The following is a 105,508-nucleotide window of genomic DNA, read 5'->3' on the forward strand; positions in this document are numbered from 1 at the left end:
TTCTGCCTGATTCCTAAATTTCCATGTGTTATTGTCCACACCATCTACATGGATCCGGGAAACCCAAACCCTAATCGCCTAAAATTTTATCGTCCTATCATAAACGGCCTAAGGAACAATAGTCAATGCATCGCCATGACCGTTCCTCATTTTTGGCGTTTTAAGTCCATAAAACTAGAATTCAACCTAATTCTGAGATATTCATGTGCTTTAGTCGACGTAATTTGCATGAGTTCAGGCGATTGGACCCGGATCGCCTAAAATTTTGTCGAGCCATCAAAAATGACCTATGAAACATTAGTCATTGCCTTTTCAACACCGTTCCTCGTGTTTTTGGCATTTTAGGGTCATAAAACTGGAATTCTACCTGATTCCCACATTTTCGTATGCTATATAGCCCATGCCATCTATATGCGTCCAGGTGCCCACACCTGTATCGCTTAAAATTTTGTCGGCCCATCAAAAATGAAATAAGAAATATTAGTCATCGCCTCTCCATGATCGTTCCACATTTTTGATGTTTTAGGACCATAAAATTGGAATTCCTCCCGATTCTCATGTTTTCATGTACTATATAGCCCATGTCATATGCATGGGTCCGGGTGCCCGGACCCGGATCGCCTAATATTTTGCCAGCCCATAACAAATGACTTAAGGAACATTAGTCATCACCTCACCATAACCGTTCCTCGTTGTTTTGCGTTTTAGGGCCAGAAAATCCGAATTCCGTCTGATTCCTATATTTTCGTGTGCTATAACCCACACCATATGCATGGTTCCGGGTGACCAAACTCGAATCCCTTAAAATTTTGCTGACCCATCAAAATACACCTAAGGAACAATAGTCATCGCCCTTCCATGACCATTCCTCATTGTTTGGCATTTTAGGGCCATTAAATTGGAATTCTTCCCGATTCATTTTCATGTGCATGGGTCTGGGCGACCGGACCCGAATAGCCTAAACTTTTGCCAGCCTATTATAAACAACCTAAGGAACAATAATCATCGCCTCATTTTTGGAATTCCGCTATATTCCTAGATTTTCTTATACAATAGCCCACGCCACTTGCATGGGTCCAGACGACCGAACCCGAATCACCTAAAATTTTGTCGGCCCATTAAAAATGACCTAAATTAATAGTCATCTCCTCTCCATGATTATTCCTCATTCTTTTGGCATTTTAGAGCCATAAAACTAGAATTCCGCCTGATACCTAGATTTTCGTGTGTATGGGTCTGGGCGAACGGACCCAAATCACCTAAAATTATACCGGCATATAAAAATGACATAAGGAAAAATAGTCATCACCTTTTCAGGACCGTTCCTCATTTGTTGGCATTTTAGGACCATAAAACTGGAATTTCGCACGATTCCAAGATTTTCGTGCGTAATAGCCCACACCATCTACATGGGTCCGTGCAACCCGAACCCAAATCATCTAATATTTTACTGGCCCATCACAAATGGCCTAAGGAACAACACTCAGCGCATCGCCATGACCATTCCTCATTTTTTGCATTTTAAGTCCATAAAACTGGAATTCAGCCCTATTCCCATATTTTCATGTGCTAAGTCCACGTCATGTGCATGGGTTCGAGCAATTGGACCTGAATCACCTAAAATTTTGCCTGTCGATCAAAAATGACCTAAGGAACATTAGTAATCGCCTCGTCATGACCGTTCCTCGTGTTTTTGGCGTTGTAGGGCCATAAAAATGGAATTATGCCCAATTCCCAGATTTGCATGCATTATAGCTCACACCATCTACATGGTTCCAAGCGCTCGCACTTGGATCGCCTAAAATTTTGCATTCTCATAAAAAATGAAATAAGGAATATTAGCACCGCCTCGCCATGACTGTTCCTCATTTTTTGCATATTAGGGCCATAAAATTGGAATTCCTTTCGATTTTATATTTTCATGTGTTATATCCCATGCCATCCGCATGGGTCCGGCCGCCCGGACCTGGATTACCTAATATTTTTCTGGCCCACAAAAATGACCTAAGCAACATTAGTCATTGGCTCGCCATGACCGTTCTTCATTTTTAGCATTTTAGGGCCATAAAATTGGAATTCCGCCCAGTTTTTAGATTTTCGTATGCCATGCCATCCGCATGGGTCCGAGCGCCTAGACCTGGATGGTCTAACAAAAATTCGGCCCATTAAAAAAAACTAATGAACATTAGTCATCGTCATGCTATGACCATTCAACGTTTTTGGTGTTTTATGACCATAAAACTAGAATTCCACCCTATTCCCAGATTTTCTGTGTGTTATACCCCACGCCATCCGCATGGGCTCGGGACCGCATCACCTAAAATTTGTCGGCCCATCAAAAACGACATAAGGAGCATTACTCATCGCCTCGCCAAGACGGTTACTCATTGTTTGGCATTTTAGGACCATAAATCAAAATTCCATCTGATTCCCTGATTTTCGTGTGATATAGCCCACACCATATGCATGGGTCCAGGCGTTGGGCTTGGATAACCAAAATGTTTTGCAGCCCATCATAAATGACCTTAGGAACATTAGTCATGGCCTCGCACTGACCGTTCTTCAGTTTTCGGTGTTTTACAGTCATAAAACTGGAATTTCGCCCGATTCCCAAATAGTCCACGCCATCCACAAGGGTCCGGGCGCCCGGACGCAAATCACCTAAAATTTTGTTGGTCCATCAAAAATGACCTAAGGAACCATATTCATCACCTCACCATGATCGCTCCTCATATTTGGCGTTTTAGAGCCATAAAACATAAATTCCACCTGATTCCCAGATATGTGCGTGCTATAGCCCACGCCATCCGCATGGATCCTCTAAAATTTTCCGACCCCATCAAATACAGCCTAAGGAACATTAATCATCGCCTCTCCATGACCGTTCCTCGTGTTTTAGCGTTATAGGGCCATAAAATTAGAATTTTCCCCAATTTTCAGATTTTTGTGTGCTATAGCCATGTCATCTGCATGGATCAGCGGATTGCTCGTACCCGGATTGCCTAAATTTTTATCGGTCCATCAAAAATGATCTAAGGAACATTAGTCATTTCTTGTCCATGATCGTTCCTCAATTTTTGGCATTTTAGGGCCATAAAACTGGAATTCTGTCCAATTCCAGTTTTTCGTGTGCTATAGCCTACGTCATCCGTATAGGTCAGGGTACCCGGACGTGTATTTGCTTAAAACTCTGTCGGTCTATCAAAATTTACTTAAGGAACATTATTTATCACCTCTCCATGATCATTCCTCATTTTTAGCATATTAGGGCCATAAACCTAGAATTCCGCCTCATTCCTAAATTTCAAATGTTATAACCCACATCATCCGCAAGGGTTCAGGCGTCCGTACCCGGATCGCCTAAATTTTATCGTCCCCGTCAAAAACAACCTAAGGAACATTATTCATTGCCTCACCATGACTGTTGCTCATGTTTTGGCATTTTAGGATCATAAAATTAGAATTTCGCCAAATTCCCAGATTTGCTATAGCCTACGCCATCCGCATTGGTTTGGGCGCCTGTACACGGATCGCCTTAAATTTTGTTGGTCCAACGAAAATGACCTAAAGAACACTAGTCATCATCTCGATATGATCGTTCCTCATGTTTTGGTATTTTAGGGACATAAAACTAGATTCCACCTAATTTTCATAGTTTCGTGTGATATAGCCCACGCAATCCGCATGGGTCCGGGCATATGGGTCTGGGTGCCCGGACCCGGATTGCCTTATATTTTTATGTCCCATAAAAACTTTCCTATGGACTATTAGTCAGTGCCTCGCTATGAATATTCCTCATTTTTGGCATTTTAGGGCTATAAAATTGGAATTTCGCCTGATTCCCGATTTACGTGTGCTATAGCCCACCCCATCTGCAAAGGTTCGAACACTCATACTGGGATGGCTTATAACTTGTTTGTACAATCAAAAATAACCTAAGGAACATTTATCATTGTCTCTCCATGACCGTTCCTCATTTGTTTGATATTTTAGGATAATAAAACTGGAATTCCGCTGGTTTCCCATTAGTCATCCGCATGGGTTCGGGCGCCCGGACCTAGATCACCTAAATAATTTTTGGCCCATCAAACACGAGACCCAGATCACCTAAAAATATTCCAGCCCATAGAACACGACCTAAGGAAAATTCGTCATCGCCACGCCATAAGTGATCCTTATTTTTTAGCATTTTAGGTCCATAAAACTGGAATTTTGACCTAATCCCAGAATTTTATGTGCTATAGCTCATGCCATCCACATGGGTCCGGGTTCCTGGAACTGGATCACCTAAATTTTGTTGGCCCATAAACAATAACCTAAGGAACATTATTCATCGCCTCTCCTTGACTATTCCTTATTTTGGCATTATAGGGCCATAAAACTAGAATTTTGCCTGATTCTCGGATTTATGTATGCCCACACAATCTACAAGGGTACGGACGCCAATACCCGATCGCCTAAAATATTGCTAGCCCATCAAAAACGACCTAAGGAACATAAGTCATCGACTCGCCATGACCGTCTCTCGTTTTTTGCGTTTTAGGGCCATAAAACTGGAACTTCGCCCGATTTTCAGATTTGCATGTGTTGTAGCCAACCGCATACACATGGATCACCTAAAAATTTCTATCCCATCAAAAACGACCTAAGGAACATTTTTCATCGCCTCATCTTGACCGTTCCTCTTCTTTTTGCATTTTAGGGCCATAAAACTGGAATTCCGCCCGATTCCTAGATTTTCATGTGCTATAGCCCATGCCATCTGTATGGGTTCGGTCGCCCGGACCCGGATCGTCTGAAATTTTGATGGCCCATCAAAAACGACTTAAGGAACATTAGTCATCGCCTCACCATGTATGTTTTTTTAATTATTATTATTTTATGGCCATAAAATTGGAATTCCGTGTTATTCCCATATTTCTGTATGCTATATCCCGTGCCATCTGCATGGGTCTAGGCGCCCAGACCCGGATTTCCTAAAATTTTGATGGCCCATCAAAAATGACCTATGGAACATTAGTGATTGCCTCGCCATGACAATTCCTTATTTTTCGGCGTTTTAAGGCCATAAAACTGGAATTCCGCATGATTCCCAAATTTTTGTGTGTATAGCCCACGCCATTCGCATATGCCCGAGCGCCCGGACCCGGATCACTTAAAAAAATTGGACCATCAAAAATGATCTAAGGATCATTAGTCATCACCTCGCCATGACTATTTCTCGTATTTTTGGCGTATTAGGGCCATTTAACTTGAATTCCGTCTGATTTCCAGATTTTCAAGTGTTATAGCCCACACTATATGTATGAGTCTGGACACTCGAACTGATAATATGCTATTGGGTTATCGATATCAGGTTATCGGGTAAATAGTTCGATGATGGTTTAATATTATTTGACTATTGAATTATAGGTTCGGGTCTCGGTTTGCCCAATTTTATTAATGGTTTAATCGATAGCCCAATAAACTTTAACAAATTTATAATCTTACGCACTAAGTATATAAATCCACCTTATGGCTTCATTCTCTCATTCTCTCAATTCTCCCGGCAGTTAATCTTCATCTTCAGACCTTAATTATTAGAGTAAGTTTTAAAATTTTATGAATTTCTCATCTCAATTCTTCAATTAAGATATTTAGTTTTAAACTTCAAAGAATCAATTGTTCAGATTTATAGTTTTTCTATTTTCTTTTGTTGCACTAATTCTTTAGTATTTACAAGTGTAGGGTTTTATTATTTTTTTGTGAATTATGATCGTCCGCAGTGAGATAGTTAGTAAGATTAGATTGTTGAATGTCTTATTCCTTACTCCTACTAACTTATGACTTTGGAAATCGAGATCATTCATTAGGATTTTTAAATGCAAAGAAAGTTTTATTTTCTCAATTTAAAATTTAATCCCTCTTTTCTTAAGAGCAAAAATTTGGTTCCTATCTCTTAACTGATCACGATTTCTATAATAAAAATATGAAACTTTTGAATATATTTTATTCTTATCGGGTAAACCAATAACAAAACCGATAAGGATCTATAACCGATTAACTAATACCCGATAACCGATATCTTATCGATTCGGTTATTGGTTTAGCATATTTAAAAATCGATAACTCATATGCCAAACCGATAAAATTCCAACTGAACCGAACTGGCTGATGCGCACCCTTACCCAGACCCGGATTGCCTAAACTTTTTCAAATTCATCAAAAACAACCTAAGGAACATTAATCATCGCCTCGCCTCAACCGTTACTCACTTTTTGGCATTTTAGGGCCAAACAATTGGAATTCCGACCGATTCTCAAATTTTAGTGTGCGCCATCCGCATGGGTTTGGGCTCCCGGACCTGGATCGCCTAAAATTTTGTTGGCCCACCAAAAATGACCTAAGGAACATTAGTCATCGTCTCACCATGACCATTCCTAGTTTTTGGCATTTTAGGGCCATAAAACTGGAATTCCGCCCGATTCCTAGATTTGCGGGTTTTATATCCCATGCCATCTGCATTGATCACCTAAAATTTTGCCTGATCATCAAATATTTTCAAGTACTTTCTGGCTTAAATACTATTCTGGATGATTAACACTTTGATTGAAATAATTACAACTAAAATTAACTATTAAACTAAAGCAATTAACAATTGATCACAAAAAAATAGAACTGAGCAACACAGAAATATCAGTATGAGAAATAAGGGTCGTGACAGGATAGGTGCAAGATAGCTATTTGAGATCTCACTCTAGTTCAATTCACTCTAATGTTCTAATGTTCTAATGATTCTCACAAATTTACTCGATGATTAGTTCAATAATGTAGCCAAGATCATGTCTCAATTAAATCTTAACTATACGAGGTGGACTAATATAAAGCACTGAGAAGATATGCACAAATGCGTTATTGGACTAGTCTTTAGAAAAATGTCTCTCGAATATTCTCCTAACTTGTTTAAATCAACAATTCAACAGCTCTTTCGATTACTTAAAGAATCACTTAATTAAACCAAATAAAATAATGCAAAGATAATCACCAAAATATTCATCTTTCGATTAAATAAACTGGTGAATAAAGTGACAATCAATTCAAAACTTTATAAACGAATTCATGCAATGAACTAGAGTTAAAATCCAAAAATCAACCAAACAACATATCCGTCAAAACCTAATGTAAACTACTTCATCATCATGGAAAAAGCCATCACAAATAAAGTTGAAAAATAAGAAAACATGAATTCAATCCAAACTCTGGTGTTGAGTTGAGGAAAGAATGGTGAATCCTTGTGCTTTGAGTATCCAACGCTCTTCCAATCTTCCGTTGGTCAAAATTCCTCTAAAAATCATGTTTTTGGTGTATTTATACTATATTGGAACGGGCTTGGATGAAACTATCCTTTCCAAGTCGAAGTGGAAAAAGTTGGGCACAATTTTGTACTAGTGTGCCGCCCCATGCGGCACCCCGTTCGCTGCGCCAGTGGGAAAGTTTAGAGAGTAGGTTTTTTCCGCTCTGCGGGTATTTTTCACTAGCACCTTATGCGCCGCGGCACGCCCCACATCGTGGTAGTGCAATTTTCTCAGAGTAAAAATTTTCTCACTTTTGGATATCCAGACTTAGTCCTCGACCCCCGAGCGTGATCCTGGCTTAATTTCTTGGGCTTCTACTTAGACTTCAAAGCTCCAAATAATCTATTTTAGCTCCAAACTTGCTTCTCAACTCGAAATCACATCCTACACAGTATAACACACATAATAAATATAAAGTACTAATAATTAAGCTCAAATACAATGAAATTGTAGTAATTAGAGTTCAGAATATAGTTAAAATGTGAGTTTCTAGCCTACCATCAACACCCCACACTTAAACCATTGCTCGTCCTCGAGCAATCAAACTATACTTCACATAGAGACGTCATTCTCATCAAATAACTTCCTTAACGCATCATGCAAATAATATTTAAAGTAGACTAAGCACCCTATCATAACATCCTAACCTCAAAACTTGACTCAAAAGAACCATGCATTTTTCAAAACTTGTTCACTTACTCTAACACAGAGGTCAAAGTCATTACCTTGTGTTTGCAAGTCATGTGACTGACACCAAAAATAGAGCAGTTCTACACAAAATAAAATTCAAGAACAAATAGGAACTCGGGATAGACAGAATTCACTCTCTCAGAATCAAAATTCATATGCCACAAAAGACGTACCACCGTAGGCTTGCCCGTAGTGTAATCTCTACTAATTGAGATCATTCAGTCAAAAACAAAGTAGGACCTTAGTTTGATTATAACGTAGGCTACAGGACGGGTAGGATACAATTTGGATAATAGTGACTACACCTCCCCGAGTACTTTAATACATACAAATTCACATTCTAAACCCCACACTTATGTTGAACCAGACGCCAACCTTCACATCATAATAACGCCAGCTCCCAATTTCTTAAAGAACAAATATATCAAGAGCTACCACTAGTATGGAATATTGTTTTCACAAAATACATACAAACACTGTTTTTTTTCTTTTCTTATCCTCTGATTGTTTTTATTTTTATTTCGAGCATTTTTTTTTCTTTTTCAATTCCCTACAAGTAGATCTCATATTTTTCCAAGCAATGCACCTTTCTCCTATTGTTCTCAGTTCCACTCAAAAACCCGACCATACCTCAACTTAGCTTTTAAAAAGCTCATAATAATTTTCAATGCTCAAGATAGGTACAAGGTTCAAACAGATAATCAATTCAAACAAAACAAACAGGTCGGGCTTGTAGTATGGTTTCCAAAGAAAATAAGATTGCATGCTCAAAGGAGCTAACTAGGGCAGACATATAATTGGTTCAACAAAGAAATGCCTATATCACTTTATAGACCAAACAAAGCTGCTATTTCGCTTTACAAACACAGAGGGCAAGTTCTAGAAATAAACTGACATGGATAGAATATCAACAAACCTTACTCCTACAATGGCGTATGACTCACTCATGACCGAATCTATCCCGACTCTCTAGTCAAAGCAATTAATCAATGTCAAACTCAAATAATTTAAGGCACTACACAAGAAGTGAGCCTAGGCGTCACATCTACGACACTCACTGCTCTCAAGGCACAATGATGTCAAGAAACGCTATCTCTAATTAGCACAGCGACACACGATTCTCTTTATTCCTACCAAAAAAAAATAATAACTACACTCGGTTCAAGTAAAAACTCTTGGAAAAGAACCGCGGTACAAAAACAAATCAAGAGAAAATTGTTACATTGCCTAAGAAAATAAAACAAAAATGAAAGGCCTTTTTTCTTCTTCGACTTTAATCCCTTAAAAAGACAGTCGAGGAAATCCATTATCGGGGAAAGTCAAATTGTTTTTAAAACAAAACAATGACAAAATCACACACAAATGAAAACCTTTACACAGATATTTACATCCCTCACCTCGCACTTTAAATTGGCATGTCCCCATGACATGCAGGTAAAAATCTAGAGGCAAAATAAACTCCCTTGAATTGTTTTCTTTTCCGAGAACTAATGAACTCCATCCCTAATTCTGAATTCATTCCTAGTTTTCGCTCTTTGGGATCATTTATGTAGTTCATTAAGCCAAAATCTTCTAAGGATATCTGTAAGACGCGCTCTTTTCTTTCTTTCTTGGCCTCTTTTTGAGTGGTGAATTGTTCGCTCATGATGATCCCCAACTTGTTCATGTATTCTTTCACAGGATCAATCCATGCATCTTCCTGTGAATCACAAAAAATAAAATCCACATGTCTAAGACCATTTGTTTCTCATTCTCTCCTACTAAAGGTCGTAAATGTGAAAAAAATGGATGGGAGTTGGAACTCTTCTTTTATTGCTTCACAATTAACCAAATCCTCATCTTCAATTATCTCAATTAAATCAGAGTCCTCTTGTAGAGTGGCAAGTTCTCTATGTGGATGTTCATCGAGGGTAGACTCATTCTCACTGGTTATCTCCTGCATATATTCACTATCACAATGCAATGAGCTTTCAGAAAGTATATTTACTATTTGACTCACTTGCGTTGTTAGGTTCTTAATGGCTTCGGCATTTTGTATAAGTCCTTCTTGATTTTGTATAAATCTTTCTTCAACACTATTCATGAACTTATACATAAGCTCTTCTAAACTACCATTCTCCTCTTGAGGTGGTTGTTTCAATTTGCTTTCATTCCAATCATAATAAGGGTATTCATCCCAACCAGAGTCAATATTATGACCATATAAAACCTCATATCTATCTGGATTATAAATAGAGTGAGACTGTTCAAAAGATGAACCATAGGAAGAATACTTACCTACTTAACAGTAAAACCATAGATGATTTCCACTATATTTAAAACAAATAGCAGACTTGTTTATGATATTGTTCAGCTACTAACTCTTTAACCATTTTCTTATGTTGGTTGTGCTCCATCTTCACAATATTTAGAGTTAAATATCAAAATAAATCTTGAAGAGAATTTAAGTAATAAAAAAATTAAAAATTAATAACAAATAATAAGAATAAAAACTAAGTCTCGAATTAGAACCAAAAATTATGTTGAACACTACTGATTGCCAATACCTGGCAAACAGTGCCAAAATTTGACAAGCATAAAACATAACACGAAACTGATGCTCACTAGCCAAAGATAATATAGTTTAATTATCGTCTCCACAAGGATTGAATTTAAATAATGTTTAGATACTTTCTAATTTAAATGCTATTCAGGATATTTAACACTTTGTTGGAATTATTATAACTAAAATTAACTATTAAAATAAAGCAATTAACAATTGATCACAAAAATCTAGAATTGAGCAACACAAAATATCAGTGTGAGAAATAAGGCTTGTGACAAGATAGGTGCAAAATAGCTATTTGGGATATCACTCTAGTTCAATTCACTCTAACGTTCTAATGATTCTCACAAATTCACTCGATGATTAGTTCAATTGTGTAGCCAAGACACCTCTCTCGATTAAATCTTAACTCTACGAGGTGAACTAATATAAATCGTTGAGAAGATATGCACAAATGCATTATTGGACTATTCTTTAGAAAAACGTTTCTCGAATATTCTCCTAATTTGATTTAATCAACAATTCAACAGGTCTTTCGATTACTTAAAGAATTACTTAATTAAACCAAACAAAATAATACAAATATAATCACCAAAATATTCCTCTTTCGATAAAACAAACAGATGAATAAACTTGCATTCAATTCAAAATTCCATAAACGAATTCATGCAATGAACTATAGTTAAAATCCATAAATATCAATCAAACACAATATTCGTCAAACCATAATGTAAACTACTCCATAATCACGGAGAAAGTCATCACAACTAAAGTTGAAGAATACGAAAACATGAATTCAATCCAAACTCAGGTGTTGACTTGAGGAAAGAATGATGAATCATTGTGCTTTGAGTCTCTAACGCTCTTCCAATCTTCTGTCGGTCAAAAGTCCTTTAAAAGTCTCATTTTTGGTGTATTTATACTATATAGGAACGGGCTCGGATGAAACTATCATTTTCAAGCCGAAGTGGGGAAACGTTGGGCACTATTTTGTACTAGCGCGCTACCTCATGCGGCGCCCCATGAGTCGCGCCAGTTGAAAAGTTCAGAGAGCATGTTCTTTCCACTTTGTAGGAATTTTGCACTAGCACTTTGTGCCCCGCGGTGCGCCTCGCGTCGTGATAGTGTAATTTTCTCAGAGTAAATTGTTTTCTCACTTTTTGATTTTCAGACTTGGTCCTGGACCCCAGAGCGTGATCCCAGCTTAATTTCTTGGGCTTCTACTTACACTTCAAATCTCCAAATAATCCATTTAATCTCCAAACTTTCTTCTCAACTCAAAATCACATCCTACAAAGCATAACACATGTAATAAGTACAAAGTACTAACAATTAGGCTCAAATACAATCAAAGTGTAGCAATTAAAGTGTGAAATATAGTTAAAACGTGAGTTTCAAGCCAGGCGTCTGGACCCGGATCACCTAAACTTTTTATGGACCATAAATAATGACCTAAGGGACATTAGTCATCACCTCTCCATGACCGTTTTATTTTTTGCCATTTTAGGGCCATATATTTGTAATTCCGCTCCATTCTCAGATTTTTGTGTGTTATAGCCCACGCCATCCGTATGGTACGGACACCCAGACTCGGATAACCATAAATTTTGTCGGCCCATCAATCACAGCCTAAGGAACATTATTCATCGCCTCGACATGATTGTTCCTTGTTTTTGGTGTTTTAGGACCATAAAACTGGATATCCGCATGATTCCCAGATTTTCATGCACTATAGCCCACGCCATCTGCATGGGTCCGGGCGCCCGGACCCGGATCACCTAAAAATTTGCCGAAACATAAAAAATGACCTAAGGAACATTAGTCTTTATCTCGCCATGATTGTTCCTTGTTTTGCGTTTTAGAGCCATAAAATTAGAATTTTACCCGATTCCTAGATTTACTTGTGTTATAGCCCACGCCATCCGCAAGGATCTGGACGCCCGGACACCGATCGCCTAATATTTAGCTTCCCCATCAAAAACAACTTACGGACCATTAGTCATCTCCTCACCATGATCGTTCCTCATTTTTTGGCGTTTTAGGGCCATAAAACTAGAACTTTACCTGATTCCCAGATTTGCATGTGCTATATCCCACGCCATACGCATAGATCGCCTAAATTTTTGCCGGCCCCATAAAAAATGACCTAAGGAACATTAGTCATAGCCTCTCCAAGACTAGAATTTCGCTTGATTCTCAGATTTTTGTGTGCTATAGCCCACGTCATTCGTATGTGTCTGGGCGCCCAGACCCGTATTGCTGATGTTACAACCCATGTTTTCGTACGTACGAGTACGTCGTAAGTCAATTGATGTAAGCTCAAAAATGAAATCATATTTGAAGAGTTTACAAAGTAAGTTAATCATATTATCTCGGAGGTTACAAATATTGAAGATCATGAACAACAAGTACAAAGATGGTTGGAAGGTTCACAAGCAAAAGGAATTGATAAGGAGGTTATGTTATGATTTATGTTACTCGTATGATAGTCGTGTATTATGTTTTGAAGTCAAGCGAGTGGTGGAACAAAAGTCGATGAAAGTCAAAACGTTCATAAGTTTTACTGAAACTTTGGGTCAAATGTAACTGCCATTGTCTCCCAATATACGTAGATTTATGGGGTGTTCTACCCATATAATTAAATATCTATGTGTTTTCTTTCCAAGGCATTAAACCGTTTGTCAATACAATATCGGAGTAGAGAGATATGGGCATTTTTTCGAGACTACGCAGACTGTCACCTACTTGCTTAAACGAGAATCCAAAATTGGGCCTGTTCGGGTCATCCAAAATGGGTCAATTCGATTCGTTCAAATAGGCCTTTTTAAAGGCCTATCCCCTTCATATATTAGTCTGATAATAGGGCAAAATAACAAGACTTAATCTCTGCAAAAATCCTCCCAAACAATTTCCCACAAACCCCAATTGATTTTCTCTCCCTTTCAAGTTCTAATTGGAGGTAAAGCCTAGAGTTTGAAAAACCAAGATAGGAGCCGAGTTATCCAACAAATAAAGTAAGTTTACTTCTCTCTTTCATCCATTTGTTTCTGATGTATATGCATAGTAATTCGTTCTTTATTTGTAAGAACTCACGGGACGGTGATCGGAAGCCGTGAGTTCGAGTTATTCACTTGTAGCGGACTGTTTTGTGGACTATTTTGTAGTGCTGTTTGGTTGCGTGTTTTACTAATGTTTTTTGAAGTTTTGGAGGAGGAAGGGTGTGGATAAGCACCACATAAATGCAGGATGTTGGTCTGGTTGTTCGTCGTAACATTTTTGGGTTGTTGACACTATTACGGTGGTCATTTTGTGTATGAAGAGATTGGGTTGTGTTGGGCTGTTTTGTAGTAGTGTGTGGTGTACATAAGGTTGGAAAATAATGTATATATGTTGTTATTGTTGTTTTTGGTGTTGTTGATGTTATCTTGAATTTGGAGGAAGTAAGGATTATAGGGGAGATGCTGTCCGTTTTAATACAAAATAAGCTTGACGTTCGTTGTGCGTTAGTTGTACCTTACGTAACATAATGATAGTATTATTATCGTTGTTGTAGATTAAGGTGATAAGAGGCAAGTTCAAGTTGGTGATTGAAAATATTGTGATAAGGTATGTTAAGGCTAAGCCCTTCCTTCATTTTGGCATGATCCCGTAACTACATATGTTTGATAACGAGACATAAAGAGAAGTTCGTATTCATGAATCTATTGACATTATCCTAGTCTCAGAAGTTATAGTATTCTCCCTTATCGGGATTTTATATTCAGTTAAGTATTATTTTCTTCCATTCAAGTGAGCAGAGGGTCTATATATCTATATAGTATTACAGTATTTTCACCACCATCGAGCTATAATCGATGGACAGGCCCCTATTGGGCAACCTCTGATCAGATGGTAAGTTATATACCGAGCCTACTGTGGCTGAGCGCCTATGAGCGAGCCCAGAATGGTCGATATACATAACCTAGTATGGCCGAGCGCCTATGAGCGAGCCTACTATGGCAGGGCAGTTACACATACTGAGCCTTATAGGGCCAAACAACTATTTTACATACTATGTGGAGAGAGTTGAGTCAGTATTAGCAGGTAATCATATCTTCCGATTATTTTTGACTCCCGGTTACATTCAGTTATTATATCATCAGTTTAGTTTCAGCTTTCAGTTATTCTGTTGCCTTACATACTCAGTACATTATTTGTACTGACGTCCCTTTGCTGGGGACGCCGCATTTCATGCATGCAGGTCCTGATAGACAGCTAGATAGACCTTCCTAGTAGATAGAGTCAAATATCAGCTTGGTTGGTAAGCTCCAGTTCCCCGGAGTTACCAGGTCTAGACCTTGGAGTCCGTTTTATATATACAGGTTTGTTGGATAGGTCGAGGCCCTAACCCGACCATGATACAGTTCAACTATCTCTAGAGGCTTGTAGACAAGTCCTGTATAGTTTGTATATCAGTAGATATTCATGGCGGCCTCGTCAGCCTGCACATTTATATATAGATATATATATTTAAATATATATGAGTTTTTAGGTATGTTTACCCCTCATATGAGAGATACGATATTTTCAGATGATTCAGAATATGGCCTCATCGGCCTAGGTTGAGGGTTACCCCTCTAGAGTTCACAGTTACAAAGTGGTACGCTCGGGTTGAGTATGGTACCGAGTGCCAGCCACGCCTCTTCAAGTTTGGGGCGTGACAGCTTAAAACCTTTTCGGCCCATAAAACATAACCTAAAGAAAATTAGTCAGCGCCTTTGCATGATCTTTCCTCATTTTTAGCATTTTAGGGCCATAAAACAGGAATTTTGCTCGATTCCTAAATTTTTATGTGCAATAGCCCATGCCATCCGTATAGGTCCGGGCGCTCGGATCCGGATCGCTTTCAATTTTTTCGGTCCATCAAAAACAACCTAAGGAACATTAGTCATTGCCTCTCGATGAACGTTCCTTATTTTTGGAGTTTTAGAGCAATAAAACTAAAATTTCACCTGATTCCAAGATTTTCGTGTGATATAGCCCAAGCCATTTGCATGGATCCAGGCGCTCAGACCCGGATTACCTAATATATCTCCCGGAAAATCAAAAATGACCTAAGGAATATTAGTCATCACATTTCCATGATTGTTCCTCATCTTTTGGTGTTTTAGGGCCATAAAACTAGAACTCCACCCGATTCCAGAATATACATGTGCTATAGCCCACGCCATCCATAATGGTTCGGGCGCTCGTACTCGGATCACCTAAAATTTTGTTTCCCCACCAAAAACATCCTAAGAAACATTAATTATCTCCTCGCCATGACCATTCCTCATATTTTGGTGTTTTAAGACCATAAAACTTGAATTCCGCTCGATTCTCACATTTTCGTATGTTATAGCCCACGCCATCCGCATAGGTTCGGGCGCCCGGACTCTAATCGTCTAATATTTTGTCGTCCCATCAAAATTGACCTAAGGAACATTAGTTATCGCCTCGCCATGATCGTTCCTCAATATTTGGCAATATAGGGCCATAAAACTAGAATTTTGCTCGATTCTCATATTTTTGTGTGCTATAGCCCACGTCATCCACATGGGTCCAGGCTCCCGGACTTGGATTGCCTAATATTTTTCTAGCCCATCAAAAATGACCTAAGGAACATTAGTCATCGCCTAGCCATGATCGTTCCTCATTTTTGGTGTTTTAGGACAATAAAACCGGAATTGTGCCCGATTCTCAAGCTTTTCGTGTGCTATAGCCCACGCCATCCATTTGTGTTTGGGCGCCTCGACCCTAATCGCCTAAAATTTTGGCATCCAATCGAAAACTACCTAAGTAACATTAGTCATTGCCTTTCCATGACTCTTCCTCGTATTTTGGCGTTATAGGCCCCGTAAAACTAGAATTTAGCCCGATTCCCAGATTTTTGTATGTTATCGTCCATGTCATCCGCAAGAGTCCGGACGGCGGACCCGAATCACCTAAAATTTTGTTGTCCTATAAAAAATGACCTAAGTAACATAAGTGATTCCTCGCCATGACCGTTCCTCGTTTATTAGAGTATTAGGACCATAAAACTGGAATTTATCTGATTCTTAGATTTGAGTGTGTTATAGCCCACGCCATCCGTATAGATCGCCGAAAATTTTGTCGGTCCATAAAATTGACCTAGGGAACATTAGTAATTGCCTCACCATGAATGTTCCTCGCCTTTTGGCATTTTAGGTCCATAAAATTGGAATTTCAACTTATTTCTAGATTTTTGTGTGTTATAGCCCACGCCATCTGCATGGGTTCAGTCGCCCAGTTCCAAAGCGCCTTAAATTTTGTCGGCCCATCAAAAATGACCTCAGGAATATTTGTCATCGCCTCACCATGTCCATCCCTCACATTTTGTGTTTTAGGGCCATAAAAATTGAATTCTGTGTGATTCTCAGATTTTCGCAGGCTATAGCTCGCGCCATCTGCATGGGTCCGGGATTGATCCTTATTTTTCGGTGTTTCAGGGCCATAAAACTTTAATTTCGTCTGGTTCTCATATTTTCATGTGTTATAGCGACGCCATCCGCATGGGTCCGGGCGCCCGGATCAAGAGCGCCTAAAATTTTTAGGGCTCATCAAAAATGACCTAAGTAACATTCATCGCCTCGCTATGATCATTTCTCACTTTTTGGCATTTTAGGGCCATAAAATTTAAATTCTGCCTGATTTCGGGATTTTCTTGTGCTATAGCTCATACCATCCAAATGGGTCAAGGCATCCGAACCCGGATCGCCAAAAATTTTGCTGGGCCATCAAAAACTACCGAAGGAACATAAGTCATATCCTCGCCATGACCGTTCCTCGTTTTTGGAATTTTTGGGCCATAAAACTGGAATTCTGCCCGAGTCCCAGATTTTTATGTGCTATAACCCACGCCATCCGCAAGGGGCCGGGTGCCCATACCCAAATTGCTAAAAATATTCTGGCCCATCAAAAATGACCTAAGGAACATTAGTCATTGCCTCTCCATGACCATTCATCATTTTTTGTTATTTTAGGACCACAAAACTAGAATTTCGCGTGATTCCCAAATGTTTGTGTGCTATAGCCCATCCCATCCGCATAGGTCTGGGCGCCCGGACCTGATCGCCTAAAATTTTTCCAGGCCATAAAAAATGACCAAATGAACATTGGTTATCGCATCGCCATGACCATTCCTCGTTTTGCGTTTTAGGGCCATAAACCCATACGGATTGTGTGGGCTAAACCCATGCATTTTCGGCCCATCGAAAATGACCTAAGGAACATTAGTCATTGTCTCTCCATGACTATTCCTCGTTTTTGACGTAATAAAACTGGAATTTCGTCTAATTCCCAGGTTTTTGTGTACTATAGCCCACGCCATCCGCAAGGATCCAGGCACCTAGACCCGGATCGCCTAAAAATATTTAAGCTTATAAAAATGACCTAAGGAACATTAGTTATGCCTCGCCATGACCGTTCCTCATTTATTGGTATATTTGGGCCACAAAACTGGAATTCCGTTTGATTTCTAGATTTGCGTGTGTTGTTGCCCACAACAACTGCATAGATCGTCTAAATTTTGCCTACCCATTGAAAACGATCTAAGGAGAATTAGTCTTCTCCTCGTCATGACAGTTCCTCATTTTTTGGCGTTTTAGCGCCATAAAATTGGAATTCTGTTGATTCCTAAATTCTCGTGTGCTATGTGACATTCCCATGAGTCCAGGCGCTCGAACCCGCATCGCCGAAAATTTTACCGGCCCATCAAAAACTACCTAAGGAACGTTAATCATTGCCTCGCCATGATAGTTCCTTAGTTTTTGAATTTTAGGGCTATAAAATTGGAATTCCGTCAGAATCTTAAATTTTCATGTGCAATAGCGCACTTCATCTGCATGGATCCAGGCTACCGGACCCGAATCGCCTAATATTTTGCATGCCCATCAAAAACATCCTAAGGAACATTAGTCATTGTCTCGCCACGAACGTTCCTTGTTATTTGGAATTTTAGGGTCGTAAAATTAGAATTCAGCCCAATTCCCAAATTTTCATGTGGGAATTGCCCATGCCATCCATATGGGTCAGGGCTACCAAACCCGGATCGCCTAATATTTTGCATGCCCATCGAAAACGACCTAAGGAACATTAGTCACCGTCTTTCCATGATCGTTCCTCATTTTTTGGCGTTTTAGAGGCTATAAAACTAAAATTTCGCCTAATTCCCAGATTTTCATGTGCTATATAGCCCACGTCATTCGCATGGGTCCAGGCGCTCGGACCCGGATAGCTTAAAAATTTTCCAGCCCAAAACCTATCTAAGGAAAATTAGTCATTGCCTCGCCATGATTGTCCTCCTTTTTTTATGTTTTAGGGCTATAAAACTTGAATTTTGCCCATTTTCAGATTTTCGTGTGCTATAGCCCACACCATCCGCATGGGTCAGGGTGCCCCGACCCGTATCGCCTAAAAAGCTTTGGTCTATTAATCACCTAAGAAACATTTGTCATTGCCTTGCCACGACCATTCCTAGAATTCCTCTTGAATCCCAGATTTTTCTGCACAATAACCCACGCCATCCCTATGGGTCCATACGTACGAACTCGGATCGCCAAAAATTTGCGTGTCCATAAAAATTACCTAAGGAATATTAGTTATCACCTCGCCATGATCGCTCCTCATTTTTGGCATTCTAGGGCCATAAAACTGAAATTCGGCTAGATTCTTAGATTTTTTTGTGCTATAGCCCACGCCATCCACATGGGTCCGGGCTACCGGACCCGTATCGCATAATATTTTGTTTGTCCTTCAAAAATGACCTAAGAAATATTAGTCATCGCCTCGCCATGACCGTTCCTTATTTTTTGGCATTTTAGGGCCATAAAACTAGAATTCCGCTTGATTCCCAATTATTTTTGGGTTATAGCTTACGCCATCCGCATGGACACCCGTACCCTGATCGCCTAAAAAATTTCTGGCCCATCAAAAAATATTTAAGGAAAATTAGTCATTGCTTCGCCATGATTTTTCCTCGTTTTTGGCGTTTTTGTGTCAAAAAATTAGAATTTTGCCCGAATCTCAGATTTTCGTGTGCTATAGCTCACGCCATCCGCATGGGTCCGGGCACCCAGATATGACTTTCCTAAAATTATATCGGCCCATAACAAATGACCAAAGGAATATTAGTCATCATATCGACATGACTGTTCCTAGTTTTTTGGCATTTTAGGGCCATAAAACTAAAATTCTGCCCGATTCACAAATCTTTTTGTGTTATAGCCCACGTCATTTGTATGGGTCAGGGTGCGCAAACCCTGAACGCCTAAAGGTTTGAATGCCCGTCAAAAATGACCAAAGGATCATTAGTCCTTGCTTCGCCATAATCGTTCCTCATTTTTTTGCGTTTTAGGGCTATAAAACTGAAATTCCACCCGATCCTGAAATTTTTGTGTGCTATAGCCCACACCATTCGCATGGGTCTGTGCAGCCAGACCCGAATCTCCCAAAATTTTGTAGGCCCATAAACAATAACCTAAGGAACATTAGTCATCGCATCTCCATGATCGTTTCTAATATTTTGCGTTTTACGGCCATAAAACAAGAATTTCGCCTGATTCCAAGATTTTCGTGTGCTAGAGCCCACGCCATCCCCATGAGTCAAGGCTCCCGGATCCGGATCGCCTAAAATTTTGCCTTCCATAAACAAAAATTACCTAAGGAACATTAGTCTTTGTCTCGACATGATCGTTACTCGTTTATTGGTGTTTTAGGGCCATAAAATTAGAATTCCACTAATTCCCATATTTTCGTATGTTATAGCCCATACCCATGCCTAAAATTTTGCGGCCTATCAAAAATGACCTAAGGATCAATAGTCATTGTCTCGCCTTGACCATTTCTCATTTTTTGTGTTTTAGGGCTACAAAACTGTAATTCGGCCTGATTCTCATATTTTCGTGTGCTATAACCCACACTATCTGCATGGGTCCGGCGCCCAGAGTCAGATCGTCTAATATTTTTCTGGCCCTATCAAAAATGACCTATGGAACATTAGTTATCGCATCGTCATGACCATTCCTTGTTTTTGGCGTTTAAGGGCCATAATACTGGAATTTCGCCCGACTCCCAGATTTTCATCATGGAGAAGCAATGACTATTGTTCATTAGGTCGTTTTTTATGGGCCCATAAATTTTTAGGTGATTTGGGCTCAATCGCCCTTATTCATGAAGAGGCGTGAACATTAGCACACGAAAAATTAAAAATCGTGCTGAATTCTTGTTTTATGGCCCTAAAACACCAAAAAAACAAGGAATGGTCATGGAAAAGTAATGACTATTGCTCATTAGGTTGTTTTTTTTATGGGCCCATTAAATTTTAGGCGATTCAGGGTCGATCGCCCGAATTCATGAAGATGGTGTGGATTAATGCACACGAAATATCAAAACTCGTGCTGAGTTCCTGTTTTATGACCCTAAAACGCTAAAAACGAGGAATTGTCAGCCCCTTGAATTTCTACATAGAGAAACAATGGAAAGTTAAGAGATGCCATTGGCCCATGCAACAAGGAATCAATAACCGAGACGGATTCTGAGTTTGATGTTTATAGGTTCCTACGACTATCTCAAGTTAATTTACACTAATAACTATTTTCACAATTAAATATTTATAGATATTTAGTAGGTTTACTTAATATATACATGTATAGAATTTGGGCAAAAGTTATTAGGTTCTCTTGAACCCATAAATTGTGTTGTGGATCTGCCACTGAATTGGTTTGAACAAAAAATGGGGTTAAAGTTTATCAATTGTCAAATTTAGAGAAGTAATTAAAATTACGAAAAATTTAGGTATGCGCCGAATAAATCATGTCAAACTGGGAAAAAGTTAATATAATTAAAATAACATGATAATTACTTTGTTGGTACCAATTTTTATTGTTTCTTCTTTTATAGGAGAAAGGGACAGTTTTATTGTTTCTTGTACAATATGGCTTTTGGTACAAGAAATGGAAGGACAAGTTTGGTACTATTGTTTTTGTATACACCATTATTGATATCTAGGGTGACACAAGGCCAGAAGAAACAAAGATCAGTTAAGTATAGATGTGATGTTGACCTAACAACATTAGTTTAGTCTAGGGACGGAGCTACTCTATGAGTTTGGACGAATTGACAAATGATCATGTTTATATTTGTATTTATACGAAAAAATTCATGTATATAAATATTTAATATATTATATATGAGGTTGTTTGGTATAACTGTATGATAAACTAGGATTTCACACTTCCATTGGATTAACTATCCTATCTTCAATATGAAATAGCTAATCTATCATTTTAGTATAAAACGTCTCCCGAAATTAGCTAGTATCTATAACCAAACATGAGATAAATATACTTTCAAATTCCATTTAGGGATTATTATTCTTTATCTCTTGTACTAACTAACATATATGGATTTTATTACAAATTCATAACTCATAAACTTTTAAACTCAGCCTCTGATTTAGTCAAATATGCAAAAAAAAAAAAAAAAAAAAAAAGCCTGAGTGGTCAACACATGCATGTATGGAATCAGGATAACAAGACTAAGAGTTTGAGACTAAGCCAAGTCAAGCCAAATAAATCCATTTCAACCGAAAGTAACTGTCTTTCAAGCCAAAAGCAGAAACTGCACCTAAAGTAACAACTAACAATACAAAAGAAAATGACAAAAGCAAGTAAAAAATCACATTAATCATTGGTTTAAATAATACAAAGGGCTGCACCTTAGGGGCCCCCTCCAAGACCAAATTCCTAATTGTCTCATTTTCCACTGCCCTATGTCCCTTAGAACATGGAGAAAATTTATGCATTTTCTTCCTACTATAAGTTAGGGTCGGAAATGATTTTTTATCTCCACTTACAATTTGAATTTTAAAAAAAACGAACTTGCAAAAAGTTCATGTATTTATTTTATAGATTTTCTGTGTTAATAGTTTGAAGGGAAGCGTTGGCGTAATTGTTTAAGTTGTTGTCATGTGACCGGGAGGTCACAGGTTCGAGTCGTGAAGACATCCTCTTATAAAAATGTATGATAAAGTTGCTTACAATAGACCCTTGTGGTCCGGCCCTTCCCCAGACCACGCGCATAACGAGAGTTTAGTGCATCGGGCTGCCCGTGTTAATCTTTTATTGATGTCCTATGAAAATGGCTATATAACTAAAATAACATCAATAATGGACTACAAAACCTGATCTTCCGTTCGAAAAAATGCTCTATAAGTTCTCACTTCCTCTTTCTTTCTCTTCCCACCCTTTTCCCTTTGTAGCCATTGTCCTAAATAATCCAAGAAACACTTCCTTTGCTCCCCATGGCAAGATAACTAAACTTCCAAAGTGTAAAATAATTCCCAAAAAAAAAAGGATTAGCTAGCAAAGTCTTGGTTTTGATTCAAGAAAATGGACATAGAATTGGCTAAGTGTGAGTGTTGTGGTCTAAAAGAAGATTGCACACAAGACTATATTAATGAAGTGAAGGCCAATTTCAAGGGGAAATGGTTGTGTGGGTTGTGCTCAGAAGCTGTTAGAGATGAAGTTGAAAGGGGGAAAAATAATAATAATAATAATAAGCAATATTTCCTTGTGATAGAAGAAGCAGTGAAAGCTCACATGTCATTTTGTAGAAATTATAACTCTAATCCTGCAATTTGTGTAGCTGATGGGATAAGGCAGATGCTAAGGAAAAGGTCTGGTGATTTATCTTCTTCTTACCTTCCAAGAAATGTACAAGATCAACAAGTACATCCCAAATAGGAGAAGGAGATAAATCTTTTAACTCTTATTGTAATTAGACAAGGGTAACGTTAACTATGGTGGAATAAAGTGTAACAACAGCTTGTTTTTGTTTGATTTTTCGATTCAACTAATAACAGCTTATTTTTGTTTGATTTTTCGTATCAACTAATTCAGATTCGCACATCGTATGGATCCTTTAAGGGAAAGTTCTCCCTACCAAAAAATTCTACTACTCTTATTATAATTAGACAAGAGTAACCTGTGGAATAAAGTGTAACAACACCTTTTTGGTTTAATCATCTTGGTTTCAGGAACACATTGGTCTAATTAATACAAGTTCGCAAGTAGTACCTTACCAAGAATTTTATTTCGAATTCCGAACCCAAGAACTCTCTTTCGTTATATATGGGTATCACTTTTTTGTATTTCATTTTTTATATTTGGTATTTGGCCATTAAGTATTCCTGGCCAACTAACCTAATTAATTTATATTTACGTTGCACAAATTCCATTTATGTTCCAGTGCAATTAGAAAAGAATAACGGTATCTTTGATGAAAATGATTTTCCTATAATTCTTTTTATGTTTGTTGGGTTGGGGGGGGGGGGGGGGGGTTAATAAGTCAAATGGTACATACTAGTAAAAATTTGTTCTTCCTTTTTTGAACAAAAGGAGGAAAAGAAAGTATAAATTAAGTTTTGTATTAAGTTAAAGTAAGTATGGAGTTTCCTTTCTGTCTTTTTCCCCCTCTCCTCGAATAATGCAAGTTTATAAATAATTTAATTATAAATTTTTTTATTTTACTGGGTTACATTCATATAATTAATGACTTATTTTAGATCATAAATTTCATAAATTCTTATATTTCTTAAATTATATAACATGTTAAATTATGCCATATAAAATTGAAGGGAGGGAGTTGTTCACCAACTTCGTTACAAATCAAGAAAATGATCTCTCTAACACGATTAACTCATGGCATGATCCACTGATTTCATGATTTCAGCAAACATAAATTAGAGGAATTTACATAGAATACAATTCTCTAAAGACTTATTTATATTTTCTACAACTGCTTTAACAAAATTACTTTTAGTACAATTTATTTTAAAATCTTACCTTTTTAATTAAATTATGTATAACTTTTTAATTCCTAAAATCTCTCATTGAGATTCTCTCTCACCTAATGATATATCTTTCTGATTATACAGTATAAACTAATGTGAAAATGGTACATAAGTATACAATATAACATACACTTTTAGTTATCTGATGTGTACATCGAGAAGAAAAATATGATGTATACTGTTAATAAATATCGTATATAGTATATTATATAATACAAACTTATATGATATTGGTATAGTATATTATACAATATACCTTCATTGTATATATCACTTTAGTTTATATGATGCATACTACTAATAAATAGGTATACAATATATCATATAATATATATTTTTCATGAAATTGGTATATAATATATAATACATCACCTTTTTGGATAGTTTTATTTGAAGAATATTTCTCCTACGGGAGAAGGATAAGTTGATAAATAATGAATTATTTGTTGAGAATGTGTTGAAGGATAATATAAATAATGGTGATGGAGAATTTTAGAGACCAAAATGAAGATTGAAATAGTAATAATGGGTTTATAATGAAAATGTTGATTTAACAAAATGGAGAATTTGTAGGCATTAACTATGGGATGGGATGAGAAATGGGATACGTTACAGTTTGCATTCCTTTTCTATAGGGATTCTACCATATTTTAAGATTATATGTAAAAGTTGTATAATATGAAAATTTAATTGTGGTTGTATATTATGGAATATTAGTTGAATCTATAAGCAATTATGAAAAGTTCCCCATAAATTAATGGCCAAACTCATATAAAACCCATTCAACTTGGCTCCATTTTATATTTTGACACTCTATCTCAACTTTGTTCCATTTTGGCCCTCTAACTCTATTTTTTATGTTTTATTTTAACACAAAAGCTGAAACCAGTACAAAAAAATATAGCGCGTATGTATACACAAATCTGAGGTGTAATAAATATCCGATTAAATGTTGCGCATACTTGTCAAACGGGTCAATACTAAAATATACGACCCAGATTTCGTGGTGTCCATGATACTTTCAGTTCAACTTGAAATCCACAAGAACAAATATCCATTTTATTATGAAAAATAAATATTTTTTGAGACATGGATTCACTTCAAACTTATATGAAATAAAGGATGAAAAAACCAGGTGACAACATTTAATTGGATATTTATTACAGCTCAGATTTGTGTATACACACGCACTATATTTTATTTTTGCACTGGTTTCAACTTTTGTGTTAAAATGAAATATAAGAAATAGAGTTGGAGGGCCAAAATGAAACAAGGTTGAGATAAAGTGCCAAAATAAAAAAATAAAACCAAGTTGAATGGGTTGTATATGTGTTTGGCCTAAATTAATCTACTATGATTTTAATTAGTTGCCCCATGATCATGGAATTGAGTCCTTAACTTTGGTTGTCCAAACTATTGGTCTTTAGTTTGCCAAAGGCCAGGCATTTGTTGGGCTTATCAGCACCATCATTATAGAGGCAATTTCACTTCTGGCCGTTCGACTGAAACTTTTGACAATTTTTAGCCCACAGATTTATTATGCAAATTGAAGCCAAAAACTAATTATAATAGTTAGCTGGTGAAATAAAAATATCACTAGTCACATTCCAAACCCATGTGAAGTATTTCAAGTCCAAAGAAATGTAAAGTATTAAACTATTTCATTCAAATAAATTTTCAGTTACACAAACAGAACAATTCGGTCAAAAAATCCAAAAACTGGGGAATTCAAAAAAATAAAATATTTTTCAAAAGAGAAAAACTTACTTAGAAACTCAACTCAGGAAGAAAAAATATACACAGATAAACAAGATTAAATGTGTATGAGAGAGAGATGTACATTTCACAATGTATACAAGATATACTTTAGATACATAAACACACTTGGATACACTCAATATACTCGAATAACAGACTACCAAACTTAGTATACATTGCATATAGAGTTTTTAAAATTAATATACAAGTACCATGTATATACAACTTTATATTTGTGTAGATACAATTTTTATACAAAAGTATAGCTTTTATACAATTTTTAAGAATTAACTAAAAGAGAGAAAAAAATGAGTGAGAATTTCTACAAAAATTTTATTACAGAAAGAACAAGAAATAGTAAAGTAGGAATGACAAGAAGAAAAAAACAAAAGGAAATAAGATCTAAAAGGGAAAAAGAAAGAAACACTGAGAGTATTTGTGAGAGAAAGATTATACACTTTATATATAAAATATATATTAATTATTCACTTTATATACATATTATAAATTATATACGTACTATATATATATGTGTGTGTGTGTGTGTGTGTGTATACTGTATATACACTTTATATACAAAATTATATGAACTATGAATGTGTATAAATAGTGTATATGCATTTTATCAGTATAAATACACCTTTCATACAAATGTGCTTACATAATTATACACATTATATATAATATTATCAATACTCACCGGAGCCACTGTAATCTTTCATGTCCAATTTTGTATAATACGGGTATAATAAATGTATAATAAATTATTATACAAGAATTATACGATATATAAATAAAGGAGCATTGACAGTAATGGAGCACAACCAACTTTGCAGAAAAAAGTTTTTCTCCGGCAATGGCCATTTTATTTCCTCCATCCCTCATTCTCATAAAATTCATCCAAAAAAATGTCACGCAATACCATATCTGAAAGTGGAAAGAAAGCGAAGAAGGAGGCAACCACCGTTAGAATTTTGTCGGAAATTACACAAAGAAGATAGTATTTGTTTTTTCATCCAAGTGTAGGAGGAGGGGGGTAAAAAGAGATAGAGAGAGAGAAAAAAAAAATGGTGTTATTGGTATCATTATAGTGGAAGAGAAGAAAAAAGAAGAAGATAGGAGTGCAAAAAGGAGAAGATAAGAAGAGAGGGAAAATATGTGGATGAGAGAGAGATGAGAAGTAGGCGGCTGAAAGAGGGAAGAAATAATGGAATTTTAGGGTTTTGTCTATAAGTTGATATATATTAAATTGCTAGTAAAGGCTAAAAAGAGTAACTTGGGTAAAGTAGGGCCATTATTTTGCCCGAGTGGTCATAGAGTGATGATTTCTGATCATTGGAAGGTAGAAATGATACAAGATAGTCATTCTAGAGGACTGATATTTAGGAATTAGCCAATGAGTCATGAATTTTAGTTTTTCAGGACACAAAGTCCAAAAATTAAAAAAATTAGAAAAAAATAAGTACTGATCGATCCTTAAAATAGCCGCTCTAAAAATGACTATTTGTGTAGTTTCCCCATCATTAAGGGCCTAATAGGCCAGGCAGATCATCTTAGTAATTCATAGACGAAATGGAGGCAAAAGAGGTAGTAATGTTGTTGGCTAGCCACTTTTCAATCCTGTAATTAAGAAAATAACAATTGTTATGAAGTTCAAAATTTTACAGGTTAAACTCGAGAACAATATAATATCTATCCATGATATTGTCTATTTTTCAATTACAGAGGCTGAAACGTGAGTATTTGTGAATTTTGCCCGGCAAAAGGGCAACTATGAGCGACAAGACTTTTAGCGCAACCGCCAATCAAGTAACAAATCCATGGTAGATTTGGGAACAAATAAATGTCGCTTGTGCAATGGATCTAGCTAAATGTGCATCTCACGACTTAACTTTAATAAATCGTCTAATATACAAATTAAATATTTTTTGAAATTATTGAAAAATATATTATTGACATATGTTTTTTTTGTTGGTTAAGGCTTATATAAGGTCAAATATGTGGTATAAAAGTTCTCGGATTTTGAAATATCCGATATTTTTTCACCCTGAAATCAACAATCAAATATGAATTTTTTGAAAACTAAAACCAAACACATTATAAAAACCAAAAAATTCAGTTTGGTTAGATTTTTTTTTTTTTTTTTTTACTTACACATTTCTAATATTCATTGCATTAATCCTATCTGTATTTATTCCCTTGAAAGTTGGATCTCTCTTTATTTACATAAAAACTAAAATCCACTTAATTAAAGCATACATTATCTTAGGCCTGGCAAGTGGGACGGTCCAGGCCCAGGACCGGCCCAGGACCGCGGGCCAGACGGGCCAAACGGTTAAACGGTCCGGGACCGTTTGGTCCGGTTTTAGCGGGCCTGGTCCGGTCTCGTGGGCCGGTCCTATGATTTGGCCCATCAGGTCCGGGACCGGTTGGCCGCACAGGGCCCGGGACCGGCCCGGTCCCCTTAACGGGCCTAGCGGGCCCAACGGCTAAATTTTTTTTAATTTTTTTTTTTTTTTAAAAAAGTTGGACTATATATACATCTTAAGATATACTATACTACATATACATCTTAAGATATACTAAATATACTAGATATATATAGTAGATATACATGTATATATAGTATATCTTAAGATGTATATATAGTATATATTCGAATATAGCTTATATATAGTATATATATATATATATATATATACTATACTATAGTCTATACTAAGATATACTATATATACATCTTAAGATATACTATACTACATATACATCTTAAGATATAGTATATATACTATACTATATATACATCTTAAGATATACTATATATACTATACTATATATACATCTTAAGATATACTATATATACATAGTATACTAGATATATATAGTAGATATACTATACTACATATACATCTTAAGATATACTATATATACTATACTATATATACTATACTATATATATACATCTTAAGATATACTAAGTATACTAGATATATATAGTAGATATACATGTATATATAGTATATCTTAAGATGTATATATAGTATATAAATCGAATGTAGCTTATATATAGTATACATATATATATATATATATATATATATATACTATACTATAGTTTATACTAGATATACTAAGTATACTAAGATATACTATATATACATCTTAAGATATACTATATATACTATACTATATATACATCTTAAGATATACTATATATACTATACTATATATACATCTTAAGATATACTATATATACTATACTATATATACATCTTAAGATATACTATATATACATCTTAAGATATACTATACTATACTATATATACATCTTAAGATATACTAAGTATACTAGATATATATAGTATATATACATGTATATATAGTATATAAATCGAATATAGCTTATATATAGTATATATATATATATATATATATATATATATATATATATATATATATATATATATATATATATAGCTATATTCTAAGATATACTATATATACATCTTAAAATATACTATATATACTATACTACATATACATCTTAAGATATAGTATATATACTATACTATATATACATCTTAAGATATACTATATATACTATACTATATATACATCTTAAGATATACTATATATACATAGTATACTAGATATATATAGTAGATATACTATACTATATATACATCTTAAAATATACTATATATACTATACTATATATACATCTTAAGATATACTATATATAATAAGATATAATATATATACATATTAAGATATAATATATATATATATACTATACTATATATACATCTTAAGATATACTATATATACATAGTATACTAGATATACAAGATATATATAATAGATATACATGTATATATAGTATATCTTAAGCTATACATATAGTATAGTATAGTATACATATATATATATATATATATATATATATATATATATAAGCTTATATTTATACTATACTATAGTCTATACTATATATACATCTCATAAGATATATAAACTATATTCGATATACTATATATACATCTTAAGATATACTATATATACTATATCTACTATACTATATATACATATTAAGATATACTATATATACTATACTACATATACATCTTAAGATATATTATATATACATAGTATACTAGATATACTAGATATATATAGTAGATATACATGTATATAAAGTATATCTTAAACTATACATATAGTATAGTATACATATATATATATATAAGCTTATATTTATACTATACTATAGCATATATAAGCTTATATTTATACTATACTATAGTATATACTATATATACATCTAATAAGATATATAAACTATATTCGATATACTATATATACATCTTAAGATATACTATATATACTATACTATATATACATCTTAAGATATACTATACTATATATACATCTTAAAATATACTATATACATAGTATACTAGATATATATAATAGATATACATGTATATACAGTATATCTTAAGCTATACATATAGTATAATATAGTATAGTATACACACACACACACACACACACACATATATATATATATATATATATAAGCTTATATTTATACTATACTATAGTCTATACTATAAATACATCTCATAAGATATATAAACTATATTCGATATACTATATATACATATTAAGATATACTATATTTACTATACTACTTATACATCTTAAGATATACTATATATACATAGTATACTAGATATATATAGTAGATATATATTAAGATATACTATACATCTTACTATATATATATATATATAGCTTATATATCTTAAGATGTATATATATATATATATATATTAAGATCTACTATACTATACTATATATATATATATATATATATATATATAGTATATCTTAAGATGTATATATAATATATTTTAAGATGTATACTATGTATGTATATATATATATATATATATATATATTTTAAGATGTATTTATAGTATATAAATCGAATATAGATTATATATATTTATTACTATTTTTTTCTCTAACTTCTATTAAAAAAAAATTAAAAATAGAAAGTTTCTGTTGGGCCCGTTTGGGCCCGTAACCGGATCGGCCCACTAAACCCAGGCCCGTTAGTTCATGGTCCCGATCCCGGGCCGGTTCCAGCAATAAGCCCGCGAGGCCCAGGACCGTTTAGGACCGGACCGTATAGGACCGGCCCACTTAAGGCCGGCACATTTAGGACTGGGCCCGCGAAACCCACTTATGACCGGGCCCGGCCCACTTGCCACCCCTACATTATCTTATGGTATTATTCTCAGTTTCCTTATGATAGTGTTTGATAGAATTTGCTTCTTGAAGAAGGCTCCAACTCCTGCCATTCATTACTACCATGAGATGGGCACGATGAATGAAACCCCTTTCGCTTTTTTAATTATTGGTCTCGGGTTTAAACTTTGAAAACAGAGAAATCCGTGAAAGTTAGTCATACCCAACGAGAATAAGTTGAGTTAGTATGCTTCAAATATACTAAATGACTATGAAAGGAAAGAAAAGCTCTTGCCAATTCATTCATTAACATGATTCCATTTTTTCACCACCCCACAAATCACAATAGTGAATCTTATCAAGATTTAGGTTCTTGTCACTTTATTCTCATGTCGTCATTTCTAACCTACAAAACTAGAGCGTGAGGGTCCATCTTTTTTCCATGCAACAAAAAACGTTGCCATTTGCCTAGGTATCTGATTCGAACTCCTCCTCCTCTTCTTTCTTCTTCTTCTACTTATTCTTTGTCTCAACTACAGTAATGGCAGGAAACGGCATTAAAAAACTTCGGAAACTGCCTCACGTGTTTGGCAAGGTTCTTGAATTGCCGTTTCGGTCCGATGCGGATGTGGAGGTGGAAGAAAACCCAGAATTCTTCCGTTTCCTGACCGAAATCGGCGTGCACGGTGATGTCAACAGCACCATTGACATTAGTAACGTGAGAGCTGAGGCAGTGGAGATACATCCTGGAATGACGAAGATTGTGGTGAGAAATGGAGCCAAAGGTGGCAAAGCGGAGTTGTTGTTGGAACAACTGAAGGTGGACACGTGGAGGTATAGGTTGCCTGCGTCGGCGAAACCGGAGCTGGCTACGGCGGCGTTTGTGGACGGAGAGTTAATCGTGACGGTACCAAAGGGTGATAATGGTCGTAGAGGATTCGGCGGAAGGGACAACGTTTTGGTACGCAGGCTTCTTGTTGTGTAGCAGTGAGAGCAAAGTTCTGATCCGTCCGTTCCATTTTTGTATGCATTTTAATTTAACTATGCATGAAATTTAAGAAGAGGGCTCAGAAGTAACCGTAACATTATTTTCATATGATTTAGAGGTTACGAGCCCTATGAAATTAACCTATATGAATACAGAATAATTTATGTACCCATGTACGAAATTTAAGAATGCAAGAAAACTTTTCTTGATGTTGTGTGGTATATTGACTACATGATTGAAATTATGCAAGTCCCTCATGCAACAACATCATGAATTTTCTATCTGTTCCTTATTTGTTCGAATTTCGAGATCCGGTAAATGAGTTTTTTTTATCGTAATTTTTTTATATTTTTTAAAATATTTAAATTATTAATTATTGTGACTTATAATATTTTTATTTTCTAAATATATAAATTTTATTTCAAAAAACCTAAAGATTCTATATTCAATTTCACAATCAAAATTAAAATATTTAACTCTTGAAATTCGAATGGTTCCACAAAATTAATTGAGACAAAAAGGGACTGAAGGAGTAGTTATCTTGCGTTAAGAATAGTAGATGAGAAAAAGATACTTTAATTGAAATACAAAATTTTATTTCTTGGCCAAAGACTTGAAGAAAATGATGGAATGCTGTACCTATACAATTATTTCGTGCTTGTGTAAGATGATTTCCTGGAACTTATTCTTCACGAAGAGTCATTAACTGCTCAGCTACCTGATTGTATTTTTAGAAAATTGATCAGAATTGAAGGCATTTGGTATATGAATTAGATAATAATAATAATAATAATAATAATAATAATAATAATAATTATTATTATTATTATTATTATTATTATTATTATATATAAATTACCTCCTCAATGCTTCCATCATCGATGTCAGTATTGAAAGAAAGTAGCAATCTTTCGTAAAGCAGATTCTCTACGTCCTCTACACCAATAGCTGCTGCTACATCATAACATTAGCATTTATACAAGCATTTAAGTTATATAAACGCTAGCAGTATAAAAATATTTTATACCATCAGTTTAATTTAATCGGTTATGCTACACTTTCCACTATTTTCCTATGTGACATAATAATCAACACGTTTATTAGAAATGAAAGGAAGGGTCAAATGTAAAGTACGAGGGTTGTTCTTTAATGTCCATACATGCACGAATCTGAATTAGTCATCGTACCGGTCGGTACATAACATCATTGTGAAAAATTGTGTATATACGGGGAGTAGGGGTATACATGGGTCGGGTTGGTTCGGATTTTCTAATTACCAAACCAAACCAATTATATCGGGTTATTAAATCTAAATACTAAACCAAACCAATAAAAGTCGGATTTTTTAATCTCGGATTTTTCGTTTTTTTTCTTCATAAAGTCCTCGTAGCACAAAACGTAAAATTTGTGATCCAAATATTTCTTTAATCTTAGTAAGACAGAAATATATAATGTGTTTTTCAATAAAATAACATAAATATGAGATGAGTCATGGCATTGTACAGAAATATTCAACAATAAAGATAATAATATCGCATAAAATAAATATTATTAATAAGTCATAATAAAAATAAACATAATTTAAAATTATGACTAATAAGTACTATTATTTACATGACTAACCACTAAAAGAAAAATAAGTTATATATTTTATCTAAACCATGGAAAAACTAAAAAATAGATATCCAACACTATTTTCATAGTACAATTGAATTGAATGTCTTTTATTAGCATTAGTATTGATTTGATTTTGGTTTAGGATTTATTTGAGTTATAATATTTATGGACTATAAAACTTATTGGAGCATCCAAAAATTATAAGTCCAAGCTTGAAATAATACGTTAAAAGATAAAACTATGAAAAAACTTAAGAAATATTTATAAACTACACTACCATAAATATTTTTATGTATTAAATATATTTAAAACTTCTATACATATAATGTCGGATTGGTTTAGTTTTAGTTTGACTTTTTTTAGTGGGTTTGTTTTCAACACCAAATCATAGTCGGATTTTTTCCTCGATTTGACTCGAATTATCGAGTTGGTGCGGTTTGTACGTTTCATTTGTACACCCCTAAAGGGAGAAGGGACGTACCATTCGATTGAGAAAGACAAGAAAGAATATCAAAGGAAAGCTGCTTTGATTTTTGAGGAGAATCTTGGCCACCCCATTCATTTTGGATAGCCATTTGCAGGCCTGGCCATTGAGATAAGAGCTTTGAAATTCCTTCTTGAAGAGGAGACAAAGACGACTTGGCTTTCACATTTCTATTATTTGTAGCAAGACATGCTTCATCTTTATTAGCATTAAAAGCTTCCACATCATTCATATTATAATTGGTACTTCAAATGAAAGCTTTGTTAATGTGCCGGAGTGCGTTGGGATGTATGAGAACTTTTTTTTTAACCAGAGGTTTCGGGTTCGAGCCCTTAGAATAAAGAAACTGCTTCCCCTTTTAATGGGCTTTACACAATGCAAATATGAATTAGTCGAGCCGTGTTGAATATCAGATGGTTATACTCAGAAAAAAGCTTTGCGCTCTCTCCCTCCAAAGAAGAAAGAGGAAGACACCGCACGCGCACAATATATATATATATATATATATATATATATATAGAAAAGAGCTGAAAGAAGCAAATATATACAAAGGGAATGAAATGGCGCGAGAAGTGGAGATCTGGAGAGAACTTAGGAGAAATTGAATGGTGCGCAAATATATAAGTTTATTTCCATATGATGTTATCATCAAATAGGATAACTAAAAAGACCTTAACCAATAATTATTTCTAAACAAAGATGAAAATAAAATAGGAAAAAAAGAACAAAGTAGAGGTAAATACTAAGCTTTTAGGAAAAATGTCTCGTATACCTGGTTTACTAGTAACTTTTAATATTTGTAGCATCATGGTATTTTTATTTTTTTTAAAAGAAACCCATATCTGGGTGCTAATATATAGCCAAGGCAAATAGAGTTTTACATCTTAGGCAATCTGCCTGCGAAAAATTGACTGAAGTACATATTCCTTCCAGTCAGAATATACAAAATTTTGTTAACTTACAAAGAAGTTCGCTTTATCATATTTAATTCTAACACTGGGCAGCTGCCACTTGTCTACCTTTGTAGCATCATGGTATTGGGGTCACCATTAGGGCTGCTTATCGGGCGGATTGGGCGGTTAATTACTCTTAACGATTTGGTTTAACGGTTATCGGCTTTTAAATCTATTAATCCACTAGCCACCCGATAAGATATCGGGCGGATTGGTATCGGTTTAGCTCTTATCGGGCGGTTTATCGGCCTAATTCAATCTATATTGCGTGCGTTAATTGTTTGTTGACCGCCTAGCATACAAATTCAGTATAGAAAATTACACATTGAGTCCAGACATACATGTCTGTTAACGCCTACATAAGAATGATGTAGTGTGTGATGTGGTGTAGAGTAAAAAAATAGAACACATTGTAGTCTACATTACATCCCAAAGCAGACTATGATATGATGTAATTAAGGAAAAAGTAGTTCTAATGGATATGCCACTGTAACTCTTGCTAGATATAACATGGATCATACAAGGATATCAAATTTCATTGAGATAACTATGTGATTGCCTGGGTTTAGATGCAAAGGAACAATTTCAATAGTTTAGCTCATTAAATATAATGGTATCTAAGCTTTTATTAATATATTCATAGCACAAACGAAACAAAATTACAATAAATGTGCGGTCCTTCCCTTTGTTTCTTGTTCATTTCTCTTAGAAAGGTAACAATATATTAATAATTAACACAAAGGCTGTGCTGGAGCCATATTTACAATTTTAAAAAGCAAAAATATGAGCTTGCTCTTCATACTAGGGCACTAAGATAGAGTGCTGGAAGTCGACGAGATAGAGTATTGCGGGTGGCTGCTGGAGTGCTGGTTGAATTTCTATTGAAGCTGGTTGAATTATGGTCGAATAAAGAGAACCATAATTCTGCTGCTGGCTGTTGGCTGAAGTTTAGGCATTAGGGTTCTGATTATTTAGGAATTAGGCGTTAGAACTTAGAGATAGAGTATTGGAAGAAGTGGAAGGGTTTTTGATATTTAATATATATATATATGGATAAAAATAAATTATATATATATATATATATATATATATATATATATATATATATATATATATATATATATCTTAACGGGTTAACAGATTATCCGTTAAGAAAATTGAATGATCCGCCCCCAAACCGATAAGCCATTAATAAAAAAAATTCAATTCGTTCCCCGTCCGTTAAACCGTTAACCCGATACCAATAAGCCATTAAGTTTCGGTTTCGGTTTCGGTTCGATTTTGAACACCCCTAGTCAGCATGTACAAATTAACTAGCTCATTGCTTAGGTATGAATCCCCATAGCATATGATTGGAGTAGAGTTTAAATTCTATGCACTAAGGGGTCATTTGGTTTGGTAGGGTGTATAAAAATAGTACGGAATAAGGTGTATTAGTAATGCATAGATTAATAATGTATGGGTTAGCAATGCAAGCATAAGCATTAGTTATGCAAATATTATTTCTTATCTACTGTTTGGTGTGGTATATTAAAATCATAATGCATTGCATAATTTTTAAGAAAAATAGTTGTTTACAAAAATGCACTCCATATTCTCAAGTTTTAAGGGACTTTAAGGATAATTTTGTCTTTAACCATACTAATGCATGCATTAATAGCCTTGGTATTACTAATGCCATGGTTTTCTATGCATTACTTATACATAGGATAATACCAAGTATGATGTCTAACTAATACAAGTATTAGTTATACACAAGGTTGAAAATATGTATCCAACAAGGTATTAGTAAGGACTATTATCTTCATTTGTATCATCTGAGTGATCTGACATGAAGCTAAAGATAAATGTAAGGACTACCAAGTTCAGGGCTCAAAAGTCATGTTTTCTGCTTCACGCCTAACAGATTCGAACAGCACCGAGGAGAGATAACGTTCCCCAAAGCTCGGGAAAATAACCTGCATATATAATGGCCGGCCGGTGTGATTAGCAGCCACACACTCCTTAACCAAAAAAGAAAATACTGTGGCTTAAGTTCTACTTTCGGGTTATGATCAGTGTAGTGAATTGTCAAGATTAGACGAAAAATGCATTGCATTAAGCAAATTGCTAGGTCAGAAAAACTTCTCGTGGAACAAATTGATGATAGGAGTAAAGCTTATTTAGGAGCAAGAATATAGTTTTAGTTTACGAGTAAACAGACAGTAAAAGTCTGTTTAGCTGTTTGCAGTAATTAAGCACAAAGATTTGGTGCATCATAAGATCAAAATAGGGGTTCTCGTAGTCCCAATCCCCATGTAGTATTGCATTTTCCTTGCATTTTCCAGGGCTGTTCCAGAGTTTAATGCCGCAAATTTTTCAATTGAAATCAGGGAAAAACAAATTTATAGTAAAGTTAAGGCGAATAAAGCCAAAACCAATTCATTTATTCCCAAACTGTTCGATCATAGAGACTAATATTGCTACATGTCGCAACAGATAACGTATCTGCTTGGACTGATCTATCGTTAGCTAGCAACTTGAGAAAAGGAAATTAATACTTACAACGATTAGTTTTCCAGCATTCTCTGGCCGCTTTGCAATTTTAATTGCTGCTGCTGCCGCAGCACCAGATGATATTCCTGCCTGCCATTCATAATTTCATGTTAAAATGATATTAGAAGCATCAATAGCTCGGGACTCGTTTCTCTTCGTCATTCTTTTTCCTTTTTTTCTTTTTGGGGCCTAGGAAGCAGGGGCGGATTGAAGATACCGAGTTAATTTGAACACAGTACTTTCAACGACGAGCATAAATTTATGTGTAAAAATTCACTATAATTGCAACAAATAGTAGATATGAATCCATAACTTTAAAAATATAATGAGTTCAATACTAAGAATCTTAAGGTTGAATTCATAGAGTTTAAATCTTGGATCCACCTCCGTCGGGAAGCATGGGGTTTATTTACCAAGTTATAAAGCAGAACTTACCAGCAATCTTTCTTTCAATGCAAGAAGTTTTGCAGTTTCTATGGCTTCATCACTTGAAACCTGGGTTTTTTAGAAGATCACGACAAATGTATTTTGATCAGAATTTAGTAACCAAAAACCAAATGATACTATTCTCACAAGCTCAAGATCATCATATGAGAGAACGAAAACTTTGGTCGAATTCCTTTAAATGCTTCTACAAATTTATGAAATGAACTCCGTAGGAAATTCATACTTGAATAACTTCGTCAATAAGATTAACTTCCAGCACGCCAGGAACGAAACCAGCACCAATTCCCTGTATCTTATGTGGACCTTAGGCATCACAAATAAGTCGAATGTCAAATCATAAGAGAAAAAGTTAATTTGATAGCAGTAACACTGCCCATTGATCTCAATATACTTATAATTGATCAGAATCGAGATGGGACAATATTTTATATGTAAAGTTCTTGCTCAAGATAATTCATATATCATAAATCAGCATGAACAACGAAAAAAGGGGAAACATAAAACCATAACAATAGAGGGAAAATTACTCACCAGGTTTTCCTCCAGAAAGAACAGGACTTTCAACTGGTTCAATACCGTAAAGCTGTAGTACGATAGCAATTGCAGCATTAGCATATAAATATTGATTCCCAATTTAACTTTATAATTCAAAAGGTTTTCCCAATTTGAAAAGATTAATTCACCTTTATGTTAGGATTCTTCTCTCTTAGATATTTGCCTGCGCCTGTTATCGTGCCTCCAGTTCCAATTCTAGAGGCAAAAGCATCAATATTCCCGTTCGAGCCTTACCATATCTCAGGACCAGTGGTTTCATAGTGTATCTAGGATTATAGTAACATTTCAGCTAACCATATTCCCAGTGACGGAGCCAGGCATTTGAGCAAGGCGTTTCAAAACAATGTAAAAATGTCATACTTAATATATGAACCTATGTCTAGGGGATTCAAGAGTTCATTTATATATACAAAATGTTTGTTTTTACCCTATTTGTACAGTGTAATTTTCCAGCAAAGGAGATTCAATTGAACTAGGAGAAAGATAAACCTTTGGATTGGCAGGGTTTTCAAATTGCTGAAGAATATAGGAGTTAGGTGTCTTGGCCTTTATCTCTTCAGCCTTTGAAACAGCTCCTTTCATTCCCTTTGCAGGATCAGTGAGGACTAACTCAGCACCAAAAGCGCGAAGAATGATTCTTCTCTCGAGAGTCATAGAAGCAGGCATTGTAATGATCAGATTGTAGCCTTTAGCAGCAGCCATAAATGCCAGGCCGATACCAGTGTTTCCACTTGTCGGTTCTATTAGGACACTCTTCAGAAAGAAAGAAAGAAACACAAAGTCAGCTCCAATTGTTAAGCAATATGGAAAAGAGAGCCTAACAACTAATATATCCCTCATTGTCTATGTCGCTTGGATCCTTCAAAAATTCCGCTGCACCCGTGTTGGATCCTCCAAAAACGCGTAACTTTGTGAGGTTCCGGCACTCACCTTTTGCCATTTTTGAAGGATCCGGACAACATAGCTCCTTGATGACAATCATCATACAAGATAAACCAAATTTTTTGATAAGTTTATTTGTCCTAGGAAATAGAGAGTATTATTAAGCTAATAAAACGAGGTCAACTGACCGTAAGCGTTGAAGGTTTCAAATAATATCCAAACAAGAAGGATACTCAGTAACTGACCTCACCAGGTTTGATGAGGCCTTTCTCTTCAGCATCTTTGATCATACTATAGCCAATCCTGTATATGGAAATAACTCATAAGCATTTCAGCTAAAAAAGACCTCTACAAGACCAGGCTTTAAGGACATTCAAGAGCCCATATGATTCTTGTGAATGGAAAAAAATCCTGGCAATGAGCGCTTCCCCTTTAATGAGCCTTACGCAATACGAATCTGGATTAGTCGGGCTCCAATGCTGGTAAGGACACCAATGGGAAGCAAAAAAAGGAAGACCATTCAAGTGTCCGTATGATTCTTGTGAAAAACTTTGTAAGAAATTAGCCCGTACATGCCACGGGTCTGCGCATACAAAAACCTAATATTTAAGTAGAGAAGGGTAAAAGGGTAGGATATTATTATCCACCGAGTTTCAAACTGTGTGTCACTGACGATCGAGATTTCTCGGGTATTAAGAAAAAGAAAAAGATGGCAAGAAATTATCTAACAAAAACGAAAATATATTACCTATCCTTGACACTAGAGCATGGTTCCATCATTTCCAGCTTAGCAGCAACACGCGCAACACAGCCATCCACAATATTATTCAGGTAAACCAAAGGAGTTTTACCAATCAACTGTGCCAAAAATAGCCTCAAAATATTATGAACATTCTAAAACACAATGGTTTGTACAAGAATCCAATTTCCAATGATAAACTTACTTCTGTTACATCCTTAGCAATTCCAATCTTTTCCTCCGCCATAATTTTAGATTAATTCTACAATTGAACTGTTGAAAAAAATGAGTGAAAACAATGTTATGAATAATTGTAGTTCGCTTTATTGAATTAATTAATCTGTAAACAATGATTCATTAGCATGCAACTTCATCAAAACAATTCATTGGAAATCTCAAAAAAGTATGTCTCATATTACAAATAAGAACGTGAAATTTATTTAAGAAATAAAAGGATATACTATTGAAATGAATCAAAAAAGAAAAAGAAAAAAATTACCTAATTTGAGAATGACAAAGGAAATGGAACTTCAAAGCAAATGAAGGCTAAGAATGTCGAGTTGACAAAGGCCAGAGTTTATGCAATTTTCCTACGAATATTACGATGATTAGTTACTGATTTTAGTGATTATTTGACTTGCTTTGATTGCCTTATATTATTAACTGAATGTATCAGTAAATGAACCTTACCGCACTATGTGCTCAAATACAGTGGAAATTATAGACTTTCCTAAGTATGATATTTCCTCTGTGGACATAAGTAGTTTATTCGTATCTTTTTGGAATTAAGTATTTATAAGGAAGTTTCAATTGATTTTATAAAACTTACAAGGACCTTTGAATTAATTTTAGAAAATTTACCTTTATGGTTGTTACAAATGTTTTTGTTATATGCCACTTTTCACATGAGATCGATAAATAAGTAATAGACATATTTTAAACATATATATGTCTAATAAGAAAAAGCATCATTTAAAGTGTCCAAATAAAAGATGTGGCAACTTTATGTATCATATATGTATTTGGCCTAAATAACAAAAAAGAATGATTATGCAGCGAATAATAATACGGTTTGCCTACTACGTATAACGGTATTTTGCCTTTAAATACCCTTATTCATATATTTCTATTAGACGCTCTTGTTTCATATTTTATCCCACATAAAATTATTCTCCTATAGTATGTAATATAGGTTCCTGCAATATTTATTCGGGTACTAATTAGCAATATTGAGTTTAACAACGCCAACTAAACGCATTAGTTATGTGAAGTTTAATTTATCAATCAAATGTTGCATTAGTTTTACATGTATTGTTTTTTCTTATGAGGCCAATAAAATATTGTACTACTTATGAGAAATCCTTATAGAGAAAAACCGCTCCCAAAAATAATAGCCGACAAAATATACTATAAGTTTTGTATATTAATGTGTAATATACATATTTTATACCTATTTTTTATATATTTGGCTAGCGGATATAATTATTTTTGGCCAACTGGTCAAATGTGTAATTTGCCCAATCTTATAAAAGGATTATCTTTGTTTATACAGAGTTTTATGTTGGGAATCTACTACTCCTAATAAACAATTTGGTTACCTTTAAGAAAATGGACCATAGTGTGTAAACAAACTGTAGTCCAAATTGGTGAAGGCAAGCAAAGTGCAGCCCAAATTTCCAATTTAGCCAGCAATAATACAGTTACACGAATAGCCCATTCCCAGACTGTAAACCAAAATCCACCAATTAACTTCCAATAGAACCTTATCTTCTCATCAAAGACATTTTATCCACACCCACAAAACCTTCCCTCCTCATTTCCCTCACTAAACATGGCAACACTTCATTTTACAACTTCTCCTTCTTTCACCCTCATCTCACCAAAAAACCAAGCCAATGTTGCTGCTGGTATTCATCTAAACAGTCCCTGGAAAACCAAAAATCGTCGAATATCAACCGTTATCCGGGCTTATAAAGTATTAGTAGAACATGAAGGTAAAACTACAGAGCTAGAAGTTGAACCTGATGAGACAATCTTGTCTAAGGCTCTCGACGTCGGCATGTCTGTACCATATGACTGTAAGCTAGGAGTTTGCATGACTTGTCCAGCTAAGTTACTCAGTGGAAAAGTGGATCAAAGTGAAGGTATGCTCAGTGATGATGTTGTGGAGAGAGGTTATGCATTACTATGTGCAGCTTATCCAAGATCAGATTGTCATATTAGAGTTATACCTGAAGAAGAGCTTTTGTCTCTGCAACTAGCAACTGCTGATGACTGAACCTGAAGATCACTCCTGTTTTTGTTATTCCATTTTTGACTGATGTAGAAACTGATACAAGATGTTGTACTTCTTGAGGAATTCAATGCAAAAGTATGTGTTGTTTTTTGCTATAAATTGTTTACTGAGGGATATATTTTTCGTCTCTGTGTAAGGCATTCGAACATATAAATGAATCAAAAAATTGCTCTTGATCCTATACAGATTTATTTTTACAAACCTTCAACAAAGTAGTTAAAGGTGTGCTATCAAAGTTTGTGGACGGGTGGTAAGTACCCTTTCATCCTTAACCAGAGGTCTCGGTTTCGAACCTTGGATTTGGTAGTGAGCACTTTACCCTCTAATGTGGGACTTCCCGAATCCGGATGTCGGGCCCCATAGAGGGTACTGGACACCAGGTGCTAAACCAAAAGAAAATCTCAATTTTTTTCACGGGTTCGAGCCGTGGAAACAGCCTCTTGCAGAAATGCAGGGTAAGGCTGCGTACAAGAGACCCTTGTGGTCCGGACCCCGCGCATAGCGGGAGCTTAGTGCACCGGACTGCCCTTTTTTTTGGTTTTTCCTATCATACTAATTACAAAGAATGCTACATGTAAAGCAGATTTCTCCATTAACAGCAATGTATTCTCATAAAGAGGATACAAATTGCAGGAAATAAAAGACTTATTCCCAAGTTTGTAATTACTATTGAAACCGATTTAAAGACTGAATTTAGGGAAATGTTCTGCAACCTCACAAAAGAGGTAGTAATACATTTCTGACCTTGTTCTACTTACTACATTGCTCTGTTTGCGAGCTTATAAGACGTTGATAAAACTTCCTTGTCACTTTTAATTTCATCCTACGTAAGGTAGGATGACCACCTAAGCTGTCGGGCGGTGGAAGCCAGATTTCTTGGTTTTCCTCTGCTTAATCTTCACCTTCACATTAATGCCGTTGTTAGTAATGGACTGAAGAACAATCTCAAGTTTCCCCTCCAATTTCTCCCCTTTCCTTGGCGTATAAACTACGTTATGAATATCATCAGCCAGTGCTCTTTGAGCCAGAACTTCCCCAACAGCAGCACAAGTAGCTCTATTCTTAGTCGATCCCAAGTCAAATTTCATGTCCTTTGAAATAGAGTGCGCCACAGCAACAACCTTGCTAGTAGCTCTGTGGATAATGCTAGCACGTACCGAACCTTTTGACACATAAATATCCAAACAAAATGGCTCATGATAAGGGGCAGTAAGCTGATTAAAAGTTGGAACCCTTAACCTCTTTAATGTAGATGCTTCGAATTCATTTAGCTGAAAATCCTCAAATGGAGAGGCAGAGTTATAGCTCAGTTTCTCTTTCTTGTTTTGCTTCTTCTCATCTATACCCTTTAGACTTTGCTCGACCCTAGAAACTGAAACGTTACTCGATTTTTCCTTCTCCTTTGGACCGTCATTTCCGTTATTCTTGTTCTTATTCCTTCTATGGAATTCAAACTTATATTCTTCGTATTCCTTGGAATCTTTATCAAGCTTGTAAAACAAGTTCCCGCGTATCCTCATATCCTCAATCTCATCAAAATCATGACCGTCCTCGTTCAAAGACACATAACTAGTCGCCTCATCATCAATTTCAGTTTCAATGGAAAATGACTTTTTCTTGGATGCAACATTTGTGTTGTCTCGCCACGCCTCAGCTAAGCTAGAGGACACCCTCCAAGTCTCATTATCCACTAATTCAATCCTGCAATCATTTAAGGAATCCTTATTAATATCCTTATACAATGGTGAAAGATGAAAAACCCCACCACCGAAATTTGCAGCAGCGGAACGTGGTTTACTATCCTCGACGAAATTAAATTCATTTGCTTGACAAGCTCTTGTGGGTCTTGAGGAATACGAACATACTCTTAAAGGAAAATGGGAATTGAGTATACACGACAAGTTGATGAGTTGTCTTCTGAATACCATAAACGACATGGAAGAAACTCAATTAGCAACAGCTCCAGATTAGCATAAAAAGTGCTGAAATGAAAAGGATTGCTGATGAAAGTCAATGTCTTGGCTTCAACTTCTTTGAGACAATGTATCGAACAGTTGGTGGGGGATACCTACTGTGGTCTAGACTTATAAGAGCAGCGAACGGTCAGTTGCACAGATCACTGCCGATAGATTTCTCGCGGACCAAATATAAATGATTTTGGCCTAAAAGAAGAGGGGAGTGATGACGCAAAGTTGTGTTCTTGACCCGCAATAGCTTGATCCTAATTTGTTCTTAAGTTGTGTTGATTCTCTCCAAAACCATAACTAAGAAAGGGAAATATCTTTTTAAAAATGGGGAATTTTTTATTCTTCCTCCCACTTTTTTGCATTCTTCGCAAGAAATTACTCCCTATCAATTTATGTGACCTTGTATAACAAAATAAAGAGTTTAAGAAGAAAAAAAGAGAACTTTTTTGAAATTTGTAATCTGAAACATACTATAAACATTTTTGTATCATTGAGGGTAAAAATAATTGTTAAGCTAGTATTTTAAAAATATAGAAATGTGTTAGTTTTTTTTAAACAAACGAAAATTAAAAATGTGTCACATAAAACATATAAGAGGAAGTATTTCCTTTTAATTTTATAAATTCATGTTTAGAGGACGCTGGTAGATTTCGTAAAAAATACTTAGATATCATAGCCATTTTATTTAAGCAAAGTCGAAAGAAGTAAAGAATACTTGCATCCACATGTCTTTAAGAAAATGATTGATTGAGAGTGCTACTCTTATCTTGGATCTTTTTTCTCAACAATGCTTTTGTCATTTGATCCAGTAACGTTCCATTAAATAGAAACAAACAAATTAGAACATTGGTAACTCTCCGATAGAGTATGAGAACAGAAAGATCCATTAGATAAAGAACTATTGGCCGTTCTAAGCCATCTATGACAATTAATCAATAATTCAAAGTGCTTTTCGTTAGCTTGAAGATGAAAGGAGTTTTTGATTGGTCAGTGGAAAATAAGCTTGTTAATTGTGAATGAAATATTAAATTTTCAACATTCACACTCTTGAGCTAGCTACAGCAGTTTGGGTAATGAATACTTGACACTAATTTTCCTATTTCTCAAGACCATTACTACCATAGCCACAATCCCAACCTCCGCTTTGGTAGGTCGGTGCACCAGAAAAAGCCTTCCAAGAGAAATGAGAATTGAGCCTGATTTAGCGAAATTATCCTTTCAAATGATGGATTTCAAAGATCTCAAGGACCCTTGAAAACTGAATATTAGATACAAATATATCTACATATGTTCATTCAGAAAATGCATGAATACTATTTACCGATGAAGTCAGCAGTATTCTCAAAATGCGCCAAAGCTATCAAGTATAATGCACATCTTCTGATGACTAAAGATACTGTAAGGAATCATCTGTTTAGACGGCAAGGCAAGATACATTGGCACTGCTAAACACGTTCCAACAAAACAAATGCATGCATTTCCCATCAAGCCATAGCATACACCATTGTGTTAGCATTCATGTACTTTCCCCAGCTCCTATTTAGCGACCATATTCTCAAAATGGTAGAGGATCTTGTAAGGTACACCTAACCAGAAGCTACCACAGCCTTCCAACTTCCACCTACATCACATGGAAACGGCATGATTTAGACCACTTTGTCCAATAGCCTTGCTGAGTAATTCTTTTCCCGTCCTCCTCCAAACAGCCTTTTGCACAATTGAGCCAAAGCTCTGAAGGAAACATCAAGAATCAGTTCAACAGAAAACCAACCCAAATAGCTCCAAACATCAACGATGCCTGACTAGTTGACTGTAGATTCAGCTAGGGAAACAACGTCCTACTTCAAGTTGGCTGCTGATCGAGGTAATATCATGGCCAGGATCATAGTTCTCAAATTTTTCTTCAGCACCACGTTGTGCGGAAACATCAGCAGGACAAGGAACAGTGCAGCGTCTATCACATTCACTTCAATGATTATCGACCAAGATCAGAAGACTGAACAATCCTCACGACAAGAGAAACTTTACTTCTTAACCGTCATCAAGGGTTAAAGTCAGAGTCACACACTCGAGATCCAGAAGAGCCAAGTTGATCATTTGCATTATTCTATAAAACAGTATTTTGTAAAGGAGTTTCATTTGATGAATCAATTCCACCTTTATAAAATGAAACTTCAGCACTAATTCTATCATCACCTCCATCATGCAGAGGTATCCGAATTGCCCTCATTCATGGAAAATTTGCATCACTGACGCATTTAGAATCAGAAGCTTGTTTTGGAGCCACATGTAGCTCATTTACCACATCAGATCTCCTTGGTTGATTCAACACTAAGACTGTAAATCCTTGCAAATTGCATAGGGAGTCGAGGTAGATGCTAAACCATGTCTATTGCTGCTGATTTCTTCTCTAGCACTTTGGACAGCAGGGTCAAGAAAACAGCTATCTACGCAAACCACACAAATATCTTTCTGATTGTTATTAGTGGCAGAACTATCAGAAGCTTCTTCAATCTGTTTTCTACCGATGTGCTCCCGGAACAAACTTCAGCTAATGAAACAAAACAAGATTGTTACCAATGTGGTTGGGCATTTTCTTTCTAAACTTTTTGATTGATAGGCTCTATACCAGAGATGACAGCATATTTGCAGGACCTAGTGCAGCATCTTCAGTATCAGGGCTGCCGTTACTTGCGCCAGATGGAGAAGAGAGCATTAAATTTGTGGCTGATTCAGTAAAATTCTTCTCTACCTCCGTACTGGAGATTTGGATATCAGACTCGCAACAACCACCTTGTGCCCTAACCACAGTGCTAGCACTTAAATGAACAGCAGAAGCTGGAGAGCCAGAATCCATGGGACCAAACCCGTCGTCATTTTTTCCCACTATGCTCACACATACGCCATCATGCAGATGTCGATCATGCCTGATAGATGATTCCTGATCAGCTTTTTCAACCAAAGCAGGTGACGGAGGATGACTATGTTGTAAATCACAAGCTGCAGAAAACGTCGTACAAGTCAAAGTTACAAACATTGATAGAAAAGATAAAATTCTTTAATCAAGAAGCGAAATGTTAAAGAAAAAAAAAGACGAAGCAGGGGCATATAATTATCCTATTACCCTCTTGCATGTCTTCCATCAGTATCTTCTTGCGTAACATGTCTGTCCCAGGAAATACTAACATATTGATGGATTTCATTTCTTGCTTGTTTGATTCCTCCAGTTCCTCAAATCCAAAAACCTTGGTCCAGGTATGCAGATGCTCAGATATTGCAGGAATGATTAACTTCTCAACTTTTAAAGTGGAGAGAACCTGGATAAAGGATGTAAAAACTATTGGTCTAATAATAAACGACATATAAAAGACATAGATGATAAAGATGATGAACATGCTGTTGGAATATTCTAAATGACTTCTGCACAGATGCACAGGACAATTAGAACAGGCATGGCATTAACATAAGCTTCGCAGCATTCGTAAAAGTTTAAGCCTTAAGAGGTCGGACAACATTAAATCTCATAGTGGGAAATGAAAACACGATGACAATGACCAAAGCAATATCATGTTTCTTGTGTCACAACAATATTACTGTTACTCAAATTAACAACATAACTGTTTCAGTAAACTAAATGATGTGCTTTTGGATAAATACTTGAAAGATTTTCTCATACATTTTCAAATATTAAAAAGATAAAAGTGAGACTGCTTTCTTCCTACAGCATTTTACTCCTCCCTAATTTCACATTCCTGGACATATTTCTTGCATACACAATGTCCCGCAATAAAGACAGGCTTTAATATATTTTGTGCCAATTTAGTAAAGACACATCAACTGTCATTTGCAACTTCTGAAGAGTGAAACACTCAGCCCTAAAAAGTAATTGGGACACTTCACCCTCCTATAAGTTCTTTTGTATGAACAACCAAAAAAGTTACAATAGCAGTCGCATGCATGTAAAGGAACATGGGATAGTTCGGCAGTGGATCTGATAATATGCATCAACTTAGAAGAAAAAATTAGAAGCACAAAGAAAGTATAAATCTCATACTGTCTCAATAGCAGACAACAGTCGACGGCACATCCCTTGCCGCCTATATATATTCCGGGTCCCAATGAATGGCATTTCCGCAAGTTGAGTTCCACGGATCCTAACAGACAACCATTGAAAACAGTATTTACTGATTGGTAAGGTGTGAATAAACACAGCACAAGCACAGATGACGCATAAGGAAAAGGAAAATTAAGAAATGTTTTAATGGCTTAGTAAATTCCTCTACATTTCTACATGAAAGGCTAAGTCGAGAATAGAAAGTTAATAACCGATATAAATTCTTTAAATTGTGCCCCTTAGATAGCTAGGAGTTTTACTTGTAAGAAACATACAATCATCTTCTAGATAAAATGGGAAGCCCGGTGCACTATGCTCCCGCTATGAGCGGGGTACCACAAAGGTCTATTGTACGTAGTCTTACCCTGCATTTCTGCAAGAGGCTGTTTCAACTTGCAGAAATATATAACAGCAAAAGGGAATAACAGTGAGAAGGCACGGGAGAAAATATGTTATTGATATTGGATGAACAATACAATACAAGAGGTCCTTATTTATAGCTATACTATACAAGGACATACTACTCCTCTACCAATGTGGGACAATACTACACTATATACATGCTGTAAAACTAACACTCCCCCTCAAGCCGGTGCATACAAATCATATGTACCGACCGAGCTTGTTACATATATAACCAATACGAGGACCAGTGAGAGACTTGGTGAAAATATCTGCAAGTTGATCATTCGACCTCACAAACTTTGTAGCAATCTCTCCTGAAAGTATCTTTTCTCTGACGAAGTGACAATCAATCTCAATGTGTTTAGTTCTCTCATGGAACACCGGATTTGATGCAATATGAAGGGCAGCTTGATTATCGCACACAAGTTACATCCGACTGATTTCACCAAATTTCAACTCCTTGAGCAATTGATTTGTAATGACCCAACCGGTCATTTTAACTTTTAGAACCCCGTTCCCTAAAATAAAACTTTCTGTAGGTGCTTGTAATGATTTATGACTTGCGGGGATGGTTGGTTCGGGATTTGGAAGTGTTTGAAGTGAAACCGGAACACTTGGCTCCTTAAGTTGGCCTTAAAGTGCTAAGTTTGACTTCGGTCAACATTTTGAGAAAACGACCCCGGAATAGAATTTTTATGATCCCAACAGCTCTGTATGGTGATTTTGGACTTAGGAGCGTGATCGTAATTTTATTTGGAAGTCCGTAGTGAAATTAGGCTTGAAATGGCTAAAATAGGAATTTAAAGTTTGAAAGTTTGACCGGGGGGTTGACTTTTTGATATCGGAGTCGGAATCCAATTCCGAAAATTTTCATAGCTCCGTTATGTAATTTATGACTTGTGTGTAAAATTTGAAGTCAATCGGAGTTGATTTGATAGGTTCCGACATTGAACGTAGAAGTTGAAAACTCTTAGTTTCATTAAGCTTGAATTGGGGTATGATTCATGGTTTTAGCGTTGTTTGATGTGATTTAGAGGTTCAACTAATTTCGTATGATATTTTAGGACTTGTTGGTATATTTGGTTGAGGTCCCGAAGGCCTCGGGTGAGTTTCGGATGGTTAACAGATAAACAATTTGAGTTAAAAAGCTGCTGCAATTTTTCCTCTTCTGTTGGACATTCTGGGCTGTGATCGAGCCCAGATATCGAGCCCAGGGTTGACGAGGTACATGCTCGATGCCCTGATCGAAGGCTTAAGCTCGATGCTATAATTGAGGCTATGATCGAAGGCCCAACCTCGATACCCTAATCGAGGCCATGACCGAGGTCCAGGCTCGAGCCTGTGATCGAAGGCAAGGCTCGAGGACATGATCGAAGGTATGGCTCGAGGGCTAGGATCGAGGCCCAAGCTCGATGCCCTGATCGAAGGTACACCTCGATTGCCTGATCGAAGGCACCTGTTCGATGCCGCGATCGAGGCCCAGTTCGAGGACCAGTTCCGAAGGCTGTTGGGCAGTTTTATAAAAAGAGGGCATTCGTCCCATTTGCCATTTTTGACGAACTTGAGCTAGAGTAGAGACGACTTTTGGCAGATTTTCAAGGGAAAAACATTGAAGTAAGTGATTCTAACTCGGATTTGGTCTACATATACAAGTATATCATCGTTTTCACAATCTAATTAGTGTTTTGAGATTGAAATTTGGAAAAAGTTTAGAAATCTCATAGAAACGAAATTTTGAGATTTCGGTATCGATTCGGAGTCGGATTCGAGTGAAACCGGTATGGTTGGACTCGTAATTGAATGGGTTGTCGGATTTCATAACTTTCGCCGGATTCCGAGATGTGGGCCCCGCGGCGAATTTTTAATTAATTTCGGATCTTTTCTTTAAAATGTAGTATTTCCTTATAGAATTTATTTCCTATAATTTTTAGTGATTGTATCGAATTATTTTGGCTAGATTCGATCCAGACAGAGTTGGATAATCGTGGAAAGGCAAAATTGTGGATTAAATTGGAGCAAGACGAGGTAAGTCTCTTGTCTAATCTTGTGAGGGGAAATTACCTCATAGGTGATTAAAAATTAAATAATTGTTGCTAATTGTGGGGGGCTACGTACGCACGTGGTGACGAGAGTCCGTGCGTAGCTACTATTAATGCTAAAGTCCGGGTAGTTTAGGACTCAAAGCATGCCTTACTTGTGTAAATTATATTCTTTGATTTATTTATATTAATTGATATCTATATGAATATATTGTGAATTGTTAGATAAAGATATTAAATGATGGAAATCTCATAGACTGGATTGTCTGTTTAAATCAATTAATTGTTAAAAGAAATTGTTCTCCTCCCAAATTCATCTTATAATGAATATACTCTCCTTCCGGAGGCACATAAGAAAATATCCTCCTTTCTTGTGGAGCGGGCCGAACGCCTCGGCAGGATAGATGCATCTATGGATCGCGCCGCACGTCCCTCGGCAGTGTACACGACACTCTGGATCGGGCCGTACGTCCTCGGCAGAAATCGTGCTTAATAATAATAATAATTACACGATACTTTAATAATTTATTTCAGCTTGTAAAGCTAATTAGTAAATTGGAAACATCTTTGGAATTTAATGAATTATTATTCTTGCTTGTTAAGGAATTAATTGTTACTCCTGTAAATGAGATTTAATTGATAAATTGGAATTTATCTGAATTAAAGGAATTTAATTAATATATTGAAATTGATACATTTGAAGGAATTTGATTATTTCCGCTAATTACATAAATTCTGTAAATCACATTGATTTAAATATCCTAGTTTTATTTCAATTGTTATTGACCTATATTGAGTGTCAAAGTTGGCCATCTCGTCTCTACCACTTTGAGATTAGGCTTGATACTTACTGGGTACACGTTGTTTACGTACTCATACTACACTTGCTGCACTTTTCGTGCAGGATCTGAGACAGGTACTAGTGGAGGACCTATCATCACATACCCACGTCATCCAGAGGCATAGTGGTGAGCTGCCTTTCTGAGTCGTTCTGAGCCGTTCTGCAGCTACCAGTGTCTCTTCTGATATTTATATTCTGTCTATTTTATTTCAGACAGTATTTGGAGTTTTGTATAATCTACTAGATGCTCATTCACTTGTGACACCGGATCTTGGCACACACATTGGTAGAAGTTGGTATTTTATTATTTTCTTGGAATAAAAGTTTAACCAATGTACGTATGACTTATTAGTTGGCTTGCCTAGCTGTAGTGTTGGGCGCCATCACGACCTACAAGTGAAATTGGGTCGTGACAACTTGGTATCAGAGCACTAGGTTCACGTAGGTCTCACAAGTTATGAGCAGACCTAATAGAATCTTGCGGATCGGTACGGAGACGTCTGTACTTATCTTCGAGAGGCTATATGGTGTTAGGAAACTACCTTTCTTCATATTCTATCGTGCAATTGATGTAGTACTAAATATCCTTCTCTTATTCTCTCACAGATGGTGAGAACACGCTCTAATGAGATTCCATACCAGGGAAGAGCTACTCCTCCAGTTGCTAGAGGCCAAGGCAGAGGCCGAGGGAGGGCTCCAGCCCGTGGTAGAGGGCGAGGACGTCCCAGGACTATTCCGGTTATGCCGCCAGTGGATCCAGCAGAGAATCCCATTATTGAGGAGCAAGGTGAGGTGCCTGTGGCAGAGCCAGCTCCGGTGGACTTCACATCTGCATCGGGATTTCAGGATGTCATGGGTCTATGCTGCGATTCATGGACAATATGACTCAGGCCGGTTTATTTCCGGCAGACCCAACCACATCTCAGGCGGGCGGGGGAGCACAGACCCCTACCGGCGCAGGCTCATGGACAAGCAGCTGCTGTATATCAGACCCATGGTGCATTACCCGTGAGTGGAGTCCAGCCAGTGGCAGCAGCTACACCTGAGCCCAGGCCGGCTGTAGCCGCCGATCCTCAGAAACTATTGGACAGATGGACTAGACTACATCTTCCTGTCTTCGGGGGTGAGCGACATGAGGATCCACAGGATTTCATTGATCGTTGCAAGGATAGACTGTACAACATGAGGATATTGGAATCCCATGGAGTTGATTTCGCTACTTTTCAGCTAGAGGGTAGAGCCCGTAGATGGTGACAGTCTTATGCTCTTGGCAGACCAGCAGATTCTCCTCCCATGACTTGGGACGGGTTCACCCGCATCTTCTTGGACAGGTATATTCCACCCTCCCAGAGGGAAGAGTTGCGGTTTCAGTTTGAGCAGCTCCAGCAGGGTCAGATGCCAGTGACCGATTATGAGGCGAGGTTTTCTGAATTATCTCGCCATGCACTAATGATACTCCCTACTGAGGCGGAGAGAGTGCGAAGGTTTGTAGCCGGTTTACATACTGGTATTCAGGCCACTATGGCTCGAGAGGTTGAGATGGGTACCTCTTATGAGCGAGTTGTGGAGATAGCCCGGAGGATTGAGGGTGTACGTCAGCGGAGCCGAGAGCAGATTATGAGAGATAAGCGGTTCAGGTACTCTGGAGAGTTCAGAGGTGCTCTGTCCGGGGGCAGAGGTCAATTCGTGAGGGGACAGTCCAGCAGACCCCCATATCCAGCACCACCACCTCCTCGAGGTGCTCCAGTGCGACCTTATCTCAGTGCTATCCCAGAGAGTTCTTACCGCCCACCAGCTATTCAGGGTCCTCCCAGTGGGTATTCAGGTCCCCAGGGCCAGACACTTAGTCAGCAGCCCATCGCACCGAAGAATTGTTACGAGTGCGGGGATCCCAGTCACATGCAGAGGTTTTGCCCCAGGCTTCGAGGTAGACCAGTACAGCAGGGTCAGCAGCCTATGCTTACCGGACCAGTTGCTCCACCAGTAGTCTGACCACCCAGAGGTGGAGGACAGGTGGGTAGGGGCCGTCCTAGAGGTGGAGGTCAGCCAGGCGAAGGCCAGACAGTTGGCATTCCAGCTCGGTTCTATGCTTTTCCGGCTAGACCAGATGCAGAGGCCTCAGATGCTGTGATTACAGGTATTATTTCTGTTTGTGGCAAAGATGCCTCAGTATTATTTGATCCAGGATCTACGTATTCATATGTGTAATCTCTATTTGCTCCATTCCTGGGTGTTTCTCGTGAGTCCTTGAGTACTCCTGTATATGTGTCCACTCCTGTGGGAGATTCTGTTGTTGTGAACCGGATCTACCGGTCCTGTATTATTACATTCTGTGGTTATGAAACTAGAGCAGATCTCCTATTGCTTGAGATGACCGATTTTGAAATTATGGTTATCTCCATATCATGCTATTCTAGATTGTCATGCCAAGACTGTTACCTTGGCTATTCCAGCATTGCCTAAGTTGGAGTGGAAGGGTTCCCCTGTTAGTTCATTTAATCGAGTTATTTCTTTTATAAAGGCTCAACACATGGTTGAGAAGGATTGTTTGGCTTATCTAGCCTATGTTCGGGATACTACTGCAGAGACTCCGGCTATTGATTCAGTGCCTGTAGTTCGGGAGTTCCCCGATGTATTTCCGTCAGATCTTCCAGGTATGCCACCTGATCGTGATATTGATTTCTGTATTGACTTGGCTTCAGATACCCAGCCTATATCTATCCCACCGTATCGCATGGCTCCGAAAGAATTGAAAGAATTGAAAGAACAGCTTGAAGAGTTACTAGCCAAAGGGTTTGTCAGACCGAGTGTATCGCCTTGGGGTGCACCAGTATTGTTTGTGAAAAAAAAGGATGGAACAATGCGGATGTGTATTGATTATCGCCAATTGAACAAAGTCACTATTAAGAACAAGTACCCGTTGCCGCGTATTGATGATCTATTTGACCAGTTGCAGGGTGCTAGGGTATTCTCTAAGATCGACTTGAGGTCGGGGTACCATCAGTTGAAGATTCGGGATTCGGATGTTCCGAAGACTGCTTTCCGTACTAGATATGGTCATTATGAGTTTCTGGTAATGTCTTTTGGTTTAACTAATGCACCGGCAGCACTTATGGATCTGATGAACAGGGTATTCAGGCCATATATTGACTCATTTGTCATTGTCTTCATTGATGACATTTTGATCTACTCACGTAGTAAGGAGGAGCATGAGCAGCATATGAGAGTAGTGCTTCAGACATTGCGGGAACAAAAGTTATATGCCAAGTTCTCTAAATGTGAGTTTTGGCTAGAGTCTGTAGCATTTTTGGGACATATCGTATCAGGCGAAGGTATTAAAGTTGATCCCAAAAAGATTGAGGCAGTTCAGAATTGGCATCGTCCCACTTCGGCGACGGAGATCAGGAGTTTTCTGAGTTTGGCAGGTTATTATCGTCGGTTCGTGAAAGGTTTTTCATCTATTGCAGCACCTTTGACCAAATTAACCCAGAAGGGTGCTCCATTCCGATGGTCCGATGATTGTGAGGTGAGCTTTCAGAAGCTCAAGACATCATTGACTACAGCACCAGTGTTAGTGTTGCCTTCCGGTTCGGGGATGTACACAGTGTATTGTGACGCTTCGCCCGTTGGCTTGGGTTGTGTATTGATGCAGGAAGGGCAAGTTATTGCATATGCTTCACGTCAGCTGAAGCCCCATGAAAAGAATTATCCGGTACATGATTTGGAGTTAGCTGCGATTGTTCACGCTCTTAAGATTTGGAGTTATTATCTTTATGGGGTGTCTTGTGAAGTTTACACTGATCATCGCAGTTTGCAGCATTTGTTTAAGCAGAGGAATCTAAATTTGAGACAGCATAGATGGCTGGAGTTACTAAAAGATTATGATATTACTATCCTGTATCATCCGGGCAAAGCAAATGTGGTTGCAGATGCCTTGAGCAGAAAGGCGGAGAGTATGGGTAGTTTGGCTTTCATATCAGCAGAGGAAAGGCCATTAGCCTCAGATATTCAATCCTTGGCTAACAGACTTGTGAGGCTGGATATTTCAGAGCCCAGCCGAGTTCTTGCATGTGTTGTGGCCCGGTCTTCACTATTTGAACAGATCAAGGCTCGCCAGTATGATGACCCACACCTGGTGGTTCTTCGTGAAACGGTACTACGAGGTGATGCCAAGGAAGTTACTATTAGAGCGGATGGTGTTCTGCGACTCCAGAATCGTCTATGTGTTCCTAATGTGGATGGACCGAGGAAAAAGAACCTAAAAGAGGCACACAGTTCTCGATATTCTATTCATCCAGGTGCTACGAAGATGTATCGTGACTTGAGGCAGCATTATTGGTGGCGACGAATGAAAAAGAACATAGTTGAGTATGTAGCTCAGTGTCTAAATTGCCAACAAGTTAAATATGAGCACCAGAGGCCAGGTGGCCTGCTTCAGCAGATGATCATACCAGAGTGGAAATGGGAACGAATTACTATGGATTTTGTAGTTGGGTTGCCGCGGACCTTGAGGAAGTTTGATGCAGTTTGGGTGATTGTTGACAGGTTGACCAAGTCGGCACATTTTATTCCTGTTGTGACTACGTATACTTCAGAGAGGTTGGCCCAAATTTATATTCAGGAGATAGTTCGGTTGCACGGTGTGCCAATTTCCATCATATCAGATAGAGGCCCTCAGTTTACTTCACATTTCTGGAGAGCAGTACAGAGTGAGTTGGGGACCCGTGTAGAACTCAGCACAGCCTTTCATCCGTAGATCGATGGACAGTCAGAGAGGACAATTCAGATTTTGGAGGATATGCTCAGGGCATGTGTGATTGACTTTGGAGGTCAGTGGGATCGTTTCCTGCCTTTGGCCGAGTTTGCTTATAATAACAGTTACCAATCCAGCATCGAGATGGCTCCGTTTGAGGCTTTATATGGTCGGCGATGTCGTTCACCTATCGGATGGTTTGAGCCAGGTGAGGCTAAGTTATATGGTACTGATTTGGTAAGGGATGCCTTAGAAAAGGTAAAGTTGATTCAGGAGCGACTTCGTACAGCACAGTCCAGACAAAAGAGTTACGCGGATCAGAAAGCGCATGATATATCATTTATGGTAGGTGAAAAAGTTCTCTTGAAGGTTTCGCCGATGAAGGGGATTATGAGATTCGGGAAGAAGGGCAAATTGAGCCCAAGGTTTATAGGCCCATTTGAGGTGTTGAAAATAGTTGGGGAGGTTGCTTATAAGCTTGCATTGCCTCCCAGCCTATCGGGAGTTCATCCGGTTTTTCACGTATCTATGCTCCGGAAGTATCATGCCAACCTATCACATGTGTTAGACTTCAGCACAGTTCAGCTAGATAATAGCTTGGGTTATGAAGAGGAGCTAATTACTATTGTTGATAAACAGGTTCGCCAATTGAGGTCCAAGAGGATTTCTGCAATAAAAGTCCAGTGGAGGGGCCAACCAGTCGAGGAAGCGACTTAGGAGGCCGAGGAAGACATGCGGAGCAGATATCCCCACTTATTCAGCACTCCAGGTACAATTCTAAACCCGTTCGAGGACGAACGTTTGTTTAAGAGGTGGAGAACGTAATGACCCAACCGGTCATTTTAACTTTTAGAACCCCGTTCCCTAAAATAAAACTTTCCGTAGGTGCTTGTAATGATTTATGACTTGCGGGGATGGTTGGTTCGGGATTTGGAAGTGTTTGAGGTGAAACCGGAACACTTGGTTCCTTAAGTTGGCCTTAAAGTGCTAAGTTTGACTTCGGTCAACATTTTGAGAAAACGACCCCGGAATAGAATTTTTATGATCCCAACAGCTCCGTATGGTGATTTTGGACTTAGGAGCGTGATCGGAATTTTATTTGGAAGTCCGTAGTGAAATTAGGCTTGAAATGGCTAAAATAGGAATTTAAAGTTTGAAAGTTTGACCGGGGGTTGACTTTTTGATATCGGAGTCAGAATCCAATTCCGAAAATTTTCATAGCTCCGTTATGTAATTTATGACTTGTGTGTAAAATTTGAAGTCAATCGGAGTTGATTTGATAGGTTCCGACATTGAACGTAGAAGTTGAAAACTCTTAGTTTCATTAAGCTTGAATTGGGGTATGATTCATGGTTTTAGCGTTGTTTGATGTGATTTAGAGGTTCGACTAAGTTCGTATGATATTTTAGGACTTGTTGGTATATTTGGTTGAGGTCCCGAGGGCCTCGGGTGAGTTTCGGATGGTTAACAGATCAAAAATTTGAGTTAAAAAGCTGCTGCAATTTTTCCTCTTCTGTTGGACATTCTGGGCTGTGATCGAGCCCAGATATCGAGCCCAGGGTTGACGAGGTACATGCTCGATGCCCTGATCGAAGGCTCAAGCTCGATGCTATGATTGAGGCTATGATCGAAGGCCCAACCACGATACCCTGATCGAGGCCATGACCGAGGTCCAGGCTCGAGCCTATGATCGAAGGCAAGGCTCGAGGACATGATCGAAGGTATGGCTCGAGGGCTAGGATCGAGGCCCAAGCTCGATGCCCTGATCGAAGGTACACCTCGATGCCCTGATCGAAGGCACCTGTTCGATGCCGCGATCGAGGCCCAGTTCGAGGACCAGTTCCGAAGGCTGCTGGGCAGTTTTATAAAAAGAGAGCATTCGTCCCATTTGCCATTTTTGACGAACTTGAACTTGAGTAGAGACGACTTTTTGCAGATTTTCAAGGGAAAAACATTGAAGTGATTCTAACTCGGATTTGGTCTACATATACAAGTATATCATCGTTTTCACAATCTAATTAGTGTTTTGAGATTGAAATTTGGAAAAAGTTTAGAAATCTCATAGAAACGAAATTTTGAGATTTCGGTATCGATTCGGAGTCGGATTCGAGTGAAACTGGTATGGTTGGACTCGTAATTGAATGGGTTGTGGGATTTCATAACTTTCGCCGGATTCCGAGATGTGGGCCCCGCGGGCGAATTTTTAATTAATTTCGGATCTTTTCTTTAAAATGTAGTATTTCCTTATAGAATTTATTTCCTATAATTTTTAGTGATTGTATCGAATTATTTTGGCTAGATTCGAGCCACACAGAGTTGGATAATCGTGGAAAGGCAAAATTGTGGATTAAATTGGAGCAAGACGAGGTAAGTCTCTTGTCTAATCTTGTGAGGGGGAAATTACCTCATAGGTGATTAAAAATTAAATAATTGTTGCTAATTGTGAGGGGCTACGTACGCACGTGGTGACGAGAGTCCGTGCGTAGCTACTATTAATGCTAAAGTCCGGATAGTTTAGGACTCAAAGCATGCCTTACTTGTGTAAATTGTATTCTTTGATTTATTTATATTAATTGATATCTATATGAATATATTGTGAATTGTTAGATAAAGATATTAAATGATGGAAATCTCATAGGCTTGATTGTCTGTTTAAATCAATTAATTGTTAAAAGAAATTGTTCTCCTCCCAAATTCATCTTATAATGAATATACTCTCCTTCCGGAGGCACATAAGAAAATATTCTCCTTTCTTGTGGAGCGGGCCGAACGCCTCGGCAGGATAGATGCATCTATGGATCGCGCTGCACGTCCCTCGGCAGTATACACGACACTCTGGATCGGGCCGTACGTCCTCGGCAGAAATCGTGCTTAATAATAATAATAATTACACGATGCTTTAATAATTTATTCCAGCTTGTAAAGCTAATTAGTAAATTGGAAACATCTTTGGAATTTAATGAATTATTATTCTTGCTTGTTAAGGAATTAATTGTTACTCCTGTAAATGAGATTTAATTGATAAATTGAAATTTATCTGAATTAAAGGAATTTAATTAATATATTGAAATTGATACATTTGAAGGAATTTGATTATTTCCGCTGATTAAATAAATTCTGTAAATCACATTGATTTAAATATCCTAGTTTTATTTCAATTGTTATTGACCTATATTGAGTGTCAAAGTCGGTCATCTCATCTCTACCACTTTGAGATTAGGCTTGATACTTACTGGGTACACGTTGTTTACGTACTCATACTACACTTGCTGCACTTTTCGTGCAGGATCTGAGACAGGTACTAGTGGAGGACCTATCATCACATACCCACGTCATCCAGAGGCATAGTGGTGAGCTGCCTTTCTGAGCCGTTCTGCAGCTACCAGTGTCTCTTCTGATATTTATATTCTGTCTATTTTATTTCAGACAGTATTTGGAGTTTTGTATAATCTACTAGATGCTCATTCACTTGTGACACCGGGTCTTGGCACACACATTGATAGAAGTTGGTATTTTATTATTTTCTTGGAATAAAAGTTTAATCAATGTATGCTTAATTTATTAGTTGGCTTGCCTAGCTGTAGTGTTGGGCGCCATCACGACCTACAAGTGAAATTGGGTCGTGACATGTTTGGTCCAGACTAGCTCACATGTTGCCATAGCCATTGCTCGATATTCTGCTTCTGCACTAGACCGAGCAACTACATTTTGTTTCTTGCTCTTCCAGGACACCAAATTTCCTCCTACTAAAACACAATATCCAGACGTAGAACGTCTATCAGAAGGTGATCCTGCTCAATCAGCATCGGAGTATCCAATGATCTGCTCATGACCTCGATCCTCAAAGAGTAACCCTTTGCCTGGAGCCGATTTTATATATCGAATAATACGGACAACTGCATCCCAATGATTATCACAGGGAGAATTCATAAACTGACTTACAACACTCACAGGATAAGAAATGTCGGGTCTAGTCACTGTTAGATAATTTAATTTTCCAACCAGCCGCCTATAGCTTGCAGGATCGCTAAGCGGCTCCCCCTGTCCTGGCATAAGTTTAGAATTCGGATCCATCGGAGTGTCAACAGGTCTGCAACCTATCATCCCCGTCTCCTCAAGAATGTCTAAAGCATATTTTCTTTGAGAAATAACAATACCTGAGCTAGACTGGGCAACCTCAATACCTAGAAAGTACTTCAATCTGCCTAGATCCTTAGTTTGGAAGTGCTGGAAGAGATGCTGCTTCAGATTGGTAATACCATCCTGATCATTGCCAGTAATAACAATATCATCAACATAGACTACCAGATAAATACAGAGACTTGAAGCAGAGTGCCGATAAAACACAGAGTGATCAGCTTCACTACGAGTCATACCAAGCTCCTGGATAACCGTGCTGAACTTACCAAACCAGGCTCGAGGAGACTGCTTTAGACCATAAAGTGACTGACGCAAGCGACATACAAGGCCACGAGACTCCCCCTGAGCAACAAAACCAGGTGGTTGCTCCATATAAACCTCATCCTCAAGATCACCGTGAAGAAAGATATTTTTAATGTCCAACTGATAGAGGGGCCAATGACGAACCGCAGCCATGGATAGAAAAAGGCGGACTGAAGCCATTTTAGCCACGTGAGAGAAGGTATCACTGTAATCGAGCCCAAATATCTGAGTATATCCTTTGGCAACAAGACGGGCCTTAAGTCGATCAATTTGTCCATTAGGACCAACTTTGACTGCATAAACCCAACGACAACCAACAGTAGATTTACTTGAGGGAAGAGGAACAAGCTCTCAAGTACCACTTGTATGTAAAGCAGACATCTCGCCACTCACAGCCTGTCGCCATCCTGGATGAGACAACGTTTCACCTGTAGACTTAGGGATAGAAATTGAAGATAAAGAAGATATAAAAGCATAATGGAGAGATGACAGACGATGATAGCTCAAACCGACATAATGAGGATTAGGGTTAAGTGTGGTCCGTATACCTTTCCGAAGTGCAATCAGTGTACTAGGAGCAGGGTCCGCAGCAGGAGCAAGGTCAGGTGCAGGACGAGAACCAGTTGGGCCTGATGGAGGACGCAAACGACGATGATAAGTCAAGAGTGGTGTTCCTGTGGTTGGGGAACTAGGGGGAACAACACTAGACTCCTCAACGGTTGGTATAGATGAAACCTCTGTGGTCGAAGGTGGAGGAGGAGCTATAGTAAACTCCTCAAAGGTCGGTATAGGTAAGACCTCAGATATATCATGGTGGTCAGCAGAAGTAAAGAAAGGTTTAGACTCAAAAAATGTGACGTCAGCTGACATAAGGTACCTGCGAAGATCTGGAGAATAACAACGATATCCCTTCTGAACACGGGAATAACCAAGGAAGACACACTTGAGAGCACGAGGAGCTAACTTATCTTTCCCAGGGGCTAAGTTATGAATAAAACACATGCTCCCAAAAACACGAGGTGGAAGAGAGTATAAGGGTGATTGGGAAACAATACTTAATGCGGAATCTGATTCTTGATGGGAGATGAAGGCATCCGATTAATCAAATAACAAGCTGTGAGAACTGCATCGCCCCAAAAACGCAACGAAACACGAAATTCAATTAGAAGTGTGCGAGCAGTCTCAATAAGGTGCCTATTCTTTCTCTCAGCAACCCCATTTTGCTGAGGGGTATAAGGACAAGATGTCTGATGAATAATTCCTTGAAAAATCATAAACTGCTGAAATTGAGAAGATAAATATTCTAAGGCATTATCACTGCGAAAAATGCGAATAGAAACACCAAATTGGTTTTTGATTTCAGCACAGAAACTCTGGAATATAGAAAATAACTCAGAACGATCTTTCATTAAGAAAAACCAAGTACATCTTGAATAATCATCAATGAAACTAACAAAATAACGAAATCCCAAGGATGAACTGACTCTACTAGGACCCCATATATCAGAATGAACTAAGGAGAAGACAGACTCTGCATGACTCTCAACACTACGCGAAAAAGAGGCTCGGGTATGTTTCCCAAGTTGACATGACTCACAATCTAATGTAGACAAACTAGATAAACTAGGCACCATCTTCTGAAGTTCGGATAAACTCGAATGTCCTAAACGTCCGTGGATTAGATCTGGAGGATCTGTAACTAGACATATTGTGGAAGGACTGAGTGAGTTAAGGTAGTAAAGGCCTTCTGATTCACGTCCTGTACCAATTGTCTGTCCCGTACTGCGGTCCTGCATAATAAAAGAATCATCAATAAAATATATACCACAATGGAGGGCACGAGTCAAACGACTAACAGATGCAAGACTAAAAGGACAGCCAGGGACATAAAGAACGGAATCTAGGGTGATAGAAGACAAGGGATTAGCTTGTCCAACTCCTTTTGCCTTAGTTTGACATCCATTGGCTAAAGTAACAGTGGGAAGAGACTGTGAATATACAATATTTGACAAAAGTGATATATTACCAGAGATGTGATCAGAAGCGCCTGAGTCCATGACCCATGGGCCAAGAGTGCTAGACTGGGAAACAAAAGCAAAAGAATTACCAGTAACAGAAGTATCAGTCTGAGCAACTGAGGCTACTTGTGGAGATGTCTACTTACTTGCTCGATACTAAAGGAGCTCATTATATTCTTCTTTAGATAAAGAAAATCCCTGGTTACCAGGAGTCTCGGTCTGAGCAATGTAAGCATTTTTGGGTGGTCGACCATGTAAGGAATAGCACATTTCACGAGTGTGTCCAAGTTTGTGACAATAAGAACACTTGGGTCTAGATCTTCCAAAACGACCTCCTCCTCGTCTATGCTCCATAGTTTGAGATGCCCGAACATCCATTGTCTGGGATGCAAGAACAGAGGAATCAAGTATCTGTGATGAGATCACTGGTGGACTTGGTGCTGCAGCAAGGCGGAGTAATCGAGAGAATAATTCATCAACTGTCGGGACAGTCGGACTAGCCAAAATCTGGTCGCGTACTGAATCAAGATCATTAGGAAGTCCAGCGAGGGTAAGAACGAGAAACATCTTATGTCGCTGCTCTTGTTGTTTTTCCACACTAGCAAAAACTGGCATCAACTTCTCAAATTCCTCCATGACTGTCTGTACTTGACCCAAGTAAGTAGACATATCTAATTCCTGCTTCTTTAAGTTTGTCATCCGCGATATCACATCATAGAAGCGAGATATGTCATTAGTGTATAAGGTGCGTGCCTTTGTCCAAACCAAATAACATGTCTGGAATGGACGAAACAAGGGCATCAACTTGGAATCAATAGATCGCCACAAGATGTTACATAACTGAGCATCGAATTTTGCCCAAAGTGCTATTGCCTTTTCATCTCCATCGCTATACTGTTTGATTAGATGATCTTGAACACCTTGACCTCTACACCACAACTCGACAGATGAAGCCCAAGCTAAGTAGTTTGAACCTCCCATTAAAGGTTCCGAAGTAATAATAGCACTAGAGCTTCCAGAACTCATGTTTCTAGACCCAAAAGCATCAAATCCCAAAGACATTGTTGCAAATTATTACCAAATAAGAGAAAGAATCAACTGTCGGAGCTTTTCACTGGGGTTTGGTCGCCGGACAGTGACGACTCTTGTGGTAGTGTTGGATTTTGCACAACACTGACAGAGATGAAGCAGATAGAAAATAGCCTTACAAAAGTACTGATTTCTCTTTCCCGGAATTGCTGGAATTTATGCACAGCGATAAGTCTCTCACAATTGCTCTGATACCGTGTGAGAAGGCACGGAAGAAAATATGTTATTGATATTGGATGAACAATACAAATACAAGAGGTCCTTATTTATAGCTATACTATACAAGGACATACTACTCCTCTACCAATGTGGGACAATACTGCACTATATACATGCTGTAAAACTAACAATAACAAAACTGAAAAACCCTACGGCCAGTAAATTTGGAGAACTAGCCACACCTAAATAAGATGATATAGATTCAGCCCGACTCTGGAACAGGATGGCCTGCCGAATATAAGTTCACAGTTTAATAAGTGCACATCTCAAAAGAACAATGCAATTTTATTAGAGATCATAAATCCTTTATGCAAGGAACACCACTGCATCTTCAAGAAATCTAAGATGATTCAGTTACAAAACAACACACAATAATGTCTAGTGCTCAACTTCTTCATATCTGAAAAACAAACTTGCACTGTAACATATGAACAAATTTGAGCAATCCAGCCTACCTTATAGATGCAACCGATATTATCTCGTCACCCCTTTCCAGAAGTGCAGTGTAGAAGCCACGGAAATTCAGCCGACTTAAATTTGAGCTTCAGAGGAAAGAGAAACATTTCAGATAACTACTCAGTAATGAAAACCAAATGCAAAACGAAGGAAAGAAGAAAAGGACAGTAGGAGGGAAAAGATAAATGATTTATTGTAAAGACAGATTATTAGAGGAGGATTAATGTGTTTCGAGGGTGTGTACAGGGGCAAGATGACATATGGATAGAATGCATTGTGTTGTCCATGAAGTTAAGGAGAAATAAAAGGAACAAGGAAAGAGAAATAAAGAATAGAAAAAATAACTCTAAAATGACATAACTCTCTTCTATATTCCTCTGAGCATCAACCTAGATGAAAAGATGTTAAATTATTAAAAGTGCACTGTCTCCCTTCACAATCAAAATGCTCTGTACTGCTTCGTCCTAGCAGTCGGCCAGACAAACTTAGGAGCACAATCGAAAAAAGGAGTAATCTGTCTCGTAAAGATGAAACTCATTATCTGGAGACCTCGACGAAAAACTACAAAAGCGAATTTCTATAACAAAAAGTTATGCTTTAACTTTTGAAAAACATACACAATGTATATACAGAGTTATATATGTTGCTTTCATGGACCCAATGGAGAAACTGCAACAATAGCTGAAAATAAAATGTGAAGATCATATGCCCAAACCAAATTGGCCAAATCAAATCAGCAGCCAGCTCTTCTTAGGTGAAACAAATAATGAGTACCCATAGATTTTAGATCAGCCAAATTCAAAACCCTTCACAAATTCTAAAAGCTGCATACCCAGTGTTGTAGAGAACATTATGAATAATATTTATCCCACTTCTCCTGTCAACAAAGGGCAAGAAACATTCATCAATAACAGCCACTGCAACAGCTAGCTTAGAATTGCACTCCACCCGTTGAGGAAAGGGGCAACGAGAAATATCTGAGTCCAAATCTGTTCGTTGAATCAGGGACCATGAGAATCCTGCTTCAAGTTCATGTTTGACACCAAGAATATTCTGTAAATGGTCATACAGCTGCATAATCAGAGAAGACAAATAAATCAAGTCATAAACACAAATCCCATGGGAGATCGCAACTCTGATAAGAGGCAGACAAAAAAAGCATATATATAGAATACAGTCTTTCACCATAACTAAAGAAAACGTCTCTCAGATCCAGTGAAAAAGTTTGCAAGAATTTAACTTAAGCTGTAAATCCCTCTATAAAAATTTGATTATACTACTTCGATTCAATAGCCAATTGACTCATTTTTTTGGAAAAGGATCAAAGAGATATATTTGTTTTTCTGAGAATAAATTCAGATGTTCAGAAATTACACGAAAACACTACTTGTTGAAACTTTTAGATTGATGAATATACTTATAACCATAAGACAGACATCATTTTTTTTCTCGAGTTCCGAAATAAGACAACCATTTTAAGACAGCGGGAGTATCAGATGTTAGATAGCATTAGAAATTTTGGGAACACAAAACTATCAAGGAAATATCATACTTCTCAGATCACCATGAGAAAATGATATTACATTGTCCACCAAATCGAAAGGTTCAAAGATCAAGCACGTGCAGGATGTCTTAGAAACCGGCAAGAAATCAAAATACAAGAAGTCAGGAGGGTGAACTTATTAAACTCCTACTGCTCACATTCAATTGATAATTGCAAAGAGCTCCATTTTAAACATTTTTAATCTTGCAGCAACAAGTCAATTATGTCAATCACCAAAAACTCTATAGACTCCACAAGAAAGCATCTTCTAAACATTTTACGACCTTCACTTCCTTCTTTTTCTCTTGAATTTCTTCCTAAGCTTTCAATTCCTAGAATTCATTAATGTGCACTAATCATTGGCGAACTGAAAGATGCCAAAGATCATCACGCTACACACTCCAGCAGGCATTCAAGGAGGAGCAGAGAAGATTTGGCCTTTCAAAGCAAATCCTCTAACAAGTACAAGAAAATATCTTTCTACCATCTCCGCTCAACGGTTTTGGACCTGTGAATGATCATGAAAACAGTGCGTAGGAGCTTATGCTGAGTCCTCCTTGGAATTAAAAGTAGAACATAATTTAAAACTGGAGATACTAATTGTGATTCTGAAATAGTTTCCACTATTTGATACCTATACTTCATGATATAATATGCTATACACCACACAAGGAAAAGAATTCACAACCAGGATAAGAGAAATACCTCCTGACATTTCTGCCCACAAAATAATTCAGATGGATTATTGGATATAGCAGATAAAGCATCCGTCTCCAAACTGCATGATTTGTGATCTGCAAAGGGAAATCTAAGAATCCAGCTCCAATGTAGAAGAGTTAATGTCACAAAAACTTCCAAAAAAAGCACACTTTACATTTTTTCTCACAGAGGCTACAAGAAAGAATTTCGTTGACAGTTCTCTCACTATCCTCCTCAGGAAATTTACAAGCAGCCCCACAAAATTTGCAAGTGCAATTTGGACAATGCCAATGGCCTGGAGGAAGCATCTGCACCAAGAGGAAGCATGTAAATGCCCAGCTGCTTAAAAATCAGAAACTTCCTTTATAGGTTCAATTTGGCAAGCATGATAATAAAGATTAAGCAAAACTAGCTCATCCATCATCAGATTCACGTACATGATATAAGTAAATTACTAAAAGCATGTATGTTCAAATAAAAAACTCCATGTTTTGGGCTCGTCAATAAGTCTGGATAGAGATGGAACTTCCCTAAGAGGCCAAAGTGGAACTTCCCTAAGAAACTGACATCCTAATAATTTCTTTCACAAGAAATTAACATCCTAAAAGTACTGTTCATTCTCATGGTAATTGTAATGCATTTTTGTCTTTCCATACTGTGGTTGACACAAATGAATAATTTTAAACAGTTTTTTAGATCGAGGGAAGGGGATAGGATTAATCTGTCAAACAGTTCATTGATCAGTTTAACTGAAAAGTTTTGGTCAGAGGATAGTCAGCTGACAGAGCTAACACTGAAGATCATGATTCATGGGTCAGGAGAATTGCCTAGAGTTAGTTTTATCGTTGATTGCCTTTTGTAACTTGGCTCCTTTCTTTAACTATTTTTTTTTTTTGGGATAAGGTAAAGATAACCCGGCTCCTTTCCAGTTTCTATTGCGTTCCTTAAGGAGTCCATGCGGGGTGGAAGAGGCAGGCTCAAATTTAATGGTTAACTATACATGGACAATGAAGACAATACATTGCTAAGATAGATAGTGCAACCAGAAACGTGCAAATCTGCTCCAAAGAAATATAGAAGGGCATGATGCAAGTCTTCAATAAATCCGTTCCCTTGCTTCTCTATATTTCTTTGGAGCAGATTGGCACTTTTAAGGTTGCACTATCCATCATGCATCAAAGGAAAACTATGACAGTATGGAGTAACAGTGATAGATATAAAATAGCAGTGAGATAAAGAGAGAATATTCTGATTGATACATACTTGTATGCCCAGACAGCTCTGATGAAAAGTTGATGGACAACCATCACAACAGATTAGGTCCCCACCATCACCACAGATACCACAAGCATCATCTTCGGGATCATCACCATCAATGCCTATACTGTAGAAATCCCGGCGATCAGATTCTTTTTGCCGATTCCACGTGTCAATTAAGCACTCTAGTAAGGAACCTCCGGACTCTAGAACTATGTTTTGAAATGGTTGATGCCGTTTACTTCCAGCATGGAGCTCAAATTTTGAAACTGGAAGGATTTTACTACAGCAACCACAGTGGACACCATCTTGTGTGATCCAACCTTCAAGTTTTACTCTAGTCCTTCTACGGTTCACATATTGAACCTTCTGTCTCAACTTCAATGTCCCGGAGTCAATCAACCAGGACAATAAGGTTCTTTTTCCAGTACATGGAACATAGCCATCACTATCTGTATTTCCCCTCTTGTCCGAACGACGGACCAGCAATGTACATCGCCCAATTAATTTACTTTTTCTTCCATGTATTGAATTAGAAGCAACTCCACCAGATGATTTTGCAACTGTATCCTGTTTAAGTCTCCTTACCTTCAAATTGTCACTTGAATTATCCCCACTCTCCCGGTCTATTGCATGTAATTTGCCTTGCAGCAACTTATCTTTTTTCTTTATATAGCTACTGAGCCTCTCCTCATGCTGAAGAGTGTCTGTGTCCAACGCAGACTCCCTCACAGAAGTCTTTTTACGATCTTCTCTCTTGCCATCATCTTTTCTCTTCTTTTTCATTTCTTTCTCAATCTTTTTCCGTGTTTGCCTGGTAAGTTTATTAATTAAATCATCTGATATTGGAGCAAATGAACAAGAGCTGCCATCAGGTTTACTTTTACCTGAATCTACCTCAGATCGTTTTTGAAATGCCTCATAGGCCTTAATTATTGACCAATAGGATGTTCCACTAGGATTAGTGTACACTGCATCCAGATAGTCTCTATTCTTTCTTGGTCTATAATCAATGGTCCATCCAGCTTCAAGGAGCATTCCCCTTATTCGCTCTCGCAACTGCTGCTTCTCAGTGCTCCCACCTCGTTTCACTTTTCCGTCTTTGCTTTTAGCGGGAATAACATCTTCAGATGCTAAGGACCTACTTTCTTCCTTTAGCACCCCCATTGCTGAGCTAGCAGGCACTGAACTAGGCGGTGCCAACTTAAGTGACGTATCAGTCTCATCTTTTTCAGAGGCTACTGAACGGATGATTTTACCCAACAAAGGTTTTTCCAGTTTCAGCTCATTTTTCTCTGTTTTAATAGACAAAGGTTGCTTTTCCGGGTGTTTAGAACCCGAGTAAAAGGACGGATGGACTAGTAAATTCCTCTTGACAACATCTGCCGACTGAGAACCTTTTCTATTTTCTATTTCCACAGGATCATAATCCTTGTGCATTAAGTCAATCTTCTTCTTCTTATTCAACATAACCTTTAATACCCCATTTTTCCCTTGCAATCTGATTGCTTCATGAGTGGCTTCTCTGGTCAACGAAATGGGCATACGCACTTCACCCTCTAACAAATCATACCTTCTCATAAAGCCATTGTCATCGCCCTTCATCCTACTACCTGAAAAACTACTTGAACTATCCATACATGAAAGCTTCCTCTTCTCAACCATCACACTCCCAGACCCACTCCCGAACTCTCTACAACTCCCTCTTCTTTCAATCATGTTCGATCTGACATCACTGTACCCATTCAATTGCCTTTTCACATCACATTCTTCGTACTTGTTTAAATCAAGCAAATCCGCATTCCTACCAAATTCTCCATCTCTAACACAACTTTTTCCATAAACAACAGAACCATTACGGAGTTTTTGACCATTTTTTCTCCGAATTGACTCTGATATCTCATCACCATACCCATCCAATTGCCTTTTCACATCACATTCTTCGTACTCGTTTAAATCAAGCAAAGCCGCATTCCTACCAAATTCTCCATCTCTAACACAACTTTTTCCATAAACAACAGAACCATTACGAAATTTTTGACCAGTTTTTCTCCGAATTGACTCCGATATCTCATCACTATACCCATTCAATTGCCTTTTCACATCACATTCTTCGTACTCATTAAGATCAAGCAAATTCACATTCCTACCAAATTCTCCATCTCTAACACCACTTTTTCCATAACCATTACTAAAAAATTGACCATTTTTCCTCCGAATTGACTCCGATAACTCATCATTCGACACGTGATCAGTCATGACAAACCTTGGCCTCTTCTTCACCATTTTGTCATCTTTCTTTTTAATAATTAAACAACCAGAAGAGCTTTTTTTCTTCAATACACCCCCTCCTGATCTCACACTATCCTCCATTTTAAACTAAATCTCACAATTACGACACAAAGTCACATTTAAACATTACCTAAATACTTCATAACTCCAAATTATACCTTCAGTTATTCAACGTTAGTAGATCTGAAGCATAACAAAAAAAATCCCAACTTTAGATACAAAGCGGCAGAAAATTTTCAATTTGGCGATTAATATATTCAGAATTGAGTGAATTGAACGAGAGAGAAAAAAAATCAGCGATCATTACCTGGCCGGAAAGTTTCGGCGATTTGTCAATTTCACCGGAAAAGTGATGAAATTGATCGATATAATTTTTTCCCGGCGAAAAAATCGAACCAGCAAATAGAAAAGGAGAAAAATTTTGGTTTGGTTTTCACTTTCTGGGTTTGGTTGTATATATGAACAAAAAAACACTTGCTGTTTTTTCCAAGTGTATTAGTAAAAAACAAAAAGGGTAAAAGTATACTATATATATATATATATATATATATATATATATATATATATATATATTCTCGGCCATAGATTTTGCCAAAATAAACTTGGATTTTATTTGGCAAACACATATTTGGCCATAAATTTTGACTACATTTTGGCCAAATCCCAAATCTCAAAACCAGCTCAATAGCTGGTTTTGGGCCAAAATATCACTATTATATTTTTTAAAAATTACCCCAAATTTTTGTATTTTATAAAAGAGTCCACCATTTATTATTTTGTAAGGATATTGCTTCGTATTCTCGGTGATTTGATAGTATATCATGTAGTTCATTATAAAAATAATAATTTTGTATCAAATTTTCAGGACTATGGTTTGCGATAATATAATGAATGTTATTGATAATGGTACTGTTGAGTATTTGTGATAATTTTTAGAACTTGTGGGTATAAGTCATGTTTCATGTTTATACAAACCAAACTTCACCCAAAACAGATGTCCAAACACATTTTCGTCATCAAACCAAATTTCACCCAAATCAGATTTTTCAGAATAAATTTGGGAATTTATGGCCAAACGCCGGCATAGAGAACGGAAAAAAAGCAAAAAAGTGATGTATAGTAGTTGTTCTACTAAGTTGTTAGGACTGTTTCAATTTATTTTATTTCTTCATTTGATTGGAAGAACTTTAATATATTTATCCAGATAATGAAAACATAATGTGCAATAGCTAGAGTTCTTAATCTGCATTTTATTATTGTTTTTCTTTTACAAAGTTAAAAAGTAAAAAGGACGAACCCATCTGAGTTTGGAATTTTTCACAATGCAATTCAAATAGTGAATGCAGACCTTTATCAAATTTAAAAAAAGAAAGTCTTGATAGATGATGAAAGAGAAAATAATTTTATATTGAGTATAACGACGTATAAGTAGTTGCAACCAGAGGCGGTTCCAAAATTTAAAAGTTGCGAGGCATCATTATCGAATAAAAATTTGAGCAAATGCTGGATTAGGAATCGAATCCAGGCCGCACAGTCTAAGATTTGAATTTTAGGGTGTCAAAATATATACATGTTATTTAAGATATATTACATATATACATAAATATTTTTTTAAGCCTGCCTTATTGAAGTTTGATTTTGAAATTTCTCTTTGCGGAATTTGGCATATTGAATTTAGAGTAATTCTTTAGTGAGAATTAAGAGGTGTTATAAATGGGTAGACCTCTTTAAGTTCAGCCGTTTCACACACCTTCAAATTAAAAGTTGAGTACACATAGACTTGGTTTTTTATTCTTAACTTAAGATAAATGAAACTGAGAGGAAAATGCAAAGAAGGAAAAAAAAGATAAATCTTATTCTTAGCATGAGAGACGTACCAAGTCACCTAGCATATAGATATGACTTGTTAAAATAGGAAGAGAAGCATTGGAACAACCGTAAAATTACTTTTATGTTACCTAAAGGTCACGAGTTCGAGCCGTGGAACAATAGAAACAGCCACTAATGCTTGCATTAGATAGGTTGTTTATATCACATTCCTTGGCATACGGCCTTTCTCCGAACCCTGTCGGGGATGAGAGAGTTGAGAACAAGGCAATTGCCTTATGGTGTATATTGGGTACTCATCATGTGCCAAAGTGGAAGAGTTTCCTTTACGCCAACATTAAAGGCTTGGTTTTAAGCTTTGGCCAGCAGTTATCTTTAAGCATAATTTATGCCATGCCGTATATATAAGACTATATATAAGTTCCAAAAGTCTTACTTTTTTTTTCTTAAAGTCCATAATAATCAAACACGTTCACATAGAACCAAATGGGAAAGTATTTGTTTTAACTTGAAAAATAAAATTCAAGTATTAATTCTAATGAGTCCACTTTCTGAAAAAATTAGACAGACCTCTACCTATAAATAACCAAAAAAAAGAAAATATTCTGTAACATTTGTGCATCAATTAAAAAGCTGTTTTCACAAGGCAAAGTGGCTCTTAGTTTAGCATTATGGTCTTTCAGAAAAGTAAAAGGCTTGTTCTCTTGATTTGAGCAAACAAAGGAAAATACTACTAAGTTATTGAAGACCAAACCAAAGCAATCTTAGCTTTCAATGTAAGAAATAGCAAGAAGCATTGCCCCACTACTTGTATTAAATGTGATAGGTTACTTATTGTCTTCTTGATTTGATTTCTTTAACTGGTTACAGCAAGTATATGCTAATTGAAGCTACCATGATTATACAACACTTTATAGCCATTAAAACATTTAAAAAAAACAAGAGGGGGAAAAGTAAAGAAAAGAAAAACTCTGCCAACAATAAATATGCAAACAGTATTTTGAATGTCAAAGAACCATTAATTTCTCAATCAATCTATATGGAGTTCATAAAAGTAGTGTCCACATCTTTTACTCTTACAATTATTGCTATTGTCTTCTTGTTCTTTTCCACTAGATGCCAATGCCATCCTTTAGACCCTCTAAATCCTATTGAGATCAACAAGATTAGAGTCATTATTCAAAAATCTCATTTTAGTTCCCTCTCCAATTTAACATTTCACTTTGTTGACATTGAAGAGCCTGAAAAAAAAGATGTCCTTCATTGGATGTACTTACATTATAAGCATAAAAATGTTCCTTTTCCTTATCGTCGAGCCAGGGTAGTAGTTCGCGCAAATGGTGAGACGTTTGAAGTCGTTGTAGACTTGGCCACTCGCTCTATCATATCAGAAAATCTATATACTGGTCATGGTTTCCCTCCACTCACTCTCGACGAAATTGTACAATGCAGCAGGCTGACATTGAGGAATCCTAAATTTCAAGATTCAATATTGAAAAGGGGTTTGAATATATCAGAAGTTAGTTGCATACCACAACCAGTTGGATGGTTCGGGCAGCCAAAGACACGAAGAATACTTAACGTTCCATGTTTTTATCGACGAGGGACAACTAATTTTTGGGCAAGGCCAATTGAAGGGATCACTACAATAGTAGATGTTGAATCCATGAAGATAATCAAATATATAGATAGATTCAGAGCCCCTTTGCCTGAAGCCGAGAGTGCTGATTTCCAAACATCGAGCCAGGGATCAGTCGCTTGCAATGACACTGACACAAGCCGGATTATCATCAAAGGCAATGAAGTTAAATGGGATAATTGGATTTTTCACGTTGGATTCAACACGAGGGCGGGTATGATCGTGTCTACAGCTTCTATATTTGATGATACAAGAAATGAATATCGACGTGTGCTCTATAGAGGTCATGTATCAGAGACATTTGTGCCTTATATGGATCCTACATTTGAATGGTACTACAGGACTTTTATGGATATTGGTGAATTTGGTTTCGGAAGGTCTGCTAGTAGTCTTGTCCCGTTGCTAGATTGTCCGAACAATGCAGTGTATATGGACGGATATATGGCTGATTCAGATGGACATGTAGTGCAAGTTCCCAATGCGATTTGCATATTTGAAAGATATGTTGGCGATGCTGCTTGGAGGCATACAGAAAATGGAGTACCTGGAAATATAGTAAGCGTCTAAATATAAACATTTGCATACTTACTACTATAGTTATCTAGTGACATAATCAACATTCAATAATTTGTTTTTGCAGAACACTAAGGGACAGCAAGAAGTTAATTTGGTTGTTAGAATGGTTGCAACAGTAGGAAATTATGATTATACACTTGATTGGGAGTTCAAACAAAGTGGAACTCTCAGAGTTGGAGTAAGAAAATTAAGATGTTGTGCTTGTTAATATCCTTCTGATTTGCAATCTTTATTCTTTAGACTTCTGGAAGGGAAGCCTTGGCGTAACTAGTAAAGTTGCTTCCATGTGACCAGAAGGTCACGGGTTCGAACTATGAAAACAACCTCTTGCAGAAATGCAGGGTAAGGCTGCTTACAATAGACCTTTGTGGTCCGGCCCTTCTCCAGACCACGCGCATAGCGGGAGTTTAGTGCACCAAGCTGTCCTTTTTTCTTTAGACTTCTGATTTGTCCGTGCAGGTAAGTTTGAGCGGAGTTATGGAGACGAAGGCTGTGAAATATACGAACAATAACCAAATAACTGAGGATGTTTACGGGACCCTTGTGGCGAAAAACACTATTGCAGCTAACCATGATCACTTCCTTATTTACTACCTTGATCTTGATATTGATGGTACTGATAATTCATTCCTAAAAGCCAAACTGAAAACTAGAAGAGTGAAGGACTCAAAAATTTTACCTAGGAAGAGTTATTGGAAAGCTGTTAAGGAAACTATGAAAACAGAAAATGAGGCTAAGACACACATAGGACTAGAACCAGCTGAATTGTTGATTGTAAATCCAAATAAGAAAACAAAGATTGGAAATGGTGTATCTTATCGACTAATACCTAGTCGACCAGCCATGTCCTTGCTATCGTACGATGACTACCCTCAACTTCGAGCAGCTTATACAAAGTATCAACTGTGGGTGACACCATACAACAAATCAGAAAGATGGGCCGGGGGATTCTACGCTGATAGGAGTCAAGGAGATGATGGCCTAGCAATCTGGAGTCGCAGGTAACTTTACCATGTAACAGTCCATCCCACTAGTGATATTGTCTACATTAAACCTAAAGTCCACACAACTTTAAGACGCATAACTAAGGTCTAAGGCTTACTTCTTTAAATAACCAGCATTTCTCTCGTGTTTTGCCACGTGGAATTTGCCTGGGGTGTTACATATTAGATTTTCCAAGTGTGGCCTTGTTGTCTCAAGATCTGCATTTCTTGAACTTATCACGATTGATTAGTACATCGTAGATGTTTTTTTAATCTTCTTTTTTTACTTGATCAATGATATTATACAAGCTGACTTTTTGGTGTATATATGCAGGAATAGGCATATTGCAAACAAGGATATTGTGCTTTGGTACACTGTTGGTTTACATCATGTACCATGCCAAGAAGATTTTCCTGTAATGCCTTCAATTTATGATGGTTTCGAGCTCCGGCCAACAAACTTCTTTGAAAGAAATCCATTGCTGAAACAATGATATACCTTGATAAGCTGATATATAATTTGAGCAAATGCAAATTTCAAATTCTTCTATTAAACATTTAGCTCATATGTAAGATGGCTTTGATGATTCTTTTAACTCTACTACATAAAGTGTACTAGTAAATTTGTTGTAATTTATATGGAGAACAAATCGCCTGAAAGACGACCATCCACTTTCATTTTGAGCGTAGACCAACATGTACTGATGTACATCACACGACTGATACTAGTTGTGTGAGTGTGTTTTGACAAGTTGAATTTGTGGGAGCTGAAATCTTCTATAACATAAGAATTGGGTCCAAAAATTTCACTTGTCAAACATAGACAATCCCCATGTGTCAGTTGTGTAAGGCGCAAAGTAAAGTTTATCCAGAAATGTGTGTGTTAGGTAATAAAACAATCAATTTGCACAAACTATAAAGCAAAAGACAACATTTCTAGATTAAATTCTTCTTTTGCAAACAAAACTGGAGACAAAATTTGATATAAGGATAGGCAGATAGGAAGAAAGAAAAAAAACAAGCTAACAAACTTTTGATCACAAAATAGCCAATCTAGAATAGTTTCTTCCAAACAGGGTGCTTCATCCAAACACTTTCCACCATAGAATCAATTGGAATTCCCTTTGTTTCAGGCAACAGGAAGATAACAAACAATCCCATAACGACGATCCATCCGGAGAAGAAGAAGAAAATATAGGCTTGCATTGTGCAGAGCATTGTCAAGAATGCCTGTGCAATGAGGGAAGTGAAGAGCATGTTGGTGCTGACCGCGAACGCAAAACCAGCCGTTCTTGTTTCCAAAGGGAATGTCTCACTTGGAATTAGCCACCCGAGCGGTCCCCATGACCACGCGAACGACATTACATACGTGCACACCAGAAGAACTACCACTGCTGCTAGTGTCCTGTCCAATGTTCCTGTCTCCCTCAAATTTGTTACCAATATAGCTCCAATTGCAATCTGCAACATTAAAATCAAACTTCTATCAGCAAAAAAGAACAAACAAAGGCATCGCAATTTGATATTATAGTCTGTGATAGAAACATACTCCCTCAGTCCCAATTTATGTGGCACATCTCGGCTAACAAGGGTTGTAGTTGAACTATATACAAACAGCTCTAGCTGGAAAGGGGATAAGCTCGACAAAGACTTCGAAGGAAAGGAGGTAACCAGCTACTAGACCGAAAGGAAGGGGTTTTACCAATTGATCAATAAGTAGTTGCGGGGGAAACTGGTCCTACTCCTTAGCCAGGATCAAACTCTTCCTTTCCGGTTACATTGGCTTGGCCTTTATTTTGAGAGTCAAATTTCTTAATTTTTACCAAGAATTCAGACATAGAATCTCGAAATTTTTGAAGTAAAATGTACATTTTTGAAAACTATGTAAAAAGTACTATAACTCACAATAATTAATAATTCAAAATATTTATATGAATCACCCTAAAAAGCTCAAACGATACCATATAAATTGGGGCGGAGGGAGTATTAGCCCAAGGGTGGTTAATTGAATTCTTGAAAATTTGAAATTTTAGAGTAGTGGCAAAGGGATTCAGAAAAATGTGTTTGATCACGAATTTGACTCTTGATAGTGATATTTTAGCTTTTTGTGAATCCATTTGCGACAAATTCTGCCTCCGCCACTGCTAACAATTTAATCAATCATGCAAGTAGTTTTTTTTATGAATAGTGTACCTGAGAAATTAACATTTGGCAACAAGCTTGGAGGAGCAATTTTCTTCTTCCAACCTTGTCAACAAGATAGATGGAAATAAATGTACTTCCAACATTAACAAGTCCAGTAATAACAGAGGATAGAAGCGAGCCATCGGTCTTAAAACCCATAGTCTGGAAAAGAACAGGCGCGTAAAACATAATGGCGTTGATTCCAGTAAATTGTTGGAAGATTTGCAACAAAATTGCAATCACAAGTGGCGGAATACTAGCAGCCTTAGCTAAGTTCCTGAATGGATGTTTTACTTGCTTAGCTTGTTCACACGACGCGACAATTTCTTGATACTCAGACTCGACTTCACTGACACCCCTAATCTTTTTGAGTGCGGCCTTGCCCTGTACCTCTTTGCCGCGCTCAATTAGACTCGTGGGGGTGTCAGTGATGACAAAGGAACCAATAAGTAGAACCATAGCTGGGACAGCTGCAAAGCCAAGTGACATTCTCCAACCATTTGGGTGAATCATTGAAGTTCCATAGTTAACAAGATTTGCTATGAATATTCCTATTGTTACAAAGAGTTGGAAGAGAATATTCACTGCTCCTCTGTGTTGGATTGGTGCTACTTCAGTCAGAAATAGTGGAACTGTCTGAAAAAATTCCAAAAAAAAAAAAGGAAAAAAAAAGAGAACTTAGACCTAAGTATAATTCACGTGTCAAGTAGACATTTTAAATTTGTTTTCCAAGACTTGGTTATGACATAAATAATTTTTGAAAAAAGAGACTTAATTTTTTTGAAATATTTTTCCCTATTTTTTGTTAGATTGTAAAAAATACTTTTCGGATAAATTATCTTATTAAAAATTAATGATAATATTAGCAAATCAGATAGCGTTTTGATGAAATGTTTGAATAGTATTAAACGATGAGAATAATATCTAAATGTTGGTTAACAAAGTGCTATGAAGTTACGAGTTGAGATAATTATGAAAGAAATTGACTTCCGTCGAAAATTATTTTCTAACAAGCAAACAATAAAAGAAATCTTATTTTCTGGAAAAACTTTACACTCCCAAATACTTAGAAATTTGGAATTGAATGAAAGATATTATAAAGTTGCAACCATTTCAAAATATTCTATGAATCTTGAGTATTAAGTTCTATGCACAGAGTGTTAAAAAAAGATTTATACGATCATGTCACATAAAACACAAATTCAACGCAAATAATTCTTTACACAAATATTAATTGGTAACCTTATAAAAATGGGAAGGGATCTTCTATTAAAAGATCAATCTGCACTAATATCCCAAGAAAATCTTTACTCTATCGGTGTATATAACGGTAAACATAATCATTTTACTAATGCGTACCTCATTTCCAAAGCCAACACCAATACCAAATAAAATTCTACCACAAATGAGCATCCATCTGTTATCCGCGGCGGCGCTCAAGGCAGCTCCGCCGATGAAAAACATAGCAGCCATGAAAATGGTTGGTCTTCTCCCTAATTTGGTGGCAGCTTTCGACGCGAAAAAGCTCGCAACGAGAGCCGATAAGTACAAGGATGAAGTGAAGAGTTGGAGAAGTTGATCGTTATATTTACAGTAGTTATTCTCTTTTGCATGTAGCTTTCTTTCATAAACATGTGGGAAAAATTTTACCAAGAAATCATCCATTCCTGAAACTCCTCCTGATTTAATAAATCCAAAAATAAAATCAACATAAATTAATGTTTTGCACTTCTTGATGCAAAACCACATAAGAAATACAGTGGATTCACCCCAATCCAGTATTTTTTATGCGAAACATGAAAATCTACTAAAATTCCAAATAAATATTAGATCTATACCAATAATGTTAAAATTAAAACGAGTCTAGTGCTAAGCACCAGTGGTAATGGCCTAACTACATACGGTAAACGGTTATTAATAGTGGTGAAGTAAGAAATTTCTGATAAGAGTGATTCAAAAATTAAAAAAATAATATACTTAGAATTTGAACCTATGACTTAAACTAATTTTTGGATTAGACCTCCTTTATCACTAAACTAGGCGTTTCTCTTTATATTAAGGGGATTTAATAGTCTATACATAACCACATAAAAAAAAATATTCTTACACTATAAACAGAGTGAAACCCCTTGGCAACATGTGGCTCCGCCCTGGTGATAAATAATTATAGTGTATTGTGTATATAGAAAATTATACTGTATATACAAATTAAAAATTACTTATATATAGTGTGTGTGTTGAATCTTGAACCCCTTAGCGGAAAATTCTTATAAGTTGAATATTTTTAAGTTAAATCAAGAATTCGCCCATGATAAGAAATGTTCTAAGAAAGGCCAGCAAAAAATAGAACAAGAAAAACATACCTGAAATACCAATATCATAACCAAACATGAGGCCACCAAATGCAGCGAAAATCCAACAAGAGAGCGCATAAATTGTGATTTTAGAATTATTTGTCTGAGCATTCGCCATTTTTGCTTTCTTTTTTCTGATATCTCTCAAAATTGCAAAAAATTCAAAAGACAGCTCTATGTAAATGCTACACTTTTTTTGAGTCTTTTTTTCTGTTTCTGCTCTTTCCTCTATATAAAATTTTATAAACCAGCCAAAGAATATTACATGAGAAAGAGACAAAGAAATCTAGAGTAGATTAATACTCTATTCTTTGCCTCTTGACTCTCCAGTTTTTTGCCGGAATTTAGTTAATCTTATAAAGTCAATGCCTTTTATAGTTTGAGATTACAGTTAATTCTCTTGCTTACCTTTCGGATAAATTTGTGACTATATTTAATTAATAGGTTGCTAATGTTTGGTCTCCCAAAAGTTTTGGATATCCATCCACCATTAATATTTTTTAATTTTTTCTCACTCTTAGTTCCGTATCGATACTCGTATTCGGACTTACAGTAGACTTACAAAAATCGGGCAAAATAAAAATGGACGGTCGGCTGAAACTAATTGTACTTATTAGTCGAATATATATTGGCTATCATTTTTTGGAGCGGCTAAAAATATACATTTCTTAAAAAATCATTAGTTCTTGACTAAAGTTTATTCGAGGAATAGAAAAAATTAAATTACAAAGTACTAAGTGATATGTATTTTTTGCTTAAAGTTTTAACTGCTAAGATTAAAATTCTTAAATACGTATAAACACTATGTGCGAGTAAGTTTTTGTACGATGGGAATGGTCGAATTTGTCTGGATTCATGTGGTCAAAGGAGGTTGAAGGGTCATTCATTAATTAGTTCACAAAAATTCATGCATTTACAATTTTAAGCGTCACGAATTTTAAAACAAATAACTAATGGGAGGATTTTCTAAGGGAAAAAAAGAGGGGGGTGGGGGGGAGTTAACGATATTGTTAATTTGAATAAAAAGAAAAGAAAAGAAAAGGTTACATGGAACAGAAGTATAATTAGTTAAGAAAATGCTTCAATTTTTTATTTTATATGTTTACTAAATAATGTTTAATGTAGTTAAAACATTGAAATCCAAATTCTCCATTTTTATTCTTATTTATTTTGTTTTTTCTTTGAAAAGGTTTCTGCGCATTTACAAAGTTAACATTCTAAGACTTCTGTGTATTCAAGATTTAATTTTTTTCAAAATTTTCCATCTTTTCCCTTTTATTTTGTCAATTATTTCCATAATTTTCCTTTTATGTTTTTAAAAATTTTAAATGATCCCCTATTTCCTTCTTCTACTTTTGAGTCAAATTTGGGAAAAGAGCACAGAATAAGGCGTAATCTGATTGTGCTTTAAGTATACGTTGACCATCAGTCAATCATTTGAAAACGGATTATTTTGGAAAATAATTAATAAGCAGACGGTAAATCAGATTACTAACCAAATACTACAGTTTCAATTTGACTAATTGGTTAGAAACTTAAATTATTACCATAAAACTATATTATTAGCATAAATGAAAGATTTTCTTGCTGTGCTTGTTGACTCACTTGTTGACCGATTCTAAGTAGCGAACGAAAGATTAAAATTTTGTTAGATTTTTTATTTAATTATGATGTACTCCTATTCGTTTTGAATCATATTATATCTTTAGATTATTGTAGCATAACTTACATATAATTATGATATTTGACTGTCATCCAAAAGTTATTTGACGATTATAAGAGTCGTTTAATTTAATTACATAGAACTTTTATTGTTGGGTAAATAAAAGGATAACAATAATGTTGTTAAACATGATCTAACGTGTTCAAATAAATCAGATCATACTTTGAAATGATTAATATTTTTTAATAATGTTCGTGCATTGCGCAAATACTAATACTAGTTAAGAGTAATATATGACGATAATGAATTTAATAAAGGATAAGTCATCAGATAATCAATGTATAAAACATTAGAACGCAGTATGACTTTGGAATTTAAAAAAATGAAAAGTTGATCGTATGAACTACATTAATCATGAATATTTTGTTTGGACGATATAGAATAAAAGAATACAATAATTCCATTTATACCACGTGATGGTCATGTATATTTTTAAGTCTTATGTACTTAATCAGATTTTATATATTTCTTTTCTATTTTTAAAGGGGGGAAAGTGGCGAAAAGAGGGAATACATACATAGTGAGATTCGATCTCTCACCAACTTTTTCTGAATTTATTTTGCTTGCATTATGTCATAATTTACTATTGAATTGTTCGTATTGTGACAATATCATTTTGTTGATACTTGGTATGATACAAGATATCGTCCAATTATGAAAATTACATAACAAGATACCAACAACAACCTCAATAGTAAATATTTCATTGTTCATAATACATATATTATCTTAAGTGATTATTGTATACGGTCGAAATAGATTTCGGCCTTCGTACGATTGATCGAGGTCAAAACGTAATGGATCGAAGTAAGACTCCAAGATGGGTTCCGAAGATGGTACAAACAAGTTTCGAGCCCGAGGGACTGATCAATGTCGAGCTCGATATCATTATCAAGCTCGAATCCAAATCGAACTATGATGCAAAGTAAAGTTATCGAGCTTATGATTCAGAGACCGACCAACACTGACCCCGAATTAATGCAAGGATCCGAGTCAGAATCGAGCTCAAGTCAAGATTGAGAGCTCGAGTCAAGACCGAAAACTCGAGTCAATATCGAGCACATAGACAAGAGCTGTTGCAATCCTACTAGAGGAGAGAATCCTGGCATGAATTATGAAAAAACTTATTTATCATGGGTCTCCCACTATGTATTTTTAATTATATCTAAAGTAAGATCCCCTGGTTATTATTTCTGTAATGACCAAGTTTTTGCTTACATTGTAATTCAAGCACTATATTCTCCTATAGTGAAGATTTGTTCTTTTAAGCTTCATAAATTGATTCAACTTGTTCAGTCCTAAAAATCATCTTCTTTACAACCTTGTTTACTTTGCACTCTTTGCAATCCATATTTGACATTTCTATTTATCCTTACGGTTTGTATTAAGCTATACCACATATCATTAGAACTACGTGCAAATTTAACTCTATCCGTTTTTCGGGTAAACAGTTTGGCGTGCACAGTGGGGCTAAGGATAACAATGGTTATTTGATACGAATCTGTAAAAACACACCGTTTTGCACTTATTTTCGAAAGTATCTCGGATTTCGGATTAGCAACGACTAACTACCAATAAAATGTCCTTACATATCGACAACGAAGCTGGTCTTCAAGATGAGAATAACAACTTGACACCCAGTACCGAAAGATCACTTGTCAACGCCGTTGGAGCTCGGATCGGAGTGCCGATAGATATTAATTCACATGTGGCCATTGAGGCAAACATACATTCTAAACCTGAAAATAGCATTCATGGTGGCACTCGATCTGCAGCTCGAAACACTCATAACATTGAGAAAAACGGCAACAGCTTGCGTATGATTTTTGAAATGTTACAAGGCCAACAGGTAGCGATAGCTCATTGCAGAGCCAAACCCAGCTACCAAGTAGGCCGGAGCCCAGTCCACCCCGAGAAATTGCCCACGGAACGGAGCCAGCCATAGTAAGGTCAAATGAGTCAGAATCGGGGACTGCTCTCGAAATCGCTAAAATACTCGAGGAGCTCACAAAGCGGGTCGAAGCCAATGATGAAAAAGTAGAAACATATAATTCCAGGGTCGACCAGATCCCGGGGGATCCACCAATGATAAAAGGATTAGATTCCAAAATATTCGTGTAAAAGTCTTTCCCCTCAAGTGCGGCCCCAAAACCACTCCCCAAAAAATTTCGTATGCTCGAAATTTCCAAATATAACAGAACGACTGATCCCAACGAACACGTCACCTCTTACACGTTCGCCATCAAGGGTAATGATTTGGAGGGCGATGAAATCGAATCTGTGTTGCTTAAAAAGTTTGGAGAGACCCTCTCGAAGGGAGCAATGATTTGGTATCACAACCTACCACCGAATTCGATCGATTCATTTGCCATGTTAGCAGATTCTTTCGTAAAGGCACACGCTGGGGCCATAAAGGTCACAACGAGGAAATAAGACCTTTTCAAGGTAAGACAAAAAGATAACAAGATGTTAAGGGAGTTCGTATCTCTTTTTCAAATGGAACGAATGGACCCACCACCAGTCACAGACGATTGGGTTGTTCAAGCTTTCACTCAAGGTTTGAACGAACGAAGTTCGACGGCATCACGGCGACTGAAGCATAACCTGATCGAGTATACAGCTATCACTTGGGCCGACATGCACAATCGGTACCAATCAAAATTTAGAGTCGAAGACGATCAGTTGGAGGCTGAACCCGCCGCTCGAAGGGATATCAATCGAGAACAAGGTCCAATCAGGGATCGATATCGACTGTATAATGGAAACCACAGAATCAATGAATCAAGACGTAACCCCAGACAAATCAACAAAAGAAGTGATCGAGGTCAGGGGTCTCGAGGACCGATGAACAGAAGTGGGTTTGACAGGCCTACCGGATCTAAGGAAGCACCTCGGTTATCGGAGTATAACTTCAGCATTGATGCATCTGCCATCGTGTCAGTTATCGGACGCATCAAAGACACTAAATGGCCTCGACCCATGTAGACCGATCCTGCCCAGACAAATCCCAATCAAATGTGTGAATATCATGGAACCCATGGCCACAGAACGGAAGATTGCAGGCAACTAAGAGAGGAGGTAGCCCGGTTTTTCAATAAAGGGCACCTTCGAGAATTTTTAAGCGATAGGGCGAAGAACCATTTCAAAAAACAGGGATTTAGGCAAGTAGAACGAACAAGAAGAACCACAGCATGTCATTCACATGATCATCGGCGATGTTGATACCCCTCAAGGGTCGGTGCTTAAACGCACTAAGGCATCGATTGTGAGAGAAAAGCGATCTCGAACTTAGGATTACGCACCCATCGGAACTTTGTCTTTCAATAATGAAGATACAGAAGGAGTCATACAACCTTATAACGATGCACTGGTAATATCCTTACTTATGAATAAAAATAAAGTTAAGCGTATGTTAATTGATCCAGGGAGCTCGGCCAACATCATTAGGTTGAAGGTCGTACAACAACTCGGTCTATAGAACCAGATTGTACCCACGACCCTGGTCCTAAATGAATTTAATATGGTGTGTGAAACTACCAAAGGCGAGATAATTCTGCCGATAAACGTGGCTGGGACCATCTGGGAAACGAAATTCCACGTAATCGAAGGCGACATGAGGTACAATGCCCTTTTTGGAAGGCCATGGATCCAAAGTGTACGGGGGGTCGTAACAGTGTATGGGGAGCAACCGGCCGCAAGAGAAATGTTTTCCGTCGAGGAAGCGAATCTGATATCCTCGCCTTCGCCAATAAATGGATCGAGATCAAAGGGGAACAAAGTGTCAAATAACAATCACAGATACCAGCTTTAACCCAACCAGAAAATCAGAAGATCGATGAAGATGATGATCATAGGATTTTTCAATCCTTCGTGCTTCCCGATGATTCCGACGCCACCCAATCAACGATCGAAGAATTGGAACAAGTCATATTAATCGAGCGTTTGCCCGAACGAAAGGTATACCCGGGAGCGGGATTAACCCCCGAACTCAGGAACATGTTTATTCAATTTCTTATCGATAACATAGATTATTTTTCTTGGTCCCATTTAGATATAACAGGAATCCCACGGGTATAACGACACATTGGCTGAGCTTGGACCCTAGTTTCAGACCGGCAAAGCAAAAGAGAAGACCCTAGTCTTAGGTAAATCATGCATTCATAAAGGACGAGGTAACCAAACTTCTCAAAATAGGGTCCATTCGGGAGGTGAAATATCCTGAATGGTTAGACAATATAGTTGTAGTGCCTAAAAAAGGGAACAAACTTAGAATGTGTGTAGATTATATGGATTTGAACAAAGCATGCCCCAAAGATTCCTTTCCGCTGCCCAACATCGATCGCATGATCGATGCCACGGCTAGCCACGGGATCCTTACTTTTCTTGATGCCTATTCCGGGTATAATCAAATCCAAATGAACCCGGAAGACCAGGAAAAGACTTCATTTGTCACCAAGTATGGAACATATTGTTATAATGTGATGCCTTTCGGACTAAAAAATGCGGGAGCTACTTACCAACGCCTAGTAAATAAAATATTCGAGGAATAAATAGGTAAATCAATAGAAGTTTATATTGATGACATGCTAGTTAAGTCCCTGCGCGCAGAGGACCATTTGACCCATTTGCAGGAAACGTTCGAGATTTTAAGGAAATACAACATGAAGCTCACCCCCGAGAAATGTGCTTTCGGGGTCGGTTCGGGCAAATTCCTCGGCTTCATGGTGTCAAATTGGGGGATCGAGATTAACCCCGATAAAATCAAGGCCATCGAAGACATCACCATTGTGGACATCGTAAAAGCTGTACAGAGGCTAACGAGATGGATTGCAGCCTTAGGCCGATTCATTTCGAGGTCGTCAGATCGAAATCACAAATTTTTCTCTAGAAGAACGATTTCGTTTGGACCCCGGAATGCCAACAAGCATTAGAGGAATTAAAACGATATCTATCGAGCCCACCACTGCTTCATACTCCAAAAATAGACGAAAAACTTTACTTGTACTTGGAAGTATCGAAAATTGCGGTAAGCGGTATCCTAGTTCGAGAAGAGCAAGATATGCAATTTCCCATTTATTATATAAGTCGAACCTTAGGAGAAGCCGAAACTAGATATCCATACCTAGAAAAATTGGCACTTGCACTGATAAGGGCCTCTACAAAGTTAAGACCGTACTTTCAATGTCACCCCATATGCGTATTAACCACTTACCCGCTTCATAATATTTTGCACAAGCTCGAACTATCAAGCCGGTTGGCCAAATGGGCCGTCGAACTCAGCGGGTACGATATCGAGTATCAACCCCGTACGGCCATCAAGTCTCAAATATTAGCGGACTTCGTGGTCGATTTCACACCGACCCTCGTACCCGAAGTCGAAAAAGAACTCTTATTGAAATCGGGTATTTCATCGGGGGTATGGACCCTTTTATGGACGGGGCTTCGAACGTGAAGGAGTCCGGGCTAGGCACCGTTTTAAAGCTACCCACGAGTAACACTATTAGGCAATCTATCAAAACTACTAGGTTGACTAACAACGAGGCCGGGTATAAGTCCATGATTGCAGGTCTCGAGCTAGCTAAAAGCTTGGGAGCAGAAGTCATCGAAGCCAAGTGTGACTCTTTGCTGGTGGTAAATCAAGTAAACAAAACAGTGAAGCTGATACACTTGCAAATTTGGGATCATCGATCGAGGAAGGCGAGATAAGCCCGGGGACTGTCGTTCAACTCTCAAGATCCGTGATCGAAGAAGGTCATGCCGAGATAAATTCTACGAGCTTAACCTGGGATTGGAGGAATAAATATATCGAATACTTAAAGAACGGAAAGCTCCCATCGTACCCTAAACTTTCGAGGGCCCTACGAACCAAAGCGGCTCGATTCACATTAACTGCAGATGGAACGCTATATCGAAGGACATTCGATGGATCATTGGCAGTATGATTGGGCCCAGGAGACACCGATTACATCCTACGTGAGGTGCACGAGGGCACTTGTGGGAATCACTCCGGTGCCGATTCATTAGTCCGAAAAATATTCAGGGCAGGGTATTATTGGATCGATATGGGAAAAGATGCAAAGGAGTTTGTTCGAAAATGTGACAAATGTCAAAGGTTTTCACCAATGATCCATCAGCCCGGAGAGAAACTTCACTCAGTCCTATCCCCATGGCCATTCATGAAATGGGGAATGGATATCGTCGGCCCTCTGTCATCGACCCCAAGTAAAGCTAAATTCATTTTATTTATGACTGATTATTTCTCTAAATGGGTTGAAGCACAGGCTTTCGTGAAATTAAGAGAGAAATAGGTTATAGACTTTGTCTAGGATCATATCGAATATCGATTCGGGATACCCGCCGAAATAGTGTGTGACAATGGGAAACAGTTTGTCGGAGGCAAAGTGACAAAATTCCTCGAAGACCACAAAATAAAGAGGATATTATCAAGACCGTATCACCCTAGTGGGAACGGACAGGCCGAATCAACAAACAAAACTATCATTCAAAACCTAAAGAAGAGGTTGAATGACGCTAAGGGGAAATGGAGAGAAATTCTACCCGAAGTTCTTTGGGCATATCGAACAACATCAAAATCTAGTACGGGGGCGACCCCGTTCTCCTTAGTATATGGCTACGAAGCCTTGATCACAGTCGAAGTTGGGGAACCCAGTGCCAGGTTTCGGTATATAACAGAAGAGTCAAATAACGATGCTATGAACACTAGCCTCGAATTATCGGATGAAAAACAAGAAGCTGCTCTCGTCGAATTGGCCGCCCAAAAACAGCGAATCGAAAGATACTATAATCGAAGAACCAAGCTTCACCATTTTAAACTCGAGGACTTAGTGCTAAGGAAAGTCACCCTCAGTACCCGAAATCCAAACGATGGAAAACTAGGATCAAACTGGGAAGGACTGTATCGGGTTCTCAAAAAATGTCGGAAAAGGATCATACAAGTTCGGCATTATAAACGGCAAACAACTATCATGCAATTGGAATGTGCCGCACCTAAAACGATACTACTGCTAAGGTACGACCCTCCCATATTCGTTTACATTTCGAAACTAACCCTTGTAGGAGTCCGATCAGGAGCTAGGATGGATCCTTCAATACGAAGCCCTAGGTTTCAAAGCACGCGTTGCACTCTTTTTCCCTTAGACCGGTTTTATCCCAAATAGGTTTTTCGGCAAGGTTTTTAATGAGGCAACCAGTTATCGTGCTAAACTTAGAAACAATTCGACAGTATATGAGGCCTCTTTACAATCGACCTCGAATACTGGGGGGCATTAGCCCTCAAATATATCAAGTTCTGATGCAAGAAAGTTATTTCGTAACAACAGGGTTCCAATAGGAAAAGTTGTAAGAGCCAAATAGTCAAAACGAACCATGCTCATGTAGTTGGCCCGAGCCCTGACGCAAAACATGAACACATGTATAATGACTTGCAAAAAAAAGTTCTCTTCTGTATCGATATCTTATATCCAAGAAACATTCCTCTATTTCGAGACTTATAATGCAAACAGGATTGAGTTCGAGCAAGCGCTCCCTCGACTATTATGCCTACGGGCCACAATACTTCGCGTTCGAATCATTCACTTGACTACTAAGCCTACGGGCTACTTTTATTTCGAGTTCGAGCCTCGACCATTACGCCTACGGGCTATATTACTTTGAGTTCGAACCATTCACTCCACTACTAAGCCTACGGGATACTTTTACTTCGAGTTCGAGTAAGCACTCACTCGACCATTACGCCTACGGGCTACATGACTTCGAGTTCGAATCATTCACTCGACTACTAAGACTACGTGTTACTTTTATTTCAAGTTCGAGTAAGCACTCACTCGACCATTACGCCTACGGGCTACATTACTTCGAGTTCGAATCATTCACTCGACTACTAAGCCTATGGGCTACTTTTACTTCGAGTTCGAGCAAGCAATCACTCGACAATTATGCCTACGGGCTACATTACTTCGAGTTCGAATCATTCACTCAACTATTAAGCCTACATGCTACTTTTACTTCGAGTTCGAGCAAGCACTCACTCGACCATTACGCCTACGGGATACATTACTTCGAGTTCGAATCATTCACTCAACTACTAAGCCTACGGGATACTTTTACTTCAAGTTCGAGCAAGCACTCACTCGACCATTATGCCTACGGGCTACATTACTTCGAGTTCGAATCATTCACTCGAGTACTAAGCCTACGAGCTACTTTTATTTCGAGTTCGAACAAGCACTCACTCGACCATTACGCCTACGGGCTACATTACTTCGAGTTCGAATCATTCACTCGACTACTAAGCCTACATGCTACTTTTATTTCGCGTTCGAGCAAGCACTCACTCGACCATTATGCCTACGGGCTACATTACTTCGAGTTCGAATCCTTCACTCAACTACTAAGCCTACGGGCTACTTTTATTTTCGAGTTCGAGAAAGCACTCACTCGTCCATTATGCCTATGGGCTACATTACTTCGAGTTCGAATAATTCACTCGACTACTAAGCCTACAAGCTATTTTTATTTCAAGCAAGCACTCACTCGACCATTATGCCTATGGGCTACATTACTTTAAGTTCAAATCATTCACTCGACTACTAAGCCTACGGGCTATTTTTATTTCGAGTTCAAGCAAGCATTCACTCGATCATTATGCCTACGGGTTATATTACTTAGAGTTCGAATCACTCACTTAACTAATAAGCTTAAGGGCTACATCACTTCATGTTTGAGTAAGCCTATGTTCAAACAATCACTCAAATCGACCACTAAGCCTATGAGCTACCTTATTTCAAGTTTAAGTAAGCGCTCACTCGGTTATAAAGGCTACGAAGCCCAAATTTGATCAAGTTGCCTAAATCCTTGTGAAAATATTCATAAGGCATGAATAAACTATTCACAAGACAGGAAACATAATAGAAGCAAGTCGGAAAAAGGGATATTTTTATATATACAAGATTGTTTACATAATTGATTACAACATATAAATGAAGGACGAAGCTTCTTGGTTATCCCCAGGAGCGGTCTCTTCTCTATCGGGCTCCCCCTATTTTCGGACCCGCTCTTACTCACATCATCATCGTCATTATCATCATCATCGTCATCGGAAACCAAGGCTTCAGCATCAACTTCGAGCTCTTTAGCCCTTTTAATCTCTTCAGCGAGGTCGAAACCTCGAGCATGGATCTCTTCGAGGGTCTCCCTCCGAGATTGGCATTTAGCAAGTTCAGCGACCCAATGTGCTCGAGTATCGGTGGTCTCGGCTACCTCTCTTGCTTGGACTTGGGCAGCTTCAGCATCATCCCGATAGACGACCATGAATGCATCCGCATCGGCCTTTGCCTTTTCGGCGTCAGATTCGACCTTGGCAAGTTCAGAGGCCAACCGAGCCTCGAGCTACTCTATTCTTATTGCTTGGACTGAGCCTTTCTCCTTCATTTTTTGAAGTTGGTTTTCTGTCGATGACAATTGGGCTCGAGCAGTTTCTTTCTCTGCAACAAAGTGGTCCATTCCTTCTTTCCACTTCAAAGACTCCGCTTTTATCACATCGACTTCTTCACGGAGTTTTCCGATCATCGCAATTTTCTGCTGCAGCTATGAGACCGAAAATTAGCCATCGTTCCGGTATCCAGCCCATAGGCTTTTAAAAGTATTATTACCTTCTCGGACAGAACGGCCTGATCTTGGTGAGCCTTGGCCAACTCAGCTCGGAGGTCTTTTATTTCTTCCCCTCTTTGGCCTAAGAGGAGTTTTAGGGAGTTCCTCTCCTCCGTAACCCGTTGAAGCTCGGCCTCATATCGACGCAGCTCGTTTCGGGAATGAGAACATGATTCTCGATGAACTACCGCGGCCTGCAAAGAAAGAAGAAATGAAGTTAGAAAAGAAAAGCAAACTTAAAGGTAATGCCATATAATTTAAGGATTACCTGATTCAAAGCCTGCAGCACTTCGTGAAAAAGACTTGATGTGTCATGTGTACTTGTAGTATCCTCGACACCGATAAACAAGTCACAAAAAGGATTCTCTCCATCATGAGGCCGATCTAATTCGAGGGCCCCCAAAGCTTGGGCCTCCCGAATCGCCCTTGTGGAAAAACAGGGAAGGTGGGCGAGTCTTCGATTGCTACTGCCCCAAGTGAATCACCTGGGGAATTCTCTTCGGTTCGAAAGGATTCGAGAATAGCTTCTTCAGACATATTTACCATCCATTGGCTTCGATGGGAAGCGTCTTCGATCTCCAACAACTCGGGGACTCTACCCGAATCTTTCTCCGATATATCCTCAGTTCGAGGAGGAGCCTTATGAACCACCATCGATCCAGCTGCCTGTGGAACATCGGTGGTCTTCTTCGTTCGGGCCACCAGCGCAGACCCATCGTTCTCTTCTTCTTCTTTTTCATCCCTCAGATGCAGAACTGATTCTACGGTCAAAGGAATGATATTCGTGTTCGGCTTACGAGCCGTCCTCTACTTCGATTTTTGATCTTCGAGGACGAGGGCTCTTTTCCTCTTATTATCTTTCACCGTCTTTGGGAGAGAGGCCGAAGCCTCTTCCTCGACGGATGAGGGCCTCAAAACGCATCTTTGCCTACACCTACACACGGAAAATTTTATTAAAGTGTGTGAAAAGCATCTTATTCAAATTACCAAAAGATACGAGAAAGGTGTTTACCGTGATTTTTGGCCCCTTATCGGCCCTTCGACAAGTCGCTCCATGAGCGCTCGACGTAGGAGGAGGTCGAAACCAGATCACGTACCCAGTTCTTGAGATCGGGCACTGTACCAGGCATCCAGGGAACCGCTGCATCACGAAAGAGGAATATTGGTGAAGGAAATGAAAGGATAAAATAGTAGGATATAACAATAGAATTACACTTACGCTTCATGTTCCACTCCTCGGGAAAAGACATCTTTTCGGTCGGAATCAGGTTTAAAGTCCTTACTCGAACGAATCTGCCCATCCAGTCTCGATCCTTATCCTCGTCTATACTCGAGAATAGAGCCTTGGTAGCTCGACATTGGAGTTTTATTAACCCTCCTCAAAAAAGACGAGGACGGTATAATAGGATAAGATGATCGAGGGTGAAAGGCATCCCCTCGATTTTACTCACAAAATATCGGATCAAAATAACGATCCGCCAAAAGGAAGGATGTATCTGGCCTAGGGTTATTAAGTATTCACAATAAAAATCTATGATAACAGGGTCGAGGGGACCTAACATGAAAGGGTAAGTATACATGCTTAAAAACCCTATCACGTGAGTAGTGATATCCTCTTCGGGAGATGGCACTACCACTTCTTTGTTCTCCCAGTTACAATCTTTTTTATCCGCTCGATATGCCTCCGAATTATCGAACAAATATATCTCGATACAGGCTCACATCGGCCAGGAACCGACGAACCTTTATCGAGTTTGAAATTGGAGGTAAGAAAGCACGCCGCCGGAACGCACTCCTCATGCCGTGGATCTACCGATGTTTTGTCGGCGGTGGATTGGGAAGACGAAGCTTTCTTTTTGGGGGACGGTTTTTGATGTCTTCACCATTTTGGATTTAAAGAAGGTGACAAAGATTTGGTGGTTTAAAAGAAGAATTTGGCAAAGAAGAATCACATATTTGCGAATAAACTCAAAGAATACGAAAAAGAACTTGGAAAATTTGGAAGATTGAAGATGTAAAAGTGGTAAATGATAAAAGGAAGAGTTATTTATAGCTTAAAGCAATTGCGGTTCAGTATCAGTGATGGCCGACCACCATCTGACATGCATTAAATGCCTTGAAAGACTAAATCGACGGGACAACTATCACGTGTGTCATGATCGAGCCCAATATAAACGTCAGCTTATAATCCGATCGAGCCGTTGAAAAATCATATCGTTTCTCACTACATCCTTCCCTAGAAACGAGGGAACTATCTGTATACGGTCGAAATAGATTTCGATCTTCGTATGATTGATCAAGGTAAAAACGTAATGGATCGGAGTAAGACTTCGAGATGGATTCTGAAGATGGTACAAATAAGCTTCGAGCCCGAGGGACTGATCAATGTCGAGCTCGATATCATTATCAAGATCGAATCCAAATCGAACTATGATGCAAAGTAAAGTTATCGAGCTTATGATTCAGAGACCGACCAACACTGACCCTGAATCAATATAAGGACCCGAGTCAGAATCGAGCTCAAGTCAAGATCGAGAGCTCGAGTCAAGACCGAAAACTCGAGTCAATATCGAGCTCATAGACAAGAGTCGTTGCAATCCCACTAGAGGAGAGAATCCTGGCAGGAATTATGAAAAAACTGATTTATCATGGCTCTCCCACTATGTATTTTTAATTATATCTAAAGTAAGATCCCTCTACTATAAAGGGAATGTTTATTATTTCTGTAATGACCAAGTTTTTGCTTATATTGTAATTCAAGCACCATATTCTCCTATAGTGAACAAGTGTTCTTTTAATCTTCATAAATTGATTCAACCTGTTCAGTCCTAAAAATCATCTTTTTTACAACCTTGTTTACTTTGCACTCTTTGCAATCCATATTTGATATTTCTATTTATCCTTACGGTTTGTATTAAGTTATACCACATATCCTTAGAATTACGTAGAAATTTAATTCTATCCGTTTTTCGGGTAAACAATTATCTAAAATTATTTTCATAGATGAAGAAATTTTTTAGAAATACGGAGAAAGTGAAGCTTGATTATTTAGAAAAAGTAATCAACCGTGAGAATTTAATAATCGAGAAACAATTGTTAGTGCTATGGTTGGAGAACGTAGAAGAAGATAAAATATTGATTTTTGTTATATAATTATAGCAACGGAAAAGGGCCTAAATTACCCCTACGTTTGCTAAATGGTTTATAAATATCCTCTGTCCATCTATCCATCCAAAAAAGCATACGATATTAATTCTATTAATAAAATTGCCCCCATGACTAACGACAGAACCGGTGGGCCTTCAATTTAGTGACTTTTTTTACTGGGTCACATAGCAATCTCTAACTAAAATAAAAAAAGGGACTTCTTTTGTATATATACAAGATTTTAAACTTATTTACCCGACTTTTTCTAAGTTTTCATATTTACAGGAAGTAACAAATTCTTTTTACAAAATATATACAAATCCGGTCAAAATCTATAATTTATCTACAACATAAATACGTATATTTTGTACAGAATCCGGTCAAAACTATAATTTACATACAATTTATATTCAATTATGTAAGTTGTAGATATTTTGTATACCGTTTCTACATTCGACATACAAATATATACAATTTGTTCATGTCTTCTTTTTCGAGTTTCAGTCTGAAATTGCAACCAAAACCACCTCGAATCTTCACCAAATTATCTCAAATTTGAGATATAAACTCCAACGGATATTCCCAATCATTTGCAATAATACCCCTTCCAAACAAAAAACAATTTTATAAAATTTCATTTTCGAATTCAAAGCTTTGAAGCTTTTTAATGGCTGTCAATGGAGTTTTTAATGGATTAACACAGTTTTCAATTCAATCTACTCGTTTCTAATTAAAACTATTTTGTTTATTGATTCCAAAAAGCTAAAAGAATGATAACTAAAATGATTCTCTTCATCAGAGTTAATTTCTTTCTTATTTACTTCCTCGTTTTCATAGGATTTGAAGCAAGAACTTTGCTAGGTACTAAGTTTCTCTCATTTTTTCACTTAACATTAGTATCATTTCTTCAGTTAATCTACACGAAGATATTAATATAAGAATACTGATAGAGAATGACAGAGAGAGAGAGAGAGAGAGAGAGAAAGAGAGATCGACGAGGGAGAGCGAAGAGGGAATTCCCTATTCAATTCCAAATATAATGGGATACACATTAATACTAATTTGTATATAATTGATAAATTGTATATCAACTTGTAATTAAATTAAAACCTAAATAATGAGAGTAAATAAATTTCTAATGTAGTACATATAGTAAAAATCCCAATAAAATGAATCATATTTTGACCCACTTACCTGATCCGACCTAAGGTTTTGTTACTTGGGTCATAAAATTACATTAACCCACTTATGTGATTCTACCAAAATTGAATTCAAATGTCACACCACATATCTAGTTTTGTTTCTCAATTAAGTACGCTTAACTTAATTTCTTGAAGATGCCAACAATTTATGTAAGCCTTTTCATTTTCAGTTTGTGGTGCAAAATAAGAATTTTTCCCCCTCATTTTTCGTTTAGTTATCTGTAACTTTAGGGGGTTCATTCATGGGAGAAACGACTATGATGGTGGTAGGTAAGGTGGTAGCGGAGGTGATGAGAGAAGCAACTATGGTGGTGGAGCAGTAGTTACGATGATGGAGTAGCTACTGCTACCTCTTCCGTCACTATTTCTCACTTTAATAAAACTTTGGGTCGAATCAGGTAAGTAGACCGAAATAAGATTTATTCTTTCACTGAGAGGTTTCCACGTGGCCCAGTAAAAAAAGGCCACATCATTAAATTGAAGGCCCACTGGTTCTACAATTAGTCGCAAGGGCAATTTTATCAACATAATTCACGGCGTATGCTTTTTTAGACCGCGAATAGATGGAAGGAGGTTATTTGTAAATCATTAAGCAAATAATAGGAATAATTTAGGTCATTTTCCGTTATAACAATAATTATTTAGTCATGTGCTAATTATTTTTATCAATAATGCAAAGCGCGAACAAATTTGCTAGTCGTAATATAAAAGATTCTATTCCAATGTAACCCTATGACACTCCCTCCCATACTAGTTATCACATGTTCAATTATTTTTGCCACGTCAATGGAACTCTTTGTAGAACAGTAGAAGCAAGTTTTTTCAGTGGAATTGTAAAGGGTTTGATACCATACGTTTCCAACAACGAGAAATGCTTTAGTGCAAACTCCATATATGCAAAAATATGCGCAAATGGTCTGGAATTTTTGTCTCTACTTGCCCCATAGAAAATTTTAAGTTTAACAAGTATTGTCCATCCTTTGCCCCATGGACAGGGGCGGGGGTAGTGTAGTAGCTACGGGTTCGGACGAACCCCAGTAGCTTTTGCTTAAACCTTGTATTTGTATTAAAAAATTCATTAAATAAGTAAAAATATTTAATTGCGAACCTAGTAACTACAACGAGTTAGGGTTCAGTGATAAGATCAGAACCCTTAACATTCAAATCCTTGCTCCGCCTCCGCTCATGGACAACACTTTTAGCTTTTAACCTTAAAGTTATGTCCATTAGACAAAAGAGGATCAAAACTTAAAATATCACCTCAAAAAGTGCCATATTTGTGCAATTTTGTGATTTTGAAATGACTAAACTTATAGAAATTTAAAGTAGGGATATTTACCTTCCTATACACTATTTGAAACTTGAGTTGAAACTTTATTACCTTTCCTACTCAAATTTCAATTTAATTACATAGGCATATACAATTTACCAATTATATACATTTTAGGAATTTAATGAGAATCAATTAACTCCTATAATCTCGCTAACGTACATAACCCACTCCCCCCACGTTTCTTTATCCATACTCCATACCCCCCTACGATTCTGATACTCTCTCCCTCCATTAACGCATTCTTCCATTTTTGTTCAAAAATCTTTTATAATCTCTCTCAAACTTTCTGATTTCTCTCTCAAAATCCTACGAAATCAATAACAACTTAAAATTTTCCTTCCTTACAATGAAGAAGAAAGGATTTCCGAATAATAGCCCTAAAAATATAATATTGGTGATATTCCTACTTTTGATTTGAGTATTTTTCTCACATGATTCACCCAAAAAAGTAGTGAAATCGACACATACAAAACCAGAGATAAAGTCCAAGTTTTCCCCTCGTGATGTTAGGGCAGAAGCTCGAACAAAACTCAAGCATGTCAGGGATGCTGGTGAAACTTCGATATCTACTAAATCAGTAAAGCGGAAGGGCAAAAAAATTACTCGTGATGATGATTTCGTCGAAACAGAAGTTATCCTGAAACCTGCAAAAAATTAAAGTTTCTCCTACTGTCAAACCTTCAAAAAAGAAGAAGGTTCAAAAATCTCCTATAAACATACCCCAACAGCCATTGGAGAAGGCAAAATTTTAGTATTTATAATTTTTGTTTTTTTTTTTAGTTACAAAACCTGTTTTCATTCTCATCATATACCTATTTTTTATTTTATTTTTTTGTATTTGTAGAAATTTTGTCAACATTATGTATATTTGTTGTTGGTTATCAACATTTATATATTTTTCTGAAAATTGTAGATTTCTTGTATATTATTCGAAATAATTTTATTAGAGAATGTACTACACAATTTAATTGATTTTATTGGTTATTATTTGCTCTATTTGTAGATATTAATTTCATTTTTCGTAAACAAAATGTGTATATTATGTCTAGTTGTAAGTTTCTACTTTCTTGCTCTAAACATAATTTTATCAGTGCATTTGTAGCTTCAATGTAGTTCAGTTGTTATATATGTTTACTAATTTTGTAACTTATTTGTATGCAATGTATTAATGTATTTGTGGCTGTAGCTAAAGTTAAGTAGAATTATTATTATTTTATTTTTTGGTCTTTAAACATGTTTTATAAACTTAGTGTTTCTTTTGGTACAAAATCGAACATGTTTTGCACTACATGATGTTGATTATGTAATCACTAGGTTCCAGACATTATCCGATCCTTCAGTTTCTGCCCAAATCAAGGTGTTGTTGTCTGAAAAAGGGTTAAAGTTATTTAAGAAGATATGTTTTGGGCACTTTTCTTGCATGCCCAAAATATCTATCCAAAATCAAGCAATTCACCTTCTCATGAAGTATGAATTGAATGCAACCGGTTCTCATTTTTTTACAGCAGAGATAAAGGGTGAGAGGCTGAACTTTGGGTTGAGGGAGTTTGACCTTATCACTGGCCTTAGGTATTTTACAGAAGTAACGGATTTTGGTTACACAACTAAGTATGACAGTAAAATAATGAGGAGCTATTTTTCGAACAAGGAAAAAGTTGATAAGTAGTACTTGAAACAAATTATAACCAGTCGTAGTTGGGTGAATGATGAGGATGCATTCAAGCTATGTATTCTCTATCTGATAGAATTCTTCCTCTGTCCTTCAGAGAAAGATAATTGTTTAATAGACCATTTTAGGTTCTATTTGGTGGACTTGGGGCAGTACGTAAATTTCGCATGGGGTATCAAAACTTATACACAATTGCTTCTGTCTGTTAGGCATAAGTTGAACCATTCTGTACATATTTATCTCATTTGAGGTTTTCCACTCGCTATGCAAATCTGGTTGTATGAGTGTTGCTCTATAGTCAACACTGATATAGCTACAAAGGTTGGTAATTCGATCTCCCGCATACTTAACTGGACAACTAGTAAGGACAAGATATGGATTTCTGCATTGGAAGAGAGGATGATCAAACCTTCATGGATCAAGGTAAATATTTTTCACTTCTATACATACAATATAAATATAAATTATTTGCACATTTTATATATATGATGACTAGGTCCCTCAAATTTTTATTTCACTCAGTTCACCAATATGATTGAAGCCTCAGAAGAGCTTTCTAGAATGACTTTGCCAGACAAAGTTGAATACATCCTTGAAGAAGCTGAAACATAGGCCGAGCATCCGACAAATGCTCCATCTCCATATGGAAATAAGCAGGCAATGAGAATAGATGACAAGAAAGATATTCTAAAATAACTAAAAAAATTAAGAAAAGATGTTGATAAGGTAACAACTGATGATATTCCTAGCTGGTTTTCTTTAATTTATGTTATGCAAATTACCTCTTTATGTCTTTCTATTTTAATACGTAGGTCGGTTCTGACCTTGGATTGTTCAAGAAAGAGGTATATCTAATTCTTGATTTTTGGTCTTCTTTATATATCTGTAAGCCTCTAATTGTCAGATATATTATAACCATTTTTTGTTCTTTAGGTTTTTCAAGAACTAGGCAACATTTGACTGCTACTCAATGATTCCATCAAGTCTGTGTTACAGGCAATAAAAAGTCAATAGGATACTAACATTGATGTTAAGGTTTCATTCAAAATATATTTATTTTGGACAATAATTTTTACCATGTTTATGTTTATATTAGCATTCATAAATTATATAGCCTAACAAATTCTACTTGCAGTTTACTAGCAGTTCTGCGAAAAATGATAAGCATTACAAAGAAAAGAACAAACAACAGTATCGTGGCAGTAATGCTAAACCAATGTTGGCCAGCAGTAGTAAAACAAGTATTTTAACAATTTTAACACGATTTCAAGACAAATAATCTATATTATATCTACATTATATCTACATATAGCCTAAATTACTAATAAATAATCTAAATTATATTTCCAATTGTTGTCTTAGATACAAGACATATGTCTGACATTCAAAATGGGGATAATGTTCCTATATCATGCCTTGTAGGTGTTGACTTATCTTCCCAATTTTAAGGGGCATTGGAGGAAAAAACTGCAGGTATGATTTAGTACATTTTATCTATATATTTCACAATACATATTACATCCCAACTACATGACAACATTTCAAAAAATTAACTACAATTTATCTACAGTGTTGCTTCTGTTTACTAAAAATAATCTACAATTTCATTACGTTGTACACATTTATTGTAAAGGAGAAGAAAACTATGCATGTGGACTCTCCAAAATAGGATGCAAAAGTTGGCATACAAGGAGAGCATTTAAATGAGGAGAAGGAGACTATACATTTGCAATCTCCAATTCAAGAAGCAAATGTTATAAAATAAGGAGACTATTGCAATGAAGATTTTAGTGGTATTATATATTACAATATAATTGTAGGAAAAAAATAACAACTTTCATATAAGTTTCAGTTTTCCCAAAGAACTTATGCAACTAACATACAATGTTATTCTTTTATTTTTAATTTTGTAGATAAACCAGTCGACTACATCAATTTAGGTGATTCAGACAATGACTCCAGGTCTGGAAAAAGAGCAGTAACACTTGGATGATTTTTAGCCGCCAGAGAACTCCTCACATATTGTTAAGTTCAGCGAGGTTAATGAAGATGAAACAACCCATGTGCATCAAGAAAGAACAAGGGTTCCTGGAAAGCATGTCAGATCCCCCTTTCTCCCTTATTTCAGTTCTAAGGGAAGCACTTCTGTTGGACCTCCTCCAATTTTCAACATCAAGCATCCATTTACTGGGTTATTAGCGACGATGTTGATCCTGACTTGTTGGAAGAATTCAATAAGTGGTTATATTTAGGTGCCGACAAGGTTTCAAATAGGTTAGATTATACACTTTTTTCATATTATCGAGTGCATATAATTTATGAATTTTCAATTGAAATTACAAAATAATTGTACTTGCTATGTCTTTAAATAGGAAGAAGGCATCTTATATTTTAAAAGATAACCAGCTCAATCCGTGGTTTGATCTTGGAGTGGAGAAATTTGATAAAAAGACTGGTTTTATACTTTGGCACATCCCGGGAAAATTCTTAACAATACGGTACACACATACCCTGGCAGAATTTAATGATTAGCTGTGGTATTCTGTTATTATAGATATCTGTAGATTTTTGTTTGAAAATTGTAGTTAAATCGTATTCAACATTGAGAAATAATGAAATATGTTTTTTGTAGCACATTGATGTTATTTTATACTATTTGAGAAAAAGAGAAAACTATGGTCCTGAAAATAAAACACGGTGATGTTTGGCATATTTCGATATGTGTTGATGTTACTTTACCCATGTTTTAACCGCTTCTTGATGTTATTTGATCTTTAAAATGTCCAACATGGTTTAATTATTGGTTTTATGACTAATTGAGTTGTGTGTGGTGAATTAGGGTGTGTGGAGTGCAAAAATATGAAGAAAAGGTGCTCTAGGTAGAGGAAGAGAGATTGGATGTGTCGCATCCAATCTAGAAAAAAAAAAGATCAGATTTCGCGCACCCTTAGCAGTGAAGTCAGCCCATAGCATCCGCCATAGCATCCGCACCTGGGCAAAGCTGAGATGGAGGAACTAGAGGTGGATGCGTCGCATCCACCCTCGCATGCAAAGCTGAGAAATAGAGGACAAGGTGGATGCGTCGCATCCACCTTCACGGAAAAAATTGAAATGGAGGACGAGGTGGATGCGTCACATCCACCTTAGCATCAATCCCTGAAGCCGATTTGGACTAGGAATAGGAGAGTTTTGGCCCACGAGGGTGATTGAAGCCGCCAGGCCCAATCTTGTGAATATGACTCAGGCTATTGTGAAGCCTGATATCACTGGGCATTTTGAACTCAAACAGTACATGGTACAGCTGATTCAGTCCACAGGACAATATGTGGGTCTATCTCATGAGGACCTGCAGAGGCACATTCAGAACTTCTTGGAAATTACGGACACTTACAATTATCCGAACGTTTTCAAGGACTACGTCAGGCTGACACTATTTCCCTTTTCACTGTTGGGGGAAGCTAAGGAATGGTTGCAAAAGGAGCCCGCAAACTCAATCCACACTTGGGATGATTTAGCAAGGAAATTTCTAATCAAGTTTTTCCCTACTAAGAAGACAAAATCGCTGAGAAGCCAAATTCTGGGGTTCCAACAACGGGATGGCGAGACACTTCATCAAGCTTGGGAAAGATACAAGAAGCTACTCAGAGACTGCCCGCATCATTGTCAGACTGATGAGGTATTGGGTCACACTTTTGTTGATGGGTTAGATGAAGCATCAAAGATGAATCTTGACTCAGCTTGTGGGGGTAGTTGCATGGCGAGGCCGTATAGTGAAATACAACTCTTGCTAAATAACTTCACTGCCAATGACCATAATTGGCAAGGAGATGGGGATGCAAGAAGAGCAATTAAACAGAAGTCAGCCGGGTTGATTGAGCTTGATGACTTCTCAGCCATGAGAGCAGATATTGCAAAGCTGGCGAATCAGATGAACCGAATGACAACACAACAAATGCAACATGTACAACAGATGTCTATTTGTTGCGAAATATGTGGTGACAGTCATATGAGTGACATGTGCCCCACGAATCCTGAATCTATATACTATGTGGGGCAACAAAACAGAGGCCCTATGAATCAACATGCACAATATGGGAACACTTACAATCCAAATTGGAGGAATCATCCTAACTTCTCATGGGGCGGAAATCAACAGAATCAGAATCAGTATAGGCCTCAAGGAAATTTTAATCAGCCTCAGAAGCCACCTCAACAAATAGACGAGAGTACGAATGACTTGCTGAAAAAGTTGTTGCTAGACAATCAACAGCTCAGGACCGATTTCAGAAATCTTGAGAGGCAAATGAGGCAGTTAGCAGCAAATCAAAATACTAGACCTACAGGTTCTCTTCCCAGTGATACAGAGAAGAACCCTCAAGTTAATGCAGTTACACTTAGAAATGGGAGGGAACTAGAGGAAGTGCCAAAGAAGAGAAAGGAAAAACCTATACCTGAGGGGGAGCTGACACCTAAGGCAATACACGAGTCAAAGGAAAATGATGCAAGTTCAGAGCGAATGGAGGCTACAAGACCACCACCTTTCCCCCAGAGATTGCAGAAAAAGAATGACGATCGCATGTTCAACAAATTTCTCTCTATGTTGAGTCAGGTTCAATTAAATATTCCATTAGTGGATGTACTTTGTGAAATTCCAAAGTATGCTAAGTACATAAAAGATATAGTGGCTCACAAGAGGAAATTGACTGAGTTCGAGATGGTTGCACTTACTGAGGAGTGCACATCAAGGGTCCAAAACAAGCTTCCCAAAAGCTTAAGGATCCTGGCAGCTTCACCATTCCAGTGCGAATCGGTAATATTGATGTGGGTCGTGCTCTTTGTGATTTGGGTGCAAGCATAAATCTGATGCCTTTGTCCTTGTTTAAACAATTGGGTCTGGGAACTCCGAGACCAACCACGGTGATGTTGCAATTAGCTGATAGGTCCATAGCCTACCCCGAAGGAGTGATTGAAGATGTGCTGCTGCAAATTGGGAAATTTATCTTCCCAGCTGACTTTATTATTCTAGATTTCGAGGCTGATGAACAAGTTCCAATCATATTGGGACGACCTCTCTTGGCTACTGGTGATGCAATAATTAAAGTGAAGGAAGGGAAAATGATTATGAGGGTGGACAACGAGGAAGCAGTCTTCAATGTCTACAAAGCAATACAACTTCCCCGCCACTATGAGGAGCTCTCTATGATATCTGTTGTGGAGGTGGATACGCAACTTCTCGACACGAGTGTATATCTAGAGGACTCTCTAGAAAAAGCAATCATGTTGTTTGATAGCTTGATGATTGATGATGAGGTTGAAAAAATGATGCATATCCTAGATGCATCATGTGCTTACATGCAAGGAATACACCCGTTTGAGCCCCTGAATAGGCCAAGTGGCCCCCCTCCAAAGCCGTCAATTGAAGAAGCTCCAAATTTGGAGCTTAAACCCCTACCCCTTCACCTTCAATATGCTTATTTAGGTAGTTCTGACACTTTACCTGTTATTGTTTCTTCTCACTTGTCTAAATTGCAGGAAGAAAAGCTGTTAAGGGTGCTACGTGAGCACAAGCGAGCAATTGGGTGGACAATGTCTGACATTAAAGGCATTAGTCCAGCTTTCTGCATGCACAAAATCCTCATGGAGGACAGACACAAGCCAAGTGTAGAGCATCAACGCCGACTAAATCCAATCATGAAAGAAGTGGTAAGAAAAGAAGTGATTAAGTGGCTTGATGCAGGTATTGTATTTCCAATCTCTGATAGTAAATGGGTAAGCCCCGTTCAATGTGTGCCGAAAAAAGGGGGGATGACTGTAGTAGTTAATGAAAATAATGACTTAATTCCTACAAGAACTATCACTGGATGGAGAATTTGCATAGATTATAGAAAATTGAGCAATGCCACCCGGAAAGACCACTTTCCCCTTCCCTTTATTGACCAAATGCTTGATAGGTTAGCTGGCCAGGAATACTACTGTTTCCTGGACGGTTATTCGGGGTATAATCAGATTGCTATAGCCCCAGAGGACCAAGAGAAAACTACATTTACATATCCTTATGGCACGTATGCGTTCAAGAGAATGCCCTTCGGTCTTTGTA

The 105,508-nt window shown here is 37.3% G+C and overlaps 9 protein-coding genes across 17 annotated transcripts; 4 read left to right on the forward strand and 5 right to left on the reverse strand.

The window, feature by feature from the left end:
• Window positions 1-22,997: 22,997 nt before the first annotated feature.
• On the forward strand, window positions 22,998-23,351 carry LOC138899374 (uncharacterized). Its single transcript, XM_070185540.1, has one exon. It carries the CDS (start codon window positions 22,998-23,000, stop codon window positions 23,349-23,351), a length of 354 nt encoding a protein of 117 aa, XP_070041641.1.
• A 3,487-nt stretch (window positions 23,352-26,838) lies between these two features.
• LOC104110998 (uncharacterized) lies at window positions 26,839-35,068 on the reverse strand. 5 transcript variants are annotated; one of them, XM_070185892.1, is made up of 4 exons: window positions 34,561-35,068; window positions 33,322-33,416; window positions 33,102-33,180; window positions 26,839-27,145 (listed from the first exon to the last, which is right to left on the reverse strand). In XM_070185892.1, the coding sequence occupies exons 1-3, from the start codon at window positions 34,793-34,795 to the stop codon at window positions 33,145-33,147; spliced, it is 366 nt and encodes a 121-aa protein (XP_070041993.1). In that variant the 5' UTR covers window positions 34,796-35,068; the 3' UTR covers window positions 26,839-27,145; window positions 33,102-33,144. The 5 variants fall into 5 exon arrangements, with proteins under 5 accessions (XP_070041993.1, XP_070041992.1, XP_009618899.1 ...); XM_070185891.1 differs by having other exon boundaries at window positions 27,048-27,838; XM_009620604.4 differs by lacking the exon at window positions 26,839-27,145 and having other exon boundaries at window positions 33,037-33,180; window positions 33,322-33,410; window positions 34,561-35,067.
• LOC104110990 (uncharacterized) lies at window positions 32,016-32,459 on the forward strand. Its single transcript, XM_009620578.4, has one exon. The coding sequence runs from the start codon at window positions 32,016-32,018 to the stop codon at window positions 32,457-32,459; it is 444 nt and encodes a 147-aa protein (XP_009618873.1).
• A 2,072-nt stretch (window positions 35,069-37,140) lies between the features above and the next one.
• LOC104115025 (cysteine synthase) lies at window positions 37,141-41,288 on the reverse strand. The gene is given in 11 exon segments (XM_070185893.1): window positions 37,141-37,474; window positions 38,061-38,137; window positions 38,483-38,546; window positions 38,722-38,801; window positions 39,030-39,081; window positions 39,182-39,319; window positions 39,543-39,806; window positions 40,181-40,238; window positions 40,684-40,793; window positions 40,880-40,947; window positions 41,174-41,288. Coding segments are annotated over 10 exon segments (978 nt in total). The 5' UTR covers window positions 40,922-40,947; window positions 41,174-41,288; the 3' UTR covers window positions 37,141-37,381.
• Window positions 41,289-42,422: 1,134 nt separating this feature from the next.
• LOC104115016 (ferredoxin C 1, chloroplastic) lies at window positions 42,423-43,151 on the forward strand. The gene has a single exon (XM_009625584.4). The coding sequence runs from the start codon at window positions 42,506-42,508 to the stop codon at window positions 42,950-42,952; it is 447 nt and encodes a 148-aa protein (XP_009623879.1). The 5' UTR covers window positions 42,423-42,505; the 3' UTR covers window positions 42,953-43,151.
• A 446-nt stretch (window positions 43,152-43,597) lies between these two features.
• LOC104115012 (uncharacterized) lies at window positions 43,598-45,720 on the reverse strand. Its single transcript, XM_009625581.4, has one exon. The coding sequence runs from the start codon at window positions 44,905-44,907 to the stop codon at window positions 43,816-43,818; it is 1,092 nt and encodes a 363-aa protein (XP_009623876.1). The 5' UTR covers window positions 44,908-45,720; the 3' UTR covers window positions 43,598-43,815.
• A 417-nt stretch (window positions 45,721-46,137) lies between these two features.
• On the reverse strand, window positions 46,138-71,586 carry LOC104107597 (uncharacterized). 5 transcript variants are annotated; one of them, XM_070185894.1, is made up of 10 exons: window positions 71,413-71,584; window positions 68,820-71,288; window positions 67,732-67,864; window positions 67,563-67,651; window positions 66,147-66,385; window positions 65,314-65,400; window positions 48,992-49,091; window positions 48,062-48,254; window positions 47,567-47,937; window positions 46,138-47,488 (listed from the first exon to the last, which is right to left on the reverse strand). In XM_070185894.1, the coding sequence occupies exons 2-10, from the start codon at window positions 71,184-71,186 to the stop codon at window positions 47,459-47,461; spliced, it is 3,609 nt and encodes a 1,202-aa protein (XP_070041995.1). In that variant the 5' UTR covers window positions 71,187-71,288; window positions 71,413-71,584; the 3' UTR covers window positions 46,138-47,458. The 5 variants fall into 5 exon arrangements, 4 of the variants coding, with proteins under 4 accessions (XP_070041995.1, XP_070041997.1, XP_070041996.1 ...); XM_070185896.1 differs by having other exon boundaries at window positions 46,138-47,937; XM_070185895.1 differs by having other exon boundaries at window positions 68,820-71,584.
• A 2,304-nt stretch (window positions 71,587-73,890) lies between these two features.
• LOC104107599 (primary amine oxidase 1) lies at window positions 73,891-76,790 on the forward strand. Its single transcript, XM_009616448.4, has 4 exons — window positions 73,891-75,126; window positions 75,212-75,325; window positions 75,607-76,148; window positions 76,465-76,790. Exons 1-4 carry the CDS (start codon window positions 73,972-73,974, stop codon window positions 76,622-76,624), a joined length of 1,971 nt encoding a protein of 656 aa, XP_009614743.1. The 5' UTR covers window positions 73,891-73,971; the 3' UTR covers window positions 76,625-76,790.
• A 256-nt stretch (window positions 76,791-77,046) lies between these two features.
• On the reverse strand, window positions 77,047-81,028 carry LOC104107600 (sugar transport protein 8-like). The gene is made up of 4 exons (XM_009616449.4): window positions 80,678-81,028; window positions 79,674-79,993; window positions 78,324-78,950; window positions 77,047-77,591 (listed from the first exon to the last, which is right to left on the reverse strand). The coding sequence occupies exons 1-4, from the start codon at window positions 80,784-80,786 to the stop codon at window positions 77,184-77,186; spliced, it is 1,464 nt and encodes a 487-aa protein (XP_009614744.1). The 5' UTR covers window positions 80,787-81,028; the 3' UTR covers window positions 77,047-77,183.
• Window positions 81,029-105,508: the final 24,480 nt, after the last annotated feature.

This window comes from Nicotiana tomentosiformis, chromosome 9 (genome assembly GCF_000390325.3).
Source record: "Nicotiana tomentosiformis chromosome 9, ASM39032v3, whole genome shotgun sequence".
NCBI classification, from domain to species: domain Eukaryota; kingdom Viridiplantae; phylum Streptophyta; class Magnoliopsida; order Solanales; family Solanaceae; genus Nicotiana; species Nicotiana tomentosiformis.

Bases quoted from the DNA above. Each gene is read 5' to 3' on its own strand.
- LOC138899374 (XM_070185540.1), top strand. From the start codon at position 22,998: ATGGACATAGAATTGGCTAAGTGTGAGTGTTGTGGTCTAAAAGAAGAT.
- LOC104110990 (XM_009620578.4), top strand. From the start codon at position 32,016: ATGGCAGGAAACGGCATTAAAAAACTTCGGAAACTGCCTCACGTGTTT.
- LOC104110998 (XM_070185892.1), bottom strand. From the start codon at position 34,795: ATGAATGATGTGGAAGCTTTTAATGCTAATAAAGATGAAGCATGTCTT. The intron at 33,417-34,560 runs GTACGTCCCTTC...GTTATGATGTAG, and splicing joins TTGTCTTTCTCAATCGAATG to CAGCAGCTATTGGTGTAGAG. The intron at 33,181-33,321 runs GTAATTTATATA...AAATACAATCAG, and splicing joins ATGATGGAAGCATTGAGGAG to GTAGCTGAGCAGTTAATGAC.
- LOC104115016 (XM_009625584.4), top strand. From the start codon at position 42,506: ATGGCAACACTTCATTTTACAACTTCTCCTTCTTTCACCCTCATCTCA.
- LOC104115012 (XM_009625581.4), bottom strand. From the start codon at position 44,907: ATGTCGTTTATGGTATTCAGAAGACAACTCATCAACTTGTCGTGTATA.
- LOC104107597 (XM_070185894.1), bottom strand. From the start codon at position 71,186: ATGGAGGATAGTGTGAGATCAGGAGGGGGTGTATTGAAGAAAAAAAGC. The intron at 67,865-68,819 runs GTATGTATCAAT...CTCTTGGTGCAG, and splicing joins AGAGCTGTCTGGGCATACAA to ATGCTTCCTCCAGGCCATTG. The intron at 48,255-48,991 runs GTATGAGATTTA...TCCTTTATCCAG, and splicing joins TGTTGTCTGCTATTGAGACA to GTTCTCTCCACTTTAAAAGT.
- LOC104107599 (XM_009616448.4), top strand. From the start codon at position 73,972: ATGGAGTTCATAAAAGTAGTGTCCACATCTTTTACTCTTACAATTATT. The intron at 75,326-75,606 runs GTAAGAAAATTA...TTGTCCGTGCAG, and splicing joins GTGGAACTCTCAGAGTTGGA to GTAAGTTTGAGCGGAGTTAT. The intron at 76,149-76,464 runs GTAACTTTACCA...GTATATATGCAG, and splicing joins CTAGCAATCTGGAGTCGCAG to GAATAGGCATATTGCAAACA.
- LOC104107600 (XM_009616449.4), bottom strand. From the start codon at position 80,786: ATGGCGAATGCTCAGACAAATAATTCTAAAATCACAATTTATGCGCTC. The intron at 78,951-79,673 runs GTACGCATTAGT...GAATTTTTTCAG, and splicing joins GTGTTGGCTTTGGAAATGAG to ACAGTTCCACTATTTCTGAC. The intron at 77,592-78,323 runs GTACACTATTCA...TTAATGTTGCAG, and splicing joins GCCAAATGTTAATTTCTCAG to ATTGCAATTGGAGCTATATT.